The sequence below is a fragment of the Vidua macroura genome, chromosome 17 (assembly GCF_024509145.1).
Source record: "Vidua macroura isolate BioBank_ID:100142 chromosome 17, ASM2450914v1, whole genome shotgun sequence".
NCBI classification, from domain to species: domain Eukaryota; kingdom Metazoa; phylum Chordata; class Aves; order Passeriformes; family Viduidae; genus Vidua; species Vidua macroura.
This window is the reverse complement of record NC_071587.1, coordinates 8,106,263-8,214,446: the sequence shown is the minus strand read 5'-3', so window position 1 is coordinate 8,214,446 and position 108,184 is coordinate 8,106,263. Positions and strand designations below refer to the sequence as shown.

The 108,184-nt window shown below is 56.8% G+C and overlaps 9 protein-coding genes across 19 annotated transcripts; 5 read left to right on the top strand and 4 right to left on the bottom strand.

The window, feature by feature from the left end:
* Positions 1 to 2,662: 2,662 nt before the first annotated feature.
* Positions 2,663 to 18,080, bottom strand: STK35 (serine/threonine kinase 35). The gene is made up of 7 exons (XM_053993341.1): positions 17,934 to 18,080; positions 17,632 to 17,863; positions 16,996 to 17,265; positions 16,004 to 16,631; positions 15,125 to 15,720; positions 9,056 to 9,803; positions 2,663 to 2,800 (listed from the first exon to the last, which is right to left on the bottom strand). Exons 1-6 carry the CDS (start codon positions 18,078 to 18,080, stop codon positions 9,091 to 9,093), a joined length of 2,586 nt encoding a protein of 861 aa, XP_053849316.1. The 3' UTR covers positions 2,663 to 2,800; positions 9,056 to 9,090.
* A 1,432-nt stretch (positions 18,081 to 19,512) lies between these two features.
* On the top strand, positions 19,513 to 24,913 carry PDYN (prodynorphin). 2 transcript variants are annotated; one of them, XM_053992672.1, is made up of 3 exons: positions 19,513 to 20,514; positions 23,323 to 23,470; positions 23,714 to 24,913. In XM_053992672.1, the coding sequence occupies exons 2-3, from the start codon at positions 23,342 to 23,344 to the stop codon at positions 24,278 to 24,280; spliced, it is 696 nt and encodes a 231-aa protein (XP_053848647.1). In that variant the 5' UTR covers positions 19,513 to 20,514; positions 23,323 to 23,341; the 3' UTR covers positions 24,281 to 24,913. The 2 variants fall into 2 exon arrangements, with proteins under 2 accessions (XP_053848647.1, XP_053848646.1); XM_053992671.1 differs by lacking the exon at positions 19,513 to 20,514 and adding an exon at positions 20,521 to 22,674.
* A 910-nt stretch (positions 24,914 to 25,823) lies between these two features.
* Positions 25,824 to 48,931, bottom strand: LOC128815717 (tyrosine-protein phosphatase non-receptor type substrate 1-like). Of its 4 annotated transcripts, none has more exons than XM_053992657.1 (9): positions 48,916 to 48,931; positions 36,797 to 36,926; positions 30,175 to 30,534; positions 29,654 to 29,965; positions 29,163 to 29,510; positions 28,807 to 28,905; positions 28,370 to 28,394; positions 27,947 to 27,986; positions 25,824 to 27,308 (listed from the first exon to the last, which is right to left on the bottom strand). In XM_053992657.1, the coding sequence occupies exons 2-9, from the start codon at positions 36,867 to 36,869 to the stop codon at positions 27,054 to 27,056; spliced, it is 1,512 nt and encodes a 503-aa protein (XP_053848632.1). In that variant the 5' UTR covers positions 36,870 to 36,926; positions 48,916 to 48,931; the 3' UTR covers positions 25,824 to 27,053. The 4 variants fall into 4 exon arrangements, with proteins under 4 accessions (XP_053848632.1, XP_053848630.1, XP_053848631.1 ...); XM_053992655.1 differs by lacking the exon at positions 48,916 to 48,931 and adding an exon at positions 37,270 to 37,348; XM_053992656.1 differs by lacking the exon at positions 48,916 to 48,931 and adding an exon at positions 37,112 to 37,128.
* A 1,560-nt stretch (positions 48,932 to 50,491) lies between these two features.
* On the bottom strand, positions 50,492 to 53,415 carry LOC128815723 (uncharacterized). Of its 3 annotated transcripts, none has more exons than XM_053992668.1 (5): positions 53,332 to 53,415; positions 52,066 to 52,419; positions 51,739 to 51,940; positions 51,316 to 51,355; positions 50,492 to 50,987 (listed from the first exon to the last, which is right to left on the bottom strand). In XM_053992668.1, exons 1-5 carry the CDS (start codon positions 53,393 to 53,395, stop codon positions 50,859 to 50,861), a joined length of 789 nt encoding a protein of 262 aa, XP_053848643.1. In that variant the 5' UTR covers positions 53,396 to 53,415; the 3' UTR covers positions 50,492 to 50,858. The 3 variants fall into 3 exon arrangements, with proteins under 3 accessions (XP_053848643.1, XP_053848644.1, XP_053848645.1); XM_053992669.1 differs by having other exon boundaries at positions 50,492 to 50,984; XM_053992670.1 differs by having other exon boundaries at positions 51,739 to 51,907.
* Positions 53,416 to 54,148: 733 nt separating this feature from the next.
* Positions 54,149 to 56,364, top strand: LOC128815718 (signal-regulatory protein beta-1-like). 2 transcript variants are annotated; one of them, XM_053992660.1, is made up of 5 exons: positions 54,149 to 54,221; positions 54,551 to 54,916; positions 55,126 to 55,437; positions 55,581 to 55,922; positions 56,080 to 56,364. In XM_053992660.1, exons 1-5 carry the CDS (start codon positions 54,155 to 54,157, stop codon positions 56,277 to 56,279), a joined length of 1,287 nt encoding a protein of 428 aa, XP_053848635.1. In that variant the 5' UTR covers positions 54,149 to 54,154; the 3' UTR covers positions 56,280 to 56,364. The 2 variants fall into 2 exon arrangements, with proteins under 2 accessions (XP_053848635.1, XP_053848634.1); XM_053992659.1 differs by lacking the exon at positions 54,149 to 54,221 and having other exon boundaries at positions 54,304 to 54,916.
* A 276-nt stretch (positions 56,365 to 56,640) lies between these two features.
* On the top strand, positions 56,641 to 63,215 carry NSFL1C (NSFL1 cofactor). The gene is made up of 9 exons (XM_053992664.1): positions 56,641 to 56,782; positions 57,495 to 57,592; positions 58,169 to 58,243; positions 59,346 to 59,511; positions 59,827 to 59,919; positions 60,572 to 60,681; positions 61,109 to 61,246; positions 61,733 to 61,897; positions 62,831 to 63,215. The coding sequence occupies exons 1-9, from the start codon at positions 56,681 to 56,683 to the stop codon at positions 62,991 to 62,993; spliced, it is 1,110 nt and encodes a 369-aa protein (XP_053848639.1). The 5' UTR covers positions 56,641 to 56,680; the 3' UTR covers positions 62,994 to 63,215.
* Positions 63,216 to 80,305: 17,090 nt separating this feature from the next.
* FKBP1A (FKBP prolyl isomerase 1A) lies at positions 80,306 to 89,530 on the top strand. Its single transcript, XM_053992675.1, has 5 exons — positions 80,306 to 80,440; positions 80,547 to 80,594; positions 86,499 to 86,611; positions 87,339 to 87,491; positions 88,499 to 89,530. Exons 1-4 carry the CDS (start codon positions 80,317 to 80,319, stop codon positions 87,465 to 87,467), a joined length of 414 nt encoding a protein of 137 aa, XP_053848650.1. The 5' UTR covers positions 80,306 to 80,316; the 3' UTR covers positions 87,468 to 87,491; positions 88,499 to 89,530.
* Positions 89,531 to 92,026: 2,496 nt separating this feature from the next.
* Positions 92,027 to 94,623, top strand: SDCBP2 (syndecan binding protein 2). 2 transcript variants are annotated; one of them, XM_053992667.1, is made up of 8 exons: positions 92,027 to 92,328; positions 92,450 to 92,525; positions 92,792 to 92,868; positions 93,037 to 93,198; positions 93,467 to 93,642; positions 93,711 to 93,882; positions 94,008 to 94,099; positions 94,183 to 94,623. In XM_053992667.1, exons 1-8 carry the CDS (start codon positions 92,275 to 92,277, stop codon positions 94,235 to 94,237), a joined length of 864 nt encoding a protein of 287 aa, XP_053848642.1. In that variant the 5' UTR covers positions 92,027 to 92,274; the 3' UTR covers positions 94,238 to 94,623. The 2 variants fall into 2 exon arrangements, with proteins under 2 accessions (XP_053848642.1, XP_053848641.1); XM_053992666.1 differs by having other exon boundaries at positions 92,765 to 92,868.
* SNPH (syntaphilin) lies at positions 94,493 to 107,411 on the bottom strand. Of its 3 annotated transcripts, none has more exons than XM_053992661.1 (6): positions 107,323 to 107,411; positions 107,136 to 107,193; positions 100,263 to 100,641; positions 99,615 to 99,815; positions 97,935 to 98,084; positions 94,493 to 97,105 (listed from the first exon to the last, which is right to left on the bottom strand). In XM_053992661.1, exons 3-6 carry the CDS (start codon positions 100,556 to 100,558, stop codon positions 95,968 to 95,970), a joined length of 1,785 nt encoding a protein of 594 aa, XP_053848636.1. In that variant the 5' UTR covers positions 100,559 to 100,641; positions 107,136 to 107,193; positions 107,323 to 107,411; the 3' UTR covers positions 94,493 to 95,967. The 3 variants fall into 3 exon arrangements, with proteins under 3 accessions (XP_053848636.1, XP_053848638.1, XP_053848637.1); XM_053992663.1 differs by having other exon boundaries at positions 100,565 to 100,641; XM_053992662.1 differs by lacking the exons at positions 99,615 to 99,815; positions 107,323 to 107,411 and having other exon boundaries at positions 100,565 to 100,641; positions 107,136 to 107,187.
* Positions 107,412 to 108,184: the final 773 nt, after the last annotated feature.

The window sequence follows — 108,184 nt, the reverse complement described above, 5'->3', positions numbered from 1 at the left end:
CAAAGCTGGCCGGGAGATCCCCGTGACACCTGCATGATGCTGGCGGTGTCAGCCTTGCTGCAGGCTGGTGCAGATAACACAGTTCCCAATCCTCCTGAGGCTTGGCTTGTTCCCCCCACCCACCCCACATCCCTCTTGTAAACAGCAAAATCAGAAGTAAACAGTTTCATACAATCACTCCCCTGGCGTGTGCACCATCTGGGGCCACATGAGCCCAGAGAGTTCTGCAAGGGGGGCTTGGCTCCCCCCACACTAACCAGCTACCCCCAGCACCTGCATGCTCAGCATCACTGCAGCCAGGAAGAGACAGAAAACGTGGCCCTGGGCTAGGAAATGGGCCACAGGCTCGGTGCTGCTTTCTTAAACTTGGATTTTCCCAACAGTGCATCCTAGTGCCAAACATCCACAGCAGAGTGGATGGCCTGCAGGGCTGGGCAGGTGGGGACCAAAAGACCCACCTGGGAAGAGAAGCCTAAACATTCTCCATCTCACAGCATATGCAGGTTTGAGCTGTTCCCTGTTCCCACATTGTTCTAGAGGGAGTGCTGGTCCGGGCCAAAGTAACTGAAGGAGAGATGTGGGGAGCTGTAAACACAAGGCAGGTTCCTATATAGTCCGGGGAGTTGAGCACAAACAGCAGCAAAATCAGAGAGAAATGCTCTTAAAAGGACAAACTAATCAGGGAAACATCCACGTTGGCCAAAGGCTAGCAGCCCTAGGACTCCTCCTTGGAAGTGTTTGCTATATCCTAAGTAAGGCACTACGGTCTAGCTCACTAACATCAAGCTGCTTGAAAAACACATCTGAAATGCAAAAGCTGAGGTGGAGACGTGTGGTTTGAAGATGGCCTGAAACAGCAGTAGACCAAGAGGGCTGACCCTCCCAAGGGCCTGCTGGACTCACTCCTGTCCTGAGAAGAACAGGGCAATCCACTGACTGCCTTCCAGCTTCACCTCCTGCCCTCTCACTGCACCCGTTCAGGCCAGGGTTCAGTTAGAACAGCTTAACAGTCAGGAGCAAAGGCTCTGCCAGGTGGAGGAAGGATGGTCCAATGATCAGGCCACTAACACTGCACTTGTGAGCTAAATGGTTCACTCTCCCCTTCCTGTGGGATGCAGCACAGGAAGCTGCAGGAATCCCACCCAGCTGCAGCCCACAGAAGCATACCCAGGGACAAACACAAGTGCAGTGTGAGAACAAGGGTTTGGCAGTGCATTTGTGCTGTCCAAACCTTCACAAGTCACAGCCAGCCAGTTTGGAGCCTCCGGGTCCTCCTAAAAAGGACCAGGCCTTCCTGCAGCCACAGCTTTAGCTTTGTGTCCTGGAAAAGATAGAAGAGAAGAAAGAAACCCCTTCATCCTTTCCCTGCTCTGCCTGAGCCCACCTGAATTTCCTCCATTTCTGTTCATTCCTGTGAGGTCAGCATAGTACACTGAGGAGACACATGGAGGTGCTGCCAGTTAGGAACCCTCCAGTGATGGCAGAGGAATGCTGCAGGCAAGGAGCAGTTCCCACAGCCAGGGATGAGGGGGACCCTCTCCTGCCCGTGGCTGTGGCCATGGCTAGCTCCAGACTGAGCACCCTGACAGCTCAGCAGTGATGCTGGGTCAGACCAGACCACTTCCCAAAACACTGCTGGTGATTTCACCTGCAGAGACACATTTTAGGTGGTTCAGAAGCTGCAGGGTGGAGAGAAGAGGTGGTGCTTTACATTGCATTTACAGTGAGCAAAGTCTAAAGATCATCAACACAGGGCAGCCCCAGAACAGGAGTTTTGCTTTAAATATAAGCAAGAAAATCGAGTTTTAAGTGCTCAGCCTGAGGTTCCAATCTCCTGACCTGAGCTGTACTGTACTGTAGCCCATTGTGAACAGCAGGATTGCCTTTTGCTTCCTCCTGGAGATCATTAGCTAGCAGGGAAAAGTGTCCTGGGGGAGGCTAGAATCCAGCCCATGACCAATTAAGGCCAAACCTCCTCCTCTCCATAGCATTGTTCCTATCGACTGAAGTTTGGCATTAAATGGATCAGAGCAGTGGACTGCTTTCTGTTTCTCTTGTACTCAAGATGATGTCAACCTGAAAATGTACTCAGCAGCTCCCCAGTTCCCTCTGTATAGAAAGACAGTAACAAAGATGATCATGAAATCCAGCTTGGGAAGACCTGCTTTGCCAAATGGCTTTCCAGCTTGTTTATCCTACTACTCTATCCTAATGTCAGCTGCTCACAAGCTGCAGCAGCACCACCTATTCAGGAGCTGCCTGGCTATGAAGTTATTTAGCTGCTTGCAACATGTGGTGCAAGAGACTCATTTTTCCTAAAACACTGCACTCCCAATGCAAACCTAGCCATCACTTTGTTCCCATTTTCCCTAGGCAAAATCAATAGCTTTGAATCAGATACTGTGCCCAGCTGGACTCGGAGCTGGTGCCTGGCAGCACACCTCACCATCAGGCTGCTGATTCCCACTTCCTTACGGAACCACATCCCTAGGAACACCTACTGAGTCAAACAGCAGCACAGGAGACACAGGGAGGGCTGGGCAAGGGCAGCTCTGCTCTCTGGATCTTGTTTCAAAGTCTTGTGAGTGTGACATCTGCCAGCTTGTTTCTTCCACAGGCCCCTGCAGCCCCCTCCCACACCCCCACAACACCCCTTCCCAACACAAAAAAGTAACACCCAAACATTTCACATTGCCAGAGATCCTGTAGACCAGGGATCTTCTGTATCATCATCTTCCCTTATCTTTGATTTCCTTGTTGCACGTAAATAATGGAGATTATGGGTCCCTGGTAAATAAATCTGCAAGAAAAAACAAGAGAGGAGAAAGAGAGGTCAGGTTTTTCAGTGGTTTGTCTCAGTTACTACACTGTGACTGCAGGCATTGGCTCCTGGATGGAAGGGGTGTAGGACACCACTCCTGCCACCTGCCCACTTATCCCAGTTAGCCCAAAACAGGTGCTGCCACATCTCTCTACTGCCCAGTGCTTTTGCTGTCGATCCAGATAGGAACTGGGCTCAGTTTACAGTCAGTTTTTTTTTTCCCCAGAAGGACTCAGCAGTGCATGGAGCACACTGCCAAGGACAGCACACATCCAGCTGCCCCAGGCTGGGGGCTGAGCTGGGACAGGCTGGCTGGGGCTGAGCATCTCCTCACACCCCCACCCCACACAGCTCCCTGCAGTGACAGTCCTGCTGGAACAAGGACAAGTGTTCCCACAGCAGAGCCTGCCCTTGAGAGTCCATGTGATTGTGTCTGTGAGTGCTGGCTCCCTGCACTCCACCAGGAAAGGCAGAACAAGCTGCAGCCCCAGAGATGCCCTGCACCACTTGCCTGCTGCGTCAGCAGCAACTCAGGCATCGTGAGTGGCTCTGCAAAAGGTGAGTAAAATCCAGGTTGGTGCAACTGGAAGCAGAGCAGGAGAGGTTTGGTGGGTAAAATCCAGGCTGGTGCAACTGGAAGCAGAGCAGGAGAGGTTCACAGCTCAGCCCACAAGGATGCTCAGTGCCAGGGATTTTAGAGTTAGATTTGCTGCACCAATTCAATTCTTTGGCCAAAGCCTCAACACACAACCCCCATGGTCCCTGTAGCAGCAGAGATGCTGCACCCATTCATCCACAGCCCTGGCACCCTCCTGTCCTCCCAGCTCCGGGACATGGGAATGCTCAACTCTGCACATAAGCCACCAGCGTTTTCTACACAGTTTGTTTGCAGCCCAGAAAATTCCCTGTGGACAGCAGAAGAACAGCACACCTACGTACACATGATGTCACTTCTGTACTGAAAATACATCCTTTAGGATGTCCCAAACTCAAGGAGGCACCAGCAGAGCTGAGGGCAGTGGTTGTGCTGGGAAGCATCGGGGGTAGTCCATGGGCTATAAACTCAGACAGTTAGATGGGAAAAAAAATGTAGGGGCGGGGATTTAGCTCCTCCATTCAGCAGGAGCAGGTCCCAACCCACCAGGGATGGGCAAGGGACTCTGCAGAGACACCAAGGGAGCAGTGGGAAAGACCTGCTGCAGAAAAAATGCTACTGCCCAGCAAATTACTGCAATACCTAAGCCCTAGGAAATCTCATTAAAGAAATCCCTGCCTGAGGAACACATTTCTAAAGGACAACACATTTCAAGGCTGCTCAGAGCAGAAGGCAAGGTCATGGGCACACTCCTTTCCAGGAGAGGTTAACCAAAGGGATGCCACTTTTGCAGGCTGCCATCGGAATAAAGCCTTTCTGTTAGAGGAGGCGAGAGGCACACAGACATCAGGTCAGGGCAAACACACAAGGATCCTTCTGGAAGGTTTCTCCTATTATGCAGCTTCGTTAGCAAGTAGAGCAGGGTTTCTGTTTGTGCTTCCCTGGAGTAGGAACGTTATCAGGGAAGGTGCTTGCTTGAGCAGCCCTGAGCTCACTGCTCTGAGACAGGAGAGCTCGCCCCACTGACGCACGTTTTTGCAGGGGCTTGTTCAAGAGCTTTTAATCCCTCCACTGATGCCACTTATAGTTTTAATCAGCTCGAATGTTCATTCGGCATCAGCAGGATGTGAACCAGCAGCCCATGCAGCCCTCACCCAGCACACAAGATGACACCAATATGTGGGTCACACAGAGGGGCAGTGGGGTCTGCACAGCAGAGAGGACTCAGTGCAGAGGAGGGAGAGATAACCCAGCAGCTCCTCATGTTAACCATGTCATCTGCCCCTGTGTGGGAACACAGAGTGTGAGGGAAGGGAGCCGAGTGCCTGATTTATCTCCTGAGCCTTCCCTCATGCTCTGTACCTATACTTGTGATGCATTCCTTGGGTGCATCCTTAAATCCAACTGCAGTGGCCTCTCCCAGAAGGCAAAGCAGGGGTGATAGTGAGCAAACACAAATACCAATACAATTGGCCAGAGGCAACATGGTCCATGGTCCAGGTCACTCTCAGGGCTTCATTTTACCCCAGGCAGAATCAACACTGCCTAGAAGGATGTCACCACTCTATGGGGTGGCCCCTGTGATGCTGCATTCAGTGCTATGGTTAAGAGGAACTGACCTTGCTATTACTGTCCTGTGGCTTTTGTCCATGCCAAGATCCACAAAACACACTGAAAACCATCCAAAGTCAAAACCAACATTGCTTGAGGAATGAAATTGCTTTCCTTTAACAGGCCAGTGAATAAAATTTGAGCTGAGTGATACTAACAGCCAAGACCTATCTTGATGCAGCAATCCCTGCTCACTGACAGCTTTCAGAGCTGCTGCTGTGTCCCTGATCCCTGTCCTTCCTTCAGCTCTGAAATTCCACAGGGCAGCAGTTTATCAGCAGTGCTGGGGATGGTTGGGCACAGCACCAGAGAGCTCTGGCCAGGGTAGACACCATCATGCAGGGTGAGCAGATAAGCTTATTCAGCATCAGCTCCTGGTGCACGTGTAAAATGCAAAGAGAGGACAATGCAAATACAAACAGTCACTTTCAGCTGAAACTGGAATAATCAAACCCAGTGACAGAGGAGTGCTGGAGAGAACCAGACTGGCCACAGCTATTGAACACCTTCCTGGTCATGACAGCCCCTGAGATGCTGCAGCCTGCACAGATTCTTGCCATTCATCTTGAGCATCCACCCAAAATCAGACCAACTGTTTTATCCACAGGGAAAATATCATGGAATACAAGCTGCCTCTACACCGATCACAACCATTGTAGTTTGATGTCCTGTGTGAATCAAAACTACAAAGTTTCTTAAACACCTAACTGTCAGTGGTGGGTGATGCTGTACTCACCCTTTGTGCTTCTGTGGCCAAGGCCCCTGTGTCACTGCAGGGAGCAGCAAAAGGCCACATTGCCACTGTTCCTTTTTCTTCTACAACCTGCCTAAGGGTTGCACAAAGCCACCCCATCAGAGGATCCCACCAGAGCAGCATCTCTGGGAGGCCCCTCACCATCCCTAGGGAATCTAGAGAGCAGCTACAAAAGTGACATAGAAAGAAAGATGTTCACATTGCAGGAAAGGAGAATCATTCCAGCTCTCCAGTACTGGGAAGGAAGGGTGAAATACTCCCCAGTGGGCAGTGCAGTCAGTGCTGGGCTATCACAGAAAGAGACCCATCAGCAGATACCCAGCACAACTCAGCCACTCCCTAATTGTACTAGAAAGGCTTTTGTCCTCTTTGCCCAAAAGGCAACTTTTGCCAACAACTCTAGAGAGCTGTAGATAAACTTGGTTTTGTCTAAACATTTGCATAAGGTAGGGAAGAAGTGTTCAAATTAAAAAGAGAATACCTTCGTTTCTCCCACAGAAATGCCGCCCACACGTGCTGAAACTATTTGCACCAGTGCCACTAGCAGTGGGAAAAGCAAGGAGATAATGAGCTATCTCCACCTCAGGCAGCCCAGTGTCCAGCATAAACCAAGCCAAAAACACCTTTCTGTCTGAGAACTGACATTTCCTATCTGCATTTTGGAAGGGTAACAGAGCATGAAGCTCTCAGGTGCGTGCAGCATCCGTGGCAGAACTAAAGCCAAAGCTGCTGAGACATGAAGCGAAATCTGAACAGGTCAGTGGCACAGCAAAGAATAAGCGAAAATCCAATTCCCTGGGTCAGGGAGGGTTACAGTTTTTCAGGTTATGACATGAACCAAGGCTGAGCAGGTCTGAACTGTCCCGGGGAAGAACCTGCTGCATGACCCAGCATAGCAAAGCTACACGCCAGTGCCACAAATAAGTTGGAAGAGGTTACGTGAGTTTCTCGGTCAACTAAAATTACCTGAGAGCAGAATTCAGGCTCTGCTCTAAATCCCATTTTAAGCTTCTCAAGCAGGTTTCCAATTTAAGATTTGCATTTAATAGCAGCCAGAAGAAGGCCGATTTGAATACACAAGTACACCAGGAAAACCATACAGCAAAGTGCACCAAATATTCTGGCTGCCCCACGAGTGAGGCGGAGGAATACTCCGGGTTTGCAGGGAACATGTGGCTGGTGCTGGGCCCTATCTGGGCCAAGCGACCACGCTCCATGTGCCAGGTTGGGTTATGTAAGAGCATCCCTGGCTGGTGCAGCTGTGTCATGACTGAGCGATCGGTGCAGACTCATGGATGGAGTGGGAGGGGGGCTGCAGAAGGCAGCTGGGTTTGAGCAAACAGCCGCGGGGTAGGACTGTCCCCTCGGTGTTTGTTATCCCTTCATGTACTATTCCGCAGAACTGCGCAGGATGAATTTTCCCCCGAGGGCAGGGGCTGGTTGCATAACGCAGCAGCATCGTGTCAGCACAGAGCCGGCGCAGATGGCAGAGCCCGGCCTGACCCTCCACGTGCGGGCAGAGCTGCTCCCACAGCCCCACCGGCCCCACGCCTCGCCCCGGGGCACAGGGCAGGGAGTCTGCTCTTGCCCCGGGGCTGGAGCACACCCATCTTAAGGGCTCATATTTCCACAGATTCATTCCCCCACCCTAATCCCCAGCCCACACTTGCACTGGGACCAGTATCCAGCCCCAGGCAGCAGTGCTTGAATCAGTTACTCGCACTTGAGATGGGTGTTAAATATTTCGTGCGTGGAAGAGTGCAGAGGGGATGGTCTGTGGACCAGTTTGGACAAACCAACAGAGAAGAACAAGACCCACCCAATGGGTCTTTTCATTTCTATCCCTATTTCTCTACATAACAGCACAGAGTGTACCTGGGCACACAGAGAGAGGGGGGTCAGGCACCAGCGCGTTTTCTATAAGCTCAGGAACCCTCAGGTAGCAGCAATGAGGGGTTTTAGCAAAACCTGCTAAAATACCTACACCTTCCCCACCACCTGCTGCTGGGGGCTTGCTCTCAGAGCTGGACAAGCACACAGCCATCAGCTGAGGATTGGTGAGTGCTGGCCAGGGACACGATTTCCTCCTTTGCCCTCTTGCATCCATGGTCAGTTCTGGTCCAGCTGGCTGTGTGTGGTTTTGGGGTGAGATGAGGGCTGGGCCCAAGCTGTGATGCCAGCACCTGACACAGGCAGGCTGTCAAAGATCTCCTGGGACCAGTGATGGGCAGGCAGCTCTGCAGGAGCCTGAGAAAGGATATGGGCTGGAAAGATGTCAGCCTTACCCCTGGTAATCTGGAATTCTTCAGTTTAATTGAAATGTTTGGCTGGGAGAATCCCTAGTAACAGCTTCTGTTTACAGACAGCTTTGCCATGTAGGCAACACCTCCCAGTCCTTCTGTGTCACTGGTGAGTGACACTGCCAGCTACACCACATCCCTGGGGTCCTTCCAGACCACATGTGACCACCCAGGTCTCAGGATCAGGACCTCTGAGCTTGAGACTGTTTAGCAGGAGGGGAGAAGGGAGGGGACTCTGGACAGAACTGAGCTCAGTCTGAGCAGAGCTGTTTTTAAGCTTCCTTCCTGAGTAGACACAGGTCTACAAACACAGATGCTGGAGACCAAAGCATCTCCTGGGTTTGGGCCACTGTCGTTCACACTAAAGGGAAGTCCTGCCTTTAATAGGGAAATGAAACAGAGCCACAGGATGGACCCACGTGCTTCGTAGGTGAAAGCAAAGAGTTCTGTGCCAAGGCAGATGTGCCACTTGGTGCCTACTCACTGAGCCAGCTGGGCCCCAAGGTGTCCTGTCCGAGTGTCACAGGGGAGGGGGAGGGTGCAAGACAGGGAGCCCCAGCACAGACTGTGGAAATTACATCACACAACAGAGGAGGCAGAACTGGCAGATCCCTCCCTGACCCTGAGAGCGACAGATGTCACCAAAGCTTATACCAAATGCTTGCAGGTGTCTCTGCTGTGCCCCAGCCTGTCTCAGCCACCAGCCAGGACCTCTGAGGAGCAAGGATCCTGCCCAGCCCTTCCAGCTCCACTGGGTCCTTGGGCAGTGACAGGATGTGCAGCTGCTAATTCTATTTCTCACCTCTACTTTATTTTTGCAGTAGAATAGGTGAAAACAACCTCAGAAGCAGTGCTCTGATGAGTCACTACAGAAATAGCTCTAGGAACATAAAAGACTCCTTTGTGTCACTACAAAGTGCACTATTGGGCCAGTACAGCTGACAGAAATAAGACAAAAAATGTGAATCACTTACCCAGCTGCAAAGCACAGCGGTGCCCTGCCCTGAATTTAAGCAGCACATGTAACCTGGTCCATTCTGGTTTCAAGCTCAAAGGCATCAGGTCGATCCTGTGGGTTAGCAGCCAACATGTCTTTCAAGAGCTGCTTGATCCCCTCAGACATGGAAGTCCTGCGTTTCTGAGGGATGTGCAGCTCCATCTTTGGGTTTTCTAGCAGCGCTTCCCCGACGGGCACAATCTCAGACCCCTGCTTGATGTAAGTCCCCAGCAGCTCCTTCTTGGTCTCGGCGTCAATGAAAGTGATCCTCTCAATCATGGCCCAGATGATGATGCCGAGGGCGAAGATGTCAGCCTTGGCAGTGTAGTGTCCCTCCCACACCTCGGGTGCCATGTAGAAATCAGAGCCACAGGCTGAGGACAGCCAGTACTTGTTCACATTCACATTTTTGTTCTCATGCCCACCCTCCTTGCCCCGAGCGGTCAGGCCAGCACACACTTTGCTCAGCCCAAAGTCGGCCACCTTGAGCACAGGAGTGCCAGATTTCTCAGTTATCAGGATGTTGTCTGGCTTCAGGTCCCGGTGGACAATGTGGTTCTTGTGCAGGAAGGCAATGGCACTGGTCAGCTGCAGCATGAAGCTCTTGTTGGTGGCAGGGTCGGGCCTTCGGGACAGCACGTACTGGTTGAGGTCTCCCCCTTCACAGAACTCCATGACGAACCACAGGTAGCAAGGCTCCTCTGCATAGCCCAGGATCCTCTCACCTGACCAAAAGGGATAAAAGAGTGGGTTTTTCAGACACACTTCAAAGTCCACAGTAACCCAGGATGGCTGAGGAACAGGTATGGTTTATGTGGATAGCAAAAATTCTGTGAATGTGACTGGGACCTATTGCACTGCAAGGCACCACTGCTGTGACCTCAAGTGCTTTGGGATCCTGTTGAGCAGGACACACCAGCACCATGTTTATCCAAACCTACTGCTGGGAATCAGCTCAGGGACTTCCTCCCAGCAAAGTGCAAAGAACACATCTTCTTCAGTCCTACCAGCAGGCCATTCTCCCCAGGCTCTGACAGCCAAAGCAGCAGAGGTTAAAAGCACAATTACCAGTGAGTCTACAGGAAAAATAAAATCACTTCTGTGAATGCCTCCTCTCCCACCTAAGCTCTGCTGCAGGAGGCAAAGGCTGGCTTGTTCCATACACTTTACTGGAACTGCACACAGGGAGTAAAACACAGCCCCTAACACTGTGCCAGCACAGTCTTGCCAGGAGTGGTCACACCAGTGTCCAAGCCCTATGGGTCTTCCCAGACCAAATTTGTGCATTTAAGGATTGCATTTGTGCTAGGGAAACTCTGCCACTTCATCCAGCTTTCATTAAGTGCCAGCAAGTCTTTAATGAAAGGAAACTGGAGGTCTAATCTCAGCCACACTTGTGACTAAGTACTCCTACTGCTCAGTATTACACCTCAAACAGCTTCTTCCTTCACCAGACATCAAACTGAGCTCCTCAAGCTCAGAGCATCTCAGGCTTTACTCCATAAAACTCCTGCCTAAGGAAGGACTCTCTTGCACATCAATTAGACACGTGAAGAACACAACAGCACAATATCAGCTAATGGGGCCAAGTCTGCCACTGGTGCTCCCCAGAGATGCCAGGATGCCCCAGGGAGCATTGGCAACAGACCCATCCCCATTAGCTCATGCCAGGAATGCAAACCCCAGGGTCAGACCCCAAGTGTCCTCTAGAGAGCACCCAGGTGATTGGCAGAGCCTGCACACACCAGCAGAGCACCATTTTGCTCTAGAAATTGATTTTCTTATCCTCAAGCACTGTAAGAGAAGCTGGAGGATACCACTCACCTCTGCCACAGCTAAAAAGTCCCACAGCTGAACTCAAGTGTTTTTGAAAGCAGTTAAATAACTCCACCCATTTGACAAAGTTGGGTTTTGTTTGAGCAAAGCCCTAGAGAGCATCTGGGAAAGCAAAAAACTTCCAGCAGCAGGTAAAGCCAAGGACTACCAGGGACACCCAGCCCTGAGCTGCACTGGTCAGCAGTCGGTGTGGGTGGGAATATTGGTTATTTGCACAAACAGTCTGTATCCATGGCTACTGCTATGGAAATGGAAATCTGCACAACAGAAGGATTTGGCTGCACCTCCCCATCCTCAGCAATTTTTTGCTGAGATTAGGTCTGAAGGTTAGATCTAAGGGATGAAAGAACAGGGTGGAGTTACACAGGGCACTGCATGCACTTCCATGAAAGCCCAAGGACCAGCCAGGAGCAGTACAGGACACCTTGGCTCTGGAGACCAGAATGCTGACCAGGAAAGGCAGCTTCTCTGGTGCAAGCCACCTTTGGTATGACAGCATGGGAGCTGAAGGAGAGGCTGCTTGTCCTGGGGAGCAGAAACCTCGGCACAACCAGGACAGCCTCAGCTCACGCAGCTGCCACCACTTTGATTTGTTAAATCCCAGGGACATCACAGCAGGACACAGGGTTTGGCTTTCTTGCTCCCCTCTGCAGCCATACAGCCCCAACACAAGGAGCAGGAGTGTCTGTCTCTTCTCTACCAGGAATCAAACCATCACAGGGAGCATGGCAGAGCCCCACATCCCTCACACACAGCCAGGTGAGAGCATCCACACAGCACTGCTGGCAGCCCCTTCCCACAGGAAGTGGCTCAAACACTGGCTCAGCAGCAGCCAGGACCTGTTAGCTCTGACAAGCCAAGGTTTGTTTTTAGCATAAGGAAGGCTCTGATTTAAAACTTGGCCCCTGAACCTCAGCAAACACAGGAAAGATGATGGGGATCCAGCAGTTGCTGTGAGCACCAGGCACTTCACTTTGGGTGGAGCATTGCGAGTAGAGACTTAAGCCAAAAGTAATATTTCTTAATTTTCTTTCTATAATCTGAAAGCGTTTTAGTTGTTAAATCATCTTCCTGCCTTCAAAACAAACAGCTTTAAACATAAAGAGCTGGCAAGACGCTCCCTAAAGATGAGATGTTAGCAAACTGAAGACAAGCAGTCAAGAGCTGAGGAGATGCCAATGGCAGGCTGGACCTGTTCTCTATCACCAAGCCAGCATCCCCATGTGCTCCCTGCCCAAACACAGCATGGCACACACTCATACTCCATCTTTCCAGCAGCACACACACACCTCCCCCACCCCGTCCTGGGGAGCTCATTAACAGCGTGCTAATTTGCTTAGTTTCACAGGGGAAATAAAAATCTTGCGAGAGCAGAAGCAGCATCCCAGTGCCCACAACCACATGTAACCTCTGACTCCCCCTGTGCAAGGAGGCTGCACCAGAGAGACAGGAGCTGGCAGCATGGAATTCCAGGCAGTTGGAATGATGGTAACACATGTAGGTGACGCCAGGGCAGCCCATGAATGAGGCTGAGTGCTGGTGGCAGGTTGATGGCCCCACAGATGACATGGGAGGAATGGGAAGCAATACCTTATACCTGTTCACTTAAGGCAGCTCTGTCACTGCTCTAGGTTAGGAACAAGAGGGGCATGTGATGTGCACAAGCACTGGAGGTGCTCCTGTGACAGGGCTTGGGTGCCTCTCCTCCAGCTCAGTGCCGAGCTTCCACCTTCCTTTTCACACCCTGCCCTTAAATTTAATTACTCCACATCTCGTTAAAATGATAAAGGTTCAGGCTCTGCACCGTAGCTGAGACCAATCCCCGCCTGGTATCCTGACAGTTGTGCTCCCAATTCAGAAAGTCTCAGATTAATCCTCGCCGTGTCTGAGCCCCAGCACGTTGGCAGAGCATCTGCGCTGGCCCGTAAATAGCCCAGCTGCGGTCGTGCAGAATGGCACGGCAGCACAGCTCCACGGCCACCGCCGCAGCCCCAGCTCTGCTGCCGCCAGGGAGGGAGAGCAGGAGACCTGCAGGGCTCATCCAGCTCCAGCTTTTTGTTTTGAAAATATTTATCCACCTCTATCAGACCCAAGGCTTGGGAAGGCAGCGAGCACAGGCTGCCTGGCACAACACAGCCCCAAGGGCAGCCAGGCAGATGGAAAGCAGAATGTGCTCCAGCTTGGTTTTGGGAGTCAAACTACTCCTGTCCAGGCTGGGGGTGCAGAGCCCAGCTCTGCTCCCCTCTGAGGGACGGCCGTAGGACCAGGGCAGGCAAAGCCCTCCCCACTGCTGGGAATTCAGGAGGCTCAACCCCCCCAGAGATGGGGCATCTATGGGTCTCCTTCCCCACCTGGAGATGGGGCATCTCTGACCCAAGAGCATTCCCCAAGCCAAGCCTCCTCAGGGCATGGAACATGATAGAGGAGGCAGGACCCCCTATTCCTGCTACAGCTGGACACACCCAAAGGGAAGAGCTGGCTCCTCTCCCAGGGAACTGTGTGCCCTGGCTGTACAGGAATTTGGACACTGCCCTTCTCAGGGAGCCTCCCTTGGGTGGTTGTGTGAAGGAAGAGCAGGAGCTGGGATTCACAGGGAGGGCCAGGCACGTCTGGACATGTCCACCCACCAGGGACACAGAGGGGACAGGCAAGGCAGGGACAGTCAGAGCCACAGGTTTGCTCAGAGGATGGATCCCAGGAGCTTTGCATGAACTCTGTGCCTGGCACAGGGTCTGGGGGCTGCCTACACTGGGGGCTCAGGGAGACTGAGCACCCCAAGGAGCTGACAGGAATCCTGGCACACAAGTTTGGGGAAGGAAGGATTGGGGTGATTGGCTCTGCTCACAGCAGGCTGGGAGGCACAGGGGCATCAAGGGCACAGGGCTCCTTTATTTTTCCACATCTTCACAGCACATTGGCAAAGCTGGGTCTGACAAGCAGCCAAGGGAGGAGAGGGAGCGAGGGAGCATTTTGGAGATGTCACCATCACAGCCATCGACTGTGACAGGAGAAGGTGACTCCTGACAACCCTGTGATGCTGCTGAGGGTCCCCAGGGCAAAATGAGGATATCAGCCCAGGCTGCAGCATTAGTGCTTCCAGGGCTGTTCCCACAGAGCCAGCAGTGTGGGGGACACGGGGACAGTTGTAAAGCTGTGAGATCTTTAGCTGTAACAGGCTGCAGCCTTGGGGTGTCCAGAGATGGGACAGTACATTGGGCAGAGAGGGAAATGTCCCCTTGGTGTGACTGGGCCACAGGCTGTGAAGGTCTCCAAAGGGATGTGTGTGGGCTGTGACACAGGCCAGGGTAGCAGATGGAGCCTCAGGATTTGTGGTGTGAGGGAGGACAAGTCAGTGCTGGCCAGGGGTCCAGCACACAGGGATGTCCCCCAAGGGTTAGGTTTGAGCCTGGAGGTGGCAACAGGGCCCCTCAGGACTGGGGGTGGCACTGCAGGGCACATGGAGGGACTCCACTGGCATTGCTGCAAGACACGGGTGGGGCTTAGGGAATGGTTCCTGGGAGCATCACACAGGAAAGGAAGAGTGGAGGGGATGGCACAGCATGGGGGGATAGAGTCCAGAACAAGGGTCCCTCCGGTGTGTTCAGGGTGAGTGGCAGCAAAGAGACCCTGTGGGGGAGCCCTGCACGGCCAGGATGGAGATGGGTGATGGGAGCAAGCCCAGAGCAGATAGCCCAGAGAGGACCCCACGAGTGCAGGGGTGATGGGTGCTCAGGGGCACAGCGAGGAGAGCCCAGGGGCGGTTACACAGGAAAAGCAGTGAGTCAAGGTGGGAGCAAGGGCATTGTGAGAGCCGTGGGGAGCTTTGGGTGCTCTTAAGCACAGGCAATGCCCAGGAAGGATGTGAGCAATAGGGCGATGGAGAGCAAGCGAGGGCAGCAGCATTGCCTGAGTGCAGGTATTGTGGAAGGGTGTCCATGGAGAAGGAAGACAAAACCAGCATGTCCTGCATGGGGCATCCCAGCAGTCACCTGCTCCGGGGGCCTAGCCTGGGAGGGGGGCAGGAGGATCTGGGTGTGGGGGTCACTGATGGCAGCGGGGAGGCGGCAGATCCAGGTGCTCAGGGGTGGGGATGGGTGGCACGGGTGTCGGGGACAGGGCTGCTGGAGGCCCTGGGCGTGGGAGGGCAGCCCGGGGGGCGGCCCGGGAGGGCGCTGGGGCCGTGCCGGGGATGCCCCGGGGGTGCCGGTACCTTTGAGGGAGGTCTCGACGAGGCGCAGGTAGAGCTGGCTGCGCTTGTTGCCGTGGCTCATGCGCTGCCCCAGGCCGTGCCGCTGCAGGACGCACTCCTCGAACCGCACCACGTTGGGGTGCTGCCGCCGGAGGCTCGTCAGGGCCCAGAACTCGGCCAGCGCCAGCTCCACGTTCTCGGGAGCGTCGCAGCGGATCCGCTTCACCGCCAGCCGGGCGCCGCTGCGGCCCGACACCGCCTCGTACACCACGCCGTAGGCGCCGCGGCCGATCTCGGCCAGCAGGCTGTACCGCGGGCCGCCGCCGATGCCCGGCCCCGCCACCGCCGCCGCCGCCGCCATGGCCCCGCGCCGCGTCGCCCGCCGCCGCCGCGCCGTCCTTTGTGTCCCGCGGCGGCCGCCGTCCATGGCCCCCCCCGCCCCGCGTGCCGGGCAGCGCCGCGCGGGCGAGGGGGCACGCGCCGATGCCGCGGCCGCGCCGCGGGGCGGAAAAGCGCGCGCTGCCGGCCCCTTTAAGCGCTCGGCCAATCGCGGCCGCGCGGGGCGAACCACCGCGGCGCCGGGGGGGGGCGGCGGCCGCCGCGACGGGGCTCGGCCTCTTCCCGGTGCCGGCCCCGTACTCGGAAAGGGAGGTCTGGGTTTCCCGCCCCGGGCGCGGTAGCCGGGTCGCGACGCCGCCAGCGCGGCTCGGCGCGGCCGGAGCTCAGCGCGGCGGCAGGCCCCTCCCGCTCCCCCGCCACGGTGGTACGCGCCGCGCCGGTGTAAACAGGCCGGTCATGGGGGCCCCGGCGTCCGCCGCGGGTTTCCCCCCGTCCCTCCCTTCGCGCCGGGTGCGGCCCGGGGGAGGCGGTGCGGGCTCGGGCCTGGTCCGCGGGGCTCACCTGGGGAGCGGCGGCGGCGGCTCCGGGCCGGGCGCTGCGCGGCGGCGTGTGAATGGGCGGGGTGGGGGAGCGGCGGCGGCGGCGGCGGTGGGATAAGAGCGTGGCCGCGCGCCCTGACGTAACCCCTTATGTAACGGCGGGGGGGTGACCCGCCCCCGCCAGCCCCCTCCCACCGCCCCGGGACGGGCGGTGCACCGGGAGGGCGGGATGCCCCGGGGTGGGTTGGGGGGAGCGGTGCAGCGGCGGTAGCCGTGCGGCACAGGGGGTCCGGGAGCACCGGGAGGGCTGTGTGTGATGCCGCCAGGGGAGTGATGCTCCGGACACGGTGCAGCGGGGAGGGGGGCGGTGCACACGCTGTAGGTGATGACCCGGCGGGGTGGTGATGCCGTCGGGGAGGTGATTCCCCGGGGAGGGGGTGGTGCCCCGGGACTCAATAAATCCTCGGCACCCGGTAAATCCCCGGGACGCGCCGCGCCGGCGGTAGCCGCGCCGTGCTGGATGTTCGGCGAGCTGGCGCTGTGCAGCCGCACCGGGAAGGGCGGGCGTGAGGCTCGGGGCCGTTTCACAGCCCCAGCAGCATTCGGGGGCCCCTCCCGGGCGCCACGCTCACCCCGACGGTTCGACCCCACTGCCGGGGATCACCGGGGACTTTCCAACTGGAAGTTCCCGGGAAAGTGGCTGCGATCCCGACAGAATCCCGAGAGGATCCCTGCGGGCCGGGACCGAGGGTTTTGGGGGCACCCCAGGGTGGCGTGGAGCGGCTCGGCGCCCACCGGGTGTCCCTGCGGTGGGACGGGCACGACAAAAGCGGGACCCGGCGACTGCCCTACGTCGGGACCCCGAGGGGCGGCGAGGGCCGGGGGGAGACCGCGGGGCTGCAGTGTGTCCCCCCGGGATGGCCGTGTCCCCGCGGGGTTGAGTCTTGGCTGGTTTGGTGGCATTTCTCCTGCGAAGCAGGTGCGGTGAACCACAGAGGTCCCTGAACCACGCACCGTCCCGAAATTGCTTTTCACTCCCCGGGCCGTGGGCACACGCGTATCCGTCCACTCCGCGCTGCCCGGAGGTCTCATCCTGTTCCTGGCGCTGCTGGCAGACCCCCGGGCTCGGGGCTTTGCACGCCGCCGTCTCGCTCCTCGTGGATTTGGGGAGGGAATGGCGATCCGACCCCGCAAAATTGACTTTTCTAGCCGCCTCTCCCGTGTTTTCCTGCCCCCCGCGCGGTGCCGCTGGCAGCGGGCACTGCGGCCGGTCAAAGACAACGTCTGCCGAGCCGGTTCACGGAGGAACTCTCAAAATTCCCTGTTTTCTTGTCCCACTGCTGAGCCATGTGCCGCTGCCATCACGCAGCCCCAGCAGCTCTCGGCTGGTCCCCCCGGGGAAGGGACGGCGACCCCCGGAGCCACCGGCGACTCTAATGCGGGGCTGCCCAGCGGTGTCACGGCGCCTGCTGCAGCTCCTGCAAGTGCTTTGACCTCAATTTGGTTTTAAATGGAGCCACTTCGCTTCCCGGAGAAGCTGCGGGGGTCGTGCCGCAGCCCCGTGCCCCCGGTGCCTCTCGGCAGCCCGGAGCGACGGGGACGGTGGCGGCGCCGTGGCTCGCCGTGTTTACGAGAAGCCGCTTCTCGTACCGCCGTCGAGTGGCACTTGTGCCTCCTGCCCACGCAGGGAGGTCACCGTGTGCCCGCCTGGGCAGCGCTGACCGCCCCCCGCTCCGGTGCTCCCTTTGCCGGAGGCTCGCTCCGGTGCGGTCACGCTCGATCGGAGCTCCCGCGGGCGGTTTGGAGCAGAACCCCGGGCATCGCCCACCCGGCGTTTCTTCCCATGTCCCGCAAAATGCGTCTGAACACCTCCCTCTCCTGCCTACAGCAAGGCCAGGCAGGAGTGCCTGGAGTTTCTGGAAAGCCCTGTCCCTTGATGGGATAAAGCTGACCATGCTGGAGGACCCACAGCGTAGCGACCGCCTTCCTGGGGAAGATCCCGCGGGCAGCTCTGGGTCGCGGTCCCTCTGCTTGGGGACAGCCCCGGCGGCTGGCAGAGCTTGTACCAGCCGCAGGGGCGATTTACCCCACCCCGGCATGGGGAGCCCTGTCTGCTCTGGGGCAGAGTCCTTCGGGGGGGCTGGGGGCTCAGGGGCAGGGTGGCAGCGCCGTGTGACGTGAGCTGACATTAACTCCCACCTGCTTCCGCGGGTGCCTGGCACGCTCGGCCCCCTCCTCGCCGAACGCGCCTTTCACTCATGTAGTTAGGAAAAGTTAACTTTTCTATTACCGCACTTACCCAGGTACTTAATTACCATTGTCCCAGGGAAATGTCAGCGTGACTCAGAGACACTTTCCCATTAGGAAGAGACAGATGAATATTAAGTTGAATTGCTGGTGGGTGGGCTGGCTCCCAGCTCCTCTCCCGGGGGACCCTGTCACCCTCCACGCCCTGGACCCGTGAAGGACCCTCTTACCCAGCTCAGTAGATCTGTGGCACTTTGCTCTGGGGACCGGAGTAACTCGACCTCCCACCCGGAGCAAAGGGAAGGAAATTTGTTCCAAACGACTTTTCCCTCTGCGTCCTTAGGATTTGCTCGATCTCTAACACATCTCCCTCGTGTGCAATTACCCTGTGCGGGGAGGTGACTGCACCCCAGGCCGCTGGGTGTATATATACATACATATGTATATTCATATAAAAATAATGGCTTTGGTGTAGAAGTGCTCCCCCCCACCGTATCTGTGGTGCCCGCACGGCCATCAGTCCCAGCAGCAAGGGTTAAACTGCCCGAGGGCTGCCCACAGCCCGGGGTGTTGTGATCGTTTGCAGATGCGTTTTGTTCTTCTCAGCTTTGTTCTGTGCCCGCACAGCCCAGCACACCCCGACACAGCGAGGCGGGGCCGTGGCCGCCCTCTGCCCCTGCGGGGCCTGAGCTCCATCCCCCCTGCTGCAGCACCAGGGATGGAGGGATGGGTTCCTCCCTTGGCCCTGAGGAGGATGCAGGGCTCTGCCCTCCCCCTCACCCCATGCCCTGCTCCCTTGGTCCCTCCGTGTTAGCACAGCTCCAGCCTGGATGAGTTAAAATCCACCTCCAGACAAAAGCCGTGGGGTCCCGCCTGCTTTTCAAGGAGCGGGGGGATTCCGACGGACCTGATGACCAGCCCTGACAGAGGACCACGGGCACAGGCTGCCGTGGCTGCTGAGTGCCCAGCAGAGGGTCCCAGCCGTGTCCATGGCCCCCACTTCCCTCACCAGTGCTGGGAGGGCTGAGCAAGGGGGCACCAGGTCCAGCAGCTGGTGTTCGAGCTGGGAGAACAGCAGGTTGCTGGGAAACATCCCTCTTGAGCTCCGATAAAAATAGCTCCATCTTCAAGGCAAGAGGACTGGCTGCACTGCCAGCGACGCAGGGGATGCGTCTGCACCCACCAGGGTGTGGGGAGCCGGTGTGGGGTCTGCACCTCAGACCCCCATCCCACACGTCTTATTGTGACATGGTGCAGTGGGACAGTGGTGCAGGGGCTCAGGGATTGCCTGTCATTGCCCCAGTGCTGTTCTCCTCTATCCCCAAATCAGACTTGGAAATGTATGAGAACAGGAATCAGGGCTGAGTGGGGAAAGTGGGGGTGTCTTTTTCCCCCCACCCAGCTCCCCCTGCCTCTTTGGCTCATCTCAGTGTTTGCCCTCATGAGGAGGGGGTTCAGGGAGATGTGGAGCTGGGCTCTGAGCTCCGGCATTGCAGAGCCTGGAGGGTTTCTATGCAAAGGCTTTTTCACCTGACAGCAGCTAGGCTGGGTGGGTTGGGACGTCCCTTTCCCGGGGCATGAAGACCCTCTCTCCCTTCCCAGCAGCTTTGGATGGGCTCACTTCTCTCCCCAGCATCTCCATGAGGACGGTGCCTCTCCCCAGCCTGGGGAGCAGGGTGAGAGGAAGTCAGGGATTCACCTTTCCCCCTCCACCCTTCTTGGACACGATTTGAATTCAGTGTCCAGGGGATTCACACCCCCAGCAGCCAAACCCCTCTGGGACGCAGCTGTGTGGGAAGACCGACAGACCCCATCCCAGTTCTCTGCCACCTTCCTCGTTTGGGGCACGCGTTTCAGCCCCGAGGACCGAGGCTGGGCACAACAGAAGTCTCCGAGTGATGCAGCCGCAGTGGTGGGATGTGCACCCCGATTCCCGGGGCGGCCGGGGGCTGCGGGGAGGCCTCGGCGGTGCGGGCGAGCCTGCTCGGGAGGTGGCGGGGATGCTGCGGGGCTGATTATTCACAGCTTCCCTCGCCCCGATTGGCTCTGCCGCCGCGCACAGCCGGGCCCCGCCGCAGGAGGAGACTCCGTGGCCATAAAAGCGGGGTGAGAGGCAGCCGGCGGCGAGTCCGGTGGACAACCCGGGCAGCACCGTGGGGCCGCCTGCCACTGTGGCCTTGCCACCGATGACTGGCGCAGCCTGACGCCCGTGGAGGGACATCCATCAGCCACGACCCGTCCTGACTTGGCGAAGCAGGTGCTCGGCGGGACGGGGAGCAGCGGCAGGTAGGGCTGCCGGGGTTGTCATCCCCCTTCCATTGCATGGGCACACCTGGGGATCGCTCTTGCTCCCCAAAAAGCAACAGTTTAAGAACACCCCCTGAGCAGCACTGCTGAGAGTGGCTTGTGGTTGGACTTGTGTTATTTTGGGGAGCTTCCACATGGCTGCAGGTCCCTCTCATCCCTTGAGTGGTTTCAGAGCCCATGAACAGCTGTCCAGAGCTCTAATGGGGTTCATTTCCATGCTGATTCCGTCCTGGCAGCAGAATCACCCAGGGCTTGGAGGGGCAAAGGGAGTGGACAGAGAGGATGGGGGGATTCTCTCTCCCCCTCCTTGGGTCAAGCAGCAGTGTGGCTGCAGTGCTGAGTTTTGAGTGATTTTATTCCAAAAGTTACCAGCTTTTTGGAGAAGCCTTGTCCTGACAGTGTTTCCAGGAAATTTTTAGAGGTGAGGAAAAGAGATGCTGGAAGGTTGATTGTTCTTCTCCACCAGAACTATGTGCAGGATCAAAACCTGTGGAGTTGGACCTGTGTGGGAGGAGGGATCTGCTCAGTCTGGGAGAGCTGTTCACATCCTTTGTTAAGTATAATCACAGGTTAGTCAAGATGGGGCCAGTCTCTGCTGTCCGGCACACAGTCCTGATTCCTCATCCCTCCTTGGGTCACCAGGTCTGTACTGGCCCCTGGGGTGGCAGCTTGGGTGTTTTCCAAAGCAAAGCCTGGTCTTTGAAGACTCAAGTGGAAATGGGACAGGGGAGGAAGGGACACCAGCAGGCACCTGGCACAGGTAGAATGTGCTGAGAGTGGCCACAGAGGCTGGGACTCAATGCTGGCATTGCCAGACCCTGCCACGATCCTTCCAAGGTGTTCCTGCAGGAGGGATGGCTCCGGAGCCTTGGGCTCCTCCAGGTAACACAGGATTGAGCTCGAACTCTGCTTTTCTTCTTCCTCCCTTTGTATTCTTTTCACTCTTCCCTCCCGCTGCTTCTTTCCTCTTTTGTCCAAACCCCTTTGTTTTCTTCTCCTTTTCCTGATCCCGTTTTGCCAGTCCTCCTTATCCCAGCTTCAGGAGCAGGCAGAGCACTGCTGGGACATTTGTGGCACCACCTGAACACAGTACATTTGCAGTGGGGTGTCCCAGGGTGTCCTTAGCACGTGCTTGGAGAACTGCAGCTCCCCTGAGTGCCATGAAATCCTCCGTCGGCAGTAGGGTGACAGGGATGGGACACACTGTGTCCAGAATGCCAGAGGTCTGACTGTGCAGTGTCAGACAAACCAGCAGCTGTTCCCAGCGTGGGAACATTCCCGGTGCCGTTCCTGCGCGCTGTTCTGGCGGCACCCACGGGGATACCGGCAGCGGAGGAGCAAGGGAGGGGAAGCAGGTGTGGAAAGGGAAGGGAAAGGTTCCCGGTGGGGCTCCTGCCTTCATCAGCACTCATCAGCTCTTTTTGGGAGCTTCCTTCCCCCTAGTGCTGCAGCTGGCACCTACCTGTGTGGCTGGCATGTCCTCGCTCCTCGGTGCTGTCTCGGTGGCCCTGACGCAATAAGGGACTGTCCCCGTGCCTCAGTGGCGAGGGCTGGCTGAGGTCCCACCGTGCCCCTGCCATCCTGGGCAGCTGCCATCCTGTTCCCTGCCACGCTGCCAGGGCACTGGGAGGATTCACGGAGCTGGTGGCTGTGCAGCCAAGGAATTCAGACAGCTCGACACACGATGGTGCAGATAATTCAAATTAAATTTTAATCTAGCATGAATTAATACTGTGGCATTAACAATTCTTCATCAGTACCAATTACAGTACATTAGCAGCTACTGCTAGAGAGCACAATAGTCTCTAATATGCGTCATTAATGTGTAACAGATCCCTCTGGGTCATGCCTTACCCACCCTAGATAAAAGCAGCAACGGAGGTAGGCAGGGGCTTGCAAGCAGTGCACCCCTTTGGGGCTGGCTCTTACTCCAGGGTCATGGCTCCAATGGCACGGTGATCCTGTGGCACTGCAGCTGGGGTTGGCAGTAGCCCCTCCAGCCTCACTGGGGGTCAGGTTTAGCACTGCCACCTGCAGAACCCCTCTCCCAGCTGAGCACAGTGTCCTCGTCCGTCCGCAGAGGCCAGAGGCTCCATCACGGCTCTCAAATGTCTGGAGGATGGCGATGGTGGTCTGCAGGTAGGCTTGAACCCAGAGTTCTCCTTTTTCCCCTTTTCTCCTGATGCACCAGCCCAGCAGACTTGGTGGGTGTGAGGGAGGGGAGATGAGGCTGCACTGGTGTGGGGTTCAGTAGCCTGGGGTGAGTCCACACCGGGCCATGGCCTGACCCCATCCACTTGCCACCGCAGCTCCGTATGCTGTGGTTCTTTTCCCCAAGGCCAAGGGGAAGAGCTGGTGATTCATCTGCCTGCACCATGCAGACGTGGCAATCACAGAGAAACCCAATGCTGGGGAAAAAAGGGACTTTTCTTTCTAATGGTATGGTAAGAGATGGAGAGGATAGATGGGATGGAACTGAGATGAGATGCAACAGTGGTCCTGCCCACAGTGACTTGGTGGCCACCAGGGACTGGCTATGGCTCTGGGCTTGTGCCAAGGACCAAGGCTGCAGCCAGGGTAAGGGGTCACATCTTGTGGCGTCCTTGCTGGGAGCAGCACCCGGAGGTGAGTCACATGGGAATGGGCACAGGCACAGGTCCCTGTGTGTGATCCCAGGAGCAGCTCACAGATGGAGGTGGTAGGTGCCCAGTACCTGTGGAGTGGTGATGTCCCCCCCAGAGCTGGCACAGGGATGGTGACAGGCTCTGTGCTGTCTTCCCTCTCCAGGCAGCGGCTACAGGGCGAGATGGCACGACGGGCACTGGCACTGGCACTCTGCCTGTCCCTGTCTGCGGTGGCATCTGCTGACTGTGTCACCCAGTGCTCCCTCTGCGCAGCCCAGACCCGCGGTGCCGAGGGCAGCGTACAGCCCCTGGTGAGTGCTGGCCCCACACGGACTTGAGCCAGGGAGCCACTGCAGTGCAGTGTCAGGGGTGCAGGGTGGCAGAGCTGGGTGGCACCTGGTGTGGCGGTCATGGGCAACCCGAGGGTTGTGCAAACCTCGGCTTCTCACTGAGCTGAGCAGCACGGTGGGCACAGCCCCCTGGGCTTGGGGTGGCGTGGGACGAAGGCAGGAGCTCAGCCTGAGACCTGGGGTCGCTCGGCCGCTGTCTTACAGATGTGCCTGTGGGAATGCCAGGGCTCCTTGTCACCCGGCCCCGAGTGGGAGATGTGCAGGAAGGCACTGGCGCTCCTGGCCCCACTGGTGGCCCTGGCCGAAGGGACAGACCCGTCCCCACAGGAGGCGGAGGAGGATGAGGCGCAGCCGGAGCAGGGTCCGGGCCCTGCAGAGCTGCCGCTGGTGCCGGCCAAGCGCTACGGGGGCTTCATGAAGATGATGTCCAAGGCGAAGCTGCTGTCCCTGCTCCGCGAGAACGCTCACAGCAAGGGCGGCCTCAGCAAGAAGTCCGAAGGCTTCAGCCGCAAGCCAGGGGAGCGAGCGGCCCCCGAGGACTACCCAGGGCCGGCAGGGGACGGGGACGAAGAGCCCACGGGTGCCGGGGCCGAGGGGCCGGAGCTGGCGCAGCTGCACAAGCGCTACGGGGGCTTCCTGCGCCGCATCCGGCCCAAGCTCAAGTGGGACAATCAGAAGCGCTACGGGGGCTTCCTGCGGAGGCAGTTCAAGGTGACCACGCGGTCGGACGAGGACCCCAGCGCCTACTCAGGAGAGGTCTCAGACCTGTAGAGCCAGGCGTGGGACGGCAGCACCACGGTCCCCACACTGCCACCCCAACTGTGCCATTGCCCCCAGCCCTGCCCCCTGCCCAGCCCGGTGTGGCTGGTGTCACTCTTGCCTCATTCCCCTGAGGGGACCATGAGTTCCATCCCCAGTTGTCCCTCTGGTTCACCTGCCCATCCTGTGCACGGAGGGGACAGGGCCACTCCTCCGGCTGCTGGCGGTGTGGCTGCGGCCCAGCCCAGGGTTCCCGGGGGTGTATTGCTGGGCACACATATCCTCCATCCTCCCGTGGCTGCTGGAGCACAGCAGGGTCTGGAAACCATCACAGCTGAGGTACAGGGCAGGGGGCTCCGAGCACTGGGAAGATGAACCAGGGCAGGATCAGGGAGGTGGCTGCCGTGGCCACGGGCAGAGGTGGCTGGTGGAGCCACAGCACCATCACCAGGTGCTCAAGCAGTGCTGAGCCCAGCCCCCACTCCCCTCCCCGAGCCTCTCACAGTGTCCCACTAATCCCAGCACCCACCCGGTGCCCCTGGGCTCCCCCTCCAAGAGCAACTCTAGAGGCAGGGTCAGCCCCATGCCCCAACACCCAACTCCTCCCCCTGCAGTCAATAAAAGGCAGATGCCAATGAAGCTGAAGCCATGCTGGGTGCTGATCGTGCTCTACGGGGCAGAGCAAGCACCCCAGACTGGGGTGCCCAAATGGGCCAGGGGTGCTGGCTGTGAGACCTGCAGCACATGGTGGTATCCTTCTTGTGCTATGGGTGCCAAAAGGAATGTGGGACCCCACCGACCTCTGGAGCCATATCCTGAGTGTGACAGGGCCATCTCATCTGAGCAAGTGCAGGGCAGGCATGCTCAGCCTGCTGCAGGGGCATGTAGGGTGCTGGCAAGGTACCTCCTGCAGCAGCAGGCAGGGGAGACTCCCTTGGGAATCACAGCTGCTGCCCCAGCTGGGAAGGGACACTTGTGCTGAGGGCAGGGGGCAAACTGTCCCTTTTCTGCTCATATGTGACCCCTCCAACAGCAGCTCAGTGCTGAGAAAGACCAGCCTGGGCAGCAACTTCCCTTTTGAGTGTCTATGTAGCCCCACAGGGCAGTTCCTGGCTCTGGTGAGACAGAGTTCATGCGCCAGACACAGCCCAGGCACCAGCTCCAGGTTGGGAAAGAGGGGGGAAAGGTCACTGCACAGCACTGGAACACTCAGCTCACCCATAGCACGGGCTGGACCCAGCACACCAGTCTGGGCATCCCAGCTCCAGCTCAGCTCCCTGCACCTAAAGGTGCAGCAGGGCCAGCCCCTGCTCAGTTCCTGTCATGGGGTGCACTGCTCCCCTCCCTCACGGTGCCCAGGGGAACCAGCACCATAGCCCTCATCCCAGCCTTGACCTCCTGCCTTCCTCTTCCCTGCCTCCAGCACACACGACAGGGCTGTGCAGGATGAGCCCTCCTCTCCTCCTCCCTGCAGGACACACAGACTCCCAACCCCACCCTGCAGCCCCAGTGCCAGTGCCAAGGTGACCCCCCTGAGCACAGGGACACGCTGATGTGCAGGAGCAGCACAGGACTTTTCACTTTTATTATAAAAATATCTTGCAAGCAAAAAGAAAAAAAAAAACCAAACAAACAAACAAACAAAAAAGGTCTGTACAAGCAGCCACATTGCTCCCAAAGCACCCTCAAGGACCCCAGATGCCCTCAAGCCCCCCACATTTCCACTGCTGCAGGAGCCAACAGAGGGTGAGACTCCACACAGTGGCTCAGGTAGGGAGCACATGGAAGACATTTGTCCCCATGGGTGGGCTGGGGGGAGCCTGCCTGGCCTCCCAGACAGAGCTGGGGTGGGGGGAGCATATAAGTCTCTTATAAACTCTGTAGGGTTTGGGGGATTCTGTACTGAGGCCTCAGTCTTAATTTTGCACATCTTATTCTAGTGTTAAGTACACAGCAGTACACCCACGTACAACACAAAACATTGGGGGTTTCAGCTCTAAAAATTAACAGTTACATGTCAAACAGTCAAAACATGTTACACGGTACCTGCAGGGAGCTCCCGGGGGGAGCCAGGCTGGGGGGGCCCTCGCACGCTTTGTACAAGCCTGGGGCAGCGCTGGTGGGTCCCAGTGCAGGGCAAGGCTGTGCACAGGGAGATGATGAGGATGAGGAGGATGCTCGGTGCTGGGGAGCCAGACCTGGAGCTCCCCTGGACGGCAGGGTGGGGGCCTTGGCTCAACGGCCTTCCAGCCTCTTGGCCTTGTGGCGAGACAGAGGTCCCGCAGAAGGGACACTTGGGAAGAGAGGAGGACACGTCGGTCCTTCCTTTAAAGCCAGAGTTTGGTGTCCAGGCGTGGTGGCAGAGCCCCAGAAGGCAGTGTGGGGGCCCTGCTGGTCCTGGGGAGCCATGGGCCAGGCAGTGGCATCCCCGTGAGAGCTGGTGTGGAGGCACTGTACCTGTCCCCTCAGCCCAGCTGGAGTTTCCCAAGGAGCTGCTGCTCCGCTGGCTGAATCTGCTTGCGGGCAAACCCGGCACACCGAGGTTGAGCAACCCTTGATGGGGGTCCTGAAGGGATGGAGCTGGCAGCCCCAAGACCAAACTACCCCCAAAAATCATGTCTCTCTGGATGGGAGAAGACCCCCACAAGTATTGCGGGCTCTATTTCCATCCTAAAACACAGGTACCGCAGCGCATCTTCACATCGCTCCCGGTGCTTCCAAGAGAACAGTCTTAGGGAGGAGCAGAGCTGCTCCCAGCAGGACAGGGGGTCCCAGCAGCCACTGCTCATTTCCTGGTGATCTGGACGCTGGCATACTCAGAGCCGGCCTCCTCGGGGCGCGGGGCCGGCCGCTTGGGCGCCTTGCTGAGGTGCACCATGTCCAGGTCGGCGTAGGTGAGGTTGTCGTCGCCGTTGGGCGCCTGGTTGGTCTGGATGCAGGCGTACTCCGACTGCTGGCTCATCTCCACCATCCGCCGGATGCTCTTCCTCTCCTTGTCGAAGTTCAGGTCGGCATAGGTCAGGTTGTTGGGGTCAGATTCCTGTGTGAGGCACCAAGAGTTCCTCCTCTGGGAACATGCCCCTGTACCCACGGCCCCGTTCTGGAGTCAGTCCCACTGCAGCTCGGCCCAGGGCACCTCAACCTTGCTTGTATGGGGGAACAATGCCAGCAGGCACCACCCTGAAGCCTTGTACTACCCCATGCTACAGCTTCACCTCGTGAGCCTCCCTGTCACCCTGCTCTGGCTTCAAAACCACTGCCACAGCTCCAGGGCTATCACTGAAGCCACTCCATCACTCCATCCCAGCAGGGCCAGACTGCCCAGTGATGCCCACACAGGAGCTGGCAGAGCCTGGGTGGGATGAATAGATTGCTGCTGATCACGACTTTGCTCATAGCTGCGTCACCAAATGCAAAATAACTCCACAAATAGCCTGGCTGGCTATCGCACAGCTGGTTCTCCAGGCAGCACCAACCCAGACTTTACTGGGAGGAGAAGGAGGAGGAGGAAGGAGGGTGAAGGCAGAAAAGATTCTGGGAAGTGGCTATCCTCTTCCTGGGGCAGCCTCTCTTCCACCTCCAGCCACAGAGGGGAGACATTGAGATGAACCACCACCCTCCACTTCCCTCGCCAGTGGCTCCGGGCCACTCTCCCTCCCCAGTCCCAGGATGACCCACCTGGGTCGTGGCCTCGCTGCTCTTCTCTGGCTCATGTAACCTGGAAGGAGGGACAAAAGCAGTTAGATGGATGGAGGGTCCTGTCACCCCTTCTCTGGTGATGGATCAGCTGAGGAGATCAGATGCAAGCCAAGGTCCTTGCAGCTGCACCCAGCAAAACAGGTCCTGAGCATTGGCTTGTGCTGCTCCAGCTGCCTCTCTGCTGGTCAGAGATCAGCTCCCATCAGCCTGCTCAGCCCCACCATAAGCAAAAAATCCCCAGAAGCCCAGGTGGGGAGATGGGCAGAGACTGTGCTCCTGCCTTCCCTTTCACAAGTTTTGGGGATACAGCTCTGTCCCAGTCCTGAGGGACTCTGTGGACTGGAGGTGTCCAGCTCAGAGTCCCCACAGGTTACCCAGTGACTAGAAGAGATCTGCACTCACCTGGCAGATGGCGAGCTTTTACCTGCTGAAAGAGAAGGAAAAAAAACAGGAAAAAAATTAGGGAAAACATAATTGAGGAAACAAGATAAATGCCCCATTTCCCTGGGCACAGAGAACACATGCAGAGACTGCTTCAAGGACAAGGACACATCTTTTCCCAGAGGCAAGTGCCTGCAATTCCCTGGAGTTTCAATCAATTTCATTCAGGACTGTTCCTGGGGGAGCTCAGGAGGTGCAGGGCAGGGTTTAGACCAACCAGAGTTTTCCCTGCAGCCTGCAAACAACCTGGGCAGCTCTATCCATCACCTGCACTGGGCAGGACCTGCAGCTGCTCTGCCAGGAGTTATTGTCCAATGGGGCAATGTGAAACTCAAGGAAAGAGAGGAAAAACGGGGTTGGGAGCAGCTGCCTCCCTGCCATGCACTTGGCTCCCTTACCCTTGATCTGCTTGGTCCGGATCAGGTATAGAATCGCAGCCACCAGCAGGGCCAGCACGGTGCAGACCACACCCACCACGATGTAGATGAGCAGATCATCTGAAACGTCAATGAAAAGGTCACCATGGCCCAAGAACGTGGTACCTCCCAGTCCCTGCAGCCTCACAACGGGGATTGGCTCAGTGATGCATGAAGCACCAAGGAGGACAGCTCAGTGCCTGCCACCGTCACATCCCCCAGCCCCTTGACATGGAGATTTGGTCCTTCAACCAGATTTTAATGGGGCTTTGAGCTTCCTCAGGGGGTGACACCACAGCTGCCCTGGCAGGCACTCCATCCCAGCAGCTCTGACACACCTTTAGCCATCTGGAAGCCGTTGCTCAATCCCCCTTGGGCCGGGTTGGAGATCCACAGGAAGGCTGATTTGTTGGCAGGGGCCTGGGCATCGTGCACCACCATGCAGGTGATCGTGGACCCGTTTTTCTCCTCGGTGGCTTGCACCTCTACCTGGCTTCTCAGCTCAAACAAACGCCGGGGGAGCTCCAACGGCCGGGAGACGTTCTCCACCTTTATCTCAATCCCATTCTCCAGCCAGGAAACGGACACATCTGCTGGGTAAAACTCTTTCACAAGGCAGGTGAAGGTCACGGTCTGGTTCACCTCAACGGCGCTCGGCTCAGCGCGCACTTCGATGCTGGGGGGAACTGGGAAGAGAGGCAGAGCTTGGTGTTTGCTGCCCCGGCTCTGCTGCCCACAGGCGCCCTGTCCCTGCCTCAGGGACCCCCGTCCTCCTCCCCGGGACCCCAGCCCCACAGCAGCTCACACAGTGTGAGTCCCCAGCCCTCACCTCGCAGGACTCTGCTGAGCTGGTAGCGGCCACGCAGCGGGGCCGGCAGCGTGGAGTGCCGCACCTCACAGATGAGCTGAGAGAGGACGTCATCCTTCTGCAGGGTCACCGTCACTGTGCTGGACATGTTGTAGGTTTTCATCTTCCATTCAGTGACCCGGGGTGGCTGACCCCCCATGGGGTCCTCGTTCTTGAACCATTTCAGCCCAATCTTTTCAGGAAAGAACCCTCCAGTCGTGCAGGTGAAAGGCACCGACTGCCCCGGCCTCGCTCTCTGCTCAGGCCCAGACACGAGTGGGGGGCTGGGTTTGGCTGTGGGGAGAAGCACGGGGCCATCAGACCAGGCTCTGCCCCCTGCCCAGCCCTGGGCCTGCCTGGAGCAGAGTCTCATACCAGGGCATGGGGATGGCCCATGGGATCCTCTCCTGGACCAGCCCCGAGCCCCTTCCCCATCCCTCTCTACCTGAGCACAGCCCGCTGGGCTGCTTCCCATCAGGAGCTGCTCCAGGAGCCCCACTCACCTTGCACAGACACCTCGGTGCCACGGCCATGCTGAAACACCTCATCATCACCAGTGTTCCCCTTGACAAACTTCACACAGTAGTAGGTGCCCATGTCCTCAGGCTGAACGTTCCTGATACGGATGGTGAAGTCTGTGTCGGACCTATCCACTGCTCTCGTCACACGGGAGGAGGAATCCTGCTTGCTCTGGTCATAGATGGTCGTGTTCCCACTGCCCCAGCCCTTCAGCCACATCACAGGACCTGGTCCAGCGATTCCAGATGTGGTGCAGTTCAGGGTGAGCGTCTCCCCGGCTGCCACCGTCACCTTGGCCTGGGGCTGCTGCAGACTGAAGTCCTGACCCGCCTGGGCACCCACACCTAGGGCAAAAAGAGACCAGGTCTCACCTGGCACCACACAACCAGACTCCTGACTGTTCTCCCAGCCCTGGGACAGGCTGAGCACCCCAGGTGATGGGCTGTGGCCATGGGCACACTGCTCTGCCCTCAGGGCTCTGCAGCGGAGCTGGATGGAGCTTTGCTTGGTGACTGTGCTGTGCTCTGTATGGATAAATCATGGAGCACATCCCAGATGCCAATGTCTCCAGCACGCTGGGCTGCCTCCCACAGCCACCTGGCTTTGTCAGCCAGAACAAAGAAGCGCACAAAATGAGGTGCTCCAAAGAGCCATCGCCCATCACCAATGTGACACTGCATTTTCTATCCTCAATCTGTCCCACTTCTGCATGGAATCCCAGCCCCGGTGACCCCAGCAGAGCACAGCCAATCCCCCACCAATGCCAGCCAAGCAGGCACTGTTCCTGCTCAGCAGCAACCACGGGGAGACCTCACCTTTGGAGCATCTCCATACCACTGGTCCCAAATCCAGTCACCTGTGCCACACCTCCCTGCACAGACAGTAACATCCCAGGCAACCCTCACTACACACCCATGGGTTACCCAGGGGTTAATTTTGTCAGTGCTTCCTATGCCATTATAGTTATTGCAACCAAATTCACAAAAGATAACAGTACTGCTCATTGCTTAAAGGAATATTTTTTTAAGCCATATGGGGAGAGAAGTGGGAGACCCGCTTAGATCCACCTGCTGGTAACAGGTGGCTGTGGCACCCAGAACCAGTGTCACGGTCACACAGAGATCATTGTGTTTGAGCAGGTAATGCTGAGCAGCACGGGGAGCCTGTGGACCAGCACCCCACATCCCTCACAGCAGAATCATGGAATCACAGAATCTTTTAGGCTGGAAAAGCCCTAAGATTGCTGAGTCCAATCATTAAGCCAGCACTGCCAAGCCCCTGACCAAAGCATGACCCCATGTGCCACATCCACACATCTTTTAAATCCCTCCAGGGATGGTGACCCCACCACTGCCCTGGACAGCTCTCTTACCGTTTCCCAAATATCCAACCTAAACCTCCCCTGTACAACTTGAAGCCATTTCCTCCTGTCCTGTTGCTTGTTATCTGGGAGAGGAGAATGACCTCCACCTGGCTACAGCCTCCTTTCAGGGAAATCCAGGACAGCAACTCTTGTCAAGGCTTCCCTTGGGACCCAGCAGGATAAACTCTGGCTGGATGCTCCCAGGAGGACCTGCTGCAGGACAAGCTGCTCTGACCCCTCTGGCCACAGCTGGCTGTCACAGAGACCAGAGCTGACTTTTGGCAGCTGTTAATCCCTCCTGACTCACAGTGGTATGTGCTGTACCCACAGATGTTCTCACTTTTCCACTGTGTGGAATTACTCAATCTCTGTGGCCAGAATTACCAGGAGCAGTTTCTCCAGACTGCCCCAGTTAAAGGCTTTTTGCCCAGGGCATCAGTCCACAGCATCCCTCAGCCAAAACCTTCAGGCCTTGGTGTTTCCCTTTGAAGCCATGTCAGGGTTAATGTGGCATCAGAACAAGTTTTTCCCACAAAACCAGCACAGAGGACAGAGTTGGTTTGTGTCACATTCAGATGAGTCATTGACTCTGAGCCTTGCTCTGCACCTGAGCAGTGGTGCCCTGGGCACATGTGAAGCAACCCTGTCCTCTCAGGTGACACCCAAATTGTGGGGAGCAGCCCTGGAGCAGAGGTCTCATGCACTCCATGTGCTGAACACAGCACTGACATGGGGCAAACACCACTAGATCTGCTTCTGTGGTATCTTCTGAACTTCTCCTGCTGCCAAGAAATCTCCTTTTTGCAAGAAATGGTTGAGAAATACACAGAGGAAGTTCACAAGCACAGAAGCATCATCGCATCATCTGTCTCTTGCCAATCCACTGCACGTGGATGTGACACAGGCAGGGACCAGGCTGCCACAGGCAGAGAGACTGGAAGCCCCCCAGCCAGCAACCACACAGACCCCCAGCCCTTCCATGTACCCAGGGGGCCACAACACCAAGTACTGGCAGCACCAAATTGGGCAAACAAAGCTCATTAGCGGGCAGCACTCAGCACAGCAAGGGACACATCCCATGTGTGGCCACAGGAGCAGGAAGCCGGGGCCACCCCCACCACACACTCTGTGCCCTGTGATGAGTGTGTTACTCACTGCAATCCTCTGTAAAACCAACTTCTATGGAGTGGTTACCCCCTGTCCCCTTGAGGGTCCCCTGCACTGGGTAGAACTGCCTGCACCGCCCCACACAGCCCAACCTGAGCCAGCCGAGCACCTCCTCCTCATCCTCCCTCTCTCCATCTGCCCATCTCCCCATGAGGCACGTGGTGTGCTGAGGGGGAGAGCTGGGGATGTGCCTGCTTTGGGGCCCCAGAGCTGATCCCAACACCAAAGAGTGTCAGGGTGGGCACTGCTCAACCCCAAAGCTCATTTCTTGGTTGCAGTGAAACATCCACAGAAGCACTGGGACATCGAGCTGAGCGTGGCTGGGTGCCCTGCCTGGTGTGCAGCAAGGGCTCCCCACTACCTTGGCACAAGGGTCCTGCCTTCCTGGAACCGCAGGGATTTATCCCTGTGAGCAGCAGGGATCTCTCCCAGGGTCCAGATTTGCAGCCAAATGTGGATGGTCTGTATGCATTCCACAGCACCGAGCTCACATTCCCTCCTCACCGGGGCAGCAGCGTGCCCGCCTCCCCTGCCCAGGGATCAGCAGGCACAGAGCATGCTGTTGTCCAGGGATAGGATGCAAGGTGTTTTCCTGCTTTCCACACTGCTACTGCTCCCAGAGGATTGAGGGGAAAAAAGGGCTTCACGCTCCCAGCAGCGCTGCCTGGCCAGAGGCTTCACTGGCAGCTCCAGTCACTGCAGAAAACACCGTGAGGCTCCAGGGAGCTCCTCAGACAGGACTGAAATGAGGCTTTGGGGTATTTTTCCACGTGTTCTCCTCTGCTACTTCAGAGACCCTCACCCAGCTCTGCTCAGATCACCCTGTTCAGGGATTTCTGATCTATGACACACAAGCTCCAGCCACGATCCACCACAGGAACACCCCAACAAGGACCAGCTCGTACCTCCCGGCTGAGAAGCAGGAGGCCCAGCCAGACCTGGCTTCTCCACTTCCTGCCTGCATCCATCACCCCACACCAGGCACAACCTGACCCCTTCCTGCTCAGAATGACCCCAACCCCCTGCAGCAGCTCACAGCAATGCCCCCACTCCCCAAAGGGAAAACACAAAGGGGAAGTTGGCAGAAAACCCCAGAACACACAAGTTAGAAAACGCAAAGTTTCCACCAAAACTTCTTTCCTCTTTCTCCCTGAACACAGCTTCTCACATGCAGCTGGTGCCTCCCCTTCCCTTTTTAAGGCGCTCACCCAGTGGGAGCAAGAGTCCAGCAGCTCTCGACATGCTTGTGCACCAGGAGTGGGATGCTGGGGGGCTTCAAGCCACAAAAACATGGGACACCACAATTTCTCACTGTTTCCCTGCTTCTCCCCTGCTGCCTGATGACACTTTTTTTCTTAGACTTGGATTTCAAACCACCTGGAATTGGAACACGATCCTCTTGCCCCCAAGATCATGGGGAATTTAGGTGCCCTGACCCTGTAATCTGTTTTATCCTACACTCCAGAATTAGCCAAGGGTTTTAGAGACCTTAAAAGCATCACCTGACAGTTCCCACGTAGGTGGGAGCACCCTTGCAGTGCAGACCCTCGCAGAGCACTTCCAGCCTGGAGCAGAGGCAGGAGCACGATCTAGCAGAGCCTGCCTCCTTCCCGTTATTCAGTTTAATTTGGGAGCAAAATAATCCCAGCTCTCGCTGCAGTGCAAGTTTTCCATGTCGGTGACACATTTTTTTCTATATTCCACCTTTTGAAGTATTTGATATCGAACAGATTGCAAGAGGCTGGGGTTTAATTCAGGAGAGGCTGCTTGGATGCTTCCTGGTAAAAATAGATTTTTTTCCTCTGAAGGAGCTGGGTAAGGAGCTCCGGGATGGCTGTGTGCTCCAGAAATGACGTGCAGCTGGTCACCGGCATCCAAAGCCCTACAGTCACTCACTGAAGGAGCAGGCCAATGGGCAAGGGAACCCCAAAATAATCCTGCTGGAATTTCACCTGCAGCAGGGCTGCCAGGGGCGGAAACTAACAGGTGCTGCCTATAAAAGGCCTGGAATCTGCTGTTTAGGGAAGGCAAGGAGAGCCCTGGGGATAACTGCTGAGCCCTGAGCAGACCCCAGGGCGCTCAGGGAGGGCTGTAGTAAAGGCTGTGTTTTACATCCATGACATCAGAGGAAGCCTTGGCTCACACGCAGCCACCATTTCCAAGCTCCCCTCCTCCAGCATCAGCAGAAATTCATCCCAAGAGCCAGAGCCCCAGCAGGAAACTGAATTCCCCTTTGGAAAAGGCGCTGTGAAGCACAGCTGAAACCCTCTGTGGGGACAGACCAGCATGGAAGGGCTCTGCAGGGCACAGTTTCTCAATGGGGCTTTGCTGTTTGGTTTCCCACATCTCGCTGCCTTTGCCCCACAGGAAGGTCTCCTCCAGGACTTTTCCTTTTCCCCTTCACTTCTGCAGAAGCTGTCGGAACAGCCGGCAGTGGGAGCCTGGGCCAACTCTGCTGGAGTTCAGCTTAGTTTGAGCCACGGCCCAGGAGGGATTCACCATATGGAAAAAAAAAGACGTGCGCATTTGCACCTAAAATCAGGGATGCAAACCACTTCAAAACCCCAGGGTGGTTTTTTCCCATGGCTGGCTCAAAGAAATGGGGTTCTTACTCCAAGACCACATTTAATTAAGTTCAGGAGGCTTGCTGGAGCTATTCTTTCACGCAGGAAATCGCAGTGGCTCACTGGGAAGCCGCGCTCACCGCCAAAGCCTTCTTGGCTCTCAGCAGCCGGAGTTTTCAGTTTGGGGCCAACACTTCTCAGTTGTGATCAGGCGACTCAAAGCAAGGAGCGTTGTGCTGAAAGCATTTGCTTTCTACCCAAGTTTTCATCCAACTCTTTGCCCAAGCAAAGCTTTGATGGTAACTATTTCAATGGGCTTGGGAGAATGTGGGTTTCCCCCGCGGAACCTGGGCTGGGCTGTTTGTAGTGGGATCTGGCTGGAAGGGATGGGGTTGGCATTGAGCAAAAAGCTCAGCAGCGAGATGCTCCTGAAGATGCATCATTATTGCTGCAGGTTTGCCTCAAAAACCCCGTTCCTCCCTTGGCAGGGAGAGCGATTCCTTCGAAATCACCCAAAACGAAACACCCTCGAAAGGAAACATCCTTGAAAGCAGCAGTCACCACAGGGGTTTGTTCCTGGTGGGATGAGAGACTACGTGCTGCCGGCAAGGGAAACAGCCAAGAGCGGCACACTTTGACTGGTCCTTTGCGGTGTCCCCCAGCTTTTATAAGGGACTGGTGGAGCCATGAGCCCGTGGGAGGTCTGGGGCACCCCGAGCCTGAGGCAACACAGGGCTACATGGCACAGGGTGCCCAGAGGTGTTGCAATTCCACCGCTTCAGTGCCCAACAGTCAAGCAGAAAAAGAGCCAACAGTGGGGTGAAGCAGGAGGGCAGCAAGAAATAAAAGTTCTTGGCAGAGAAGACAGGCAGTCCTCACCAGAGCCTCTCCATGCCTTCTCCACTACCATCTCCAAGTGGGAATTCGGGCTGCTTGCTGAGTTTTGCCTCACCCATAGCTGGCAGGGGGTGCTCGCAAATGGGTGGGAACAACATGACTCTTCATGCCCCTGCCGAATTCCCTGCCTCGCTGGGAAAGGGCATGTCTGCCTGCCTTGAAGTTTGGTTTGAGAAGCGCCGGGCAAGGGCCCCGCGGGAGCCCCTCGGCCACCGCCGCTCTCTAGGTCACCGCAGGAAAGGTCAAAGCAACCGTGCGCGGAGAGGCGGCGTCATGTCGGTACCGGAGGTGTGCGGGAGCGCGGAGAGGAGAGGATCGGGGGAAAACGGGGGACAGGGCAGGGAGACAAGGTGGGGGACAGCAGAGGAGAGGAGCAGGGCGGGAAAAGGGAGGAAACAGCGCAGAGCAGGGAGAGGAGCTGTGTGGGAGGGAAAGGTGGAAAACAGGACAGGAGGCAGGAGCAGGATAGAAAAAAGGGGGAAAACCGGGCAAAGCAGAGGAGAGGAGGAGCGTGAGAAAGGGGAAGACAGGGCAGAGCAGGGCAGCAGGGTGGGAGGGAAAGGGGGGAATAGGGCAAGGAAAGGAGCCCGAAGGCAGGCAGAAGCCATGGCTTACCGGGCAGGGCGAGCAGCAGCAGGCAGGGCAATGCCCAGGCAGTGCGGCCGGGATCCCGGGGATGCGGCTCCATCGGTGCGGGGAGCGGAGCCCGCGGCTTCACAGCGCGGCCCCGCGCCCGGCTCGGCGGCTGGGTTTGATAAATAAGACAAATTAAAAAAAAACCAAAAAAACACACAAACAAACAAAAAAAACCCCACAGCGCAGAACTGCAGCTGGCGAAGGAAATCGCTCTTCTCAGCCCCAAAATGAGGAAGGAGGCCGGGCTCCCCCCTTTCTCCCCCCGCGGCAGGCGGGCAGCGCACACGCACGCACCGACACGGACCCGCGGCCCCGCCGCCGCCCGTGGGCACCGGAGCGGGCTCGGGGCCGCTGACGGGGCCGCCGCGGCGGGGCCCCGGGCGGGCGCGTGCCCCGGTGCCGCGCGGAGCCGCCTCCCCCCCGCCGCCGCGCCGCCTCCGTTGCCGTGGTACCGGGGAGGGACGGAGCTGGCCCCAGCTTCGAGACCCCCTTCGGCTCCCAGCAGCCCCGGTTTAGCGCCGCTTCCCCCCGTGGCGGGGGCGAAGCCAGCCCCGCCCGCCCCGGGGCAGAGTCCTCCGGTCAACACGGTGTGCGGCTGCCTTAAGGTGGGCTGGGAGGAGACCCCCGGGACCGGCCGCCAGGAGCCCCGGGATGCCCGGTCCCCGTCGGCCGGGGGAGAGGGAGGCGGCTCCATGGCCCCCAGGGATGGGGGTTGGGGATTCCCTCACTCGCCACAGGCTGCCGGTGTAGCCACCGCTTCGGCACGGCCACGATACACAGCCCTGCATCCCTGAGCTGGGATTGGGGTTCAGGAGCACGCAGCCTTCGGGTCCTGAACACCCAGGGGCCACCTGGGGCTGAGCCAGGACAGCCCGTGGCAGAGGCACAAACAGCACGCGGCCTTGGGGGTCCCAAGTGCCCAGGGACCTCCCAAGGGACCACGCAGGGCTGAGCTGTGAACCCGTGGCAGAGGCACGGGTGGTGTTTCGCAGGTCAGCTTGGCTAACGGGGCTCAGGGCCAGAGGGGACACTGGTGCAGCACAGACAGGCTGAGAGTGGATGGGGAGGGAGAGGAAATTCCTGCACAGCACGCTGGGGGAACGGGGACATGCCCGTGATGTCCCCTCAGTGGGAGCCTGCAGCAGGGAGAAGCGAGAGCCTGAGGACAAGGCAGCTCTAATGGTAGGCAGGGCTGAGGAAGAGGGTGTCAGCATCCATGGGATTCATGTCCTTGCACTGCTCTGCTTCTCCCTGACACAAAGTCCTTCCCAGGGGATTCACAAGGACACATTCTCCACTGCCTGCGCCTGTCACAGCTTCTCACACCACCCACGGGGACTTCGGCCAGGCCAGGTACCTGGGATGCCAGGTGCAATGCTGGCAGCCCCTAGCACCACCCCAGTGTCCCCTCTCCCTCCCAGGGATGGGGTAGGCACTGCAGAGCAGGAACTCCCAGCCCACCCAGCGTCACCTGCAGCATCCCCAGCAGCACAGATCACACCAGTCGCTCTCCCACACTGGGCTGGGTCCCTGAGGACAGCACTGGGTGCCATACTCGAGGACCCGCTGCCAGCTCCCCCCTCCTCCCCTCGCTCCCTCCCCAGGCAGCCGCCAGGGCTGTCGGTTTTATTTAGAGCCTCGCACAAACACAGCCGAGATATCTGAAGTGACTTGGCACCATCAATCTGCGCACGGTGCCCGCCTGCGCATCCCCGGCCCCGCCAGCCTCCCCCTCAGCCCCAGCTACGCCCATGGGGCACATCCTGCCTTAATTTAGCACTGCTGGAACCAGGAACAGCTCCCCAGGCTTCTGCACTCACCTCCCTCTGCAAACCCCTGGCAGCTGGAGGCTGCACCCAAGGGTTGCGGCCAGTACTGCTCCCACTGGAAAAAGTTTTGTGGCCAGCAGCACTCATCTTGGAAAGCCCAATACAGCCATCATTTCCCTTCACAGAGCTGGCCAGAGTGGCCAGCAAGGAGCAGGGGTCCAGAGCAGCCCTTGGATTTGGCCTTTTGCACATAGCAATAATTTCTTTGCACAGGGATGGGACTGGGACACATCACTGCAAGAACCCACAGGCACCTCACAAGAAGATGCAAAGGTGCTGAGCTCTGCTCTCTGGTGACCAGTGATAAGACTCGAGGGAACTGCATGAAGCTCTGTCAGAGAAGTTTGAGGTTGGTATTAGGAAAAGGTTCTTCTAGCAGAGGGTGTTTGGGTACTGGAACAGGCTCCCCAGGGCACTGGTCACAGCCCCAAGCCTGCCAGAGCTCAAAAAACGTTTGGACGATGCTCTTGGGCACAGGGTGGGATTCTTGGTGTGTGCCAGGACAGGAGTTGGACTCAATGATCCTTGTGGGTCACTTTCAGCTCTGGATATTCGTGGGATTAGGAGTGATTTGTGGAAACCCTGCAGCTACATCCCTGTGGGCAGTGCATCCCACCCAGCCCAAGTCCAGAAGCAGGGACCCTCAGGGCAAGTGGGTGCCCAGCATGAGGGCAAATGCCAGGGACACACTGCAGCCATTCACAACCACCTTTCCTGGTTAATTTTACATGGGAGCACAGATCCTGAAGGCCTGGTTAGTTTCAGCCTGTCTGCTCAGTGTGGAAGGTTCAGACAACCTGTTCTGAGGCGATCACAGAGCAGAGCCAGCCCGCACACAAGTAGCAGCCACCGCAGAGCGCTCGGGAAGGGAAGTTAGAGCTTAAAAAAAGCTCTGCAAGAGAAGGTACGGCGCAGAGCAGATGGTGCGGCGCGAGCTTCCCGGGAAGAGCTGCTATTGCTCCCCATTAGGAAGCATATGGGCAGGCTCAGCTGCCTCCCCTCCTACCCATGGCCCTTCCACTCAGCATCACAGGGGCCCTGCTCCAAGGTTTGGAGGATTCACCCTGGCAGGGCAGCCCTCGCCCTGCGCTGGGGGAGAGGAGCATTTGACTCCTTGTGCGCCTGAGACAGAGGGACTCCCAAAATTTTGGGAGTGCAACTCTGCCATCATCATCATCCTTCTGTACAGAACACCCACAGTGAGCAGGAGGCTGCAGCACTGCTTGGCAGGGCGGGCAGTGCTGCCAGGCTCTCTGTGCTGCCAGCGGGCACCCAGGCTGCGCTCGCTCTGCAGCGTCTCCGCGCTTCAGCTCAAAACCCCTGCTCTGGCAGGGAGGATTCCGGAGACCCCGGAGGATTCCAGAGCTCGGCTCTCCCTGGCCCCAGGAGCTGGGCAGCAGCCAGCATGGGGATAGGGCAGTATTTCAGGAGAGCTTTTCAAGAATAAGTTGATTTTCACAGCTTTGAGGCACAGTGAGGAACTCGCATCATGCTGCTAGCACCTGTTTGAGGTAGCTACAGGCTCTGTGCGGCAGGGCTGGGCCAGGCTTAGCCACCCCCAGAGGTCTGGGCAGGCAGGGATCTGCTCTCCTTCCCTATTCCCAGCCAGAACTACAGGCTCAATGTCCTTTTTGCATTCCCTTGTTCCCAGCTGGCAGCTCTGCAGGATCTGCTCGCTCCCCAGGAGAAGGTGGGGACCCATCCACACACAGGGACCCTCAGCCAGGGCAAGAGCACCTCATCTCTTGTCAGAGCCTGGCAGCATCCAATAGGAACAATTACAGCCTTGCCAGAGCTATCCCAGTGGAAAGTCCTGCAGCACTGGTTTTGCCCAGACTGTTCTTTCATGCCTTAATCAGCTGCCTGTCTGAGCCTCTCCCAGCCCCGACTGCCCCCGGGAACAGCGGTGGCTCCCTTGCCTGGAGGGGATTCACAGGGGATGGAGGTGGGAGAGGTTCCAGTCCCTGCCCTGCAGGGCCAAACCTGGGCCTGTTAATGAATCACATTTCACTGATGGAGGTGACTGCAGTCTTTCTCTGCCTGGGACTTTGTCCCTCATGATCCCCACTCCAGCAATGGCATAGCACAGAGAGAGAAGTGCCAACAGCCTGAGTGGCCACATCACACCTGGACACATCAGCTATCCCAAAATGCTCAGTCCACCCTTCAAAGCCCAAACCACCTTTTTTTTTTTTTTTTTACAGGAAAAAAAAACCCACCAATACTTTGGACATCAGCCCGGAAAATACCCCAGATTCAGCATCCAGAGGTGCTGTTTTGGGGCTGTGGGCACAGAGCCATGGCCAAGCACCAGCAAGCAGCCAGCACTTATGGGAGCCCTCCACAGTAATGACTAATTATTTTAGAGGTCTTTTCCAACCTCAAAGATTCCTTGATGAACCAGAAAACACAGTGCCACAGGGACTCACCACCCTGGGGAAACTCAGAGCCATCCTAGCCCAGTCCCAGCCACCAGCCCAGCCCCCCAAGAGGTGCTGCTTTCACAGCTCATCACAACAAAACACCCTGTGGGACCACATCAGAGCACCAGGCCCACACAAGGTCTGTTCTGACACCCACAAGGCAGTGCAGCCTCCATCCAGACAGAGAGCAGCATGTTCCCCCTATCCATCCTCCAGCTTCAAAAACAAGTTCCAAGACCCCTCCAGCCTAAGATCCAAGTGGACACATCCTACAGCCTCCCCCCACCTCTCAGGCATCAGTCAGCACCCAAAGAGGGCTTTCAGCTGGGAGAGAAACACAAATGTCTCTTGAAGCGGGGAGCACCAATTACACTGCTGATATTTAGGGCTTCCAGCACAACAAATGGAGCTGCAGCTTCATTAGGTACCTTGCCAATTTAATCCGAGACATGCAGTACAGGGGAAGCTTAAATTAGTTTATCTCATGTTAACTTATAACAAGCAATATGTTAATGTGGGCATGGTTTTCATGGACTGTGACCCAGGGAAGGGGCACACACAGCCCTCTAAAAGTGGATTTAAGAAGCAGGGGTATGTATCCTACCTGTCTCCTCATGCTCCTGTGATAGCATCCACCACCATAAACACCTGCAGCTGGGGAAGGGGTGCCCCACATCACCCCCTTATATGGGAGAGACCCTGGAGGGGGTGATGAGCTGCAGGGGCCTCGCTGAGGCTGTGATTGCCAGGAGAAGGGTGGGGTAGGCTGTGGAGGATGCTCTGTGAGCAGCCTGTGCATGAGCTTTGCCCCTCACCTCTTGAGGGGGCTCATGGGAACTACCTGGGATTGTTTTAGCCAAGCTTTTATTGGGTGATTTAGGAGTTACAGCTGAGTTATTTGAGCTCTCTCAGGTCTTTGTTAGGGCTCTGGGGCCCAGTTGGAGGGGGGGGGGGGAATGGGAATGGGAATGGGAATGGGAATGTGTATGTGTATGTGTGGGGTGGAGGTGAGGTGCTCCCTGGCATAGGACATTTTCTGAGGAGAAAATGTGCCCTCTGTGCACACTGCCCAGACCTGCTGCCTGTTTTTTTCCCCTTCCTTCGGGCTTCAAATCACAGCCCACTTAATTTTAGTGTCCCTCTGCCACTGAATTAATCCCCAGCACTGCCAGGATCAGCTGGTTCCCTCCAAGCCCCTGAAATGACTTTCAGGGAAGGTGAGGGAGGGATACAGCTCTGCCTGCCCACGCTGGGCTTTGCTGGGTTGGAGCAATGCTCCAAGTGCCCTCATGGCACTCACACACTGTCACCCTGGGCTTCAGCAGTGGCAGCAGAGCCCAGTGCCAGACCCCCCACCACCTTCAGAATGTCCACCAGTGTCTACCAAGCAAGAAGGAAAACGCACAGGCTGCATCAGGGACTGTATCCACAGGGCAGCTGAGCCGTCCCAGGGCCGGGCTGTGCTCCCAGGCTGCTCCCACCCGGCAGTGGTGCCCTGTGGGATGCTGCACACCGGGTGAATTGGCCGGGCTTCCTTAATGCAGCCCAGCACGCTCACACTCTGGGGGAATTCCTCACGGCTGTGTCAGAGCAGGAAAGGTGGTTTATATCCTGTGCCTGGCCTGGAAACGGCCCTGGCTGACCTGAAGTGAGGGGTTTTAGGGTAAAACTGCTGACGGGCTGGGAAAACACAGCGGCAGTGTGGGCTAGGAAGGACAGGGCTGGCAGTGCTGGTGCCTGTGCCCGCTGAGGTGCTGCAAGTGCTGACAGGGATGTGCTGACCTTTCCTGGCAAACAGGATCCTGCCCCTTGCCCCAGAGAAAGGTTTGCTCTCTGCTGTGGGTCTGCAACACGTGCACAGCCCCGGGACTAAGCTGCACAGGAAGTGGTGCAGTGACCATCCCTGGGAGTGTTCAAAAAACATGTGGATGTGGCACCTGGGGGCATGGTTGGCTTGGCAGTGCTGAGGGAATGGTTGAACTCAATGCTCTTAGGGGGCTGTTCCAACCTTAACTGATGACAGGGACAGGAGCACAAGAGAGACCCTGCTCGGGGCAGCTCAGCAGGGACACAGGGTGGCCCCAATCCTGCACCCTTTGTGCCAGTGGTTGCAAAACTGGGAGATGTCTGTGCTGTCTGTATGGGGCACAGCTGAGCTTACTGCAGACCTGATGGGCTCCAGAGCCACAGGGAGCCTTGGTGCCCACCCTGGGACCCTGCTCCAACCCCAGGAGCAGCAGTGCTGTGGTGGAGGAAGTGGCAGAGACAGGGGGGAGGGCAGGCAGGGTGCAGGCAGAGAGCTCCAGCCATGCAGGGACATTTCAGAGCTGGGTGTTAATCATTGATGGGCTCCTGGGAGCTGTTTGAACTAAAGCCTCCCTCCCACTTCTGGAGGGGGAAGTTCTGCACTGTACTGGCTCCTGGGGATGTGGTGGCAGTGCCAGTACCCAGATCCCCCAGCACACAGCCAGCCCCATGGAGCGACGCTGGAGAAGACCTTGATCTCCCCTTGGTGGTACCACCAGGACAGTGGTGGAGCTCGGCCGAGGGAAGAGCGATATCATCTCAGTTTCTAATGCCAGCTGTTGGGGTTTTTCTTGCATCCTCTTCAAGTTCTTTGTTGATTGCAAATCGTTATCATGAAAGCGCATCCGAGGCTGCAGCAGCAGATAACGCTGTGCTGCCGGGCTGGAGCTCATCGAGGCTGCACTGCCTGAGAGTCCTGCGGCAGTCGCGGATGGAAATAAAACTGCTAACGTGGGGGATTGATCATGTTCAGCCAGCTCAGCCCATTGCTTCCTGCTTGGCAGAGCCCTTGCTGTGAAGTGCTAAAATCCGGGCTCAGAGGTGGGATTTGTGCTGTGGAACTTGGCGTGTGGGCATCACCGGAGGGATGCCCCATGGAGGGCTGAGACATGGCACATGAGGGGTAGGAGACATGGTATGACCCTGTACCACTCTTTACTGCACAGGAAGATGCTGTGTCCAGCAGTGGGGGCTTCATGGGGTCATTTGTTGAAGTACTGGATCTGATGCCTCATGGTGGGAATGGCATGACAACTGGGATGCAGGGGGGCTGCACCCCCTGAAACAGCCAGACAAAGCCCTTGGAAGAGGATGCTGACCAGCCCTCAGGGCCATCCCCAGCCCTGTGTCACTGTCCCCATGTTATGCCCATAGCAGCCCCAAGGCTCAGGAATTACATTCCGGACCTGTTGGCTCTTTATTTTGGCCCTGTTGAGGCTCAGCACTCTCAGCTCTGTGTGGCTGGGGTTATTCTGGCCCTGCTGCTGGAGGCTGGATGAAGAAAAATGCTTCTCAGAGGGGTTTGTGTTGGTCTGTCCTTTTTTTTCTTAAGTTGAAAGGCAACAAAAATCTGGGGGATTATTTCTGGTCAGCAGGATCCACCACGCTCCCGGTGACTGCATCGCTCCAAGGGGCTGGCCCTGATAAGAAGCTGCAAATCCGAGCTGCCAAGTGCTGCCATCCCGCTGGAGCCTTGGAGGGGGATCAGGGATTTAGAGGGTCTGTGTAATGTCTAACAGGTTTAGAAAATATTGCCTGGGATTATCCACTCGCGGCAGTGACCGGAGACCTCTGAGCCGCGGCAGACGCCAGCACCGGCTGATGTTTGCTGAGGGGGGTCCTGCGTGCAGAAATCTGATCTGCGTGTGCCTTTCAGTTCGTGTGCATGTTCCCTCGTGTGCACACGCGTGGATGTGCAGCAGTGGCGGCTCTGGGGTGAGCTGGAGCTGTGAATGGGGCTGGTGGCCCCCTGACACCGCAGCGGCTGAGCCGTGTCCGGCCCGCCGTGGCCGCCAGCCCCGTGCTGGGTCTGGGGTGCCAGAGGGGTGCTCCAGCCTTCGCTGTGCTGCAATCCTGTAAGGGCAGCTCCTGACCGCCAGCGTTAATGATATCCACCCAATTAGCCCAGCCTAGCCCCAAGGATTAGCGGATGGAATCATCATCCCAAGGCGTAAGCAGTTAACGCTGCTAATTAGTCATCGCGTGAATCCCAGTCCAACCACAAACCGCAGCGGCCGCGGTAGCCGTGGGCAAGGGGTGATGCCCACCCAGCCGGGCTCCGGGAGACGGGAGCTGTTTACAGAGAATTTGCCGGGCTCGGGGATCCGTTATTTTTACACGTTGCCATAGCTACTGATACCATTATAAAATTAAGCCTGAACCATGTGGAAGAAATGGATCTGTCAGAAGGAATTATTTTCGGGAGCGCGTTGTGGGTCCGAGCACTGCCGAGCCCAGCGGGGTGATGGGGGTCCCCGCTGGAGGCAGCTGCATCCTGCCCACGGGCACGTCGCTGGAACGAGGCGCCGGACAGGCTGCAGAGCTCCGGGATCGCCTGGAGCCACCGGCGCCAGCACAGCCCCTCCGGGCTGGCAGCATCGCTGGGCACGTCCAGGGCGAACAAAAGCCCGCTGAGAGGGAGCTTTCAGGCCGTGCTGTGCTCCCTCCCGCAGCGCCTGCTTTCCCCCTTCTCCTGCCTCTCTCAATATTTTTCCCTTTCCCTGCACTTCTCTGCAGAGGAACACTTGTGCCGGGCTCGGGGTAGCCAGCGCTGGGGCCACGGCCAAGCACAGCCACACTTTAAGGTCGCCGGGAGGAGCAGGGAGCACCAGGGACCCCACAACATCCTGCCCTCGGGACAGGGAGCTCCCCAAAGAGTTTCCCTACTCTGAGCTCTTCTCGCTGGACAAAAACACCTGGAGCATCCCCAGGAGCATGTAGGGCTCACTTTGGGTACAATGTACATGGGGATGTTGGCGGGACCAGGACCACACTAACAGCTGATCCAGCATGAAGAGCCCGGGAACTCCAGTGCAGGCAGGGCCCCTCTCCCACCCATTGTGGGACCCTCACTCGGGCACTGGCAGGACCCAGCACTGCAGCTTGATCTGCCCTCCCAGAGGATGATTGTCTTTGAGCAATGTCCCGTCCAACACTGAAAGCACAATGTGAGTCTTTCTTAAGCACTGGATGTTCCTGCTTGTCCCATGGCCCTGGAAACCCCTCTAATTACTGCCAGAGCCTTGGCCTCATGGTGTCCTGCAGGGAAGGACCGCACAGGCCAAAGGAGTGATGGGCACAAAGGATGTGCGTGACACTTTTCAATTTCACTGCCTACCCCCTCCCCTTGTGATTGAAGAGATGAGGAATGGTCCTAGGGCAGGCCCTCATCCACTCTACACCCCTTCAGCTCCAGGGATTTAATGAAAATTATTCCAGGTTGGCCAGAGAGGTTCCCAGTAGCAATAACTGCAATAGCACAACCTTCTACTGGACACCAGAGAACCCACAGGGAAAAGCAGCATCCTCCAAACACCTTCAGCTCTTCTCAACTAAAAGCCCTGGTCTGCAGCCTGGGGGTCCCAGTTTGCTTCATGGGCCTGGCTGGGCAGTACTTGGAGTCCCTCTTGTCCCTGAACATCCTGAGTGTCCTGGTGCCGTGGGGTGGCTGCCCCATATCCTGGCTGTCACTGGGGCTGTGCCTGGGGGGCTGGAGATATCCCCGCTGTGCTGGCCAGAGCCCTCACTCTGTCAGGAGGGGACAAGGCTGGCAGTGAGGCTGTGGCACAGAAACAGTTCCTATGACAACCCCAAATCCCAGACCTGTTTATCCCCTTTGGTGAAAATTCACAACAACTGTGAATCCAGGGAATAAGATTCAATAGTAAGACCTGAAATAAATCAGAACCAGTGTAAAGCATGTCACCATTTTACTCTGGCTTCATTCCTTTCCAAGGAAAAGCCTGAGAAACAGGGAGCTGCAAAGGGATGAGCTAACAGATTTGGAATTGGAGGGAGCAGGTTCCAACCATGCAGCATCCCAGGACTTCTCCCTCTTGTTGTCTCTTCTGGCAGGGACCCAGCCCAGGCCAGCCAGCAGGCACAAACAAGACCCATGATGCATTTTTGGGGGACAATCAAAGTGTCTCTGAGACCCTCTCACTCCCTCTAACCCCCTCAAAGCACCCAGCTGCTCTTCCAGCTTCTCCTGCTGTGTCCTGCTGGCACAACGCCCCTATGGCTTTGCCTGGTCCCCTTGGTGTCATGGGGTCCCTATGGCACACGGGGTCCCCAAACCATCACTGGATGTCTGTGGCATCGTGGGGGCCCTGTGGGGTCCCTCTGGCATCGGATGCTCTTAGACCTGTGGCTATTTGGGTGACGCTGATGTGCAAAGGGACTGGCCTGTCTCTCCCTGGTGACTTGTGGGCACCACGGTCTCACAGTAGCTAGGACAGGGATGGGGCAGGGATGGGGACAGAGCAGGGGCACAAGGGTGTCTTGGATAGAGACAGCCACAAACCAGGCCCTTGGCTGGAGCTGCTGGCCTGTCAGACACTGGAGGAGACCAGCTGGAGCGATGACTGCTCCTAGAGACACAATATCCCCTGGGCACCCACCCCTGTGACAGACACTGCCACTGCGGAGTGCCTCTGCTTCTCGCTGCTGAGCCAGAGCACGTCAGGGCACAAGGCATTTATCCCTGTCTCTCCCTTTTTCTCCTTGCCCAGCCCTGGCACCAGCACAGCTCAGCACTGTCCCATTCCCCGTGAGTGCAGCCAGCACTCTCCTGTCCCCCAGGACACAAAGGAGACACCTGCATCCCCCCATTTCAGCCAGCCCACGCACTGAGACCATGCTCTTCCTCGGCGATAGCTGAATCGCTGCTCCCCTCCCCTGGCTGCCGGGACCAGCCCCTCCCATCAGCCGCTCTCCAGGCTAATTGCTCCCTGGTACTCTGTGCTGGCTGGTGGAGGCTCATGCTCCCCTTGGCTCCTGGCACAGCCCACGCTTCCCACTCTGGCTTCTCGGCACAGCATGGAACAGCACACCATGGCACACACCATGGCACAGACCATGGCACAGACCATGGCACACACCATGGCACAGACCATGGCACAGACCATGGCACACACCATGGCACAGACCATGGCACACACCATGGCACACACCATGGCACAGACCATGGCACAGACCATGGCACATACCACGGTTGACACCATGGTTCACACCGTGGCACACACCGTGGCTCACACTGTGGCACACACCATGGCACACACCATGGTTCACACCGTGGCTCACACTGTGGCTCACACTGTGGCACACACCATGGCACACACCGTGGCTCACACTGTGGCACACACCGTGGCTCACACTGTGGCACACACCATGGCTCGCACGACTGCCTGGCAAGCCCTGCCAGCCCTCTCACCTTGGCACCTCCAGGAGATGTTTCCCACCTCCTGTCATCAGGAGTGGGTCAGATCCCAGAGCAGCCCCTGAGCATCCCCTGGCTGCCCAGAAACCCATCACAGTGCAGCCCAGATCAGCCTCCCCAGCCCTTTAGCCCTTTTCCTTGGCCTTGCCATTACATGAGGTCCTGGCACCAGGTTCACACACCATGCTGAGGAATAGCCGAGGGAAACTTGGCATGGCACCGCCCCAGAGTGTCCATGTGCAGGGACACAGCCAAAAACCTTGAAGCCAGAGTGTCCTCTCCCCCTGGAGCACCAACACTCTCCCAGTACCCATCCAGGCACTACCTTTGCTCTGCACTGAAGTCCCCAGCTGTGGCAGCAGAGCCTGGTGGGTGCCAGCCTCAACCCCAGCACTGCCCTATGCCTCACCCAGCAATGGCAGCTCCCAACCTCCCACACACACCCTTTGACCAAGTAGGTGACTTAGTGGGACGTGACAACCAGCAGCACCAGGAAAACAGCACGGATGAGCAGTGAATCCATGACCCCAGCATTGCCTGGTGCTGCCCCCCAAGCCAGGCTCTGCCCCCCGAGCCAGGCTCTGCTCCCCAGCACGCTCCTACCTTGTGTCCGTGCCCAGGCGCTTGTTTGTGCTTTCACTGCCGGCACACCCCAGGCTGAAGGCTTAAAGGATTTTCCTTTAATAACCACCAAATCCCTCCCCTGGGCAGTAAGCCGCAGACCTGGGCCCTTTCCTAGGTGCAGAGCATTCTGCTGGTGCTCTGCTCATTCCCTGCTTTGCATATGCTCCTATCAAACTGAATTTCCCCAGTGCTTAAAAAGCCGTAAATCCCCTTGAATTTCATTTCCTCCGGTCCTCGAGGTCTATCCCCGGTTTCAGTCTCACCCACGTATTTTACATACTCGTGCTCACAGACTTGATGTGAAGTTTTTGCCAGTTTTGGTGCTGTCCCTGCACGGAGCCTGGGCAACCCAAGCGCTGCTCAGAGCAGCCACTTGCTCAGCTGGGAAATGATCCATGGCCTGGTCGTGGCTCCACTTGGGAAATCATGCTGGGAGAGGCTTCATCCCAACACCCCAACCCTCCCACTGAGGGAGCCAGGCTGAGGCCAGGTGCTGGGCCCCTGACCTGGCAAACTCATCACCACCTCCGTGCCTATGGGGTGCTGAGTGTCCCCAAGCTGTCCCTGAGAGAGGACTGACCCCAAACTGTCCCCACTTCACATCCCCAGAGCAGGTGACTCATATTCAGTCGTGCAAATCAATTTCTGTAGTGGCTTTTCTCCCCACTGTGATAATTTTGTCCCCTCAAGGATTTCCCTGCCAGCCCTGCTCCCCTGGGTCACACTGTCTTATTTCACTTCTCTTTTCTCATTGCACAGAAAAAAGTAGATAAAGCTGAAAACTGGCGACTGTATCAGCTTTCAAGGTCACAGGCTGCGGTGCTGGCAGCAGGTTCCTCTGCCTGGAAAGCCTGTTTTGGCCTCAGTTCCTCCTGCCAAGGGGGCTGCTGGGGCCACACCTGGTGGGAGCTCAGCTGCCATGGCTGGGGAGATTGTGGCTGGGGGGCTGTATGTGGTGACTGGGCGTTGCTGGGGGCTGCAGCAGTGGCCAGTGTGGAGCGTGACCTGCAGCTTCTTGCCATTGTCACCTTGGCCCTCTGGCTTCCTGCCACTGGCCCACTTCCCTTGGAGGTGGGCACCAAACACGTGGGCACGAAGCAGGGAATGTGCACAGGGCAAATGTGCATTGAGCAGTGGCTGTGCATGGAGCAGACGTGCAGGAGCAGATGTGCACGAAGCACATGTGCATGGACTGGAGCTGAAGACGTGCATGGATCAGGGGAAGGGACAGAAGGGCCAGCTGGTACCAGCTGCCTTGGCCTTAACAGCATCATAAGCCCCTGGAGGAGGGCAGGGAAAGTTGGGCAAGGGCTGGGCCTCAGCCTGGAGCAGCAGCACCAGGGGCCATCCCTGAGAGCCTCCTGCTGCCTTGCCAGGAGATGCAGGTTTTGTGGGACTGGGCAGGTTCCCTGCCTGGGGCAGGTAGGAGTTGGGAGTTGACCAGGGGGCTCAGCAGTAGCACGGGGGGGAGGGCTGTGTGGGGCACACAACCCCCCAGGACCCTGCAGGACTGGCACTATTGCTCTTGCTCTGAGCACAGCAGGACTGGACAGAAGGCTGTTCGCTGGCTTTAATGAGGGTGGTGAAAAGATAACACAAATTATGGACCTGTGGGCCAGGAAAGGGCCAGTGGAGGCCCATGCTGGTGGACAGAGGTTTGTGTGAGGTCCTCCTGGTGTCATCAGCACCAAACAGCTTGCACAAGGCAGAGGTGCTTGGCCTCGTGGTCTGACCCCGTGGTCGAGAAAGCTTCCAGGTCCTGGGAGAGCTCCCCTGAGGTGCAAACACGGTGAGCACAGTGTGCTGAGCTGAGATCAGGGTGCACCATGCAAACAGCCCCACTTCTTCTTCATTGTGCCCTGCAGAAACGTCCCTTCTTCCACCCTGACACGGCCTGGCCGCGCAGGCGGCGGTGCCACGCGTCACTTGGCAGCTCCCCTGAGGCTGGCGTACTCGGTGGGGGCTGTGCCCGGGCTCCTGCCGCGCCGCGGGGCCGGGGGAAGGGGCTGCAGGTCGGCGTAGTGGATGTCGTTCTCCTCCTTGCTGCTCTGCTGCAAAAGTGCACACAAATGGGGAATGCTGCCAGCAAGGAAAGGCTCACAAAAATAACCCTAAATCAGAATGCTGAGAGTTGGAAGTGACCCACAAGGATCACCGAGACCACCTCATGGCCTTGCACAGGACAACACCAAGAACCAGGTTCAAGCCAGGCTGGTGATGCCACAGCTGCAGAGCTGGTGCTATGGTGCAGAGTGTGCAGGGACCACATGCAGGCAGCTGCTGCCCACCCGATGTCCCCCCTGGGCCCAGAGTCTTGCAGGGCTCCTGCCAGGGCATCAGCATGGGATGTGCTTCCCCATACTCACAGCTCACTCCTACCTGGCTGGGCACGTGGGAGGTCTCTGCATCCAGGACTTCACTGTAGGGGAAAGGATAAGAATGACCATCAGAACTAAAGGAAGCCAGGTCCTTTCCCGACCCAGCACAGCCCTCAATTCCCCTCCCGAATTTCAGCAGGATGCCCCTGCTGAAGGAGAGAATAGGGACAAAGTGCTGACTGCACGTCTGGGCTGGGCTCAAACACACAGTGAGGGGCTGCAGGAGCTCCCTGGTACTGGGTGCTCCCTACCATGAAGCTCCCGTGAAATGCAGAAAGAACCAACAGAACAGTGCACCTATGAGTAAAGGACCTTTTCTGGGGCAAGTTACAGCCCCAGACAAGAAAGGAAGCCAAGATAAAGCAGGTGCATAAGACAGTTTGCTCATTTAAGGGTGCAGAAGGAAGAGGTACTGAGTACAAACCTGGAGGTGCTGGGGGTCCCTGCACAGCACCGCAGAGGGACAGATGAGAAGCTGCCCCTGGCTGCTGTCCTGGCTGGGCAGGGGCTGCCCACCCTGCCTTGGCGCTTCCTCCTGTATATGCAAAGGGCGATGAAGAGGCCGAGGAGGAGGAGGAAGCAGAGCACTACAGCTGCAGCCACCATTCCAGGAAGCACGGCTGCCTCTGTGGAGACAGAGGCAGAGCAGGAGAGGGTGGTGGGTGTGGGGCAGAGCAGGACCTGGCTCTGGGCAGGGTGGGGACTATGGGATGGGCTCCCTGGGAGAGGTGTCCCACTGGGATGCACTCACCATGCACAGACACCACTGTGCCACGGCCATGCTTAAACACCTCATCATTGCCAGTGTTCCCCTTGACAAACTTCACACAGTAGTAGGTGCCAACATCATTGGGCTGAAAGTTCCTCATGTGGATGGTGAAATCTGTGTCGGACCTATCCACTGCTCTCGTCACACGGGAGGAGGAATCCTGCTTGCTCTGGTCATAGATGGTCGTGTTCCCACTGCCCCAGCCCTTCAGCCACATCACAGGACCTGGTCCAGCGGTTCCAGATGTGGTGCAGCTCAGGGTGAGCGTTTCCCCGACTGCCACTGTCACCTTGGCCTGGGGCTGCTGCAGACTGAAGTCCTGACCCACCTGGGGAGCTGGGCACAGAGACAGGAGGGTTCAGGGATGAGCGATGGGGTGAGGCAAGGGCAGACTCACAGACAGAGAAGGCCCAGTATCCCCCAATTTGCAGCTGAGGGATATCCTAGGATGTGGCAGAGACAACATGCAGGCACGGGGAGGGAGGAAAAACCGGTTCAAAATGAACAAGGGGCAAATCTGAAAAATGAGCAGGCTGCCCAGGGCAGTGGGGGAGTCACCACCCCTGGAGGGATTTAAATGACATGTAGATGTGGCACTTGGGGACATGGTTTAGTGGTGATCTTGGCAGTGCTGGGTTAACGGCTGGACACGAGGATTTCAAAGGGGTTTTGCAACCCAAACACTCCTGCAATTCTTTTATTTGATAAATCTGCATCCTGTTCTGTCACTTGCAGGAGGTGCTGCAGCTGCCTGGAGGCCAGAGAGGTGCAGAGGGAGCCAAGGGGAACTCCTGGCAGGAAAAACTCCTGAGTGCTGTTAAACATTAACACCCTGGCTCTGCTCCACACCAGGCAGGATCACTGGGGCTCTGGGAGGAATTGGGGTTCACAGCCAGAAGCCAGCCAGGAACCAGTGTAGCCCAGCACAGCCCCCCGACCCCTTCTTGTCCCAAAATCCCTCCTGCTCCCCAAAACACTTTCGGTCCCCCAAACCCCTCCAGTCCCCAAGCCTCTCCTGCCCAAAGCCCCCGTCACGTATGGCAGCAGCTCGGCAGTGCTCGACTCGGCTGTGCCCATCCCGGGCTGGGCATGCTCTGCACCCTCGGGGACGGTTTGACCCCAAAAGGTGCTCGGGGAAGGACCACCCTCCGCCCCGCCGGTGCTTCTCTTTGCCGCCCACTCGCGTTTAAGGGCCAGACGGGGCAGGGGTGCTCCGAGAGGCTTTGGGGGGCCCCACTTCTGACTCACCCAAGAGCTGCCGCTGGACGGGGCTTCGCTGCCCGGACAGGAGCGGAGTTGCTGCCGCGGCCATGGGTTCTGTCCAAACTTTAGGGAAGGGGAAGCGGGACAGGAAATTGAGGCGAGCGGGTGGTTAACGCTTTGGTGTCTGCTCGGGGCGGGCGGGGGCCGGCAGAGCCGCCGGGCATCACCCCCGGCAGGCGTCACCCTACCGAGACCCCGCCGGGCATCACCCCCGGGCCACCTGGCACCGAGCGGCTGCCCTGGGCTCGGGACAGGGAGCGGCTTTGCGTCCTCCCCGGTCCGGTGAGGGGCAGGAGCAGCGGGGCTTCGGGATATGGGACGCTCGGTGTATCCCGGGCACTGCTCTGCACCACCGACCCGTGGGAGACACCATCCCGCACCCCGATCCTGCTGGCAAGGGCTGGGAATCCCCTTGGCACCCAAGGCTGCTGAGCCACAGGCTGGCTGTGTGTGTGGGAGCATGCTGGATCCGGGGTCCCTCTTGCTGGCTGCTCGGTGCCTGTGCCCATGGCTGTGGCACACATCTGAGGGGAAAGTGGGTGGACACTGCCATTATGGATCAGCGTTGTGATAGGAGATGATGTGGTAGGAGATGTGTGTCCCATTGAGAAGCAAATGGGACCCGATTGCATGGAGGAACTGGGCTGGTGGTGGCCCCTTTCCTTCCCCTTTGTTGGGTAAGAGTCCAGCATGCTGCTAAAATAAGCTCAGTCCAGCAGAGTCAGCTGAGCCTAGTCCAGCGGAGTCCAACAGAGCTGAATCCAGCCGAGCAGAGCCCAGCCATCAGGGAGCAAGGCGTGGAATACCCATGGAACTGGTGGCACAGGAACTGCCTCTTACGTGCCTGATGCTGCTCTTGCTGTGCAGAGAGCCGGGTAAGTGGGGCCTGCACAGCCCCATCACATTTCCCATGCACAGTTTCCCACCCTGCTGGCCTAGCAGTGCTTCCCTGTGCCCATGGGTAATCAGAGATCTCCTCTCACTGCCTCCCTTCCAGCTTGCTTTTATCTCCAGATGAAATTCAGTTTACTCCAGCAAGGGTCTGGGCTCTCCTCATGCTGCAGTTCCCAGCAGCCTGGGGGACAAGGGACAAGAATATCTCCCTGTCCCATGCTCCAGGCTCAGGGGGTCTCATGGTGCCTTGTGCTGTGCCCCAGCCCTGAGGCCTGTTATCAATTCAAAACCTTTCTGTCTCCGTGCCCAGGTCTAGGTCACCTTGGACAGGCAGATCAGGACTTCAGTCTGCAGCAGCCCCAGGCCAAGGTGACGGTGGCAGCCGGGGAGACGCTCACCCTGAAATGTACCACATCTGGAATCGCTGGACCAGGTCCTGTGAGGTGGCTGAAGGGCTGGGGCAGTGGGAACACGACCATCTATGACCAGAGCAAGCAGGATTCCTCCTCCCGTGTGACGAGAGCAGTGGAGGAATCCGACACAGACTTCACCATCCGAATCAGGAACGTTCAGCCTGAGGACATGGGCACCTACTACTGTGTGAAGTTTGTCAAGGGGAACACTGGTGATGATGAGGTGTTTCAGCATGGCCGTGGCACGGAGGTGTCTGTGCAAGGTGAGTGGGGCTCCTGGAGCAGCTCCTGATGGGAAGCAGCCCAGCGGGCTGTGCTCAGGTAGAGAGGGATGGGGAAGGGGCTCGGGGCTGGTCCAGGAGAGGATCCCATGGGCCATCCCCATGCCCTGGTATGAGACTCTGCTCCAGGCAGGCCCAGGGCTGGGCAGGGGGCAGAGCCTGGTCTGATGGCCCCGTGCTTCTCCCCACAGCCAAACCCAGCCCCCCGCTCGTGTCTGGGCCTGAGCAGAGAGCGAGGCCGGGGCAGTCGGTGCCTTTCACCTGCACGACTGGAGGGTTCTTTCCTGAAAAGATTGGGCTGAAATGGTTCAAGAACGCAGACCCCATGGCCGGTCAGCCACCCCGGGTCACTGAATGGAAGATGAAAACCTACAACATGTCCAGCACAGTGACGGTGACCCTGCAGAAGGATGACGTCCTCTCTCAGCTCATCTGTGAGGTGCGGCACTCCACGCTGCCGGCCCCGCTGCGTGGCCGCTACCAGCTCAGCAGAGTCCTGCGAGGTGAGGGCTGGGAACTCACACTGTGTGAGCTGCTGTGGGGCTGGGGTCCCGGGGAGGAGGACGGGGGTCCCTGAGGCAGGGACAGGGCGCCTGTGGGCAGCAGAGCCGGGGCAGCAAACACCAAGCTCTGCCTCTCTTCCCAGTTCCCCCCAGCATCGAAGTGCGCGCTGAGCCGAGCCCCGTTGAGGTGAACCAGACCGTGACCTTCACCTGCCTTGTGAAAGAGTTTTACCCAGCAGATGTGTCCGTTTCCTGGCTGGAGAATGGGATTGAGATAAAGGTGGAGAACGTCTCCCGGCCGTTGGAGCTCCCCCGGCGTTTGTTTGAGCTGAGAAGCCAGGTAGAGGTGCAAGCCACCGAGGAGAAAAACGGGTCCACGATCACCTGCATGGTGGTGCACGATGCCCAGGCCCCTGCCAACAAATCAGCCTTCCTGTGGATCTCCAACCCGGCCCAAGGGGGATTGAGCAACGGCTTCCAGATGGGTAAGGGTGTGTCAGAGCTGCTGGGATGGAGTGCCTGCCAGGGCAGCTGTGGTGTCATCCCCTGAGGAAGCTTGAAGTCCCAGGAAAGGCTCCCTGCGGGGGGTTGGGATGCCTCTCCCCACGCCCTGGTTGCTCACATCCTCTGTCTCCACTGCAGGTGACAGCCTTCTGTCCAGCCTCCTCCTCCTGTTGATGGCTATCCTGCTGGAGAAGGGGCTCCTCGGTGGGCTCCTCTTCTTCCTCTTCAAGCGCATGAATTGGAAAGCATTGGGCATGTTGCCCTATCCCGCTTCACCTCAGTCCCCGGCTCCTGGAGCCGGGTCTCAGGGCTTGGCCGCTGCCAGCAGTGATGTGTGAAACCTGGAAATAAACGAACCAGGATGCAGAGGCTGCCGTGGGCTGCTCCGCGCCGCCAGGCCCGGCCCCGCCTGTGGCCTTACACTCGCCCTGCCCTGGGGCTTGGCACTGCACATCCCCAGGACTCCGTGCTGCACACCGGGGCTCGGTGCTGCCTGTGCCAGCGCTCAGTGCCCAGTGTTACACACGCGGTGCCCGGTGCCCGGTGCCCGGTGCTGCCCATCCCGGTGCTCACTCTGGGGCCGGGCGCGGTGCAGTGCCACCTCCCGGCCCGTAGGGGGCGCTGTTTGCGGGCCGGGCGCCGCGCGCCGCCCCGGGTGTTTCCGACCGGGCGGGTTTGGCGGCGCACGCGGGGGCGGGCGGCGCGGCCCGGCGCGGTTTGGGCGCTGCACCGCGGCAAGATGGCGGACAGGGAGGAGGCGCTGAGGGAGTTCGTGGCCGTGACCGGCACCGAGGAGGAGCGAGCGCGGTTCTTCCTCGAGTCTGCCGGCTGGGACCTCCAGGTACCTTTGCCGCTGCCCTCCGCCCTCCCCGGGCCGGTGCGGGGATCGGCGGGGCGGCGGCTCGAGAGGCCGTGGCGCTGGCGGGGGCAGCGCTGGGCCGGAGGTCGGTGTCCCGCAGGCTCAGGCCTCGCCCCCGTCCGTCGCCGGACTCAGCCCTTGTGGCGGAGCCGTGGGCTGGCTGAGACTGAGGCCCCTCCTGGTTGTGTCGTTCACTTTGTAGCGCGAGGTGAGGGACGGCGGCCCCGGGGTTTGCCGGGGTTATGCGGGTTTTCCTGGAATGCTGGTGAGGTTGTCAGTGCTGTGCTGTTGGCGCTGTCAGCAAACAAACTGAGAGCGAGTCAGCCCCCATTCTGCTCCTGTCCCTGCTCCTCCTCAAACTGGCTGTGTTAAATTCCGAGTCTGCTCATGGATGGCACAAAAGCTGCTGTTTCAGAGGAGTGATTTTGGCATAACTCCTGTAGAAGTGCTGCAGAAGAAGGGCCCTGACGCTCCCTGACAGGGAGGGTGACATCCCTGCAGCAGTGAGTGTCCTGCCATGACACAGCCAAATAGCAACCCGCTGAGGCCTCACCTTTGCCAGGACCTGCAACAGGGGAAGTGACATGAGGTGTCTTTAGTGTGAGGTGCCTTAGGAGAGCCAACGTGACAGATGCTTCAGCTGGGTCGTTTGTGTGTGTTTTTCCTGAGGAGCTCTGGTGGTTTTCCATTCCAGATTGCACTTGCCAGTTTCTATGAGGACGGGGGTGATGAGGACATCCTGACCCTTCCCCAGCCCACACCCAGCTCCATATCCAGAGGCACTGGAGCCAGGTGAGGAGGGAGCTTCAGCTCCATACTGGAAAGCTGACAAAACATGCTCTCTAAAGCACTGATTGTGGTAATTTTCAGTAGAAGCAGCTCAGTGTTTAGGTTTGCTTCACCTTGTGTGGTTCTCTAGAAATTGTGAAAAACAGAGTGTTTGTACATCACAGGCATGGGTGTTATTGCACAACTAAGCCAGAGATCAGTTAGGAAAACTTGCCTCATTGCTCAGGAAAAGCTTGATTTATCTTTTGACATTAAAAACAGTCTGACAGTGACCTTTCATTTAAGCAGATCATATCTCTGCAGGAAGAATCTTTTCTCATTTTGTGTAACACCTGAGCTGATCAAGCTGAGCATTTTACAAAACAAGAAAGTGAATTTTACCTTACCAAATCCCTTTGCAGTAAGGGAATGCTGTCCAGTCCCAAAGAGGGTCTGCTGCCTTTGTCATGAAGGAAAAGTTCTCTCAGGTCAGGTGTTGGTGAACAGAGCCCACCTTGCAGAAGGAGCCTTTTGCAGTGTGGAATGTTCCAGCTGGGAATGTGTGTGGAGGCTGACATCCTTCTTGCTGGATTTTTGCAGTGACCACCGAGTAACCTCGTTCAGAGACCTTGTGCATGCGCAGGAGGAGGATGATGAAGAGGAGGAGGGACAGCGGTGAGTTTGCAGCTGAAGGCTCAAATGCTGGGTGTTTATTCCTTTTGGGAGGACTTGCTGCCTGTGTACAGCTTCTTTGAAAAAACCAGGTTTACACGGATATGAAGTTCCTGTAATGAAACGTTTGAGGTTTGACAGGGCAGGTTTGTCAGTGCAAAGCCTCTGCACAAGCACGTGCTCAGCTCTCAGCACTGAGGGAAAGCCTAAAGTGGGATGTGGAAGGCCTGGGTTAAGAATAGAAAACAACTCAGATCCTCTTTTGTGTCCACAGGGAACGGAAATTTGGGAATTATGCAGGGATTGATTCTCTTACTTTGGGGTTTATTTTGGTTGGGGTTTTGGTTTTGGGCTCTTTTTTTTGAGGTGTTGCTTAAGAGTAAAGTAATGGAGTTGGAGTCAGAAATAAAAACGTAGGGCCCCTTTCCAGGGGGAACATGGAGTATTAGTAGGACAGTCTCCTACAATGTCAGCTCTAAGTAGTTAAATACCCTTAAGGTTGATGGGCAAGGTAAATGGAATGGAACTGATGTATCTAAAGGGGTGGCTCAGCCTGGATGGGCTGTGGTCTGCAGGCAGCTGGGAGCTCACTCTGTGTGTTACAAGCCATCTGGAAGCTAATCAACCCAATCTTCCAGAAGTGCTTAATTGCACTTCAGTGACTGTGCATCCATTGCTTCCAGTTGAGATCCATCCTTTGCGTGGCATGAACGTGTGCCTTCCCTCAGAATTCCAGCTGGATGTTGCTCTGTCAGGTCAGAGATTTGCTGGAAGCCTTGCTCAGCTGGGTAATCGAGCTGGTATCGGTGTTTAAAACTGGGCTTGTCCCTCTGGGCTGCTCCTCTTCCCAGGTCTGAGCATTGTTACCACTTTATTGCTATTGATCCACAGGTAATTTACAGGAATTGACATAAAAAGAAAGTCTTTGCAGCACAGGAGCTTGCGCGTGGCTGCAGTGGGAGACACACTGGGGGTAGCCAGTGTTTGTAGATCCAAGGGGTTTCCCTGAGCTGCACAAGCACCAACAAGTGAGCCCTGATCCAGCCCCCTGGCTCCTGCAGAGGCAGCAGGCAGGGCTGACCAGGAGCCCGGTGCTTTCTGTCAGGTTTTATGCCGGCGGCTCAGAGAGGAGTGGCCAGCAGATCGTGGGTCCTCCGAGGAAGAAGAGTCCCAACGAGCTGGTGGAGGATCTGTTCAAGGGAGCCAAGGAGCACGGCGCAGTGGCGGTCGATCGGACGGCCAAGAGCGGTGGCGAGACGAGCAAGCCAAAGGTGAGGAGGGAGGAGTTCTTCTGTTCCCCGTTTCAGTTAAGGTTCCACCCTGCCAGCTGTTTGGTACTGAGGAGTCCTGGAATTATCTCAGCAGCTAAGTCTGGACTCCTCCCTTAGTGCAGCTCCATTTTGTGGCAAGAAAAGCCACTCTGTTGTGCCACACTGACTAATTTGCTGAAGCTGTCACTGCCTGCAGGGCAGGAGATGTTGCTGATGCCATGAAGTCCCTGTTCACCCACAGGGGTGGTGGGAACAGGGAGGCAGCTCTTTGGGTCTGTGTGGTTCTGTAACCCTGTGCCTGCCTCTCTCTCACAGCCTTTTGCAGGTGGAGGGTATCGCCTTGGGGCTACTCCAGAGGAGGAGTCGGCTTATGTGGCAGGAGAGAGGAGGCCAAACTCTTCTCAGGATGTGAGTATCACTGCTTGGGTTTGTAGCTGTCACTCCAGAGATTTCTCTGCTCCAGCTACTGAGCTTTCCAGCCCCGAGAGATACAAAGCTTCATGGAAATTCACAAGGACAGAAATATGGTAAATCCTGCTTCCTGTGGGATTTCCAATAGAAAGTAGTAGATGATTAGGTCTTGGGTAAGCAGTTTTCTGGTGATCTTTTAATTAAGAATCTGAGCCTTTCTTAGAAGTGAAGAATAGGGGAAAATAGTGTGCAAAGAGCACTGGGAAATCAACTCTTTATCCATTATTATATATATCCAATATATACCTGTAGATGGGATCTGACGGTATCAGTTCAAGATTCCCTTGTGCTTGGTTTGTGACCAAACAAGGTCGTGGCTATGGTGGGAGCCTAGTTGAGGCTTCTCACCCAGCACATTCCTGGCTCTTCAGCCACATTTATCCAAAAGGGGACCATGGTGCCACCTTCTAGGAATTGACACCTGACCATTACATAAAAGCCAGTGCTTTGGGTTTTTCCCTTAGCTCAGAGAAACCTGCTGGAATGTTTTTGCACCTTGAAGCTCCTCTGCCCATCTGAAACCTTGCTTCAGTTTTTGTTGTCACCAAGATGCTCAGTGAGGCTGATTGTTCTTTTGGGGCTGCTGCAGGTGCACATTGTACTGAAGCTCTGGAAGAGTGGATTTAGTCTGGATAGTGGAGAGCTGAGGAGCTACCAGGATCCATCCAATGCCCAGTTCCTCGATGATATCCGCAGAGGGTACGTAGTGAGAGGGGAGAAAAGGGACAGCTGTTTCCTGAAACATGAGTGTTTGTGGAATCCAGGCTTCTGAATCCATGGCACATTTCACCTGAGCTTTCTTGCAAGAAATTAGTTATTCTTAATATGGAACATTTGGTTCAAGTAAACAGGGAGTGGGTTTGGTTTATGTGGGGCCTTGAGAGTTTGAAATAAACAAGCATGTTGATATTTGTGTTGAGAATTTCTGATGCATTGTGTCACTGCAGGTGAGGGCCAGAGAGAAATAACCTTTAATTTGTGTCTGTCAGTGGGGAGGTGTGCATCTACCCTGTCAGTTAAGCAAAGGCTCTCTGTGATACCTGAAATCCCAGAGATCTTGGGCTTTTTGTCCATGCATTCCTGCCTTGCTGCCTCAGGCAGCTGCCTTAGGACACTCTCTTTGCAGGGAAGTCCCAGCTGAGCTGCGCAGGTTAGCACGGGGTGGACAGGTGAACCTGGACATGGAAGATCACCGTGATGAGGAGTATGTGAAACCTAAAAGTGTCTTCAGAGCTTTTACTGGGGAAGGACAGAAGCTGGGCAGGTGAGACGATGGTGACACTGGTTTACTACATGTAATGTGAGAGTCACTTGAGCCTTGTGAGGTGGAGCCTTCTGATTCATCCTTCTGAAAGAAAGGCACTGGGTGCCTGTGGGATGGGAGGTGTTCCTCTAAGGAAACAAGGCTCACTGACATATACTGGGAGGTGGCCCAGCCTCCCCCTGCCAGGAGCCAGATCCCTGGTTTGGAACCTCCGTGGTGTGCTGCATTGGAGCAGTGTTTCCAAGTCACACTTTCCCTTGTTACCTTGTGGGTGTGAGGACCCGTGGCACCAAAGGGGATGGTAGAGTTGAACTTGTAAACAAGTTCCTGCGGACTGGCTGACTCAAAAATTCTGACTTGCAGCTTGCTTGTGGAGGAGCCCCGGTAGCTGGGCCTGGCAGACAGTGAGCTTGCTGCCTGATCTGGTACCCTGTAGGCAGGTGAGTTTGCTTTCTAAGAGCTCACCTTGCGTCTCCCTGTTGGCAGCACCGCGCCCCAGGTGATGGGCACCAGCTCGCCAGCCCAGCAGGCAGAGAACGAAGCCAAAGCCAGTTCTGCCATCGTGATCGATGAGTCGGAGCCCATCACCAACATCCAGATCCGGCTCGCTGACGGCGGGCGCCTGGTCCAGAAGTTCAACCACAGTCACAGGTACGAGCGCAACAGGGAAGAGGGCAAGGCATAGATGGGCCTGCAAGACAGGGAGCAAGTGCTAAAATCCTGGATAGCCTGCCAGAAGGAGCTCTGGGCATCCTTCTATACAAGTGAAAGGGAATAAAGTTGTTGTGGTGTTTTTAAGACAGTTGCTAACTGTTGGGTAGGATTTGCTTTCCAAATTGGGATAGATTATAGCCCGGCCCTTGGGAGCATAAGTGTTATCAGCAGAACTTTCCTTGATGTCGCCTGTAAAAAACCGAATCTCTTCTAAAGGCTTTGGAAACTGCCAGATAATTAGGAACCTGGTTCAGTTACTCTGACTCAATTTAGGCTTTTCTATGAGGCTGTTCCCTGTGCTGAATGGAGCACCAAGGGATGCTCTTACCACAATTCTGTTCTTTAGACGAGCAGAGTTGGCTTAGATACGCCACTGCTTCACTCGAAATCTCTTGAAATCCTTCTCACCTTCCTGATGTTGTAAGTTATACTCATTCCTCCAGTTTCTATAAGGGTCAAGCTCAGGGCAAAAAGGTACAAAAACCTCTTCCTGTGACTGAGTTCCGGAAATGGATCCTGTGTCACTGTGTGGCTGCTCACAGGAGCTGAAATCCTCTGGGTTCTGCTGGGTGTGACAAGCTCGGAAAGTGTCAGTTTAATTGTTCATAGCAAAGGGTCTGGAGGCTTTCAGTTTCAGATAACCCCCTGACAACACAGACAGAGAACACCGAGCTGAGCATGTAGCCCAGAAAGCAGCTGCTACTATTTCACTAAACAGGAGCAGGTTGAATCAGAATAGCCTGGTGTGGCCTGTGGTGAGAGCTGGAATACAAACGCAGAGCTGCAGGGCTGCACACTCTGAGCAGAGCAGTCATTTGCCCAGGCTGGGCAGTAACAGCGTCACCCTGTGTGTTTGATCCCTTTGGACAGGATCCGTGACATCCGGCTCTTCATAGTAGATGCTCGGCCAGCGATGGCTGCCACCAGTTTCATCCTCATGACCACCTTTCCCAATAAAGAGCTGACTGATGAGAACCAGACCCTGAAGGAAGCCAACCTGCTCAACGCTGTCATCGTTCAGCGGTTGACATAAAGGACCCCAGCTCTGGCCACACAGCCGCGGCGCACGGGGTCGTCTCCTCCTGCGCGTACGCCGGCGCCGTGCCACGCAGGCCCACATCTGCTCGTAGCTCTGGGTTCTTAGGTCTTGGTTGGACTTTTTCTCTTTAGTTGCATTTCCCGTGGGGTTTTTTTGTGATGATGATGATGATCAGTGGACTTTAAAATAAAGAAATGAAACTAATTTGTTTGGAAAGGAGCTGCAGCCTCTTGTGCCCCAGATTCCCCCAGCAGAGTTCAGTTACCTTGTGGATTGAGTTACTGCACTCGGAGAGGGGAGGAAGGCAAGGGAGAAGGGAGCTCCAGGGAGCAGTTTCTGTCAGTGGACTGCTCACCACAGTCCTTTCTCTTCTCTCCAGGGACTGCTGTAAAGTACTCCCTTTTTTTTCACACATTAAATATAAGTTATCTGAGAATGGGTGATCTGATTGTCAGGATAATGGTTACAGTGCTGTAAAGGCATTATGGGGGAAATCTTTGTGAAAGAGCTCAGTGTGGGGAAAACTGACGTGTGTGAGGTGCAAGGTTTAACACTTCCCATGCTTTTCTGGAGAGAAATCCCTGACTTTCCTTCCTTCAGCAGAACTCTTGGGGCATTCATTGCAGGCCCCACCTGCTCTGCCTTCGCTTTTTCTGACAGGCCAGACTGGCTGCAGGTTTAAATTGCTGTATTGCATTTCTCTGAGAAACCCTGCTGCTGACTTCTTCTTTCCAAGAAGGCACAAAGCTGAATCAGCTTGAAGTGACTGGAAGTAAAAGGCAAATAGAGTCTGTCTTACTGGAAAGCAAGTTCTGTCCTGAGAGGTGAATTATTGAGATGATTGCAACAGCTTGAGTGGAAAAACTCAAGGCTGTAGTACCCTTTGATGTATTTCCTCTCCCCTGCTGAGGACTAACATAGATGAACTCCTGGAATTCTCCAGCGTTGATCTGTTCTGTTTGTGTTTTGGGCTCAGGTCTCCATCTCTTTCCCTCCTTTGAACAGTACCCTGTGGGTGAATTCCTTATGCCCAGACACAAGGCACTGGTAGCTCTGGCTTAGCTGCCACGGCGTATTGTGCCACGGCACTTTGCCCCTCAGCTGCTTCTGTCTTTGTTCTGGGCTTCCGAGCAGAGCCCAGAGCTGTGCTGCGTCGTGGGCTGCAGCCACCGGCTCCCTGGGAGCGGGGTCCTTGGGAAAGGCTGAGCTGCTGCCCTGTCGAGGGCTGGAATGCTCCCTCCCCATCCTGCCGTAGGCACACCTGAGCCCCGCGGCCGTGGAGCTGTCACTCCACCCCCCTCAGCGCTTGGAAACTGCCAGGTCCTCCCCTTGGTGCGAGCAGAGGGAGCTCGGGAGCAGCCTGGGGAGGGCCGGCAGGTTGGGCAGGTTCTGTGTGAGGAACTCGCTTGGCTGCCTGTAGAGCACAAACCAGAGAGCAGCCCTCAGCAAGGGCATTTTTACAGCAGTTTCTCAACTGAGAGCTGAATTAACTCACAATTTTCATTACTAAATGGACATAAGTGTGCGTAGCAACCAATTTGTAAATTATTGTGGAAATTGCCATTAAAAGCCCACAAACAGGAAAACAGTGTTTGACCCTTTCTAATAACAGCTGCTATCCAGTCTCAGATTTTGGATCATGCTCATTGAGGGTGTCTCCTCTTTGGGTTGCTCTGCAAGCAGACTTCCTGTGCTGAGCTGTCTTCTACTAAATGAGATTCAACCTCTCCACAGCATTTTAAAAGATTATTTTTTTGTGACAGGAGAGCTTGGGGTTCACCTGCCTGGGCATCACCTGCTGGTGTATGTTGTAACCAGTGAGTAACCTGTGTGAACCAGCAGGGAGAACTGAGAAAGGGAATTTCCCTTGGAGCTGAATAGAGTCACAACTGCCTTGTGGAGTTCTTGAATCCTGATCTTCACATGTGCCATTCTGGGGACTTGGGACAGCATCTTCCAGAGTGCCGGACAGGATGCACCCCTAGACCCAGAAAGAAAGTTTATCTAACAGAAAGGGTCCAAGTTACTTGTCTCCTGCTTCTGCATTTGTTAGCCAGGTGCATCAGAGCACTGAGGTGGTGCCCAGCTGCTGTCTGGAGTCTTTGGATGAACTGGCCACATTGGTGCCCCCAAATTCAGTGAGTGTTGGCAGCCAGACAGCAACTCCTGCAAGCTGCTGATCCCAAGGGTTTGCTGTGCAGATTCTGCTTACCTAGGAGAACTTTCACAGCCAGCTTTGCTGCCAGTTTTCTCCTTGCCGGTGGGAGGGAAAGGGGATAAACCCAGGGGCTCAGGGATTTTTCTCTGCCGGGAAGAGGGAATTTTCCGTGGAGCCGGAGGGTGGCAGTGCTGCAGAAAAGCCGCTCTTCTTTTAAGGTTTCTTTGAGGAGCTCTGCCGACTCCTGCTGGGAGCTGCACCTTGTGCTGCGGTGTGTCCGTGAGCACCTCTGGGGCACTGCTGCCAGCTCCTCCTGCCTCTGATTCTCTCCTTGGTTTTTGTAAGTAATGAGTGCTTGTCTCCTGGTGAGTAGGCCAGCTCTGCCCCACTGCCCGAGGAATCAGTGACCAAGGTAGACCTGTCTTCTTCCAAACCTGACAAAAGAGCCTGTGGAACCAACTGGAAGTGACATACATGCAATCTCCTATATGAAACTGTTTCCTTCTGTGAGCTGGTGAAGTGTTTAGCTATAAAATAAAATGAACTATAAAGCAAAAATGGTAAGCTAATTAACAAGAAGGGGTAATACACCAGAACAGGAAAAAAAGAGAGAAGGAAAGAGACACTGGGATTTTGTAAAGAAAATCACCTGGTCACTTGCACAGTCACATCCCTGGAAGATTTCAAGGTCAGGTTGAACAGGGCTTGGAGCAACCTGACCTAGTGTCAGGGAAAGTGTCCCTGCCTGTGGCAGGGGGTTGGAACAAGATGAGCTTTAACATCCCTTCCAACCCAAACCACTCCTTGATTCCATGATTCTACTTGATGGTGTGCCACTGCAGTAGACAAATCCTTATTTCTGACACTCGTGTAGCTTTTGATTATTAGTGAGTTTGACTTCCTCTCTAGTAAAATCTCTTGCCTTTGTCATTCCATTTCTGTGTTCTAACAAAGTCATAGGCCAAGATTGGGCTTCTTTAAAACTTGATATTTATGGTCACAAAAAAGTCTTTTTTTTTTTTTTCTCCTTCTTTGCCTGAGAAGTGTTTCCCTGCAAAATGTTCTTTTTCTTCATTGATCATTCTCCCACAAGGAGGTCATGCCTCTATTCCTGACCTTTCACACCCCAGTGTTAAGGCAGTGCTCCATATCTGACATGAGAACTCAACTTCTTTTCAACTTCTGGGTTAGATACAGCTCAGTTTCAGGACTGTGCTGTTCCATCTGGAGCTGATGTCTTTCACTGTATCCAACTGTTTTCTCCAAATGCTGCATTTTAACAGTTTTTTCTCACTTGGATAATTGTAGGACTTCCTGGGATTTTTTTCCTTTGTATGCAGTTCTTTGTTTCCTCTTCTTTCCTTTCACGTCCTCGTTGCTAAGGTTTAGTTCCTGTGTTTTCTGATAGCATTTCACACCATTTCCTGGGAACTTTGCCTCTCCCTCTGTAATACTGCTTTTGCTGTGGGATGTTTCCTGATCTGTGTTTCTTACATACTCAGTGTTCTGCTTGCCTCAAGAAGTTCTGCTATCCTAGGGCAATGTAGTTTTTCAGTGATCCTGCTGTAGGAATACCCATTTCCAGGTGTAGCTGTACCTTCAGCTGCCTGTTCAGGTAAAACAAAATTAACAGCATGAAGCAGCAAGTTTTGATTGACTTGTTTTGGCCCCAAACTTGACTAGTTCAGCTGGCAGATAAATGGAAACAGCATAAAAGATATGGAGAAAGAAATCCCAGTGGGCACAGCAGCCCTACTAGAGGATGACTGGAAATTTAGGCCTTTTTTGTTTGTTTGTTTGTCTTTTTGCTTTTTGTTATAATCAGTTATATTCAATTTAGTCTTTGCTTCTCATTGTTGGACAACCCTACATCCTTCCAGAAGGAAAAAGTGACTTTCTGCTTCTTGAATAGCTCTTCAGCTCCCTGTGTCTTGACTCAGAGAAGTGATTAAAAGGATGTCAGTTTGCTCCTGGGATGTTATCTGGAAGTTCAGTCAGGAGGTTTTCTTTTGAAAGCTGCTCTGCTTTACAGATCCTTTCTAACCAAGAAAAAGGACCTTGGATTGAGTTTTCTTCCAATTCTGTAGTTAGACTGGAAAATGTGCTCAGGGGATTGATGTCACAGTCACATAAAACAAGATGCTGTGGGGTTCTTCAAAGCCCAGCACCACGAGGGGAGGAGCTGTGATACCTGTGTTAATCCTTGGGCAGGAGCTGCTGTCTGTGCAGGAGTTTGCAGTTCAAGGTACCTGCATGAAGGATTGCTAGGCTGTGAAAGGAAGAGGGCCAGCCCCTTACTGCTTCTGAACGGCCTTGTTGGTGAACCAGATGGAGACTGGTACTCTTAAATGACAGAGTTAAATAAGCAATGAAGTTGTTGCGAATAGGCTTAGAAAGAAACGTTAAAGTAACAAAAAGGAGGAAGTTAATAAAAAAAAAGTAAGCCTGTTTATTACAAATGAACAACTGGAAGGAAAAGTCTCTGGCTAGTCCGGAGACTGTTTCAACAACTTAGTAATTGTAACCTAGGGGTGCTTCCAGCGAAACCGGCTCCGAGGAAAGACCCGGGTGTCAGACACCCCAGGCCTTTTAAAGTCTCTCTCTTGTCTCCTGATTGGGGTGCTCAGGATCTGTGCTGTGACAGGTCTATTTCTCCACTGCTGATTGTCTTATAAGTTTGTGCAGTCTTGGCCAATCATTTTGGAATTCTCGCCTCCCATTGGTTGGTCTCTTCCAATCTTGATTTAAGTTGTGGTTGTGTTCTGTGATGTAATACTCCTGAAAGTTTCTCTGCCCCTCCACAAAGATTGGCACCCCCTCTCCTCCCGGGTTCCACTCCCCCTTTATACATGAACAACACTACTGGGTTTTAATATTACTAATCACAATTTGTTACTTGTATTAACAACATTTAACTTGTATTAACAACACTTAAGTTTGTAACAACATTTAACCATTGTTAACTACGTTCCCCAAAGGTTTAAATTTTATTTTTGTTCATAACAAAGTTGCTTTTCTTACCAAGTTGTGAGTTTCCATTGGTGCTTGTGTGGTCAATGTGGCATCCTCCAAGGCGGGGTGTCTAACAGCCACTCCAGGCAGGGCTGGGAGCTGGAGCCCACATTTCTCAGCTCTGCCTGCTGCCAGGAGTGCTTTCTTGGCATCCCAGCGGCATCCCCATGAAAGAAAAGCCTGCCAGCTCCTCTCATGCTGGGAGACTCAGAGCAGACTTCTCCGAGCTGTGTGTTTCTGTACCTGTCCTGCAGGCACAGGTACACAAACACATCACTGCTCTGCCTGGTGTGAGGAGAATCAGCCATGGCACACAGGCACCGAATCCCGCAGAGCTGGGGCTCCTCACCTACATCCTTGTGAACGAGGTCCCACTGCCCTGCCAGATTTATGGTGTGCTTTGGGCAGTTTCATTTTTCCTCAGGAAGGAAAAAAAGACTAAAGTTATTTGATGTCTGCTGAGAATTCAGCTGCAAGTCTCCTCCTTGCTCAGGTAAGTGGTGCACGTGCTGTGCCACATGCCATGACCACACATGGCTGGCACAACGGCCCTGGGAGCTGGTGCAGTGTGTCACTGCAGATCACTTGGGGACTTCCATGGCTTCCAGAGTGCTGAGTGGGCTCCCAGGGCAGCATTGATGGGCAGCTAAACAAACACACACCATCCAACCAAGGGAGCAGCTCACTGCAGGTGCAGGCCAGGTGATGGGGCTGCCAGAATCCTGCAGGATTCCACAGAAATGGGAGGTGAAATCCTTTCTAGTTACCTGTGAGCAGTTTTTCCCAACGAGTCCCATGTTTCCCAATTACACAGGTCTGCAGAGAGTAGTACAATACTAATGATGCCACAGGCCCCAGTCTTTAGCAGTTGAACAGCTCCAGTGCCAAGCACCTCTCAATTTACTAATTTATCATTTTGTGACTTATTTACAACATTCCTAAATGCTTATCTTATTTACTGTTCTGTGTTGTCTGTACTAAACCTGTCAGTCCCAGCCAAGGGAGTTCCTGAATAGATTCCAGATGTTCTTATTTACTCAGGTACATTTCAGGACTCCTCCTTAAATTAACTCTTTCATGTCTTATGGGGCCTACAGTGGCAATAAGTTCTCTCCTGCCTCATCCATCTTGGTGGCTGTTAAGTCCTGGCTCCTGTTCCACCAAGAGAAGGCAGCTGTGCTAAGGGAAACCCAAGAGCCACATGCCTAGAGCAGTGAAGGAGAGGTAAACCTTTGGAGGACTCCTTGGTAAAACACATCCAAATGCTGCCACTTGCTGCTGTGCCAAAAAAAAAAAAAAAAAAAAAAAGCTGGCTTTAGACTGTGTTTTACTTTATTTGTTTTCAGTGGGGCTTCCTCGCCTGAGCAGCCCATCTCTAGGTCACAGTGCTCTGAGAAAGCCTGTTCAGCCAGCATGGCTTGGGTGGAAGCTGTTGGTATCACACATTCCTGGGCCCCGGGCTGAGTGGACAGGGATCTTATGGTTCTGCAGTGGAGAAGAGGGTTCTGGGGAAGTTCCTTTGCAGTGAGTAATTCCAACAGGGCCTTGTTTCTCAAGCTGCAGAGCTTTGGTTTCTCTAAGCCTTTTGCTGAATACCTGCAACAGAACATGGGGTGTAGCTGCTGTGTTCATGAGTATTTCCATTTTCTTTCAAAACATATTTTTAACCAACTGATAGAAAAAGATCAGTTAGTGGTGGAAGAGGCATCATCCTTTCATTACAGCCCCTTGGTGAGGTCTCAGGCCTTGGCACAGAGTGTTACTGGAGAGCTCACTGCTTGCAGCAAGTCACCCAGTGTACAGCAACGATTAACACTGGGACTGGTGCTTTTCACCAAAATCTGCCTCTCCAGCACCAAGCTGAGCCCTGCTGTCACACAGAGGCGGGCTGTGAGCTCCCCATGCTGCTCTAGCAATTGTGACATCCTTTCGAGCTCCAGTGGGTGACGCTGCCTCCTGTGAGGCATTGAGGGCATGACAGAGGCTTTCGGAGGGGCTGAGCAGGGCAAGAATAAAGCTTCCCTGTGTTTGGGGATAATCGTGCTCTGACTTAGCCAGGAAGCAAGAGCTACTCAGCTACTTGGAGAGGTAACTGCTGGTCAGCTCTTTGCTTTGTAGTCTGTGAGCAGCAAATGCAGCTCTGTGCACCTGGGGAGTAAATAAGTGCCAAAGAGCCAGAGGATTAAGTGCTGAGTACAATTTCCAAAGTACCTTGTGTCTGTCCAAATGTAATTGTGTGGTGTATGGGTAGAAAATGGCCTAGGGAAAAAAAAAAAAAAAAAAAACAGGATTTAATATTTCCTTTTGAGTTTCCCCTTTCCTTTTGAATGGGGAGAGATGTATTTTGCTTTCTTACAGAGATGTATGCCAAGATACTCTGGTGGGAGATGGGGATTTGGATCCCACCACACTGGCTGTGGTCCAGCGTGAGTGATATTTGTTATCTGGGATGTCAGTAAAACAGCAGTGAGGAGAGATGCCACTGACTCACTTGTACTGTGCCTTAATAACCAAGTTCTGACTCAGCCTGTGAAATGCAGGTGGTTTAGATTAACCCCACTGGACAAGGCAAGGCTGAGCTGAAGATGGCACATTGTAATGAACCTTGCAGAGAGGGTGCTCATTTTCCCGTGGTTACAGGATGTGGTACAGAGACAGTAACACAAATTTAATGCTTCCACTGGGAGCAGGGAGAGGGTTTTGCCTCTGTTCTTCTGCCTTGGCTGCTGCAGATAAGTCCAGTCTCAGGGACTGAGGCAGGATCTGCTTTTAAAGAGCCGCCCGTTAGGACTAGATGTGCCAAACAGACAATTAGCGGGCAGAGTGGTGGTTCCATCCCTCCCTGCCAGCCTTTTCCAGCGCCTTCTGTCCTCTGAAGCCAATTTCTCCCTGTGCTTTGCTTTGCCCAGCACTTGCAGCAGTGCTGGCTGTGAGCTGTGAGCACGGCTGCCTTGGGAACACCGCTGCTCCCACACAGCCAGCGCCAAGGAACTGGGCTCCCACCGCTCTTCATGCAGGAGTAATTTCTGGTTTGTGATGCCCAGACTGGTGGATGCTCTGGCTACAAAAGGACTGTGAAAGGAAACTGAACTGCACCTTTCTTGTCACCAGGTTAAAACACTGCACTGCTATGGGAGGTCTCTTGGGAGCTCACAGGCTGAAGGAGGCTGGAAATTGCAGATCTTCCAATATAAAGGAAAAACGTATCCATATCCACATGGATGCATCCACGCTTCCTATGCTCACTGACCTTGTCCTGGGACTTTGCACAAGTGCCTGGAGTGACAGGACAAGGGGTAACGGCTTCACACTGACAGAGGGCAGTCAGATGGGATATTAGGAAAAAATTCTTCCTTGTGAGGGTGGTGAGTCTCTGGCACAGGTTTCCCAGAGAAGCTGTGGCTGCCCCATCCCTGGAAATGTCCAAGGCCAGGCTGAATGGGGCTTGGAGCAAGCTGGGAGAGTGGAAGGTGTCCCTGCCTGTGGCAGGGGGTTGGAACAAAATGAGGTCTCTTCCAACCCAAAGCATTCTGTAATTCTGTGAATCAGGAGTCCAAGCTGGGTTCCAGGTCTTCTTTGGGAGAGAGGGGCTTTTGTTGTGGAGTGACCTGTGGCAAGGACCTGCCTGTTTCCACTGCCCTCTCCCTGCCTACTGCTGCCACTCTGCCTGCCTGCTCTGGGTTTCTCATGCTGGTTCTTTGCAGCTGGTGGTTGCTGGTGCAGTAGTGCTGGGCTGGCTCCAGCGTGCTCCTGTAGTGCTCTGGAGCTCAGGCAAAGGCCTTCTTCCACACATCCCTGAGATTTCATTGTGGGAGCAGCCTGGGATGAGGAACAAATGCTGGACACAGCTTGACCTTTGGGGAGCAGTAGATTTCTCCACTTGGCTGCAGAAAGCCTGAGAACTACTGCCCTGAATATGTGCTGCACTGTGAGCCCTGAGAGGCTTGCTGCCTCTGTGGGCAGGGCCTGGCCACACTCCTTCGGCAGGGCAGATCATTTCCCCTGTATCACCTCCCCCTGGAGCCTCACAGATGCTGTACCTTCACCTGTCAAATCCCCAGCCAGCTCAGATCTGCATTTACAGCAGCTCCTTGATGTGCAAGGCAGAGTCTTCCTCACCCTGGCCAAGGAAGGCTCTGCCTCCCTGCCACGCGCAGGATGTGGCTGTGTCTGCCATCACACTTCTGGGCATCACGAAGGTGCTGAGCTGAACAGCTCGACCCAAGGAGCTCTCCCAGAGAGGAGAGTGGTCCACAGAGAGCTAAGATCAGCGTCCCAGGGTGATGCTTTCTCACATGCAGAGGCGCATTTCACACGTGCAGCTCACCCTCTTGAGTGCGCTCGCCCACGCGGAGCCTGCCCAGCTCGAGCCGCAGGCTGTGGGGGTGGTTTGAAGTGTTTATGACTCAGGCTCGAGAACACATTGTTAAAGCAAAGCTCTGCGTTGTGGTGTTGTTGCAGACTTTCAAGTGAAATGGGCAGAGCCATGCAGAGCGCTGTCCTACCTGCTGAGAGCATCAAGGGAACAAAAGCTACAGCGAAACCGTGCAGCCCTGAGAAATGCCTTTGTAATTTTAGAAATACAACTGCTGTGGAAATAAGACGTTGTATGAGTAAGTGCTCCTTGGCGGTGCAAGCCTAATGCCTCAGCCTTCCCCGCGGGACAAGGCTTTTGAGATTGCATGCCTGCAGTTTGGAATACAAGGGATCTGACTCTCGCTGTGGGCTGTAAAAGGCAGAAAGTAAACTGGAACCAAAAGCTGAGAGGCAGGAACAGGCTGGCCCAGGAAAGGCAAGACACTCTGCTCCCCTGGGTGTGCATGGAGAAGCTGGGCCCTCCAGCCTGGTGGGCAGAGCAGCGTCAATGCTTTTTCCATGGCAGGGGCTGTGGAGGAGTTATTGCTAATTGCTGCGTGAGGGAAACTCATTCAGTGCCTTCTGGAATGCTGCTTTTTTGGGATTGTGCCCCTGATTTTGTACACTGCTCCCTAGTACCATTACAATGAGGGTCTGTCATCCCTCAAGGGTAGATGTCACCTCGACTGATGTTAGCGGCACAGCAAACTGTCCCCAGCCCAAGAAGGCCAGTGAGCTGGCAGGTGGCCCCCTTACACTAAAAGAGATGAGAGAAGTGGGAATTTGAGGCATTCCTTGACTCAGTTTCCTGGTTCTCCAGCTGTCCATGTGACGCTGCAGCCTGTCCCTCAGCCCAGCCTCTTGCACAGCCCCTATGCCCAGTGTTCATCCCTCCTCACTCTCTGCAGGGCTCTTCTGGAGGAGCTCACGGCCTTTTACAGCTCTCTCTGAACCAGGGCTGGTGCCTGAGATGGCCGTGTGCCCCACAGGGCAGGGGAGCCTTCTGTGTCCTTCAAAAGGTGCTGTGGATTTTCTGAGTGCAGGACAGAGCCCACCTGCTGCACTGGAGCTGCTCGGGGACCAGGAAAAGCCAAAACGTGGTGTGACCAAGAACCCGAGGTGCTCACGAGCCTGTTAGCCCTGAGCATCATCCAGGGTGGCCTGTGCTGAGAGGGGAGGTCAGCCCTGGTCTGCACTGTCCTGACAGAATGGCCTCAGGACAGGGGTGCTTGTAGGAGAGCGAGTGTCACCAAGGCCACACGCTGCTCCAGCTGAGCCTGGATGAGCTGTCCACTCTCAATGTGGTCTTACCCTGTATCCCACAGGATACTCCTGGTCTTGTTTGATGCTGAGGTGAATCACACTAGGTAGCAGATTCAGTTTAGGGCTGGGGGGAAGTGAGTGTTATAGGTTGCCTCTGGGAACTTGCCAGATACTTGAAGATCAGTGTGGTGTTTACTAAAGTTAACCACATCCAAATAAAAGAGAGGTTTTACCATCAGCCCTTTCCCTGCTTGCTGAAACATTCCTTGTGCTTCCCCTACGGATCTGCAGAAATCCCCTGGGCTCTGGTCTTTGCAGTCTCTCTCCTCACTGCCTCCATTACAGTCACTTTAAGCCTGATGCAATTTGTATTTTTTAATGTTACAGAACTTGAGCTGGATTGTGGCTCAATAGAACAGGAAACGACAATGTCAGAGCTCGGCAGAGCACTGTGCCTCAATTAGATCTGTGTCTCATTCGTTAGCAGCCTCTCATCTCCTGCAAATATGCCTTGAGGAGAATCAGGGGAAACACCAGAGATGTGACCCTGTTGACAAGACAAGCCCAAGAGGAGCAAATGACACAGATGCTCACTGATCAGCTTTTGCCTTGGAGCTCTGGCTGGTGGGAGTGGGTGTGGGATCAGAGAAAGGTTTGGTTTGAAACAGACCCTAGTGCTTATCTCATTCCAACCGCTGCTACAGGCAGGGACACCTTCCACTAGACCAGACTGTGCCAAACCCCACCCAACCTGGCCTTGAACAATTCCAGGAATGGGGCATCAACAGCTTCTCTGTGCCAGTGCCTCACCACCCTCCAACAGTGGGTTGGAGCAGAAAAGGGGCTGCCAGTGTGCCTGGTCCCTCAAATTTGCTCTGCAAGAGACTCTGAATGCTAAAGAACATGGAACACCGCTGAGCAGGACCTGGGATTCAGGCTGGCCCAAGGGAGGGTTGTGTGTTGGAAGCACTGCACCCTGACCACCAAGATTCCAGCAGCTGGGAAGTGCCCCACAGCACCCCAACTGCCATGAGCAGCTTGTCTGTGGGTGCAGGTGGAGCAATGTCCAGCCAAGAACAGGTATATTTGTCTTGGAAGGCTGTGACATCACTTGGGGTTTAAATCATCCTCGGAGATAAGCAGCAGCTGTGGTTTAGCTGTCAGCCAGAGGTGTGCATCATTTCTAAGGTGGGGTCGTTCCCTGGAGTCTCGGCTGCAGGAGAAGCCAGAGCTGCTCTCTGCACAAAGACTTGCTCTGGTGCTGGGCCATTCCCTACCAGAGGACAGGCAATGCCCTGTGGTTTTTCTTCCAGACCTTCCTGCTGGATGTTGTGCAGGTGAGAGGGCACATGAGATGGGGTTATCTGCAAAGGGGTTCAGCAGTCTGGGGCAAAGGTAGAGTTTGCTTGGTAGCTGAAAGCCATTGGAAATGCATTCAAACTGGATCAGAATCTCATGATTGTGAATATTGGTAGTAGAGATGTTTCTGGGCCATTTCAACACTTGGAGGGGTGTCCAGGGATTGCAGATGAAACACTGGCTGGAACAAGCTGCATCGTGCTGCTGCTCACAGACTTCCCCTAGGACTTCTTTCTCTTTCAAACTGTTGTTTCCCTTTCCCCCCCGCCCTCCCCCGGTTGGAGCCATTCCACATCTCTTTTATCATTTTCCTTGGAAGACACTGGGGTGCAATCTGCTACTGACTTCCTGGTCAGCAAGAGCCCAAGGAGAAAATACAGCAAAAAGCTGGTCCCACGGTGAATGTCCATGAAGATACCTCAGGAGGGTCTTTGCTGTGTTTAAATTCCTTGAGTGGTAGCACAAGGAGGCAGCTGGGACACTCCACTGGGAGGTGAGGTTTTTGAGGGATTCAGTGCTCTGATAAGCTAGTGTGGTGGGACATACGGAGTCAATTGTGCCAGCAGCTCTTCTCCAGGCTCTAACTGGGGGCAGATCTTGCATGCAGAGGGTCACTGCTGTCCCAGGGCTCTGCTGCAGGGCAAGGACTTGAAGCAGTTAAGCAAGAAAATGAGAGATGTTAGAAACTCAGACATTAGGTTTTCTCTCAAATGTTAGTGCTTCCTCTCACAGACCTTGATCTTGCAGTAGCTGGGCTGTGGTTTGGAGGCCAGAGAAGAGGCTGTACTGGGTAGCTCAGCTTGTGCAAGGAGCAGTGTGGCCACCTTATCTGAGGGTTGCATCTGGCCAGCTCTGCTTCCTCCTCAGGGCTGCTCCAAGCTCTGTGCTGTCCAGGGTGCTCTGCTACAGCATGGTGTGATCCCTACCCTGCCTCCCTGAAATTCCTGTAGCACCTGTTCAGGTACAGCTCCTTCCAGACTGTAAGGAACATGGTGCCTGGGGCTGGCTGTCTCACACACCATCCTGTGCTGTGAGGGATGAGGCACAGCCAGCTGGGGAGTCCCAGCCTCCCTGGGAAGGGACCTGGAACAGAGCCTGCGAGAGCTGCAGCTGAGGATTATCAGGGATGGATGCAGTTTGAAGCCATTGCCCACTGTCCTACCCCTGCCTGACTTCTCAACAGGTTTCGTGAGTACTTGAATTCCTTTTAACCCATGTCAGATAGAGTGTGGCAACTGGGAATAAGCCCAGGCTGGAGAGGCTGAGTTCATCCAGACACAGATTTGCTGTGCTGTCAGGATGTGCTGCTGTGGGGGAAAGTCATTGTTTCCTGTTGTTCCTGTTCACTGTCCCAAAGGCCTGGTTTGTGTCCCAAACCCCTCCCTCTCCCAGCTGGCAGGCATGGGGAGGGGGTCCTGCTGCAGCTCCCATCCTGCCACCTCACCAGAGCTTCTTCCAGGGGCTGGCCTGGCAGGTCCTGACAGATCTGGGCAAGGCAGATCTATGCTTTCCTTTAGACTGCAGTGCTGGGAGGAAGAGCCCCTACCAGCCCCAGAGCAGCACTGAGACATCGGGGTGTGGAGGCGTCACTTAGCCTGGTGGGAACACAAGCAACACAAAGGCTGTTTTTGAGAGGAAACTATTTTTGACCAGTTTTTAGGGAAAATACTGCTGAGATAGTGGATGTCTTTGTGCTCAGACTACCCTTTCATGGAGAAAGGTTTAGAATTTCTTTGAACAAAGGTGAAGTTGAAGCCAGCAGTGGGTTAAAGCACAAGCAGAAACAACACCTGGCAGCAGGGAGTTAGCTCTGTCCACCTGCCTAGGCCATGTCACCTGAGTCACTTCTGGGAAAACAGGAGAGAATGGGCTGTACTGCCTCCAGTCAGCAGCTGGGAGGGGTTGGCAGCTTGTCCTGGGTTTTGACAGGTTGGGAGGTTATGGAAGAAGTGTCAAATGAATTTCAAGAAGGTCTGAACTTTTAAATCGTAGCCCATAGCTACATCTCCCATAGCAGCATCTTCAAAAGCTGCTGGCACCCCCACATCTCTCCTGGCAACAGTGAGGGGGCAGTGGGGGGAGAGGGGGGAAATCAGCCATCCTGGGGCTGTAGTGCTGGGCTGGGCTCAGCCTTGTGCAGAGACAGAGAGGGAGGCTGGTTATTTTTAGGGCTAGAGCTGGATCTGACCGTAGGGTGACCTTGCAGCTCTCCAGTCTGGTGCACACTGGCAGGATTTGAGTAAATTGTCCCCAGTTGTGCGATGAATTAATGCAAAGCCTTAAGTCTCATGGTGCAGCACTGCAGTCAGGGGGGCAATGGTGTTTGACAGCAGTGTCAGGATGGTCACAGCAGCCCTAGTTCAAAACCATTTCTCTGATGCACAAAGAACCTCATGTTTTTCTTTTTTTTTTTCCTTTATTGTTGTTTAGTTTTCTGGAGAGTGAAGGCTCTTCCTTGGGATCACCTGGCTCAGCCTGGTCAGGTGTTGGGATGCACTGCACGCCGCCTCTGCCTCGCTTCCAGTCTGGCTGCCTCTGGATTTAGGAATAGTACAGGAGCAGGGTCACTGCCCTGGTCCTGCTGGCCACACTATTGCTCATCCAGGTGCCACTGCCCTTCTTGTCCGCCTGAGCACACACAAGCTCATGTTCAGCTGCTGCTCTTCAGCACCCCCAGATCTCTTCCCAGATTTCCAGCCACTTTGTCCCAAATCTGGAGCACTGCATGTGGTTGCTGTGACCTGAGGGCAGGACCTGGCACTTGTCCTTGTTGAATCTCATACCTTTGGCCTTGGACCATCGATTCAGCCTGCCCAGATCCCTCTGTGGATCCGTCCTTCCCTCCAGCAAATCCGCAGCTGTGGGTGTGTGTGGTGCCTGCCAGCCCACTGCTGCCTGGGGTGGTGTTTCTGTAGCTTAAATAATATCACATTTATTTTTTACAGTATTAAATTTCAATGGTCACGCTTGTCCCTCTTTCTGACATTTCTGGCATTTCTGATTTTGTGAGTTCTGTCAGCGGATGATCCTGAGGGCAGGGAATGATTGGGGCATAATTCATTAGTTTTCAAGCCTTTGTGCTTTCTCAAGAGTTTAGGTACCAGAATGTGACCTGGACCTGTCCTGGCTCAGACCAGCTGGACCCAGTGAGGGTCTGGTCAAACCCTGGAGCAGTGAGGGGCTGGTCAAACCTGGCTGAGCTCCTTGCCCCCGTTGAAACACTGCTTGTTGCAGTAACCTTGCTGCTGGTAAGATGAGCAGGTTATGCCAGGGACTGAGAAAAACCCTAAAATGAACCAGAACCCCCGACCCAGAGCAAGAGCTGCTGTGCCTGACGTGTGCAAGTGTGCCTGTGCCAGTGAGGCAAGGGCTCCAGTGTGGGCTTACATCCAGTAGCATTTTCTCCTTTCAGATCCTTGTTTATCACTAGTTCTTGTAGAGAGAGCAGGCCTAGCTCTCAGCAAAGACAGCTGAGAGCTAAGTAGAGATGAGAACATGCCCCTTTTTATTCCCTGTTGTTTTTCACCTTGACTCACGGCCTCACACATCTGCCCTCCTGATGTGGAAAGTCAGGGACCACTGGCATCTTCAGTCTGTTGGAGCTTTAATGTAAAACATAATGCTATGGCATCAAACAAGAAAAAAATCACCCTTGGTATTTCAGTATTTAAAAGATACAAGCAAGGGACAGAAACAATTAAAACTTGCTTCATGCTATTATCTGTTATTTTAAGAGTCTCCTCCTCTTGTGTCCCATTTTAATGCGCTTGCTGAGAATCCTGGCTTTTTTATTAGTCTCTTGGCTGTCCTTGGAAATTCTCTGTTCCCTTGTGGAGGCTCAAGTTCACCTCCTTGAAGTAAAGAAATAGGACACTTTGAGGCAAAAATCCTGTGCCTGGAGTGGTTCTTTTTTTCAAAAAAAGAAAATAGTTGCTGCTGTACCAGAAAAAAGTCCTTTTGAGTGCAGGATTGTTCAAACCTGCATATCTTCCGCTGAGCCTGTCCCAGCGATGCGGGGCCAGCACTGACCTCCATCTGCACAGTGGGGAGCAGCATTAATCACAGAATCATTTCAGTTGGAATAGACATTTAAGATCATCAAGTCCCAGCATGACCAAGGCCACCACTAAACCATGTCCCCAAGTGCCACATCCAAAGGTCTTTTAAATTCCTTCAGGGATCATGACTCCACTGCCCTGCACAGCCTGTGCCAGTGTCTGATCATCCTTTTCAACAAATTTTCCTCAGTATCCAACCTAAACCTCCTCTGGCACAACTTGAGGCATTTTTTCTTGTCCTGTCCCTGTTCCCTGGGAGCAGAGCCTGACCCCCACCTGGCTGCACCCCCCTGTCAGGGAGCTGTAGAGAAGAACATCTCCCTTGAGCCTCCTTTTCTCCAGGCTGAGCCCTGCCAGCTCCCTCAGCCTCTCCTGGTGTTCCAGCCCCTTCCCCAGCTCCATTCCCTTCTCTGGACATGCTCCAGCCCCTCAATGTCCTTCTTGAAGTGAAGGGCCCAGAACTGATGCCAGGACTCAAGGGGGACGGGCACTGCCCTGGTCCGGCTGGTCACACTGGGGAGGGCACAAGCCAGGACGCTGTTGGCCTTTGTTGTTGGCGTTGCCAAGGGACCCTGGGTCGGCACTGCCGCCTTGACTGAGTCCTGTTCAGCTCAACAAAGGACAGGACGAGAAGACATGGTCTTAAGATGCACCAGGGGAGGTTTGGGTCGGACATTAGGTGAAATTCCTTCACAAGTAGGGTGATTAGACTTTGGAATGGGCTGCCCACAGAGGCGATGGAGTCACCGTCCCTGGAGGTGGACAGGGAAAGACTGGACGTGGCGCTCAGTGCCCCGCTGCAGTTGGCATGGTGGTGTTGGGTCAGAGGTTGAACTCGCTGATCTCAGAGGCCTTTTCCAACCTCATTGATTCTGTGGGGGGCCACGCACCCCGCGGCTGTGCGGGCTGGAAATGGCGATAAAGGGGCAAAGCGCGCAGGGCCCCGCGCCCGGAGGCTCCCTCGTGGCCGGGCCCGCGTTCCCCCGGCAACCGCGCGGGGCCGAGATGGCGGCGGGGCGGGGGGGCGGAAGATGGCGGCGGCCAGGGCGGCACCGCCGGGCGGGATCTGTGGAAGGTCGGGCGGGATCTATGGAAGTGACGGGCGGGCTCTATGGCGGTGACCGCCGCGGCTGCGCACACGTGGCCCCTCCTCCGTCGGGCTGCGGGCGCTGCGGGTGCGAGCGGCACCGGCACCGGCATGGGCGTGCATGTGGAGACCATCGCCCCCGGCGACGGTGAGCCGCGGCGAGCCCGCTCCCCCCCACCCCTTCTGCCTGCCCTCCCCGCGGGTCCCGGTGCGGGTCCCGGTGCCGCGGGGTGATGGTGCGTGTCTCCCTGCAGGGCGGACGTTCCCCAAGCGCGGCCAGACCTGCGTGGTGCACTACACGGGTGAGTGCGGGGCGAGCCCCGGAGCGGGAGGGCCGGACCGGCCCGGACACCGGCGGAGCGGGGCCTGCCGCCCCCCCCGCCCCCGGCTGCCTGCAGGGACCCCGGGCGCGGCAGCTCGAGTGGCCCGCGGCGCTCCATGGGGAAGAGGGGGATCCGGGCCGCCACGAGGGCCTTTCCCGGGGGGCGCGGATGAGCCCCGGGAGGGGGATGGAGGTCTTGTCGGTGCCCCGTGGCCGTGGGGAGGCCGCGTTGTCCCCGTCTTTCCCGCAGCCTTTTCAATGAAGGGGCCTTTCCCACCCGTATCCAGCCTTCTTTCTGGGGGTGCACCGGGGAACGACCCAAAAGGGACCCCAGGGCGCGGGCAGGGGCACCCCGGGTGGAGCCCTGGGGGTCCCACGGCAGCTGAGACCCGTGGGCTGTGGGGCGGCCGGGCCCGGAGCCCTCAAGGGCTCCACGAGTCACCCCCCGGGAGCTTTGGGGTCTGCTTCTTCTGAGCGGGGTCCCTCCTGCCACAGCTCCCTGCAGGAGTGCAATCCCCCTCCCCAGTCCTGCCCCAGTTCCTTCTCCCTTGCAGGGTGACACCAGGGGTACCCGTGGTGCCGCCCCAGACCCGCATCCCCCCATTTCTTGAGGGGCCTGGTGTGGGTAACCAGGGCGCTGTTCAGTGGTCGTGGTGATGCTTTGATGAGGGGCTGCCCCAAAGCCAAGGAGGGTCATCTCCTCCAGCAGCCTTCTGCGAGCTGGGGGGGGGAAAAACCAACCTTGGGACCCAACCTTGGAAATGCTTTAGGGATCACTCTGGGGGCTCTTGTCCCCCTGGGCTGCCTTTTGTCCATCGTTGGCTCATCGGCGTGGTAAAAATGAGTTAATGACTCATTTGTGACTGTTTTTGCTAATAACCAATTTGCCTTCCCGCCCCAGCACTTTCTGCCTCCCCTTGCTTCCCTTGGGGGGCTGGGGTTGCCCCTCTCTGTGGAACGGGGCCCGGCCTGCTGGGAGGGCTCGGCGGGCATCCAGCCCATCTGCTGCTCCTCCATCTCCCCCGTCCTTTCCGTTCCCTCGTCAGCAGGGAGAGGAAGCAGCTTGGTCTGCCCGGCCGCCCCGTTTCCTCCGCCGGTGGAAGAACAAAGAGAGGCTGGCAGGCAGTCAAGTGGCTCCCGGTGGGCCAGTCCTGCCGCCTGCCAACCCTTCCGACTCCCAACCCTCCAGCTCCCTGCGCCGGCTCTCCCCTCCTGCGGCGTTGCTGGAGCCTGGCTTCTCTCCCCAGCCCTGTCCCCCACTCCGGCAGAGCTGTTTGGGGGTCACTAGCATCCTGTCCCCACCTCAGTGCTTCAGGCAAAGTGCTACATGGTGACTTGCTCACAATGGACCCTCCCCAGTAGCAGTGATCTGCTGCACCTGGGAGAGGTTATTTTTATTTTATTTTATTTTATTTTATTTTATTTTATTTTATTTTATTTTATTTTATTTTATTTTATTTTATTTTATTTTATTGTTATTATTGTCTCCGTTTGTCCTTTATCCCCACCCCCGTTCCATCTGCAGGCAGCTCCTGCCCCACTGCCTCAGCAGGCAGCAGGAATCAAACCCCTCCAGGCCCTGATGCCATTTCCCTGCGTCGGCAGCGCAGTTCCTGCAGCCGGCTCTGCCAGAGATGGGAGCGGGGCTTGGCTCATGGGAAACCTTACAAACCTTTGATTCCCGGCCCGGTTGCAACACTCGCCGATCCCAGAGCAGCATCAGGGATGGTGGCAGAGTGCAGTGCTGGAGGTGCCGAGCTCCAGGACTCCTTCCAGAGCCCTGCGTTGGCTCCGTCCCCAGCTGCCCTTTGCTCCAGTGCTGGGGAGATCCAGCCTGTGGTATGCAGGAGGCAGCTCTCCCTGTGCTGGGTTATGGATGCACAGTGATTTGGGGAAAAAAACAGTGATCCAAGGATGAGGGGCTGTGGGGAGCCACCTTGGTCAGCCAGTGGCTTGTGCTGCTTCTGCCTGTGCCCAGGCTCCTGCTCCATGGGGCATGGTCCTGCCAAGAGCATCCCAGAATGGACAGACAGCCCTGGTGCAGGAGGGCAGTGCAGACCAAAGAAAGAGGTGGAGAGAAGAGCAGCCTCCTTGGAGATGCCACTTGCTTATGCTGGGGTTGCAGAGATGGAAATGTATGGGGGGAGCTGGTGAAATTGAACCTGTTCCCCCTCCTTCCTTCCAGGTCTTGGGACTTTTTGTGGAGAGCTTGTGCCACGGGGTGTCTGAAAGAGTGTTTGATGTGAAATCTGCTACGCAGGGCTCTTAAAGGCACTAAAGGATAAAGTTCCCTGATGCACCCAGTGTGTTCAGCACATTTTGCTTTGCTTGCAGCAACTGGCATGGAATGGAATGGAGTGTGGGAGTGAATTAGTGGGGAGACGATGTGGATTGGGGGCCAATAGAGCTAAGCCCCCTGAGTCAGAGCAGGGAGCAGAGTGGGGCTGCTGTGCAGTTGGGGATCCTGCAGTGCTGGTGTCAGGGAGACCAGCTGTGTGGGGAGACTGTGGGCACCCCACTGTGCTTCAGGAGGGGAAATGGGGGGCTGTAGTCATTCTGGGGAGTGCCAGGACAGGAACAAGTCTGACATGGATTGGCCAAATGGCTTTGCCTGAGTGGCAAAGCACACTCAGCATGTGGGGTCTCTGAGGGAGTTGGGCTTGGAGCAGAGATGGATACTAGAGGAAACTGCCTTTCTCCAGCAGGATAGCAGTGAGGGGACTGCTCTCCTCCCTACGCCTGTGCACAGTCCCTGGCACAGTGGTGCTGCTCTGGGTGCTGCCCTCGATGCTCTCCCACTGCTCAGCAAACGTCCTGTGGTCGGGAGGTGTTTCCTCCCAAGGTGTGTGACTGCCGGTCCATGGGTTGTGGAAACTGTGGGAGCTCAGCACCGTCTCCTGCACCCCCTTCCCTGCCTGCGCTGGGGTCCTCTGTCCTGCCAGGCCTCAAGAATGGTGGGCAGAACCCTCTCCCCACCCAGCTGTGGGTGATAATGGGGTGGGCTTGAGTGATGAGGAACGCTGGTGGAGGCAGGATTGAACCTCATCCGGGCATCCCTGCCCTGAGCAGGGGTTTGGAGCATGCTGGGTATTCCAGGGTTTCTGGGAAGGGTTTTCCATCCTGTCCCAGCTGGAGCAGAGGTGCCTGCCCCACTTCTCTGGTCTCTTCCTGCCTCTCCTTGGGAGGCTGGCTCTGTGCCGGAGCCCCTGGGCAATGGCCGTGCCGAGGATCAGCAGCGAGGAGGGGATGGAGGGGGTGCGGGTGGGGCTCCGCAGCCCCGCAGAACCCGACCCGGCAGGTTTGTCCCAGGGCTGACTCTGCCTGCTCCAGCACTGCTCTCCGCCGCCTCTGCCCGCCCAGGGGGGCCCGGAGCCAAGTCGCACGTTGCAGCCGGCGTCTCCCAGCTCCTGCCTGCCAAGTGTGGCAGAGACCTGGCAGGGCCATGCTGCCTGGCTGGGGCTGAGCTCCAGAGCCCCCACTACATCCCATGGCTGCTGCAGCCTCAGCTGTAGGGCTCTCTGTTCTTCCTCACTCTGATTTCCTGAGACCCCTTGGGGTCTGTATAGACCAACTGGGATCTCTGGGGACTCAAATCCTTCTGGCTGGGAGCCAGGGCCAGTGGGTCTCCATAATCCACCTGTGTGAGCTCTGCCCTTCTTGCAAGTCTGGGGTTGACAAGCACGGAGCCCTGTCAGCGGCTTGGATAAGCTGGGATGTGCCAGGGGCTGTCTGCTGCTCCTGGGGCTCTGCTGGGGTAGCTGTTTTTGCCAGAGGATGCTTTTCCTCCATAATAGCTTTAAGATCTCGTTATCTCCTTGCTCAGGGATGGCAGGGATGAGGAAATGGTTGCTCATACTTGTCCAGGGCTGGAGAAATCTCCCAGGAGGCTTTTGGGCAGAGGAAGTGCCTGAGATGAGGATGCAGTCTCCAAAGGATTGGAGCCTCTTTGTTTTCCCCACTGGCATGATGGGGGAGCATGGCCAGGCTCCCACATATGACCTTCTCCATCCTGGTTTGGGAGAGCTAAGTGATCGATCCCTCAGGCTGCTGCAATCAGCATAGTCCATCAATCCCTCTCTTCTGCAGCCGGGGAGCTGCCAGATCTGAAATGCTTCCTGAGGCTGGACTGGGACAGGTGAGCTTGGCAGTGGAGTCGGGCAGTGCCATCCACTCCTGTGCAAGGTTGGCAGCATCTCCTGCACTGCTGCTGATGCTTCTGCATTCCCTGGTCAGGACATCGAACAGGATGCACTTCTGCAGGCTGCAGATGCCCTGGGAGCATCCCAGTAGTCCCTGCTTGCTGTGACAAGCAGGGGCTTGTGCTGCTTGGCCCCTGGGGTTTTTCCTTGGTGGCTGTCCAGGGAGAAGGGTGGCAGAGAGCTGTCCTCTCTGTCCCTCCTCAGCCACCTCGGCCCATGCCTGCACTGGAGGGCTTGGAGCCGAGTCAGGGTCAGCTGGGGCCGCAGCCAGGCAGTGCTGTTGGTGCCAGCCAGCATGGGCTGCTCCTGTCCCTGCTGCCAGGTCAGAGGAAGGCCAACGGACGGGAGCAAGGAGCAGTGCCAGACAGGCTGGAAGCAGGTTCAGCAACAAGAGGTTTATCCTGGAAGGAGGAAATGAGAGAACTCCAGATTTACTATTCCAAAGTCCAGGGCTACAATGTGACCGGCTGAGCTGACGCTCGACACACTGGACAAGGGATTTTTGCTGTCTTAAATAAAAAACTTCATTCTGCTCCCTGAGAGGAGCCCACAGGTCTTTGTGCTTGTTGCCCCTGCAAAAGTGATGTGTTTTTTCTCATTCCCTTCTTTACATTCAGCATTTCCCATCCCTGTGGCTGCTGATTCCTGTGTGCCATTCCCTCTGGTCACTGTGCAAGCAGGGGCTGAGCTCCTCCATCCCATCTTTTTCGCAGACACCTTTTCCCTTGCACACATGCCCTGGCAAAAGGAAGTCAATCTGCCCCATGCAATCCTGAGGAAGTTTGGTTTTTCAAGACTGTAGAGCAGTTTCCAGTCAGGATAGCAGGATTTTCGGGCTGTTTTGGGAAGTGAAGAAGTGTTTCAGAAGAGAGTTTAATTTTACTCTAGTCACACAGGGTTTATTGTACAGGGCACTGGCTGTGTTAATGTAGAGCTGGAGCTGACTTACAGGAGTTGACTGGTGGAGTTACTGCTCCTATAAGGCAGCGCCAGCTCCAAGATTCCCCAAGAAGGTCAGGCAGGGAGCAAGGGAGGGGAGGAAATTCCTCCTTAGCTGATGTTGGGGAGTTATATTTAGCTCTGGGGATATCAGCCTGGCTCAGCCCGTGCTGGGGAATGAGGGCTGCCCCAGGCACATGCATCCAGCACTTGGTGCTGCCTCTCCCCATCGTCCTTCCCGGGTCCAGGAGGGATTTGGCTTAGATCAGCTGGGCACTGGCAGGGCTGGAGGCCAGTCACAGCCTCCAGATGGGGCACTGGCGTGTCATCAGTGTTTTGGGTGCCTGAAGGTAGAAGCCTGGTGAGTGAGAGGTGTGTTTTCTGGTGGGATGGGAAGCACAAGGTCAGATCCTGCTGCCTGATGATAAATGGCTGTTGGTGGTGCTGCAAGGTGGGCAAGATTTTCTTCCCCCATCCATCTGCTCCCCTGTCAGTCCTTGGTCCCGGCCCAGAGGAGCGCTTCTCTTTGGGTCAAAAAGCGTCATCCTTCCCTGCCCCAGGATGGGTGATGCTGCAGGGATTTCCCCTCCTGTACAGGTGTTTCCCAGGGAAAAGGAGGACAAGCTGAGACACATCTTTGACTCAGAGCCATGTGACTGTCACCTGCTGGGGCTGCCAGGTCACAGCATCTCACATTGGCATGCGTGGCTCTGTCCCTCTATCACCATCTCCCTCTCTCTCCCCAGGTATGCTGGAGGATGGGAAGAAGTTTGATTCCTCCCGCGACAGGAACAAGCCATTCAAGTTTGTGATGGGCAAGCAGGAGGTGATCCGTGGCTGGGAGGAAGGCGTTGCTCAGGTGCCTGGAGCTCCTCCGCCTCGCACTCCCCGTGCCAGGCTGTGCCGCGCCGGGAGCTGCAGCGTGGGCAGGAATCAGTGTGCATGCAGCTCATTCCCTCTTTTATTATTTTTTATTTTTATTTTATTCCCCTGTTCCACCCCCTCAGCGCTGGGAGGTGTGGGTGTGAATATCACCTTCTGCATTGCCACCTGCCAGCTGGCAGGAATGGAGCCGGGCCAGGCCCCAGCAACACCTACGGCACGTCGGTGACTCAGCGGTGACATTTCTGCACTGAGTTAGCTCTGAAAGAGCACGGCGGGAGCGCTCAGCCCTCCCGGGCTCCGGAGCCCACGCAGAGAGAGGGCTGGTGGGCACAGCACAGCTCCGGGCTGTGATCCCACGCTGTGGGCACAGCACAGCTTCAGCTCCTGCCCGCATGATGCTGCTCACTCTGTGCCACGCTGGCAATGCAAGCACAAGGATGCTGGTGGCTGGAGGGAATGGCCTGGCATTCCCTGCCTTCCCTCGTGTGAGGGACATCTCAAGCCCTGCTCCTTTTCCAGCCCATGCTACCTACCTTTTCCCTCTGGCACTCTTCCTGTTCCTCTGGTTTGTGCAGCCTGAGTCTGTACTCTTGCCCAGTGTAGAGAAAACAGAGGGGACAGGTGTGTGTGTCCCTCCTCTGTCACTCACCTGGCAGTTGTGCCCATCTCCTGACATCCCTCTGTTTCTGTCCCTGCCCCAGATGAGCGTTGGTCAGCGGGCAAAGATGACCATCTCCCCAGATTACGCCTACGGCTCCACTGGCCACCCAGGGATCATCCCACCAAACGCCACTCTAATTTTTGACGTGGAGCTCATGAAATTGGAATGACCCATCCCAGCACCCTGTCCTCGGGTAAGATGGGGCAACTTATGTCAGGGACTGTGTGGATTGAGGACAGCTCAAGGCCCCTGTGTTTGATCTTGGGACAGTGTGGGGAGGTAGGATGGAGGCAGGGGGGAATGGGCAGTAATGGGGAATATGAGAAGGACAGGGCAGGTCTCTGTGGGTAAAAGTTTCTCTTGGGAGTCTGGTGAGCTGGGGTTCTGATCACTACAGTGCTACATGCAAAGTTCCCAGCCTGGCAGAGCGGGTTGATGTCATGGAGGTGTTGCAGTGCCAGTTCTTTGTGCCTTGGGTTCTGAGTGTTGTTGCTGCACCAAGGGGGCTCGGTTGCCACAGCCCCTCCTGCCTCTCATGCTGCCTGGGCAAGGGGCTGATGGTGTGGGCAGGAGGCAGTGACTATCACCCAAGGGTTGGAGCACTTCTCGCATGGAGACAGGCTGAGAGCTGGAGTTCCTCAGTCTGGAGAAGAGAAGGCTCTGGGGAAACCTTGGAGCACCTTTCAGAGCCTAAAGGGGCTCCAAGAGAGCTGGAGAGGGACTTCACACAACGGCCTGAAATGACAGGGCAAGGCAGAACAGCTTCACACTGACAGAGGGCAAGGTTAGATTAGATATTAGGGAGAAATTCTTCCCTGTGAGACTGGAGGGGCCCTGGCACAGGCTGTCCAGAGAAATTATGGCTGCCCCATCCCTGGAAGTGTCCAAAGCCAGGCTGGATAGAGCTTGGAGCAACTAGACTAGTGGACAGTGTACCTACCTGTGCCAGGAGGCTGAAACAAGATGGGTCTTTAAGGTCCCTTCCAACCCAGCCCATTCTGTGATTCTGTGGGGCTCTGCTCTGGGGTGTGGGGTCCCCACGGTGTGGGCAGGGTGGGGCTGTGCTCCCCCCTGCGATCAAGGCTTGACTGCTGCTCTGAGGGCCCAGTGTGGTTTGTGTGGAGGCTGCTGTGCCCTGGGCACATTCCCTCCTTGTCCAGCGGGCAGCTCTGTCACGCTGCCTCTCCTCTCTCCACACAGGTTTGGCACATGGAGGAATCCAGAATCTCAGCTTCAAGAAGAGTGCACATGACTTTATACGGAGCTTTTCCTGATAGTCCACTACACTCATTGTATAACCTTACACCTTGATTGAATGCCTTTGGTCACTAAGCTTTGCGTCTGACTCTTCCTCCTTGTATCGTGTTTTTATGTCTTTTTAAACTATACACCGTAAACCTCAACTCTTTTTGGGTCAAGTTCTTAATCTTATTTTTGTTCCAGGTGTAGACTACGTTTTCCCAATAGCACGCAGATGGGCTGACCTTAGATAGGAGTCATTTGAACAAAAGGAATCCTGTTAGTTACTAGTTTTGGTGCAGATTTATGGTGTTTCCAAACCAGAAATTGCTGCTGCTGCAAAAGCCATAGCAGAGTGAGGTTGTCGAGGCTGAAGGGATGCAGAGAGCAAGGTAGCACTAGGATTGTTTATAGGAATTCTGCCTGGAGTGGGACAGCGAGGGAGCCTGGCCTTTCCCTGCTCCCTGAGGAGCATCACTGCGGGCATTGTGGGTTTGCTCTGGGAAAGGAGGGCTGCTCTGCCCCTGCTTCACCCTGCCATCTCATGGTGGGCCTGCCTTCCCCTCCAGACCACTTTTGGATTTAGGGAGTTGGGTTTCCACCAGAGCTCCACCACACCCTGAAAATCCCGTAGCATGGAGCTTTCTTTAAAGAAAAAGGAAAACTGGACAAAGGGAAGGTGCTGTCTGCAGGGGAGGTGGTGGGGGCTCGACTCAACAAAAACGCCTCTGTCCTCCTTCTTCCCCGTGGAAAGGAACCATCAGCTCCCCACTGTCCCTGCTCTGAGCACACCTGCCCATTCTCTCCTGCCACCTGATGCTGGTCATCGCTGCTTGCCTGGTCTCACAGGACGCATAGCTGTCCCCTGTGCCCCTCCCTCTGCCCTGCCCAGTCCGTTGGTAACAGAAATTCCCGCCGGTCACTTCCTTCTCCGCCGCACAAAGGTATCCAGTTTATTATCGCAATAAAAACGCTTTATGCTGGCTTTTCTCAGCCCTGTGTCCTGGAGGTTCTTCCCTCGCCCGTCTGTCGCTCAGCACAGCAGGGGCTGGGCTGGGCTCAGGGGGTGCCGTGTGGGGTGCTGTGGGTGCTGCTCTGGGCTTGTGGGGTGCTGTGCCAGGCTCATGGGGTGCTTTGGGTGCTGTGCCAGGGTTGCAGGGTGCAGTGCCAGGCTCATGTGGTGCTGTGCCAAGGTTGTTCTGCTGTGCTGCTGTACCTTAGTATGAGGCTCAGGTGCTCGGCCCTAGGAGCACAGTAGGATGCTTGGGGCTCCTGTGCTCTGTGGGGAGGTGATGGTGGCCTGCTGGAATTTGCATAATTAATTGCCTCACCATAACCTATTAAGCGTTGCCCTTGTGGCTGTGACTCAACCTGGACTGGAAGCATGAAGGATAGATGGATGCATGTTCCCATGGTCCTTACAGCTCTAGAGAAGCCTTTCCTTGCACCTTTCTGGATTTATTTCAGTCCTTTTTGAAAGCTGGACATGGCACATGGGGCTCAGCACATCACCTACTTTGGGCTTTCCTGCTGCAGCTGTGGGTGTTGTGTGTGTAGGATGGGCTCAGGCACCACTGTAGGCCAGTGGCTGGCTCCTCTGCTGACAAGCTTTGATCAGTGTGCCACAACTGATAACACGGCCACGATCAATAACACAGCCTGTCCTAGCTGCCAAGCAGAGTTTGTGTGTAATGGGTCCTGGAGGGAGCAGTGTTCTGGGGCAGGAGCAGCTCAGCCATTGGGATGCATCCAGGAGCACTGGGACTTGCACAGGGCTGTGCAGGAATTAGCACTGCCCTTAATTGTGGCTCAGTTAAGCAGAACGGGAGCTTGTGGGGCACCAGCACCCTGCTCTGTCCTTTGCTGTGGCTGTTTCTGGGTGGAAGCTTGAGGGCAGTTTGTGTTTCTCTTCCTGCAAAGCTTTTTGCTTTAATTATTAACCAGTGCCAGGCAGTGCCATGGTTTCTGGCTGGGGCTGGAGGGAGCCAAGGCAGGAGGGAGGCTGAGGGAAGCCCCCTGCCCTTGGGCCCTCAGCCCCTGCACAGCTCCTAAAACATCCATGAGTGCAGGTGGGGTGTGAGTCCTTACAACTGTGGTTTTGTGGGGATGAGGGTTTCAGGAAATGAACAGACTCCAGGAAACAATCCCCTCTGTCTGTGTAGGACTCTCTCTGCCGCTGGCATTCAGGCTGTTCTTGTCCTGGGCTGGTCAAGGCAGCTGGGCACCATCCAGCTAAAAATAACACCAGTAAATAAAACACTTCCTCCTGGTCTGGCACGCTGGAGCGGAGGCACAGGGAGCTGGGACGTGCCTGGCTGCGGCTCCACACCGGGACTGGCCCTGTGCCGGGGAGCTGGGGGCTGGTGCCACCAGGTCCAGGCCTGCCCGAGGGCCCTCAGCACTCCCCTGCCAGGCCCCTGGGGACACGGTGGCCCATGGCATCCTCAATGCCAACAGCAAAATGTCACCACTGGCTGCTGGAGGGCTGGATCCCCAGGTGACATGGTGATGGCCCATGGCAGCAGGATGCCACAGCCACCCCATGCTGAGCTCTGTGCTGGCTCAGTTTCTCCACCTGCAGCATGGGACTCCCACACCTGGCACGTGTCCCAGGTGACGGCTGGAAGGGTGTGGGACATGGGATCCTGGTCACGGCCGCGTCAGCCCCACGTGCCAGGGCAGCGAGGTGTCAGCTGGAGCCACCGCCCACGCAGGGGATCACGGTGGGGAACCCCCTTCACCCCCCCAGCAGGGCCTGTGGAGCCCAGGAAGGATAATGGGTGGGGGGGGGGGCAAGCCACATGCTGGGGGTGGCAGGAGAGGTGATGCAGTGGAGGGGGGGGGGCACCATGGGGGTGTACAATCCCATCCCTGCTCCCCCAGGATGCTCAAACCTATAGAAAACCATCCCAGTCCCCATTCCAATCCCTGTCCCATCCCTGCAGTGCCAGGGCTTGTGCATTGTTGTCTTCATCTTCCTCTTCCTCACCTGTGCCCTACCTGGCGGGGGTGCAATCAGCTGAGGCTGTCTGGCCCCTCCCTGGGCTGGGCCCGGCTATAAAACACAGGGGCCAGGCAGAGGGTGTCACAAGGACCTGGGAGCTGTTGGCAGGTGAGTCCAGGGGTGCCAGGGTTGGACTAGGGGGGTCTTGTCTGTTGGATGCTGCTGCTATCCCTGGGCTGCAGGTGGGATCCTGCCTGGTTCCCGCAGGACTCAGAACTGGGTCTGGATTTGGCCCCTACACAGTGAGTTTTGGATTATGCTTTTTGGGGCACAAGATGCCATACAGTAGGTTTTGGGGTCACAGCCTTGGGCACAACATGAGGTGCAGAGGGGGCCGCTGGTGTGTACAAGGGCTGTTGCCATGGGACATCTCACTGCTGTGTCTGGGTAATGCTGGAATGGCCCCACTGGCCAGCTGGACATGGAGAGCAGAGGGGTCTGATGAGGGGCAAAGGGGCCATTCCCATGGGATATCCCCCTCCCCTGTCTGGGTGGTGTTGGGATGGCTCTGTGGGGCAGGTGGACATGGGGAGCAGGACCTGCCCGGCACACAGCCATCCATGTCCCAGCCACCAGGAAGTGGTGGTGGTGATGACCCTGGTGACATAGCCTTGAGTCACACCGGAGACTCCAGGTGACTGCCCATCTCTGGTACACGGGCTGGGAGGGATGCTTGGAGAGAGGCAACCCAGTCCTTGAACCACCCCGTCCCTGTCCCCAGACAGCAGCAGCGATGGCAACACTCTACCCCTCCCTGGAGGACATGAAGGGCCACCAGGTCCTGCAGGTCAGTGCCAGCTCAGCGGTGTTACAAGGGGTGAGCAGACCCCAATGGGTCCCTGTGGGGTCTCACCTCAGAGGGTCCCCAGGGTGGGGGGCACAGCATTGAGCACCCTGTCTCTTGGCAGGCACAGGCAGCAGCCGGGGTGAGGACCCCCGCCACCACAGTGGTCACAGAGAAGCCAAAGCTCACCTCAGGCACTGGTAAGGTGGGACATGATCAGCTCACGCTCTGCAGGGCTGTCTGGGTAGGCAATGATGCTCAATTTGGGGGGGGGAGTGTCTCAGCTGAGACCCCCCCACAACTAGTGCATGGGTTGGGGATGGGATTTTGGGGTCTTTTTTTGCTGGCCCACGGTCCCAGGGGGCTCCTGGGGTGGAGGGGTCAGTGGCTGTGGGTTGGGGGCCCCAGGAGCTGAGACCACCCTCGGTATGTCCCTCAGAGCCTCCTGTGCTGTACCCCAACCTAGCCGAGCTGGAGAACTACATGGGGCTGGCGCTCTCCAGCGAGGAGATCCAGAAGAACCTGCGCACGGAGGACAGCACCGTAGGTGTCTGGGCTGGCAGCTCCCTGCCCCATGTAGCTCCCCGTGCCATAACAGGGGTCCCTCTGGTTCCTCATCCTGCCTGAGAAAGGGATGCAGCACTCCCAAGGGCTGAGGTGCACAGGGCCCTGTGTCCCTCCTGTCCCCACTGACCCCCAGCTCCCCCGCAGGCACTGACCCCCGCCGGGCCCTCCCCAGGCCAGCTGGTCGCCCCCCTGAGCGGGAACAGCGCGGGGCTGCGGCGGGCAGAGATCAAGCCGGGGGTGCGGGAGATCCACCTGTGCAAGGACGAGCGGGGCAAGACGGGGCTGCAGCTGAAGAATGTGGACCAGGTGAGGGGCTGGGCTGGCATGGGGCCGGCATGGCACGGGACTGTGTCATGGCACGATGTGACATGGCACAAGCATGACAGTAGAGCACAGCGTGCCATGGCAGTGTGTCACGGCATGGCAGTGTGCGGCATTAAATGTCACAGCGTGCCACAGCGCAGCACAGCAGGGTGCAGATGGCATGGCATGGCATGGCATGGCATACCATGGTGCATGGCATGGCCACTGATCCCTGTGCCAGCCCTGTGCCACCACTCCACCGTGTCCCCAGGGCATCTTCGTGCAGCTGGTGAAGGCGAACTCGCCAGCAGCGCTGGTGGGGCTGCGCTTCGGGGACCAGGTGCTGCAGATCGACGGCAAGAACTGCGCAGGCTGGAGCAGCGACAAGGCACAGCGCGCGCTGAAGAAGGCGAACCCCGAAAAAATCGTCATGGTGGTGCGGGACAGGTGAGTGGGTGGTGGCACCAGCGCTGGTGGCAGTGCTGGTGGCAGCACTGATGGTGCTCTCCCCACAGGCCTTTCCAGCGCACCGTGACCGTGCACAAGGACAGCACCGGCCACATCGGCATCGTGGTGAAGAAGGGGAAGATTGTGTCACTGGCCAAGGACAGCTCGGCCGCCCGCAACGGGCTCCTCACCCACCACTGCATCTGCGAGGTGAACGGCCAGAACGTCATCGGCATGAAGGTAGGGCTGTGCCCTGGTGGTGCAGGACGTGCCTGGGGAGTCCAGGATGTGGCCAGAGAATCCAGGAGGGAGGGGGATACTGAGCAAAGCTGGGCACCCCATGGACCCCCCTCTCTCTCCTGCAGGATAAGCAGCTCACGGAGGTGCTGGCAGGGGCTGGGAACGTGGTGACGCTGACCATCATCCCCACCGTGATCTACGAGCACATGGTCAAACGGTGAGAATGTGGGGCTGCAAGGACCCCCACACCCCACAGGGACCCCCAGGTTCCCCCCACTGACCTCCCTTCCCTCTGCTCAGGCTCTCATCAGGGCTGGTGAAGTCATCCATGGACCACTCCATCCCTGACCTGTGACACCATCACTGCTGTTCTGGGAGCTGACGCTGGAAGCCCAGAGGGCCTGCTGAGAGGACCCTACAGCACCTCCAAAGGAGATATTTTAGCACAAAACCCCTTATTCCGTCAGAGTCTGGTGGCTGCTGGGTGGTTCCTCCTCTCCTCAGCAAGGATGGGGCAGATGTCCTGTACCAACGTCCCACTGTCCCCGTGTCCCTGCTTAGGCCACCCCCCTCAGGGCGGATGCCAAGGGCTGGCTCCAGCCAAAGCAGACACAGACCCAGCGACATTTATTACATCCACCACAGAGAGCGAGTACAGGACAGGGGAAACAAGAAGAGGGGGGGTTACAGCTTTTTCAGTTCTGTATTTAAAAAATATATTATATAGATTTGTCTTTCAAATATAGTCGTTACATTTATTTCTTGGCAAAGCTTTGGATAGCCTAACAGACGTGTACACAGATCCACAAATACATTGCACGAGAGGCGAATATCCCAGCTCCGCTTACATCTGCCCCGGCTGCCTGGACACTGCTGCTCCCCGCATCCTTCCCCTGGCACCTGCTGCTGTGCTGGTGGCAGAGTGCTGTCCCCACTGCCCCCCAGCACAGGCAGAGCAGGCAGAAGGGGGATGCAGGGAAGTGTGGGGCACACAGGATGTGGCACGTGCCCCTCTGGGGACCACTGGACATCGGCGTGTGGAGCATCACCGGCTGCCAGGGCACCTGGCTGGTGGCACCCACGGGTGGGGGAGTGGGCTTGGGTTGGGGTTGGGGGGAAACACTGTTAGTTCAAGTCACGAAGAAACCACAGACATTCGTGGGGTGGGAGTGCGGCGCGCCCAGGGAGCCCCAAGTCCCGCGCCCCAACAGCCCCGCTGAGCAATCCTTGCTGTCTTTGTGTTTCAACAACAAAAAAAGGCATTTTTCCGGAGGCCGCCAGCAAAGCGGGGGTTTGGGTGGGCCGGGGCGGCAAAGGGCTTGGCTCTGCCTGCACGGCACTGCCCGCACCCCAGCAAAGGCATCCGAGCTCCAGCACACGGTGGGATCACCGGCATCGCGGCTGACAGAACTGCAGGAGCCCCCGGTCCCGCTCCCCGGCAGCCAGAGTCTCAACAGCCGGGCTTCAGTCTGTACCAAAAAAAAAGTGAATATAGTGCAAAGCAAAGGGAGGAAGAGCCCACGGCTTCCTCGGGGGGCTCCGTGCGTGAGCTGCAGCCCAGTTCCATCCCACTGTGGGGAGGCATCTCCTAGGGAATGGGGGGCTGGCCTGAACTGCTCCGGAGCTGATCCCTGTGTCTGGACAGGAACCCCCCATCCCCCTGCCCACAGACAGACACATCACCTGGAGCAAGGAACCGCTGCATCCCCGGCACTCCACGCTGCCAGCGGCTCCTCGCCATCACCCGCCCGTGGCACGGCTGGCCCCGGGGATGACCCGGGGACAAACAAAAAGCAAGTGCGATGGAGGGAGAGCCCCCCTGGCGGGTGCAGCCCCACAGCCCCCCGCAGCCAGAGGCACAGGCAGGGGTGTCCATCGGCGGGGGGTGACGCTGGGTGCCAACACCCCTCTTCCAACAACGGTTCTTTCCCTCCTCCAGGAGCTGGGGAGGGCGGGGGGGGGGGGGGGGCAGCACACCTCGATGCGCCCACAGACCCCTCGGCCCCTTCCCACCCGCCAGTGCCACGCCGGAGCTTTACAATCAGCAGTCGGGTCCGTGGGGGCGGGTGGAGGGCGTCGGAGGGGTCAGGGCTGGGCAGTGCCTGCGGGGCCGGGGCTGGCGACGGGGCGACAGCCCATCCTGCGGATGGAGTGCAGGGCGACGGTGCAGCAGCCCCTCAGCAGCGAGCTGATGTTGTAGATGGGCTGGCCCTGCCGCCGCTGCGAGCGGCACAGCCAGGCCACCGTGGGCACCGCCGGCACCACCACCGCCAGCAGATCCACGATGAAGTGGCGGCTCCAGTAGCTCTTGGAAGGGTTGGTCTCGCAGCCGGTCACCTCCATCAGCTCCTCCTCCGCCACGCAGGCGATGGCCACCGAGGGGCTGGCGCTAGGGGGCTGCCGCACCGCCGGGTTGCAGGGGACACCCCCCTCGGCACTGGCAGCCGCCGTCGCGGCGTCGGGCTCGGCCACCATCAGGTCCGTGGTCCCGGTGGGGTTGGCGAGCTCGGGGACGGGCATCGTGTCTTCCATTTCAGAGACCCAGGCGGAGGTGGGGCTGCCCAAGCTGCAAGCCTGGGACTTCATCACCTTCTCTAGGATGGTGTCCAGGTCGGGCTGGCAGGGCACGAAGTCCGTCTGGATGGCCCGCTCCTGCATGCAGCTGGCCTGCACCCCTGCCTCCACGCTGCTCCGCAGTCCCAGCACCTTCTCGTAGGTGTTGCTGGGGGGCAGGCGGGTGCCGGGCTCACCCCCCACCTCCAGCGGGTCCGTGTGGCCCGGAGCCTCCTCCATCCCCACGAAGCCGCTGTCGGCCCCCTCGTCCAGCGAGATGGTCTGCGAGCCCCCCACGTTGCGGTCCCCGGCTCCCTGGTCGCTCAGCTTGGTGTAGGTGGAGCTGCGGGTGAGGGATCGGGCCGGGGACCCCCCGGCCGACTCGCCGGCGCCCTCCTCCTTCAGCGCCCCATTCTGTGCCACCTCCATGCTGTGCAGCAGCGTCTCCAGCTTCTTGTTCTGGATGTTAATGTCCACAAAATACTTCTGGAGGCCTTTGTCCTTCTCCAGTAGGTTGTTCTTCACTGTGTCGATGACCTGCTTCAGCTGCTTGATCTCCTTGCGAGCCTCTTTCAGCGCCAGCTGGGCCTCCACGCGGTGGCACTCCTCCTCGATCCAGTCCTCCTGCATCCGTGACAGCTGCGTCTTCAGGTCCTCGATCTCAGCATCCCTGCGGAGACGGGAGGGCACCACGGCGGCGCTGAGGGGGCTGCAGGGACAGCCCTGTCCTCGTGTGCCCGGCATTGGCAACCAGATCACCCAGTAACACTCCCAACTGGGAACAAGGGATGGATCCAGTGGTTTAGGGACCCTCAGGAGTGATGCTCAGGGAGCCTCAGGAGCAATGTTCAGGGACCCCCAGGAGTGATGCTTCGGGACCCTCAGAAGTGACACCCAGGGACCCCAAGGATGGATGCTTGGGGACCCCCAGGAGTGATACTCGGGGACTCTCAGGATTGATGCTCAAGGACCCTCAGGACTGATGCTCAGGGCCCCCTGGCAGCACTGTTTGGAGCAGTGGGAGCTCAGGGAGCCCTGCAAGTGACACTCAGCCTTCTCCCCGAGAGGCTGCAGCTCCCAGGTCTCCTGAGGGCTGAGAGGGGGTGGGCAGGTGCCCCGGGCGGGCGCATGGCAGCTGGCACGGCGGCGGGGCCGTGCCTAAGCCTGAGAGGAGCAGATGGGGATTAGCCACCCTCTGACGCTGAAATTCAGCAGAAGCATGGCAGGGACTTAAAACAGGGTGAGGGGAGAACGCAGCCACTGCAGGTGGGACATGGGGCTCTCGAGTCCCCAGATCTGCAGCTCCCAGCTGGGACAGGCAGCAGTGCCAGATCCCACATGCCAGCAATGCCGTGGTACAGCTGTGACCTCAGTCCCTGGGCACGAGCGTGAGGACAAGGTGCCATGTGGGGGACTGAGAACCCAGAAGGACCAGTCCCAGCCAGGAGCTGCCACAGCAGGTGGCGATGGCTGGTGCTGGCACCCTTCCATGAGCTCACCTGTCCTGCAGCCGCTCCTGTGTGTCCTTCAGGCGAGCCTTCAGGTGCCGGATGCAGACCTCCTTCTGCTGCAGGGGTGTCAGGTACTGCTCCGGCGTCGGTGGCTTTATCCCATGGTTGTCACTGCAGAGGTTGTACTTGGACGAGCGCCTGCAGGGACACAGATGTCACCCACTGCCAGTGCCAGGGGCAGCACAGGCTTGACCCAGGGGTTCTAAGGCCTGCTCTCGAGGTGCAGCCCCATAATACATCTCAAAGGAGCCCTGCGAGCAGGAGGGGCAGGGTGGGTGCATGAGGATGCTGTGCCCTGCCGAGAAGGGCAGCGTGGGTGTCTTGTGTGCTGTGCCTCTGGCAGGACAGACAGGGTGGGTGGCTTCGGTGCTGTGCCCTGGCAGGAGGGTGGGTGCAGCTCCTGGACACACCGGTGCTGCTGTCAGGTGCCGAGTGCTCTGTGGTGCTGGGGACTTTGCTGGGCCATGAGCAGAACCAGGGCCACCAAGGTCTCTGCGTGCCCAGAGCGACCTTCCAGGAAACAATTCATGGGGATGGAGACCCCAGGGTGGGATTGGCCCCACCAGAGATGGAGGCACAAGATGGGGAACGGAAGGGTTTGGGATGGAGCAGGTCTGGAGATAGTGGCTGTCCCATGGGGAGCAAGCCAGGGAATCCAGTATCTGCTCTGGGCTGGGCCAGCAGCACGTCTAGACCCTCCTTATGCCACCACTGCCACTGGGGCAGATGAAGTGACATCTCTGGCCCAAAGCCGAGGACAGTGCAGAGAGCAGGGGCTGACCAGGACCGTGCTACATGGCCAAGCTGGGAGGCACGTGGAGAGCTGGGAGCTGCACAAGTGGCTCTGTCACGGCAGTGGGGGGACCAAACTCCCTGTGAATGGAAAGGAGGCATCCCAAAGCCCCCCTGCATGGTGTCCATCAGCCCAGCAGCCTTTAGCCATGTCCAGAAGCATTGTGTGAGAAGCATCCATGCCTTGGAATGCCCCATGGCAGCGGGAGGGCCACTGTCCCTGGCCACAGCACACATGGGACCTGCTCACCATGTCACCCTCAGGATCCTCCCAGAATGATCCCACCTCTGGGAGCTGGTAGGGGGCAGGGGACAGGCAGGTGATGAGCAGTGCACCTCGGGCTGCTGTGCTTGCAGGGCTGGGGCTGGCGCCCATCCCACAGCTCAGGGCTGGCTGTGCCCCGAACACACCCGGAGCTCCCTGGTGAGAAGCCAGTGGGCCACCAGCTCTTGCCAAACCTTTGCCGGGCAACACAAGGGGATGGAAGTGAAGCTCTTGCCCTCGTGCCTTTGGTCTGGAAGGATCCGGGTGCTCCTTGGAATGCGGGAGTGGCAGGAGGGAGCGTGCAGCGTGCAAGCCACAGCCACAGCAGGACGGAGGGAAGAGGACAGGGGATCCCTGGGTGGCAGGCGGGGGGACAGGGAGGGAGACGACACAACAACAGAGAGGTTTGGAGGAGGAGGGTAGTGAGGGTCTGTGAAGAGACACCAGCAGCTCCGGCAGCTCCGGCTCCCCCAGACACCAAGCGCACAGCCTCGCTCCAGCGGCCCCTGCGCTCCTGTCCCTGCTGGGCACCGGCACTGGCAGCACCGGGGACTGCTCCCCCTGCCCGGGGGCACCCAGCAGCCGCCCTGGGGCCACGGGTGATGGGTTACCTTGGGGTGGGGCTGCTGTCGCTGCCCTTGCAGGAGCCAGAATTGCTGCTGCTGCTCAGCGAGGAGGTGCCGTAGGTGTCCCTCCCGGGGGGCGAGGGGCGCCTGGAGGCAGGGAGAAGAGGCTGTGTCTCAGGCCGAGTGGCTGAGGGCGCTGAAGACTTAAAGAAGGAGGCAAAGCCACTCCGTCCATAAACCCCGCGACTGCCAACCACCACACCGAGAACACACAAGACAAAAGGACAAAACAAACAGCAGGGATCAAAATTGCACGGACATGGCGACGGGCACAAAGGCTGGCTGGGGGGGATGTCCACCCGCTCCCTCTTCCCTGGCGTGGCAGCCCATGGATGCTGGCACAGCATCCTTGCACCCTGAGGACCTTGGGAACCCCTGGGATCCCCTTGGAAGGCCCTTGGGAGCCCCATAAGAGTCCCCCGGGAGCACGGTCCCAGCATAGCTCCAGCCACATCTGCCAGAGCATCACCTAGACGTGGGCAGCTCTGCCTCTTCTCCCTGCCCACGCTGAGCCTGCACCTCCATAATGGCAGTCCAGGTCATGGAGACATTGGGAGGGGAATAAATGCTTTTTTCCTCTTTTTCTCTCTTTACCACTCAGCTCAAGGAGACATTTTCCAAGGGCTAACATACCTCCCAGTTTCACTGCCCCAACCCAGTGCTCTCCACCACTGCCTGCCTTCGCCTGGACGGACGGAGGGGTCGGTCCTGGCTGTGGCACAGACGGACAGAGGGACAGGGCGTGCAGCACTCGGGGAGCTGCATGCACGGACAGGGAAGTGCTGTGCAGCAGGCAGTGCCATGCAAACCCCCGAAAGCTGGGCTGGGGGTTCGTGCTGCGAAGTGGCAGCTGGTGGTGGAGGTGTGGGGATCGTCTCATCCCGGCTGCAGGCGCTGGTGTCCAGTCCCGAGGCCAGAGGTTGAAGCATATTCACCTTCGTGATCCTGTGGACGCGCGTCTGCTCCCCGGCACGGACATGGCCGCGGTGCCACGGCTCCTGGGCACAGGGAACTGCGGGTGAAGGCAACAGAGAGAGCAGGTGAAGGCAGGAAAATGGCCCTGATGAGAAGGGGCCCCTGTGGGGTGAGCCCTGGCACCAGGGTATCCGTACAGTCCCCAGGGCCACGGGTACAGGGACAGATGAGGACAGCATGCCCTGCACATCTGGGCTGTGCTCCCCACTTGTCTCCCATAGCCCAGAAATGCCAGAATGCTGCATGCCTGTGGTCCCACCGGGATCCTGTGGGCACAGGGCAAGGGTGTTCCTAATTTGAAAGGCAGATCAGAAGCAGAGCAGGTGCCTGCCCATGGTCAGGAGCCCCTTTCTCATCATGGGACAAGCTTCCCCCTGCTCCCAGATCCCCTTCCCTGTCAGGAAGCAGGGTAAAGCCACAGGGACACAGAGTGCCTGCAGTGGGGGCATTACTGGGGGCAGAGATGGTACAAGGGCTCTGATCCAGCCAAGGAGCTCCCCGGGCAGGCAGCTCTCCCTGCAGTGGGTTGGGTGCCTGTTTTTCCTTAATTAGTGCAAATCCCCCATTCAGCAGTGAAATCAGGTGAGGAAGAACAGATCCCTGCATGATGAGGCAGCAGCTGCTAATCCCGAGGGAAACACAGAGCCCGCTTTCTTGTAAATAAATAGGCCAGATCCAGAGGCTTGCAGGACCTCGGGCACACGCAGGATGTGAGGGAGCAAGGGAAGCATCTGCTCAGCACCTGCATCCTGCCGAGCATCCCATGGCACCATTGGGATCCCCACTGTGCCCCCAGACTGCCAGAGACCGACGGGGATGGGGGCAGCATGGGGGGCCCCTCATCCCCAGGCCTATTCACAATGCCAGCATTTATCTCAGACTTTGGCAGAGCAATGCAGGAGATGGGACCTGCCAACACACAATCGATGGGTGACAGGAAACACTCCAGGCTGCTGGCCCTGCTCCAGGGGAGTGCGAGGAGTGGGACAACAGGGGAAGCAGAACAGGAAGGGGGGCACATCCAGCCCACCCCAGTGCAGCCTTCTACATTTGCAACCCCAGGTTATTTTTTTCCCCAGGATACCTCAAAGCCCACCCTAGCCAGCTCAGGTCCTTCCTCTGTCCAGGATTTGCTGCTCCCTGATCCCCAAAAATCGCAGAGCACTGGTGCTGTGAAGTCCCAAGTCCCAGCAGGAACAGTGCCCCATGACAGAGGGGTGCCAGCACCCCTGGGACACTGCAAGAAGGATTTGGGGATGCTGCTGCTCCCACCTGGGACGGATTTGCCTGGAGATGACCTGGGCAGGGGAAGGCAGTGTTCTGTCCTGCTGGATCACTGCTCCCAAGTGGGCAGCAAGCTCTGCTACTGCAGCAGTGTGAATCAGCATCCCCCAAGAGCCTCAGGCTGGCAGGAGCATCTTCCAGGACTCTCTGTCACCCTCCAGCAGTGCCATGCGGGGCTGCAGCACAGCCTGGACTCCAACAGCTCTCGAGCAGGGATTCAGGGAGATTTGAGAGGGCTGATTCCTCACCCTCTCCCCTGCAGTCCAGTGGTATCTGGTATTATCCCAGGGGTGCCCATCATCAGTTCAGCTGTACCTGGATCTTCCCCACTCATGTCAAGGTCACCCTCATGCCACACTGCTCTGTGCAGGGGTCCCTCTGTGCCCCACTCATACCAGCAAGTGCCAGCACTGCAGATGGCACATTTGTGTCCAGCACACGGGGCTCCTGAGAGCACCCCACACCACACCCCAGGCACCTGCTGCCAGCATCGCAGCCTGGAATGGCTCTGTGGGGACACCTGGATTTGGCCTCATGTCTGGGGACCTCATTTCCTCCTCCTCCTCCCACTGCTGCAGACTTGCCTGGTGTCCACACCAAGCCTTGATGCCTCCCAAAACACCCAGGGTGTCTGGAATTTAATCAGTGATAATAAATTGTCATTATTCCCAAAGGATCAATGGGCCACTTCAGTCCTTCCCCAGAAGCCTCACTGTGCCCACAGGTAGCCCAGGAGAGGGAGGGTGGGCAGAGTCAGCACCAAAGCTGAACACACACCTCCCCACGTGGAACGTGGCTACGAAAGGCAGAGGAAATCACAGATCTGCACTCAGAATTACCCCCATCAGATGGACCAGGATGAGTAGTTGCAGCAGCAATGGAGTCCCACCAGGAAAGCAAGGGGAAATCCAGGATTAACCCTGGTCTACTGGGTGGCATTCCTAGGGCTTAAAAAGACCGAATGGGTTGGGTTGGAAAGGACCTTGAAGACCATCTCATTCCAACCCTCTGCCATGGGCAGGGACACCTTCCACTATTCCAGGTTGCTCCAAGCCCTGTCCAACCTGGCCTTGAACATTTCCAAGGATGGGGCATCCACAGCTTCTCTGGGCAACCTGTGCCAAGGCCTCACCACCCTCACAGGGAAGAATTTTTTCCAAATATCCCATCTGCCCTCTGTCAGTGGGAAGCCATTCCCTGTGTCTTGCCACTCTGTGTCCTTGTCCAAAGTCTCTTTCCAGCTCTCTTGGAACCCCTTTAGGCACTGGAAGATGCTCTTGAGGTCTAATCAGAGCTTTCTCTTCTCTACCACCTCTCTCAGCCTGTCTCCACAGCAGGGGTGGTCAGGACAACTCATGGACCAAGGTGAAGGTGACTTGGGGGGCACTGGTTTGTCTCCATACGGGGGGAGCAGTAGGACCCTGCTCAGCACAGCACCTCTTTGTCTGCCCTTCCTACCTGGGAATGCCAGCATGGGCCAGGGTCCAACACTCCAACTTACACCAAATCCAGACATCGTCCTGCAAACCACCTGCATGTGGTCCAGCACCCTGCAAATCCCCTAAAACGCAGGGTGGACACTGCCCATTGCAAAGACCAGCGTGTTGCTGGTGCTGCTGACAGCAAAACTCCCTGTGAGTCTCCCAGCACGTGTGGAGCAGAAGGGCAGAGCTTTTACAAACAATAGCACGAACCAGGGTTTGTTCCATGCAGTGGAATTAGCCTGGAGAATTCCTGATAAATAAAGGCCTTGACAAGGAAACAGCTGGAGCTGCAGCATGAGAAAGCAGATCCACCACAGAGGACTGGGATGCAGAATCAGGACAAGTCCCCCACACTGCCACTGTCCCAGGAGGGTGACACCACAGGGCTCATCTTCTGGTGGGTCCTCAGCTCCTGCTGAACTACTGATCACACTGTGACAGTGATGGATGGCAGAGCAGTGCCAGAGTGGGGGCTCAGCCTGGTGCCCCAGAGGAAGATTTCCCCAGGCTCAGCTGGATCACTGCCCCATAGAGATGCTTCTTTGCCTCAAATCCTGCCATTTCCCCACTCCTTGCTGGATCTCCTGGCTGTGCCAGTGATGGACAAACCTGGCTGGGCGGGCATGGCCCTTCCTAGATGTTTCTCACATGGGAAACAGGGACACCGAACCTCTGGAGAAACCCTCATCACTGGCTCAGTGAAGCCTCCAATGGTTCCTCAGCTTGTTCCTCTGAGGGTTTCATGGCTGCAGGCTCAAGAGTTTGCTCCCATCAGCTTCCAAAGCTCAGCTTCTGTGGGATTCAGAGGGATCCAGCTGCTGCCAGCTCACCCCATCCCCACGGGGAACATGAGAGAAGGTGTGAGAGCCTGCAGCTCACTGCCAGTGTCAACCCTCAGCACAACACTGCCGTGCCAGCAGCCGCCACATTTCCCTGGATTTCTCGCTCACTGCTTCCTTTGTCAAGGCTCCCATCATCCTGCCTGCTGCCGGATTCCTGTATTTCCCTTGGCACATCCTGTGTGAGGAATCTTTTGCAATGGTGGCACTGAGCCCAAGCGTCTGAGAGCAGCGTCACCCACTGCAGAGACCTGGGAGAGGAGCCGTGGTGTCCCCATGGGTCCCCTTCAGCCTCCCAGGATGAACAAGATTAAAAGCAGAGGGAACACAGAGAGGGAAACCACAGCTTTGTTTTTCCAGGGGACAAAAAGGGCTCTCAAGGACCTACCCTGTCTTCCTGACATGGGCTCTGCTTTTCTACACTCTACAAATAAGCAAAGTGCTGGAAGTGGCCAACAACCAGCAGCTGATGTGGGGCAGAGCCCTTGCTCCTGGATAGTGGCAAGGCCAGGGCTGCTTGCACTGGAAAAGGGACTGGGATACAGCTGGGTCACAATGGGAAAGAGCAGAATCCAGCAGCCAGGGTTGGCAGAAATCCTGGTGCAGGAGGGGGTCAGCACTGGGGCCACCACCTGGGCAGCTGGGGACAAACATTCATGACTATGTCCTCCTCCTGCCATGGGGGATTTTTGGGATACAGGGATTGCTTTTCTTTTGCTCCAAGAAGATTACAAGGATGTGGCAATATCTCCAGAGGCTGGGAGCCTCTGCTCCAGTGTAGATGGGTTCATCCCAAAGCTTCACCTGGGTCCCAGGCAGAGGGAAATCATGGAATCGCAGACCCTTTTAGGTAGGAAAATACCTTTAATACCTTCAAATCCAACTGCTAACCCAGCACTGCCCAAGCCACTGCTAAATCCAGCTCAGGGCAGAGCTGAGGGCTTGGAGCACAAGCAGAGACAAACCCCATGGGGTGTTTATGTAACACCACCAGAAAAATCAATGTTGCTAAGAGTGGCTGTATCCCCTTCCAAAAGGCAGGAACATCTCCTTTTATTCTTCTGTTTGTTATAAAACGCTGAGTTGACATCCAGAGATTACAGAAAACAGACACCATTTGGAAAGCTCGGGTTATGCAGCTCATCACTTTTCCAGCTGACCTGGCTGCAACTCCAAAATGGGGAGGTGGCAATTCCCAGCCCTCATTAGCTAAAAATAAGGTGCTTGACCAGAGGGCAAAGGCTGGGCTCTCGCTGGGGACTCTGGAGCCAAAGGGAAATGGGAAAAGAGCTCCATGACAAGTGCTGTAGCAGCATGAGAACAGGAGTGGGACACCCAGGATGCAGACCCCGTGGTGTCACCCCAGGCCAGGAATGTCAGCAGGACGGGATGGAGGTGACATCCCACTGCACAGCCCATCCTGCAGAGGTGCTCTGGCAGGAGCCGAGCTGAGCTGTGTGAAGCAAAAGGAACAGCCCACTCCTTTGAGATACAAAGGCAAAAACCTGGAAGACAAACCCAGCTTCCAGTGCAACAGCTCCGCCTCCCCTCCGTGCCTCGGCGCGGCGGAAGCAGGTCTCCCCTAACCACCATCCAGCTTGAGCCAGGGCTGGGAATGACGGCGGTGCCGGGGGATTAGCCCTGGTCTCCACACCGCTGGAATGGCCCACTTTAACCACACACCACATCTCCCGCCTCAGCCCGCTGCAGCACTTCCGAGATGGGAGCACAGACACTGCCCCTCTGACGCCCACCCTGGGACCCCTGGACACCAGGATTTGCATCTTCTGGCACACGGTCATAGCACAACGTGCCTGTTGCCCAGAGAGGGTGGGAACACTGGGATTTTATAAGCAGAACAGGCACCCAGCAGTGGGTTCTGTGCGACAGCCACAGCGCTGACCTTGTGGGGAGGAGAGAACAGAGCACCCGCCTCATCAACCCGCTTGGGTGTTCCTGTGTCCCTTTGGAGATGGAGCATGAAGCCATTAAATAATAAAATGACAACTGCAGAGCAGCCCCAGCTCCTGCAACACTCCATGGTGCTGGAGACACTTTGAGATGCTGCACGAGCAGATGTGGGGCTGGCGCTTGAAGGGAGAGTGTGGTGGATGAGATGTGGTTTTGGGGCGTGCAGGGAGGGTTTGGGGTGTGCAGGGACGGTCTGGTGCATGTGATGTGGGTCTGATCCATGTGACATGGGATTGGAGGATGCAGGGAGGGTCTGGTGCATGAGATGTGGGTCTGGGGTGTGCCGTGAGGCTCTGGTGCTTGCAGGGAGGGTCTGATGCGTGTGACAAGGGTCTGGTGCAATGAGATACAGGTCTGGTGTGATGAAGGACTGGGGCATGCAGGGAGGGTCTGGTGTGTGTAATGTGGGTCTGGGGTGTGCAGGAAAGGGTCTGGTGCATGTGAAGTGGGTCAGGTACTTGAAATGTGGGTCTGGCGAGTGCAGTGCAGGTTTGGTGAGTGCAATGCGTGGCTGATGCTGCTCTGTGGGTCTAGTGCAAGTCACATGGGTCCAGGGCTGTGAAGCAGGACCGGTGGGTGTGGGGGGGGGGGTCCAGGTGGGTCAGGGTACATAAGATATGGGTCTGATAAATCAGACATGGGTGCAGTGCGTGCCATGGGGGGCCAGCGCATGCCGTGGGCTCTGGTGCAGCAGTACGGGTCTGGTGTGTGCCGCGGGGGTTTGGCACACGCAATGCGGGTGTGCTGCGGGCCCGATGCGTGACCCGCCCCGAGCACCCTGTGCCCCGGGAACCCCCCCACCCGCTCCCGGTCCCCCGATGCGGAGCGGCGCTGGCAGACCCGGCTGCGCCCCCCGCCTCCCCCCACCCCGAATCTGCAGCCAGAAAGGGATGAGTCACGGCGGCCGCGGGGCCCCGCACCGCGCCCCCCGCACCGCGCCCCGCACCGCTCACCTGCGCGGGGCCCCGCCGATGTCGGGGGCGGCAGCGCCGGGGTTCGGGGCTCAGCGACCTGCCGGGGAAGGGAGAGAGCGGACGGTGAGCGGTGGCGGCGCAGAGCCCGGTGGGGTACCCGGTGCGGTGCCCGGTGCGGTGCCCCCCGCCCCACCCCGCACTCCGCACCCTCCCCCGCCTCCATCACCTGCGCCGGCCTCCATGGGTGCGGCGGGGCGGCCGGGAACGCTGGAGGGATGAGGGAGGGATGAGGGAGGGATGGAGGAGGGAGGGATGGCGAAGGGAGGGAGGGAAGGATGGATGGAGAAGGGAGGGAGGGAGGGAGGGAGGGATGAGCCGTGCAGCTGCGTAATTTGCTCCCTCCTCTGCGATCTTAAAGCGACGGCGCCGCGGGTGCCTCCCCCCGCCGGGTTTCCCCCCGTTTCTATGGCAACTCCCCTCTGCCGGAGCGGCACAACAACCTCAAAAAAAAAAGAAACCAGCCGGGTTTTGGGGTCCCTCCCCGTCTGCGAAGCCCCGCGGGCCGGGTGTGCCCTGGGTTCCTCGCCCCGCGTAACCCCGGAGGAGGAGGAGGAAGAGGAGAGGGGAGCGGGGGCGGCCCCGCGCTGCGGCCACCCGGCCCTTGGAGTCCCCCCAGCGTTGGAGTTTTCATTTAAAGCAGTCCAGCTCTGAGGAGATCCCTGCCTCTAATTAGTGACGCACTTTCATAAAGTCATTAAATAACCGGAATTCTGTGTCTCATTTCAATCCCTCTGGCTCAGCCCTAATCACCGGGGCTGGGGTGGAGAAGCAGCAACAGCCACCCCGAGCTGCTGTCCCGGGCTGTGACTGGCGTCCAGGAGGTTTGAGAGATGAGGCTGGCGGCTGGCACGGCTCGGCACGGCTCGGCATGTCCCGTTCTCCAGCACAGCCCGGTTACTCATGGCACTTCCCACACGCTTCCTGCTGTAACTGTCAAGATCAACCTTCCCAAATTATTTGCTGAGGAAACGTCTCGGGAGCCCCCGCGGCACGTCCTGCAGCCTGTGCGGGGAGCAGCAGGGCACCGG

Coding starts and splice junctions, on each gene's coding strand:
- STK35 (XM_053993341.1), bottom strand. CDS start 18,080: ATGCCGGGGTGGGGTAAATCGCCCCTGCGGCTGGTACAAGCTCTGCCA. Junction 17,266..17,631: donor ACAAGTGCCACTCGACGGCG/GTACGAGAAGCG, acceptor CCGGCTCGGCAG/ACGTTGTCTTTGACCGGCCG. Junction 9,804..15,124: donor CGTCGAGACCTCCCTCAAAG/GTACCGGCACCC, acceptor CCTTTTGGTCAG/GTGAGAGGATCCTGGGCTAT.
- PDYN (XM_053992671.1), top strand. CDS start 22,655: ATGGCGATGGTGGTCTGCAG. Junction 22,675..23,322: donor ATGGCGATGGTGGTCTGCAG/GTAGGCTTGAAC, acceptor TTCCCTCTCCAG/GCAGCGGCTACAGGGCGAGA. Junction 23,471..23,713: donor AGGGCAGCGTACAGCCCCTG/GTGAGTGCTGGC, acceptor GCTGTCTTACAG/ATGTGCCTGTGGGAATGCCA.
- LOC128815717 (XM_053992657.1), bottom strand. CDS start 36,869: ATGGAGCCGCATCCCCGGGATCCCGGCCGCACTGCCTGGGCATTGCCC. Junction 30,535..36,796: donor GCTGCTGCTCGCCCTGCCCG/GTAAGCCATGGC, acceptor TTTTTGCCCTAG/GTGTGGGTGCCCAGGCGGGT. Junction 27,309..27,946: donor GCAGCGAGGCCACGACCCAG/GTGGGTCATCCT, acceptor TGCCTCACACAG/GAATCTGACCCCAACAACCT.
- LOC128815723 (XM_053992668.1), bottom strand. CDS start 53,395: ATGGCCGCGGCAGCAACTCCGCTCCTGTCCGGGCAGCGAAGCCCCGTC. Junction 52,420..53,331: donor CGTCCAGCGGCAGCTCTTGG/GTGAGTCAGAAG, acceptor CTCTGTGCCCAG/CTCCCCAGGTGGGTCAGGAC. Junction 51,356..51,738: donor GGGACCCCCAGCACCTCCAG/GTTTGTACTCAG, acceptor TTTCCCCTACAG/TGAAGTCCTGGATGCAGAGA.
- LOC128815718 (XM_053992659.1), top strand. CDS start 54,304: ATGGGTAATCAGAGATCTCCTCTCACTGCCTCCCTTCCAGCTTGCTTT. Junction 54,917..55,125: donor CACGGAGGTGTCTGTGCAAG/GTGAGTGGGGCT, acceptor TTCTCCCCACAG/CCAAACCCAGCCCCCCGCTC. Junction 55,923..56,079: donor GAGCAACGGCTTCCAGATGG/GTAAGGGTGTGT, acceptor TCTCCACTGCAG/GTGACAGCCTTCTGTCCAGC.
- NSFL1C (XM_053992664.1), top strand. CDS start 56,681: ATGGCGGACAGGGAGGAGGCGCTGAGGGAGTTCGTGGCCGTGACCGGC. Junction 61,247..61,732: donor GAAGGACAGAAGCTGGGCAG/GTGAGACGATGG, acceptor CCCTGTTGGCAG/CACCGCGCCCCAGGTGATGG. Junction 61,898..62,830: donor AAGTTCAACCACAGTCACAG/GTACGAGCGCAA, acceptor CCCTTTGGACAG/GATCCGTGACATCCGGCTCT.
- FKBP1A (XM_053992675.1), top strand. CDS start 80,317: ATGGCGGTGACCGCCGCGGCTGCGCACACGTGGCCCCTCCTCCGTCGG. Junction 80,595..86,498: donor CTGCGTGGTGCACTACACGG/GTGAGTGCGGGG, acceptor CTCTCTCCCCAG/GTATGCTGGAGGATGGGAAG. Junction 86,612..87,338: donor GGGAGGAAGGCGTTGCTCAG/GTGCCTGGAGCT, acceptor TCCCTGCCCCAG/ATGAGCGTTGGTCAGCGGGC.
- SDCBP2 (XM_053992666.1), top strand. CDS start 92,275: ATGGCAACACTCTACCCCTCCCTGGAGGACATGAAGGGCCACCAGGTC. Junction 93,883..94,007: donor AGAACGTCATCGGCATGAAG/GTAGGGCTGTGC, acceptor TCTCTCCTGCAG/GATAAGCAGCTCACGGAGGT. Junction 94,100..94,182: donor TACGAGCACATGGTCAAACG/GTGAGAATGTGG, acceptor CCCTCTGCTCAG/GCTCTCATCAGGGCTGGTGA.
- SNPH (XM_053992661.1), bottom strand. CDS start 100,558: ATGCTTCAACCTCTGGCCTCGGGACTGGACACCAGCGCCTGCAGCCGG. Junction 98,085..99,614: donor GACAGCAGCCCCACCCCAAG/GTAACCCATCAC, acceptor GTGTCCCTGCAG/GCGCTCGTCCAAGTACAACC. Junction 97,106..97,934: donor CAGGAGCGGCTGCAGGACAG/GTGAGCTCATGG, acceptor CCGTCTCCGCAG/GGATGCTGAGATCGAGGACC.